This window comes from Astyanax mexicanus, chromosome 6, assembly GCF_023375975.1.
Source record: "Astyanax mexicanus isolate ESR-SI-001 chromosome 6, AstMex3_surface, whole genome shotgun sequence".
Taxonomy (NCBI): domain Eukaryota; kingdom Metazoa; phylum Chordata; class Actinopteri; order Characiformes; family Acestrorhamphidae; genus Astyanax; species Astyanax mexicanus.
In genome coordinates, this window is record NC_064413.1 from 55,569,234 (window position 1) to 55,713,412 (window position 144,179).

General features: G+C 36.4%; 3 protein-coding genes, 3 long non-coding RNA genes and 2 other non-coding genes across 8 annotated transcripts; 3 read left to right on the forward strand and 5 right to left on the reverse strand.

Moving 5' to 3' along the window:
- Positions 1 to 19,327: 19,327 nt before the first annotated feature.
- Positions 19,328 to 68,619, reverse strand: zgc:163022 (putative ferric-chelate reductase 1). Its single transcript, XM_049480072.1, has 17 exons — positions 68,574 to 68,619; positions 49,035 to 49,180; positions 45,901 to 46,084; positions 40,018 to 40,151; positions 39,208 to 39,305; positions 39,004 to 39,118; positions 38,581 to 38,769; positions 36,341 to 36,442; positions 35,768 to 35,912; positions 31,891 to 32,004; positions 30,101 to 30,216; positions 27,587 to 27,673; positions 27,299 to 27,390; positions 26,223 to 26,281; positions 22,139 to 22,276; positions 21,621 to 21,646; positions 19,328 to 19,909 (listed from the first exon to the last, which is right to left on the reverse strand). The coding sequence occupies exons 3-17, from the start codon at positions 46,082 to 46,084 to the stop codon at positions 19,820 to 19,822; spliced, it is 1,689 nt and encodes a 562-aa protein (XP_049336029.1). The 5' UTR covers positions 49,035 to 49,180; positions 68,574 to 68,619; the 3' UTR covers positions 19,328 to 19,819.
- Positions 68,620 to 69,249: 630 nt separating this feature from the next.
- On the forward strand, positions 69,250 to 87,691 carry telo2 (TEL2, telomere maintenance 2, homolog (S. cerevisiae)). The gene is made up of 21 exons (XM_022666618.2): positions 69,250 to 69,437; positions 70,379 to 70,720; positions 71,737 to 72,017; positions 72,490 to 72,558; positions 72,660 to 72,807; positions 72,975 to 73,077; positions 76,438 to 76,506; positions 76,754 to 76,895; positions 78,613 to 78,749; positions 78,866 to 78,963; positions 80,163 to 80,279; positions 80,882 to 80,970; positions 81,323 to 81,414; positions 81,675 to 81,791; positions 82,649 to 82,720; positions 83,516 to 83,680; positions 84,373 to 84,461; positions 85,365 to 85,464; positions 85,699 to 85,763; positions 86,005 to 86,120; positions 87,211 to 87,691. The coding sequence occupies exons 2-21, from the start codon at positions 70,386 to 70,388 to the stop codon at positions 87,321 to 87,323; spliced, it is 2,517 nt and encodes an 838-aa protein (XP_022522339.2). The 5' UTR covers positions 69,250 to 69,437; positions 70,379 to 70,385; the 3' UTR covers positions 87,324 to 87,691.
- Positions 87,692 to 92,637: 4,946 nt separating this feature from the next.
- Positions 92,638 to 98,460, reverse strand: LOC103021472 (uncharacterized). Its single transcript, XR_453668.4, has 3 exons — positions 98,417 to 98,460; positions 96,872 to 96,916; positions 92,638 to 94,416 (listed from the first exon to the last, which is right to left on the reverse strand). It is a non-coding gene; the product is annotated as an uncharacterized LOC103021472 (long non-coding RNA).
- A 15,388-nt stretch (positions 98,461 to 113,848) lies between these two features.
- On the reverse strand, positions 113,849 to 121,493 carry LOC103042568 (butyrophilin-like protein 2). The gene is made up of 5 exons (XM_049480922.1): positions 121,488 to 121,493; positions 120,832 to 121,306; positions 120,103 to 120,504; positions 119,634 to 119,990; positions 113,849 to 116,224 (listed from the first exon to the last, which is right to left on the reverse strand). Exons 1-5 carry the CDS (start codon positions 121,491 to 121,493, stop codon positions 115,767 to 115,769), a joined length of 1,698 nt encoding a protein of 565 aa, XP_049336879.1. The 3' UTR covers positions 113,849 to 115,766.
- Positions 121,494 to 129,071: 7,578 nt separating this feature from the next.
- Positions 129,072 to 129,143, reverse strand: trnae-uuc (transfer RNA glutamic acid (anticodon UUC)). The gene has a single exon. It is a non-coding gene; the product is annotated as a tRNA-Glu (tRNA).
- Positions 129,144 to 130,905: 1,762 nt separating this feature from the next.
- On the forward strand, positions 130,906 to 133,933 carry LOC125802340 (uncharacterized). The gene is made up of 2 exons (XR_007439379.1): positions 130,906 to 131,062; positions 132,018 to 133,933. It is a non-coding gene; the product is annotated as an uncharacterized LOC125802340 (long non-coding RNA).
- Positions 133,934 to 136,784: 2,851 nt separating this feature from the next.
- LOC125802339 (uncharacterized) lies at positions 136,785 to 139,812 on the reverse strand. The gene is made up of 2 exons (XR_007439378.1): positions 139,656 to 139,812; positions 136,785 to 138,700 (listed from the first exon to the last, which is right to left on the reverse strand). It is a non-coding gene; the product is annotated as an uncharacterized LOC125802339 (long non-coding RNA).
- Positions 139,813 to 141,574: 1,762 nt separating this feature from the next.
- On the forward strand, positions 141,575 to 141,646 carry trnae-uuc (transfer RNA glutamic acid (anticodon UUC)). The gene has a single exon. It is a non-coding gene; the product is annotated as a tRNA-Glu (tRNA).
- The last annotated feature ends 2,533 nt before the right edge of the window (positions 141,647 to 144,179 follow it).

Genomic DNA, 144,179 nt, shown 5'->3' on the forward strand with positions numbered 1-144,179 from the left:
ACTATAGCCTGAGCCAGTTGTTCCAACACCCCTGTTGCGGACTATAATATGGGAATTGGCCCAAGCTGCATGTACCAACACCCCGGTTGCTGAGTATAAACTAAATTTGGCCCAATTCTGCATGGAAGAATTGCTGCAATTCATCAGTCGAGCTCAACCGATTCTTCATGATATCTGAGAACATCTAAAGATCTAAAAACTATTATGGCTGTTTACACACCTGCACTTTTTTTGGTCTTTAGTTCAGTTTAACCCTTAATGTGATTTGTTTGGGAAGGTGTGAAAACCTCTAATAACATATAGACATGGACTGTTAAAAAAAATTAACTTAAACAATTATAACAAAAAAAAATAAACCATTAGAACAAAAAACTGAAAGGGTCCTAATTTAAACTTTGTGCACTTGTGTGACAATGCTCATTGCTATGTTACACCCCGCCAACAGTCTATTTTCATGGCTTGCACTTGTGTTGTTTAAAAAGCAATATATCTACACTGATGGGTGTGGTGTTCTGGAAATGAGGTGTGTTCAGGTACATTTCTGGAGTTTTATCTTGTTTATCTTGGTAACAGAAAACACAGGAGCTCCACTGACTGAATACAACCTAGACAGACGCCAACAGTCAGACGTTCATCGCTATCTTTACACAGCAGCACAATCCTAACTACATCAACAATAAACAGAATAGTAAATAAAATAACATTGCTGTTCCTGTAAATGAGCTGCTGGAGCTCCTTCACAGCGTCAACCAGCAGCTCAGTTTCCTCTGCTGAGAAGAGTTTGTTGAACACGTCCAGGTAGCTGCACCGTTAAAATAGCAATCCACCAAAGACAGAGCTCACCTGATCTACTCTTAAAGAGAATGATGAGCAAGAGACACTCTGACTGTTTTTATTTTACTTTACATCTAAAACACACCCATGCATAATGAATCCCCCTGTTATGTTCTGGGTCAAATCGACCCTTAGAGTAAAGTTAGAAAATAGTTAAACGTTTTTTTTTTCAGTATGAAACTTCTTCTGCTTGGCTACATTACAGTAATCAACATAAAATATAAAAATGGTTCATCTTACATATTTGCAACCAACCTCTGCAAAAACAAAAAATTAAATAAAATTGCAATGTTATTTTTTATGTTATGTAAAACTACTGTTTTATATGTTGGTCTTTCAAAAAGTAATACAGTTTGAACATGTATTTTTTAATGAAAAATAAGTGAATTATCCTAATTGAAGCATTACTAGTTAGAGGATAATTGGATAATTAAACATGCATCGGGTCAAACTGACAAATAAACATAACAGGAGGCTTAAGAGAAGAATTAGTACATGACTTTTGCTTGTTCCGAGCTGCACAAGGTGTACTTTTCCCACCGTTATGATAGCAAAGACACACGTACACGCACTAAATCAAGCTGCACAGTGTGCACAGTTGACCTTATGTAGTTAATAACTGTTTTTGCTAACTGGTTGCTAAGTTTTTGATATGGCGTTTAGATTAGTGTAGCTGTATTAACTGAGCTGAGACTCTGTGTGTCAGATCTGTAGTCTGGCTCTACAGAACCGCTGTGTTTCCAGGAAGCTGAGTCAGACCTGTATGATTCCCCTCTTACAGCTGATACCACACACACGCACACACACACACACACACACTGCAGCCACAGCAGTGCACACACACTTTCATACCCATTTTTTACAGTAATTATAGTAGTGTATACTATCATACACACAGTATTCACATTACAATCTGGCAGAAACACATAACTCAAACTATGACTGACCCCTAAAACACAACTTTACATACTACAAATATTGTTTTATTCTTTATGTTTTAGCCTAAATATAAAGATATCTATTAAATGTCTATTTATAATTCAACCTATTATTAATGTTTGACATCTAATATGGATTTTTCAGTTTCCGCAATACATTATTTAATAATTACTGTAAATTATTGTAATGCTAATGCTGCTCCAGCAATGCTAGTAGGGGTTAGCAGCAGTCTACAGGCTGATAATACTCACCTCTGAACGGGAAAATAGCAGTTAGCGGCAAATGCTAATGCTGCTCCAGTCTGGGTGCTGGAGAACTGAACTGAAACTCCTGTATAACTCTGTACTTCAGTGGAGTGACTTTACTGCTCCTTAATACCTGACTGATAGAATTCATACATAAGGAGCACCGGATTATAAGGATGTAAAGCTTGCCTTATAGTCCAAAAAATATAGTATTCATTATTTACTATGAACTCTTCAGAAATCAATATGAATTATTCAGTATCCAAAATCAATTGTTTAGAATGCACTACTGATTATTATAAGTATTTAATATTAATGTAGCATTGATATGAAATATCAATTATCTACTGTGGATTAGTTTGTATTTACTGTTAATTTTGTAATGTTGCAAGTAATGCGCTTTTAAACTATGAGAATCGGCACTTCCCATATTATACTCTGCAACCGAGATGTTAGCACATGCAGCTAGGGCCAATTTACATATTTTACTCTGCAACCAAGGAGTTAGCACATGTAGCACATGTGACTTGGACCGATTCCTATATTATACTCTACAACCGGGGTGTTAGCACATGTTGCTCGGGCCAATTCTCATATTATACCCTGCAACCGGGGTGTTACCACATGCGACACATACAATTTGGGCCATTTCCAATACTATACTCTGCAACCGGGGTGTTACCACATGCGACACATACAATTTGGGCCATTTCCAATACTATACTCTGCAACTGGGGTGTTAGCACATATGGCTCGGGCTGATTCCCATATTATACTCTGCAATGATGTCATGTCCTGGCTCTGTTTCCTGTTCATTCTCATTTGTTTAAGTATTTTCCTGCTATTTCTGTTTATTCACCTTTCTCTGTGTCTCTCATTCCTCCACATGCTTCAGTGTTTTCCCTCAGTGTCTCCTCATTCAGTGTTTTCGCCTGTGTATCGTTTGTAGCAACAACCCCCCCCCCCCCCCCCCTGTTTCCAATTCCTATACTATACTCAGCAGCCGGGGAGAGAATAGAGAAGAATCTCTCTAATGAATCCCCTGAGTAAACCCTGCTTCTATTAAACACATATATTTACCGCGTTTTATTATTAATAGAGTGATAAATAGACGTGATCCTGTATCAGTGTTTAATATTAAATACAGGTGCTGTTTATTTTCTGGCTCATGTTAATCAGGTGAAGGCGGGATGATCCAGATCTCCTCAGGAGACGAGTCCCGCCGTGATCTACAGCTTATGAGTTTCAGTCTGAGCCAGAATCCCCCCGCCAGACTGCGGTCTGTTCCCCTGGCTTCATACCATCACTCACACTAATGCTGAGTGGGCGGAGGCTGCGTGATACACTGTTTATTAATATTAATTACTATCACAATACTGATACTTATAGTAAAGATAATAAAGCAATATATAATGTAAGATAAATTAAGTAAAAACACTCTAAAATTAGATTATTTAGAAACATCTACTACTACAGTACCTTGTGCTTTCACTCACTGACTGTGGCCACTTTATTGGAAACACCTACTACACAGTACCTCGTGCTTTCACTCACTGACTGTGGCCACTTTATTGGAAACACCTACTACACAGTACCTCGTGCTTTCACTCACTGACTGTGGCCACTTTATTGGAAACACCTACTACAGTACTCTATGCTTATAATCACTGATGGCCACTTTATTGGAAACACCTACTAAGAAAATTTAAAAATTGGTTATACAGTAAAAGTTATATATATAGTGAAGTTATATAAATGCTTAATGTTTCAACTGCTAATGCATTATGTTAGTAAATAAATCAACAAAAATAGAAATAAATGTAATTTATAATAATTAAGTATTAATACAGTATATTTATATGCTTTTTTTAAATATATCTTCAAAGTTATTAGGATTTAGATTGCACTTTTAAGAAAGTCACTGTAATTTTAGTTAAGTAAAATGTTAATGTTGATAATAAAATGTGGGATTTAGCACTAGGCTGTTTTCTAGTGTTTCAGCTGCATATATGCCCCATTGCAAATGAATGTATTTATTTTAGTAGAATGTAAATATATTAAAGAAGCTTAGTTGGACTGGAATTTGTCTGGAGTTTGGACGTGTGCAGGTATGATGGATCACAGTATAAACCAATAGGGAGTCGGAATGGTATATGTTTATACTTCTCTACATCCAATCACAATCAGATTCACTCTATCTGGATGGAGAGATTTATCTGGATAGGGGTTTTATTGAATGGAATGGAATGAAAACCAGCTGAAATGAAATAGGAGTAACGAGGCTGTTTTTATTAAAATGTAAGGAGAAGAAAGTTCAGATAATTGTGTGAAAATGTAAAATAATAATTACTACAGTAAAGTATTTATTTAAGTAAATTAACCAAGTATTTGTTCTTCATTACCTCACACCTCTAGTGAGTGAGTTTGGGATCAGAGGGTGTGTGTGTGTAGGCCTGAATCTCTTCTAAAGAGACGGAAATGAGAAAACAGGACGGATCTGTTGGCTTTACTGATGTCTGAGTTCTGGCAGTGTCTAACGCTCACTGCCCACAAACACACCAACTAGAAATTAGGTAAAATCACGATTTATTTTCCTTATTTTAAGTAAATTGAATCAAAACAAACACAATAACTTTTGGTAATTCTTGTGTCCGAATTTGAGGTAATAAAAATCTGTGATTTTTGCTTGATTTCAGTCTTACTTCCCTAATTTTTAGACTTTAGACTTTTGCAACTAAAAATCTTACTAAAATCTTGCTCACCCCATTGGCTGATTCATTTGCTTAATGTATTATGAAGGTCGCACTTCAGTTTCTGAATCAGTTTATCTGATTTTGCTATTTATAGGTTTATGTTTGAGTAAAATGAACATTGTTGTTTTATTCTATAAACTACAGACAACATTTCTCCTAAATTCCAAATAAAAATATTCTCATTTAGAGCATTTATTTACAGAAAATGAGAAATGACTGAAATAACAAAAAAGATGCAGAGCTTTCAAACCTTAAACAATGCAAAAAAAGTTTCTAAATATTCAATATTTGGTGGAATAATCCTGGTTTTTAATCACAGTTTTAATTCATGCATCTTGGCATCATGTTCTCCTCCACCAGTTTTGTATCAGAATCTAGTTGAAACTCTTCTTTTCTGGACAGTAGAGACAGTTATTCCAACAAAAGCAGTGAAAAACTCTTTTTAATACTCTTAATTTGAGAGGAAACAGTGATTTTTTTTCTCTCTATAGTGTAAATCTATCCTGGGGTTAAAATCAAGCCAGTTGAGTTAAAGCCAGCTTGTCACAAACAATCATTTTAAGTAATTCTGTGACCCAGTTATGGTCTGAACTGCGGCGTGCTCTGCTAATTTAGCATTTAGCATACTTAGCGTGACTGTGGGTGAAGGAGCGAGAGTTGGCTTCAGGCTGTGTGAAGATGTGAAGAGTAGAATTAAGCTATTCAGTGATTCTAGAGCTTCTTCAGTGTCTTCTGAATATATCTACACTGATGGGCGTGGTGGTCTGGAAATGAGGTGTGTTCAGGTAGCTGCGCTGTTAAAATAGCAATCTGCCAAAGTCAGAGCTCACCTGACTCTTAAAGTAAATGATGAACAAGTGACTCTCTGAAATTTCTGTCAGCACTAGGTAGGATTTCCTTGATTTTTGATCTTTTTAAAGAAATGAAACTACAGCTTGAAACTCACTGCAGCGCTGCATTGAGGTGTAATAGGAGGAATAGCGGTGCTCTCGTGTCTGTGCCGGAGCTCCTCTGAGCTCAAACCAGACTCTGTAAGTTTTCAGAGGCGGCCGCAACCAACGCTCCTCCGCGAGAACTGCGCCCTGCTTTCCGACCTTTAGTTCTAACAGTTCTACAAGAACTACTGGTTCATTCTTTATAAACTAACATACAGACACTCTGGCAGAAGCTGGAAAGAGACTGAATATGTCTGTGAAAGCCAGAAAACGAGAAAGAGAAACTAATCCGCCTGAAACATTTATTACACTCTACAACTGTACGGGGAGCCCACGAGCACAAAATCTCAATCCTACCTAATGGAGCTCTAACTGGGTTCTATCTATCTACTTTTAGAATGACGTTTAAGATCATTCATGCAGAAATATAGAAAACAACAAAAGGGTTCACTGCAAAAAAAGAAACAATTGGAAAAACTACAAAAGTACATGTAATTAAAGACATACAACTCTGTAAAAAAATAAAAAATACCACTTAGAAATGACAAGTTTCTTTGATTTTACCATATAAAAAAAACCTCTATAATATAATCAAGAGGAAGATGGATGATCACAAGCCATCAAACCACCAAACTGAACTGCTTAAATTTTTGCACCAGGAGTAAAGCAGCATAAAGTTATCCAAAAGCAGTGTGTAAGACTGGTGGAGGAGAACATGATGCCAAGATGCATGAAAAAAAAACTGTGATTAAAAACCAGCCAGGGTTATTCCACCAAATATTGATTATTTCTGAACTCTTAACTTTTGTTATTTCAGCCAGTTCTCTTTATTTCTGCAAATAAATGCTCTAAATTAGAATATTTTTATTTGGAATTTGGGAGAAATGTTGTCTGTAGTTTATAGAATAAAATACTTAAATATAAACCTATAAATAGCAAAATCAGAGGAACTGAAGACGTGATCTCTTCATTTTTTCCAGAGCTGTATATAAATATATATAGATATATATATTTATGTTCTGTCAGCAGTATGTATTTTATAAAGAGAGGGAAATTGACTGTGTTTTAAAGAGTCCTCTGTGTGTGTGTTTTTCCTCTCGTTGCTGATTTAGAGATTGGGTTTCTGGTTATAATATTAAATATGTATTTCTGCTCAGCGCTGGGACACCTGCGGTTTTCAGAGCTGAGCGAATATACATATATAACCCCCCCCCCCCCCCTGAAAACAAGTGAACGAGAGAACGAACGAATGAGAGAAAGAACAGAAGGAAGGAATGGAAGGAACAGAAAGTTTCTCTTTAGCTGGAAAGGAAGTGAAGATCAGCAGGAAGGAGTGTGTCTCACTATTCTGCAGAGTGTAAAAGAAGAGTGGAGAACTGCCCAGTAATTATTTCCACAGAGAGAGAGAGAGAGAGAAAGAGAGAGAGAGAGAATAGCTCTCTGAGGAGCTGAGTTGCTCTTTTAAAGTTAATCTCACTTCCACATTGAATCTGTTCTCTGAAGATCCCCATATGACAGATGTTCCAGCTGGTGTAATTCTGCTGAGTGTGTTCAGAGGTTAAACACACACACTTTATATCACATCTTTACTGCAGCGTTAAACTGAATATTATACCTTTTTTACTACATTCAGTACATGAATAGTGAAGTAGGGCTGGGCGATATGGCCCTAAAATAATATCACGATATTTCCTGGTATTATCACGATAACGATACTCTTGACGATATGACGAAATACTGAATTTAAAAAATGATTTCAAGAATACACTACTGCACCAAAATGAATATTACATTTTCTTATTGCATATGATATGGCACACCCCTAACTGAGATATAAAAAAAAATACAAAAAGAAATTTATCAGATTTGTAACAGAAGGCAATGATCCAGAATGTCATGGCACTAATAATGCGCTCTACATCTCTCCACAAATCCAGTATTAAATAAAAAAGTAAATGATACTGGACAGAATCGGTTTCTAGTAGATATATAATGGAAAAAGAGAACAGTGTTCTATTGCTAAAAACTGTGAAAAAGTAGAACCCTGATGTGATAATTAGGGGTGGGTGATATGGCTCCATATTTCAGGGTAAAATATCATTCATCATATTAAAAAAAAATTGGTGTACGATATGATATGGCACACCCCTACAGTGAAGTGATCCATCAGACTATGAAGGAACACATAAGGAATCATGTAGTAACTTGTAAAAAGTAAAAAAGTGTTAAACAAACCAAAATGATGAACTTATCCTGTGCAAAAAAGGTCCTGATGAGTGCCAGTTTCATCATTACAACGTAACAACGTTTTTTAAATTCTTCTTTTTGAATTGACTGACATTTGTTGTAGTAAAACATCATAAAGAGCACTAACCTTTGATGAACAGCACCTCCGTTCTCTCGCTTTAGAATAGATGATACGGGGCATATATATATATAAATACACTGCTCAAAAAAATAAAGGGAACACTCAAATAACACAATATAACTCCAAGTAAATCAAACTTCTGTGAAATTAAACTGTCCACTTAGGAAGCAACACTGATTGACAATCAATTTCACCTGCTGTTGTGCAAATGGAATAGACAACAGGTGGAAATTATTGGCAATTAGCAAGACACACTCAATAAAGGAGTGGTTCTGCAGGTGGGGACCACAGACCACGTCTCAGAACCTATGCTGTCTGGCTGATGTTTTGGTCAGTTTTGAATGTTGGTGGTGCTTTCACACTCGTGGTAGCATGAGACGGACTCTACAACCCACACAAGTGGCTCAGGTAGTGCAGCTCATCCAGGATGGCACATCAATGCGAGCTGTGGCAAGAAGGTTTGCTGTGTCTGTCAGCGTAGTGTCCAGAGGCTGGAGGCGCTACCAGGGGACAGGCCAGTACACCAGGAGACGTGGAGGAGGCCGTAGGAGGGCAACAACCCAGCAGCAGGACCGCTACCTCCGCCTTTGTGCAAGAAGGAACAGGAGGAGCACTGCCAGAGCCCTGCAAAATGACCTCCAGCAGGCCACAAATGTGCATGTGTCTGCACAAACGGTTAGAAACCGACTCCATGAGGATGGTATGAGGGCCCGACGTCCACAGATGGGGGTTGTGCTCACAGCCCAACACCGTGCAGGACGCTTGGCATTTGCCAGAGAACACCAGGATTGGCAAATTCGCCACTGGCGCCTTGTGCTCTTCACAGATGAAAGCAGGTTCACACTGAGCACATGACAGACGTGACAGAGTCTGGAGACGCCGTGGAGAGCGGTCTGCTGCCTGCAACATCCTTCAGCATGACCGGTTTGTAGGGCTGGACCCGAATATTCGGGTATTCGGATATTCGTTCGTTGAGTAGGTATTCGGTTTTTAATTTTGGTATTCGGATATTCGTTTTTTTTCTCCTTTCCAGAGTTCCACCTCACTCTAACCACTTCTGTTCTCGCGGGTCACGTCAGAATATCTTGCGCGCGGGACAGAACTGAACTGTTATTGGCTGGAGCGGGAGTTTAATCCAGACGATGCGGGAGCAAATTAATAAATAGTTAAGAAAACTGTAATAATTGTAAAAAAAAAAACCTAAAGAAATCTCTCAACGCGCAGGATGGACCGACACACACACGCACACACCGATGGTGTTTGGACTGGGGTAAGGAACGGGACCACACTATTCAGCGCTGCTGTTTTAATAAATATATAAGTAAATTTGAAGCATTAAATGTAGTTTATTTAATTTATATTAGGAACGTGGGGCGGGAGCGGCAGAAATGTGTATGTGGCGGGCGGGCGCGGGATTAAAAGAAGCATTTTTTTTGCGGAGCGGTAACGAGACAGAAACGCGGGAGCGTGGAAGAGTGGGTTTAAAAATCAGTCTCGCGCAGACCTCTATTATACATGATAAAAAAAAAATGCAGGCTCTTCGAAACTGATTTATATAATAAAACGTAAGGGGTAATGTGGCAACAGTAGGGGCTAAATCGGTTACAAAAGCCTGGCCTACAAAAATGATGTCTGAACGAATTTCCTCTTATCTAATATAATTTAAAATGGTTTAAAAATATAAAATAATTTCTAAGCAAACGAAATATTTAATATTGAGAGCTTATAGCCCAAGTGCAAAAATACAAAATCAGTAATATGCCCTGCACAATCCTTTAACCGAAATAGACCAAGTACAGTTTACAATGACTGTCCTCTAATATAATCAACAATGTTTAAGAATATAAAATACTTCCTGAACAAACGTTTTTTTTGTTTGTTTTTTTAAGCAAATAGCCTAAGTGTGAAAACACAAACAGCAATTTACTGGGCTGGCTTGCGCAGCGGAGAAACCGTGCAGCAGCAGCCTCCTAGCCTGCTTACGCAGCGGATAAGCCGCGGTGTGGGGCACCAGAAATTCCGGGATGAAAACACAAAGAAATCTGGGCTAAAAACACAGAAAAAATATGGGGTGAAAACACAAAAATCCGGGATAAAAACACCAAAAATCCGGGGTGAATATGTCTCGTCGGTCAGAGCAAATTGAACATTTTTCAGTGGATTAAAGGGGCCGTGATTTGCTTTTTTTTTTTTTTTTTTTTTTACCTCTTTTTTAAAAAACGAATATTCGAATATTCGCTTCGAATCAGTGCCGAATATCCGGAGCTCAAAAAACGCTATTCGGGCCAGCCCTACCGGTTTGGCAGTGGGTCAGTAATGGTGTGGGGTGGCATTTCTTTGGAGGGCTGCACAGCCCTCCATGTGCTCACCAGAGGTAGCCTGACTGCCATTAGGTACCGAGATGAGATCCTCAGACCCCTTGTAAGACCATATGCTGGTGCGGTTGGCCCTGGGTTCCTCCTAATGCAGGACAATGCTAGACCTCATGTGGCTGGAGTGTGTCAGCAGTTCCTGTAAGATGAAGGCATTGAAGCTATGGACTGGCCCGCCCGTTCCCCAGACCTGAATCCGATTGAGCACATCTGGGACATCATGTCTCGCTCCATCCACCAACGTCACGTTGCACCACAGACTGTCCAGGAGTTGGCGGATGCTTTAGTCCAGGTCTGGGAGGAGATCCCTCAGGAGACCATCCGCCACCTCATCAGGAGCATGCCCAGGCGTTGTAGGGAGGTCATACAGGCACGTGTAGGCCACACACAATACTGAGCCTCATTTTGACTTGTTTTAAGGACATTACATTAAAGTTGGATCAGCCTGTAGTGTGTTTTTTCACTTTAATTTTGTGTGTGGTTCCAAATCCAGGCCTCCATTGGTTAATAAATTTGATTTCCATTGATGATTTTTGTGTGATTTTGTTGCCAGTACATTCAACTTTGTACAGAACAAAGTATTCAATGAGAATATTTCATTCATTCAGATCTAGGATGTGTTATTTGAGTGTTCCCTTTATTTTTTGAGCAGTGTATATATATATATATATATATATATATATATATATATATATATATATATATATATATATATATATATATATATATTTATTTATTTATTATTTAGTATGAGAGCATCAGTTAAAGTAAAGTAGTGAAGAGGTAGAGTTACAGGTATACAGTGAATAGTGAATATTTGAGTAATGTTCTAATCCAGGTTATGCGAAGCAACAACAACTACTCAACTAAAGGAGAACTCTGGTGTAAAATGGACTTTTGCTGTAGTAAAACATGATAAAGTGTCCTTAACTTTGATAAACAGCACACCTCCGCTCTCCTGCAGCTTTCCAAGAACCAGATTTTACAGTTTTTACAGATTTTACAGTTTGTCCAAACATGCTTTAGAATGAATTATATGCAGCATATTTTACTCCTGCAGATAAATCACTTTTTACACCGTTATCCAGCTCAAAGTAGCTCCACACCTCCTTACTAGAATCCAGAGAACCCTGATATTTAAAACAAGGCATTAATAACTTAAAAAGTGCAGAAGAAGCTTATTAAAAATCACTGTTTACCACCCATAGCGCAGGTAAATCTTTGAGCCTGGAGATTAGTTTATGCTACTGGTGTAAAAAGCGATTTATCTGCAGGGGCAAAATATGCCCCATATCATTTATTCTTAAGCATGTTTGAACAATAGGTAAAAAAATACTGGATCTCGGAAAGCTGTAGGAGAGTGGAGGTGTGCTATTCAACAAAGTTAAGTACTTTTTATCATGTTTTACTACAACAAAAGTCCATTTTACACCAGAGTTCTCCTTTAGTTGAGTAGTTGTTGTTTCTCATAATCTGGATTCGAACATTACTCAAATATTCACTATTCACTGTATACCTGTAACTCTACCTCTTCACTACTTTACTTTAACTGATGCTCTCAAACTTTACATTAAAGTGTAACTAAACCTCCTGATTTTAACTGACTCCATCTTTAGATCAAATTTGCAAAAGGCTAAAAATGGGAGGGGCACTGTGTGATGTATGGGTTTAGGGGCGGGACAGATAGGAAAGCTGATTGGGCTGAGCAGTGTGCCTCTGATAGCGGTAAGACGCAGATGATTGGACGTCAGCCTGAATTCCAGGTGACTCTACCTCATAAAACTGATTGAGAAAATCCAGCAGAGATGATCAAAACTGTCTAATCTAAGCAAGAGGAGATACTTTTTAAAGAATGTAAAATATAAAACAAATTCTGTTTTATTTAACTATATATTTTTGGGTACCACTTTAAAATAAGACTACCTTTATAAAGGGTTTATAAATTGTTTATAATTAGTTTATTAATGGTTACTAATTAGGTTGTAAATGCCTTAAAAATCATTAATAATCAGTTATAACACATATAATGAAAAAAGGGCAACAATGACCTGCTGTTTGCCAAATAGTGAACTATATATTACACAGCCGTCTATATTGTTGCCCTTTCTATGTATGTGTTATAACTGATTATTAATGATTTTTAAGGCATTTACAACCTAATTAGTAACCATTAATAAACTAATTGTAAACCTTTTATAAACCCTTTAGTCTTATTTTAAAGTGGTACCCTTTTTTGTTTAGTAAATCAATCCAGATATTTCTATTCACAGTTTGGGTGAGTTTAGTATAAATCTACAATGCAGAACATTTTAAAATAATGAATTAAAAATGTGATAAATCATAGTAAATTATTAATAGTAACAGTAATAGTCAAAATTTTACTGGACGCTCAGTCCTGTCGTGCATATAGATAAATTATGGGATGTTAGTGAAGTGTTGTGTTCCTGTGAGTGTGACTCAGAGTTGCTGTGTGAATCATGTGTGTGTGTGTGTGTGTGTATGTGTGTGTGTCTGTGTTTGTTCAGTGAAGCAATGTGATGTTCCTGCAGGACAGAGCCTTCAGCTTCAGGCCAAAGCCATGAATACACACACACACACACACACACACACACACTGTTACACCTGCCGCATCAGTACCGCTCACGCACCTTTAAAGCGATAGTTTTAGCAAAAAACAAATCAGATCTACACAGATTTACATTCACCTAACCTCAAACACTCCACTGTGTTCTCCAGTGGTGTCCCTCAAGCCTCAGTGCTCAGGTCTCTTTATCTTCTCTCTATACTCACTCTTTTGGTGATGTAATGATCCATATAAGGATTTAATGAGATGTAATTAGAAAGATCAGAACATTCTAAAATATCACATTTGGATAAAATATCTGCTTGTATATGTAAATCAGATAAATGCTAACAGAGTTGGCTAGCTTCTGTTAGGACAACACTCATTTCTTTATATAGCTAATATTTACTAGCTTTCATCATAACAGCTATATTAAAACAGGCTTAGTGCTGTTCGATGTAGATAAAATGTGATTATTTTTATGGTATGATCAGATAATTCATTAGCTAACTGGCTCAGTAGCCTCAGTAATCAGACAAGCTAAATGCTAAGTTACTGAGCTTACCAGTGTTGTGCCAGTTCACAGCTTTTCTGAACTAGTTCTAGTTCAGTTCATACATGCTCAAAGTGAACAGTTCACGTTCAAAGTTCACAATTTTAATTCTGAACTAGTTCAAAGTTCAGTTCATTTTACTTTTTTCGTGAGATATTCAAATAAATACTTTTTTTCACACTAAAAGCTAGAAATCACTGTACGTTCTTTAAACTGCTCATTGTAGAAATTTACCCATGATACTGTAATTGTGGGTTTCTTACCAGGTGATGAAAATGTTCATAAGGAGAATTTTTAATTGCAGCGCTTTCTCTTTCTCTCTCTCTCTCTCTCTCTCTCTCTCTCTCTCGCCCTCGCGCTCCGCGCTCTCATCGTCGGTCTCTGTCTCTCTATATCTGTATCTCTCTCTCTCGCGCACGCGCTCTGCGCTCTCGTCGTTGGTCTCTCTCTCTCTCTCTCTGTATCTCTCTGTATCTGTATCTCTCTCTCTCTCGCCCTCAAGCTCCACGCTCTCATCATCGGTTTCTCTCTCTCTCTCGCGCTCTGCGCTCTCGTCGTTGGTCTCTCTCTCTCTCGCTCTCATCGTGTCTCTCTCTCTCGCTCTGCACTCTCGTCGTTGGTCTCTCTCTCTCTTACTCTCTCTCGCTCTGCGCTCTCATCGTGTCTCTTCTTTCTCTCTCTCGCGCTCTCATCGTGTGTCTCTCTTTCTCTCTCTCTCTCTCTTGCCCTCACACTCTCTTCGTCGGCCTCTCTCTCTCTCTGTATCTCTCTCTCTCGCCCTCGTGCTCCGCGCTCTCGTCGTCGGTCACTCTCTCTCTCTCTCTCTCTCTCTCTCTCTCTTTCTCTCGCGCTCTCAACGTCGGTCTCTCCCTCTCTCTCCCTCTCTCTCTCTCGCCCTCGCGCTCTCGTCGTTGGTCTCTCTCTCTCTCTCTCTCTCTCTCTCGCTCTCGCCCTCGGGCTCTCTACCCAACGTTTATTTACAGTGATGTCTGTCGTTCATGACACATAATGTGAACTAATTCACGTTCTTTATTTAAAAATGTGTTGCGTTCAGTTCAACGTTCACGAAAAAATGAGCGTGTTCAGTGAACGCACAACACTCGAGCTTACATAGCTAAAGTTTGCTAACTTTCACTGTGGTAGAAAAGCTGCACATATTCATACCCAACCATCAATTTATAACAAGAAAATAAGTAAAAGTAAGAAAACTGTTCCTACCTGAAGACTGGAAGCTTAGCTCTCCCCCCTGTTTCAGTTGAATTTGAAAGGAAGACTCGCACTGATGATGTCAGATGCAGCAAAAGATTTTGATTGGCTGGTGTGATTTTTTGGTCCTGGGACATCATCGAAGTTGTTGCCCTCAGGACAGCCCCGACATGGCAAAATCAGGAGGTGCCATTTGCAGTCATATTTATAGCATTAATGAAAGACTCCAAAGGAAATGTCTTTTCTTTTCTTTATCTGAATGGAAATAAATCAGGCTACGTTCAACACGGCAGATGAAAGTGCTCAAAAAACTAGAAAATCATTGAAAAGTTACTTTATTTCTGTAATTCAGTTCACAAAAATGTGAAGATTAAAATAGAGTGATCTATTTTAAGAGTTTATTTCTTTTACTGTTGATGATAATGGCTCACAGCCAATGAAAACCCAAAAATCAGTGTCTTAGTATAAAATTAAAAAGTACCGGTTGGTACTTTTGGCAGTGTGGGCAGAAGGAAGCATTTACTTTAAAATTAATGACTCTTCCTACTGCCTGACGCTTTAGAAGCTTTCCAGTTATGGATGGAAGCTCACTAACTAAAGCAAACCTGTGCATCTCTACAACCACTGTTTTTAACCATCTTCACCCATTCAAAACCACTCATTATCTTATAGGCAATTGATTGGTTTGCTTGCTTTACTCTTTATTCTGTTTCTTGTTGATATTGAGTGTGTAACAAGCGAGGGTGTACACATCCTATCTGCATGGCTAAGACAGGATTGGACGGCTGACTGTTGTCAGGGTTTTAATCAGTCAGTGGAGCTCCTGTATTTCCCACTGACAAGATAGAAACACAGCAGAAATTGACCTGAACACACCTCACTTCCAGACCACACCACACCAAACCATCAGTGTAGATTTATTCCTTAACTTTGATGCTATTTTAACAGCTTAGATGCAAGGTGTTGATGGGGTGTAACATGGCAATGAGCACTGTGGCGCCTCTTGCGAGAGGTGTATGTTTGGGATCTGAATCTTTAATTCGAATTGGAGACAATTCAGTATGTGTACCTGAAATCTAAATCTAAAATCAATATAAAAAATTAAAACAAAGATCAGATTTGGCCAGAAAATCGGATTTGGACTATTTTAAACCTGCGATGTTGAAAATAGCCTGATTTATTACTATTCAGACAGAGAAAAGAAAATTACATTTTTCTTATCAATGCTACAAATGTGCTACATCTCATTAAAAGACAACCCAATATAAATAATTTTACTAGAATATTAGACTCATATCTACCATACTGTCTGTGTCTATCCTCTTCTTCACTTCGGCCTTATTGTCTGGCTGTAATTAATGTATCCACCCACACACACACACACACACACACACACACACACACTGCACCTACTGTGTGTGTGAAGAAGTGCATGTCAGCTCAGGTGTTTCTCCTCATTAGCTGAACCCCAATTGCCGCACACTGTTTCCACCAGCTGAGTCCTACACGCTCAATAAACACACACACACACACACACACACACACACACACACACGTACAACAAACAAGGGAGTTAAGACTATATTTACTACAATAAAATAATAATTAAACCTCCAATGTAAAACAAACAATGAATCTGATTGGATAAGAAAGACTGAACCACCACAGCTATAGCGCCTCCACTGGCTGGTTGCAGTATAATGTGTAGCTCCGCCTATCCTCATATATTTCAATGACAAAACAGGCCCACCCATTTTCCTTCTTATTTTTCTCTTCTAAACTGTCTTTGTTATAAAAGGAGACGGATGTAAATGCAGGATTATCTTTAATATTTATTAAACCAGATGAACAAAAGCAAAATAGATAAGAATAATGCGAAAACAAGAATAAACGAGACTTAAGTCCTAATGCTTCTTGCTATTTAATTTCCCTCTCGTTTCTGCACAGCAAAAAGGCAAGTGTTAAATTAACTCCCACAGAGTTGATTTTAACTCTTTTTCCGGGTTTATATAGCTCCACAGTCTTTAGAGTTAAATCAACACTTGCTTTCCTTTTTAACTCACATTTGTATTCCTTTAACCTCCTAAAGTTTAAAAAAATATAAATAAGAAGAAGGTTAGTCAATTGATATGACTTTTTATTATTTAATTATTATTCAGGACAGGTTAGCATGTAATCTTCTATTGTATTTCTTAGTGCATTACCAACACTTTATCACAGTTTACTCTACAAAGGATGGTAACTTGCTCTTATAGCCTACAATATATTGGCTAGACAAACAACCATTAAACAAAATATAACACAATACCCAATAGAAGGAGCCCTGGTGGGCAAGATTTCACACTGATGGTAAGTTAGGATCTGGGGGACACAGCCATTATGCAAATAACGTGTTTAACTGGGCGGAGTTTAAATAAATCTCTGTGGAGCTGGCCAGTATTTATTGGGTTTAGTGGGATTAACACTGAAATATTCAACTCTGTCAAATAACTCCAACACTGAACACCATTTAAATCTGAATGAGCAGTGTTGGGAGTAACGGCGTTAAAACTAACGGCGTTACTAACGGCGTTACTTTTTTTCAGTAACGAGTAATCTAACTAATTACTATGACTGTAACTATAACGCCGTTACCATTTCCGACACCCCGTTACTGCACGTTACTTTAGCAGCTCTATGAACTTATTTTTTTACTTCGCTTTGCCCTGGTTAACCCCTCCTCTGTCCGGTGAACTTGAGCTTCTGGCCGCTGTGCCTGTGGTTTGGCGTGGTGAAGTGAGGCACAATTGTGACGATTTGCTGCTCTAATCAATTCAGTCATTGCCGTGGACAACCCAAGTTCCCAATTAAGGACGTTAAGCTCTTTTTAGCTGCTCCGGTTTTTGTGGTGCTGCTGCTTTCTATTTTAGAGCTTAGATTCTCTGCCCGAATCCCACCTGACCTGAGGACCGACCCGAAATCAGGCAAATTTTTATTTTATATAAAGCTCTGGTGTGATAATCACAATGTTGCTAAGTAACCAATTATTATTGTTCACTAAAGCGAACGAAATAGCGAAAATTGAAAGTGAAAAACATTTGTGTTAACTGAATCTAATAAAAACGGTAATTAAAAGGAAAAACATAACTATCTCGAACTGTATTTTGTGTTTATAAAACTAACTAAAACGAACTGAAATTACTGATAGAATACCCTCATTTTTGTGTTTAATTTATTTATAAGCGCTGTTGTACAGCGCAGTTGTACAGCGGGAGTTGTTGTGCCGAGCGCGCGGCACTCGTGGTCCGTTAGTTCTTGTGTAAAGCGCTCGCGCTAGCAAGCTCACCCTAAAATGAACAGAAAAAATAAAAACAAAATAAAATTAAACTATAATAAAAATGAAAACTGTAATCACGTAGCTCTGGGCGCACGTGAACGCCTCCGCGTTTGACTTGCAGCATTGTGTGTAGCTGTTCTTAAAAATCATTTAAATTAAATAATAGTTCTATGCTTCTATGTTACAGTGTTAATTAACATAATTCTGATTATATTTCGCTCATTCAATCAGCCCGAAAACAGACAGTTTATGGGGCGGATCGGGTCGGGCTCATAATGACAGTTTATGGTTCGGGCTTGGGCAGAATGTGCACGGGCTCCGGCTGGGTCGGATTTTTTGGGCACGATCTAAGCTCTATTCTCTTTTGGTGAAGCTGGTATATTAATACCATTTTAACGGGCATTAAATTGTTGTTTTTGTCCATTATTTTGTTTTATATATACATATTTCTTTTGAGTGTGGCTTGGTTTGTTAAATTTTTTCCGCTTTTTTCAGTATTACAAGTTTTAGTAATTTTCTTTGGTTGTGTGGAGAATTTCGTTTTATTTTTTTGAAATTCGTTAGATTATATTTTTGTCAACATTTTGGGTTTATTTTCGTTTGTTATTTTTTGTTATTTTTCTAATAATAATAGTAAATGCATAATTGATTTCCTTTTTTTGACGGGCGAATAATAAAAAGTAACGCGATAGTTACTTTTACTGGTAACTAATTACTTTTATAGTGGAGTAACTCCGTTAGTAACTCAGTTACTTTTTTGGAGAAGTAACGAGTAACTATAACTAATTACTTTTTCAAAGTAACGTGCCCAACACTGTGAATGAGTTAAAATTACACTTTGAGAGTGAAAATCAGCTATCAGCTGTTTAACTCTGAAATTTCAACTCTCCTGTTTTTGCTGTGTGACGAAATAAAGGGTGTCCCGTGACTTTTGACTCACTCTGTATATATATATATTTTATAGTGTAAATACTAATAACTTTTTAAAACACACATACATCAAACAACCCAACAAAGCAAAAATAGTGGCGTATTAGTAGTGTAATACACAGATTATAAAATAGTGAAGTCAACGCTGCCCTCTGGTGTTTGAGGTGGTATATAGTGAGTTTATATTTTTAAAGTTTCAGTATGAAGAAAAGTTTTTTTTCTATCTACACCTGTAGTCTGTATACACTCTAATACCTGTTCAGGGGTTAACAGTGAGGGAGAGTAAGAAAAGTCAGAAATAATCGTGACAGAATTAATTATTCAGTGTTTTTTATTAAATAAATCCTTACAAATATCTCATGTCTGAAAAATATGTTTTATTTACAGTTGTGTTTGTTTTACTGATTAAAATTATTATACCATTATGAAGCTGCATGAAATATACAGTACATATACATATATATTATGTATATATTATATATAGTATGTACTGTATATATATATATATATATATATATATATATATATATATATATATATATTATATTATAATATAAGATTTACCCTGCAGATTATACACAGTAAATATTATAGTATAGTGCAAATAATTATAACATTATAGTGATTAAAATCTGCATTGTAAATAATATAAAAAGGAAATTGAACAAATATAATTTGAAATTATCAAGTGAAATTAAGCTTTTTTTAAAGACAATAAAGAAAAAATAATGAGATAATAAAATAGCAGTGTGTGTGTGTGTATGGCTCAGATGGCACACTGGTACAGTTTCTTCTTCTGCAGACGTTACGCGTTTCCGATTCCGACCAGCAGAGCCACCAGAAACGCCAGATTCCCCAGGAAGAAGAATCCCAGCAGCAGAACTCCTGTACTCGTCTATCAGAAACACAGTGATGCACAGCCTCAGAGACACAGTGATACACAGCTTTAGAAAACACAGTGATACACAGCCTCAGAAACACAGTGATGCACAGCCTCAGAAAACACAGTGATGCACAGCCTCAGAGACACAGTGATACACAGCCTCAGAAAACACAGTGATGCACAGCCTCAGAGACACAGTGATACACAGCCTCAGAAAACACAGTGATGCACAGCCTCAGAGACACAGTGATACACAGCCTCAGAAAACACAGTGATGCACAGCCTCAGAAAACACAGTGATGCACAGCCTCAGAGACACAGCCTCAGAAAACACAGTGATGCACAGCCTCAGAAAACACAGTGATGCACAACCTCAGAAAACACAGTGATGAATGTACTACTTTGCGTATTGATGCTCATATTGTGTACAATTTATTGGAAAAAAAACACTGGAAAAAACTACACTAAAGTGCACTTTAAGCAGTATTTAATGCCACTACATTCAGTTTTCTATCAACACAACCTATAAATTAAAGCACATTGCTAAAAATACATTTAATACAAATGCATATACAAGAAAGTATATTTAATGTGTATTTTTATTGAGTATATTTAACACAACACGCACTTTTAATATTCTTCACCTAATTTTAACATACTGTAATGTTTTTATGTACACTTCCTTTTTTACAAGGGTTGTGTGCTTAGGGTCATTGTCTTGATGCATAACCCACCTTCTCTTTATTCTTATTTTATTTTATTTTAATTCCTTGTTGTTCTTTTACATGTTTTAAATTTTACTTCTCTTTGTTTTAACCATGTTTGAATCAATCATGCTTTATTCTTATTTAGTTTTTATTTCCAATTTTACTGTTATTCTTTTACGTGTTTTTTTTTTTTTTTTTTTTTGACTTCTCTGTGTGTTTTCTAGTTTGTAAAGCACTTTGAATGACCGTTGTGTATGAAAGGTGCTGAGAATGAAGGCATGCATTGTTGTTCATTGTTCTCCTGGTGGTGAACTCATGAAAATTAATTTTAGCCAATGAGAGAGGGGCCTTCAGTTGCTTAGAAGTTACTCTGGTGTCCTTTGTTACCTCACAGACTATTACACGCCTTGTTCTTGGAGTGATGGCTCTTTTAGTTGATTAAACACTCCTGGGTTTGTACACTGTGGATTAGTGGAGTTTAAACTCTTTATAGATGATTTTTTAACCTTTTCCAGCCTGATGAGCATCAATATCTCTTGTTCTGAGCTCCTCAGAAATCTCACTTGTTCCACAAACGTGTTGTAATGAGCAGATTTTAATAGATACCTGTTCTTTAAATAAAACAGGCTCCGCCCACTCAGACCTGATTATCATCCCACTGATTAAAAACAAATTTAATTTTACCTTTGAATTTCCTGGAATTTCCTAATCCTGGAGTTTCACATACTTTTGCTTCTCACAAATACGTAATATTGGATCTAATATTGGATTTTCCTTAATAAATAAATCAAAAAGTTTAATATTTTGTTTCAATTGTTTAACAGGGTTCTCTTTATCTACTTTTAGGATTTGAGTGTAAAAAATCTGATGATGTTTTATGTCACATTTATGCAGAAATATAGAAAATTCTAAAGAGTTCAAAGTTTTTTTTTTTATTAAAACAAATAAGGCTTTGCATAATTTCATATTATTCAAAAATACTGCATAAAAATTTAAATGCACTTATAAAGGCTTACCCCCTGTGAATCAGGCTCTGTCACATCTGAGAAAAAATAAAAGTCGTTATTAACAAAATTGGTCAGGATGTGTGAATATATAAATCTGTTATTTAAAGCTTCTTCTCTTAACCCTTTCAGACCCTGCATCCACTACAATGTACATCATGTATTTTATATATTTTTAAATGTTTTTTTGGAATATAAAACTATTTAAGAGCTGCTTTTCATCAGAATAGATCATTAACAAGCCAATAAACAAGTTTATAAACCAATCAAAAGTAACTTGGCCCCACCCACTGCACTGGAAAAACAGTAGTACTAGAATTAACAGCAATTTTTTACCAATTAAAAAATAATGTGGTTTAGATAAGATAAAAATGAAACATACTATATATATATATATATATATTTTTTTTTTGTTATTTGGATTTATTTGCTATATAAATTTTTTAGTAAAATATGCATTACAGACACAGACGGAGATATGCTATTTTATATATATAGATATATATCCTCTGATAAGCTAAATATTTTACCGTTTAGCTTCCATCTCTGGTAGAAATCCTGTAACAGGTAGAAAATTGCCTCCCAGGCGACGAATCCTCCCATAACCTTCGTCAACCACTGCGAATCAGAAGTGTCCACCAGAAACAGGCCTGTGAAAATCGCCGCCACTGCAGGAGAAAAACATTATAATTCATTATATATAATGTATATTTATAGGGTGCCGAGTGGTCCAGCGGTCTAAAGCGCTGCCACTATGAGCAGGAGGTCGCAGGTTCGAACCCCAGCTCATGCAGCTTTGCCATCAAGCTGCCGGCGCTCAGAGGGAGCAAAATTGGCCCTGCTCCCTCTGGGTGGGTAGATGGCGCTCTCTCCCCACATCACTCCTATGGTGATGTCTGCAGCACAGGGCATCTGTGAGCTGATGTACCGGAGCCGAGCTGCTGTGCTTTCCTCCATGGCTGCTCGGTAATGCTGCATCAGCAGCAGCTCGAAAAGAAGCGGTGGCTGACTTCACATGTATCGGAGGAGGCATGTGTTAGTCTTCACCCTCCTGGTGTGTTGTGGCATCACTAGTGATAAGGGGAGTCCTAATGAGTGGGTTGGGTAATTGGCCGTGTAAATTGGGGAGAAAAATGGGAAAAATTAGAAATAAAATTATAAAAAAAAAAATTAAAAAAAATGTATATTTATGTATGTATCTTTATGTGTGTGAATATAATGATTAAATATTAGAGTGAAAGTTTTTTGAGTTTATTGGAAAAAAAAATATAGATATTCTACAATTTAAAGGAGGCTGTAGCTTTTAGTTAGTGGAACGTTTTCTGAACATTGCTTTCATGTTACAGGACAAACTTTCTGGGTTTTTTTTTTTTTCAAAACATTGCTAAACGTACTTATAATGTTTTCTGTTAGCTCATGTTTGACATGCTTCTCTCAGTTACATAATGTTCCCCCTCTTAAAGTCTGTCAACTGGGAAAAATGTCTTTGAGTGAATTGTACAGGCATGTCTGCCATGTCACTGATCTCTCACCAGGAGGTACACTACCACTACTTAAAAGAGTATAAAGCTTGTCTCTGGGGCTGTACCTTATATTAAGGTACAAAAAAGTACCTTTCAGTGAAACACGTTTCAGTGTACCCATGTTTTTTGTATCAGTAAAGATTATAAAGATTATAAACATCATCATCAACTAAATATGGCTCAAAAACTTGATGATCCAAAATTGTCTGGCTTTCAAATAAAAAAATGTGCAATTTAAATACAGTTTATTAGTACAGTGAATGTACCCTTTGGCTGCAGGTTAAATGGTACAAATCTGTACTTATTGCTGTTAGAAATGACTTTGTACTTCAGAGGGAACAAATCTGATCCTGTAAAGACCAATATTGTACCTTTAAGGGTACAATTATGAAGAGTGTACCTTTGAGTACAAAAAAGTACTCATATCGTACCTCTGTTTTTTAGAGTGTATTGTATCCTCATAGAGCTTTTATACAGGAAGAAGCACTTTTACAGCCTCTTGTGGTAAAACCCAGTGTCTAATCAGACCACACCTGTAATCGTTAACATATCTGCTTGTGATATAACTGCAGGGTGTGTAAAACTGCTGTAATAAATGTTTTGTTCTGTTTATATTTAGGAAAATATCATTGATTCATGGTGTTATTATTTTTGTCTGACTCATTCCTATAGGGGGTTAAAGAAGTGCAGATGAACTCTAATGGGACGATGTAGAAAACACAGCGGTCAGTTTAACATTTAGCAGTTTAATTTTCTGACCGTATCAAGCTAAATTCGAAAATAGATTTTTTTTCAGTATAGTGAAGAAGAAATTAGTCTTTCTTAATAATTTTATTAATAATTTTATTTCTAATTTTTCCCATTTTCTCCCCAATTTACACGGCCAATTACCCAACACACTCACTAGGACTCCCCCTATCACTAGTGATGCCCCAACACACCAGGAGGGCGAAGACTAACACATGCGTCCTCCGATACATGTGAAGTCAGACTCCGCCTCTTTTCGAGCGCTTGCTGATGCTGTAGCATTGACGAGCAGCATCACGGCGCTGACGCTCCGTGGAAAGCGCAGCAACTCGGTTCTGATACATCAGCTCACAGACGCCCTGTGCTGCAGACATCACCCTAGGAGTGATGTGAGGAGAGAGCACCATCTACTGTACCCACCCGGAGGGAGCAGGGCCAATTGTGCTCCCTCTGAGCGCCGACAGCTTGATGGTAAAGCTGCATGAGCGGGATTCGAACCTGAGACCTCCCGCTCATAGTGGCAGCGCTGTAGACCACTGGACCACTCAGCGCCCCAGAAATGTGTCTTTATCCATTTTTTTTTCAATGATCTAGTTTTTCATTTTTGTCACGTCTGGTGCTGTTAGCTCCTCTGTCCCTTCCACACCAAGCTCTAACGGAGGTTCTCAGGTCAACAACTACATTACCCAGAATGCACCACCCGCTGACATCACGCACTCACCTGATCACGTGACACCTCACCTGCTTCCTCCAGGAAGTCCCGAATACTGATTACTGGCACTATAAAAGAGCACTCCACACAAACACCCACGCCGCGTATTGTAGGTTCTCCTCTTTACAAAGCGTTTCTATATCTCTTGTCTCAGTTTATCTTGTGTATGACCTTGCTTTTGTTTTCTCGACGCCGATTATTGCCTTTGCCTCTGATACTGGATTGCTTGTGTATTACCTGGACTGTGTTTTCACTACTGCCTCTTGGATTACCTCTGATATTGGATCTCTCGTGTATGAACTCTGGACTGTCTCTCGTTTATGGTATGGTTTTGTCTACATTGCTCTGTTTACTGGTGATCACCCATTTTTCTGTATCGACTACGATTACATCTGTTTATTGTTTTAATAAACTTTATATACTTTTATCAGTATCTGCACGTGTCTGCAATTCTGTACAAACCATGACAATTTTGGCCTTTCACAAACAGAAGAAGGTTTTTCAGATTTGTCCATTTTTGTAGCTTGTAACAGAAATTTTGATGGTAATCCAACTTGAAAAATGCAAAAAATTGAAAAATCAGAAAATAAAATTATTCTATTTTATTTTTCCTGAAATTCCAATTGAGAGCAGAGATAAAAAAAAAAAAATTGAATAATTGGATAAAAAACTAATTTCTTATACACTGCACTACATTTTATATATATATATATTATGTGTATTTATCTTGATATGTATTTTGTTCTATTATATTTTTATTGTGTTTTATTGTTTTATTGTGGTGGATCATGAGATCACAATTTTGTTCCACCTCATGTACCACATGTGATGCGAATGACAAAATCTCCTTGAAATAATGAATTTTTACATCAAATTTTCTATTTTTGCATTTAGCCTAAAACGAGAGAAAATGTAATTAATGTAATTAATGTATTTAATAATCATTACACTGAACATCAGTGTATCTGCTACTGTCACGTCTTGGCCTCGTCTCGTGTCTCTGTGTGTCTTCCCCACGTGACCTGTGCTCCCCTGTGTCTCCCGTCTCAGTACTTTTCCACCTGTGTCTCATTTGTAGCTCCGCCCCTTCCCCAGGTGTTTCTAATTCTAGTGTGTTTCCTGTTTCTTTAAATAGCCCTCCTCTGCCACTTTGTCTCCGTCGGTCTTTGCACCTTCACCTGTCGTTCGTCTCTCTGTGTTTTCATAACGTTTCTCAGTGTCTCTCTTAGCCTTGGTTCCTTGTTTCTTGTTTATTTCTTGTTTTCTCGTTTATAGTTTATTTCCTTGTTTATTTCTAGTTTCTTGTTTTATTTCTTGTTCCCTAGCTCCCTGTATATACCCTGCTTGTGTTGATTCCTAGTTTAGCTCCTTGTATATATTCCCTGTTTGTTTATGTATTATCACTAGTTGGTTTAGTTTAGGTTCTTTGATTTGTTTTGGTTATTGGTTATTTGTGTGTCTTTGTTTCATGTTACTTGTTATCTTGTTATTTATTTATTAAATTATTATTTATTTTCACCCTACCTGCACTTGTGTCCGCCTCCTCGTCTACCTGCCTGGGTAACAGTGACAGCTACATAAAGATCATGCTGATCTGAGTTTACATTTCTATTAAAAGGCTGTTTTTCATACCTGCCAATCCTTTGATGGCTAATGCGTTAATAGAGTGAGCCCAGTTAAATATATATCTCCTGCAGAAGAAGAAGAAGAACAAAGAATGAGGAGCTTAAACAGACAAAAATGTTAAAATTATTACATATCTCAGTTTGTGCTGTTTTTTGCACTGTGTAAAAAGCATGCTCTCAAAATAATGTTATAATACATGTCAGTAATTTGATTTTTCTTTATATTAGTATCTGAATTACATAATAAATGGACCAATAATAATTTTCCAAACAGACACCAAACAAAATGTGCCGACATTTTCTTATAAGAAGCATAAATATATATGTTTTTAATATATTGGTCTGAATATTACATTATTAAAAGTGTTATGTACTCTACATTAAACTTGATTCATTCATTTAAGAAAGATTATAATATGTAACAGTTTAATGTACTAGGTCATTTAGAAATGTCTAGGAAAATATGAAGGAGATCTGAATAAAATCATTATATTTATTGTAAAAGTGCATTTAAGTATATCTTTTTAAAAGTATACTTAACATGGAAAAGTAGATAATTTTAAAATTAAAATGAATACATACTTACACACACACTAAATGTACTATTTTGAAACAATGATGGCAACTTAAGTATATTTTAATTGTAATTAAGCTTTATTTAAATACAACATAAAAGCATTTGATTGTGCTGTTGAGTGCTTTTGTTTTTTGTATGAACTTAAGTATATTTAAGTATGTGTTTTTTAAACATCATTTTAATACACTTGAAGTATTAAATTATAAATATAATATACTATTTATTGATGTATTGATGCACATATTGTGTACACCTTAATATTAGCATATTGCTATATATTGTTATATAAGGATATTGCCTAAAAATACATCTCATGGAAATACAGAGAAAGTATATTTAATGTGTATTTTTGTATATTATATTAAACAGAAAATGCACTTTTTGTATTCTTTACCTAATTTGAACATAAATTTAATGCACTGTGTATTCTTTTTCTTGATTGTTGTGTTCTTTAGAATAAAGTTTTACCCATGATGCAACAGTAATCTAGCAGTCTCCTCACTCACCTCTCGTCTTGAGGTCCACATCGGAAGAGGGCAGCGATTGGCTGAGCCAGGCTGAGGATCATCACCAGAACACCCAGCACTGGATGAGCTCCCTACACAAACACACACACACACACACACACACACACACACAAAACATATACACTTGATATGATGTGACTAACAGCACTGTTTAAACTTCTTGTTCTTATATATGAGTGTGTGTGTGTGTGTGTGTGTGTGTGTGTGTGTGTGTGTGAGTGTGTGTGTGAGTGTGTGTGTGTGTGTGTGTGTGATGCACATATTTACCCCGGCCCAGTCTTTAGCGTATGAGAAAACCAGAATAAAGGCAATAATTGTAGCAGCAACAGAGAGAATCATCAGAAACACGTGAGCCTGCAAAGAACACACACACACACACACACACACACACACACACACATACATACATACAAACACATACAGTTGTGGTCAAAAGTTTACATACACTTGTAAAAAAACATAATGTTATGGCTGTCTTGAGTTTTCAATAAGTTCTACAACTCTTATTTTTCTGTGATAGAGTGATCGGAACACATACATGTTTGTCACAAAAAACAGTCATAAAATTTGGTTCTTTCATAAATTTATTATGGGTCTGCTGAAAATGTCACCAAATCTGCTGGGTCAAAAATATACATACAGCAACATTAGTATTTGGTTACATGTCCCTTGGCCATTTTCACGGCAACTAGGCGCTTTTGGTAGCCATCCACAAGCTCCTGGCAAGCTTCAGGTCGAATGTTTGACCACTCTTCTTGACAGAATTGGTGCAGTTCAGCTAAATGTGATGGTTTTCTTGCATGAACCCGTTTCTTTAGCACTGTCCACATGTTCTCAATGGGGTTTAAGTCAGGACTTTGGGAAGGCCATTCTAAAACCTTAATTCTAGCCTGGTTTAGCCATTCCTTTACCACTTTTGATGTGTGTTTTGGGTCATTGTCTTGTTGGAACACCCAACTGCGCCCAAGACCCAACCTTCGGGCTGATGGTTTTAAGTTTTCCTGCAGAATTTGGAGGTAATCCTCCTTCTTCATTATCCCATTTACTTTCTGCAAAGAACCAGTTCCACTGGCAGCAAAACATCCCCAGAGCATAATACTACCACCACCATGCTTGACAGTAGGCATGGTGTTCCTGGGATTAAAGGCCTCACCTTTTCTCCTCCAAACATATTGCTGGGTGTTGTGGCCAAACAGCTCAATTTTTGTTTCGTCTGACCAGAGAACTTTCCTCCAGAAGGTTTTATCTTTGTCCATGTGATCAGCAGCAAACTTCAGCCGAGTCTTAAGGTGCCTTTTCTGGAGCAAGGGCTTCTTTCTTGCACGGCAGCCTCTCAGTCCATGGCGATGTAAAACACGCTTGACTGTGGAGACTGACACCTGTGTTCCATCAGCTTCCAAATCCTTGCAGACCTGCTTCTTGGTGATTCTTGGTTGACTCTTGACCATCCTGACCAATCTCCTCTCGGCAGCATGTGATAGCTTGCGTTTTCTTCCTGATCGTGGCAGTGACACAACTGTTCCATGCACTTTATACTTGCGTATAATTGTCTGCACAGTTGCTCTTGGGACCTGTAGCTGCTTTGAAATGGCTCCAAGTGACTTCCCTGACTTGTTCAAGTCAATAATTCGCTTTTTCAGATCCACACTGAGTTCCTTTGACTTTCCCATTGTAGCTTTTGTAGCTGAGTCTAATCACTGGGTCAAATGAGCCCTATTTAAATGGGCTCATGAGAAGTCAACAGCTGTAGTCAATCAGAATCACTTACAAGAAGTGAAGAGGCCATGACATGAAGCTAATTTGATTGACACAACTCGCTACATCACCAAAATTGACAAATTTTGTTGCTGTATGTATATTTTTGACCCAGCAGATTTGGTGACATTTTCAGCAGACCCATAATAAATTTATGAAAGAACCAAATTTTATGACTGTTTTTTGTGACAAACATGTATGTGTTCCGATCACTCTATCACAGAAAAATAAGAGTTGTAGAACTTATTGAAAACTCAAGACAGCCATAACATTATGTTTTTTTACAAGTGTATGTAAACTTTTGACCACAACTGTAAATCAACAGGGGCAAATATACACATTTAGGCATTTTCCATTTTCCAGTGCTTTTCCACACACACTAAACACATTTTATATTTTTAATGTCACACTTGTTGAATCTGACTTATTTCCACAGACTCCATTTCCCAGCATGCCCCTGACTCCCCTCAAATCAAAAGAAAAAAAATGACATCCTCCAGACCCGAGTCATCTGAGTTTTAAAATTGTTTACACCTGTTTCCAGCACTATAAATATAAATATAGTGTTTTTGCCTAGTATTAATTATTGGTTTTCTACTGTTTTGCTTTTGTTTCCGCATATAACAATTTTAGCAGCAAAATCCAGAAGAAATCCACAAAAACACAAAAAAAAGCTAATATTTTTTAAATAAATGCAAGAGAATAATAAAAGTATATAATTTTTTATATACATTAAAAAATGTATATTTGATGTATGATTTTTTTGTTTTGAATTTGCAACATACATGTTTTCTTTTGATTTCATTTTAATTTTGATTGCAATATATTTTTACAATAGCTTTTACTATATAAGATTTCTGAAATAAAATTCACATTAATTAAAACATTAAAATAAGTCAAATTTGGATGCTTACCACCAGAAGTGGAAAGTAATGAATTACATTTACTCACGTTACTGTAATTGAGTAGATTTTATAACTAGTAACTCAATTACAATATTTCAGTACTTTTTCCACCTCTGCTTACCACAAACCAGAAGTCTTTACCGCAGCATCTCGTCCCCTTCGCTGTTTTCTTTAAGTAGCGGGCGATCAGCATCCCCACACTGCCTGTGGTCATCCACGCTATCAGCATCAGACAGCCTGGAGAAGATCATCATCATCATCATCATCATTATCTTCATCATCATCATCATCATCATCATCTTCATCATCATCATCATCATTATCTTCATCATCATCATCATCATTATCTTCATCATCATTATCTTCATCATCATCATCATCATCATCATCATCATCATTATCTTCATCATCATCATCATCATTATCTTCATCATCATTATCATCATTATCTTCATCATCATTATCTTCATCATCATCATCCTCATCATTATCTTCATCATCATCATTATCTTCATCATCATCATTATCTTCATCATCATCATCATCATCATCATCATTATCTTCATCATCATCATCATCATCATTATCTTCATCATCATTATCTTCATCATCATTATCTTCATCATCATCATCATCATTATCTTCATCATCATTATCTTCATCATCATTATCTTCATCATCATCATCATCATCATTATCTTCATCATCATTATCATCATTATCTTCATCATCATTATCTTCATCATCATCATCCTCATCATTATCTTCATCATCATCATTATCTTCATCATCATCATCATTATCTTCATCATCATCATTATCTTCATCATCATCATCATCATCATCATCATTATCTTCATCATCATCATCATCATTATCTTCATCATCATTATCTTCATCATCATCATCATTATCTTCATCATCATTATCTTCATCATCATCATCATCATTATCTTCATCATCATTATCTTCATCATCATCATCATCATCATCAACATTATTTCAGTTAATGTTAACACGTGTTATTGAATATTGTGACAGTTTTATATTCCATTCACATTTAAACTATTTTATTGTGGATTAAATAAAGTTATTTTTCCAAAATAATGTGCACATCTCTGTGCTTAATTAGGCCTGACACGATTAGAATTTATAGTGGACGATATATTGTCCCAGAAATTATTGCTATACACAATATTTTTGTAATTTTAAGACTAATAAATGCCACTGACATAATGATAACCAAATAGCATAAAAAACAATTATACACTTTTTAAAGACAACAAACATTTAATTAATCATTTATTATAATTAATTGGGGAATTATATACTTATTTCTTCACCTATGACGTATATTTGAGCATACACAGTTGTAAACACATGGGATATTCACCATATTCACCATTATCATATATATTTTCCACACAGAATGACCACTGGACCACAGGGAACAGATGGAGTTAGCCCTACACCTACTTTAGTCCACACTGTGTACAGTATGTTTTGGAGTCACAGTTATTGAAGCATGACTGGCTAAAACACTGTTCACTGTTATAGACGTGAACAAACATACAAATAAACACAATAGATGAATAATATCACGATTATCAAAAATTATTGAGGTCATGTTCATTTATTGAACGATAAATCGATATTGCAATTATTGTGACAGGCCTATGCTTAATCCTTTTTTTTTTTTTTTTAATCCTTAAAAAAATACTTAAAAAATATTTCTATAGAGCTGGTAATAACACAGTGGATCAACACCAGCAGATGACAGACATGACTCTCCAAACCATCACTGATCATCAGTACATTTTACATTTCATTTAAAGTAAATCAAGAGATCTGTTTAATGATACTGTAATTGTTGGAGGTGCAGTAGTAGTGCTGGTATAGAGAGGGTCTGACCGTGAGCTTTAACGATGGCCGGGAACACTTCTCTTCCCCCCACCGCCTGCACACTGGAGAGATCCACCTGAGAGCTGCTGATGAAGGGGGTCCTGCTGTGTATCTGGATCGCACCTGTTCAGGTAAAACAGAGAGAACTTATTATCAGTACTATAGCGTAATTACTGGACCTGAATAAGCTTTCTTTTATAGTGTTTAAAAATAATGATGATTATACACTGACACCCAAAGGAAAATACCTTCATATAATTAAATATATCTATAAAACTTCAGTGAGTGAAAATTACAGTTAGGCCTTCACTCAATATATAAATATATATATATATATATATAATAACTTAAAGGCAGCATAAGGTAATGTATTCTCTTCAGGAAACCTTCGTAAAGCCTAGGCAATCTTTCTGGAGCTCAGCAATTCTGTTTCTTACATCCTCAGAGAGTTCTTTGCCATGAGGTGGTATGTTAAATATCCAGTATGAGAGAACCGAACCACCTGTACCCCATTCACACCTGAGACCAGGCAGAGAGCTTTCAGACCTCAAATAATGCAAAGAAAACAAGTTCATATTCATAAAGTTTTAAGAGTTCAGAAATAATCAATATTTGGTGGAATAACCCTGGTTTTTAATCACAGTTTTAATCATGCATCTTGGCATCATGTTCTCCTCCACCAGTCTTACACACTGCTTTTGGATAACTTTATTCAAGCAGTTCAGTTTGGTGGTTTGATGGCTTGTGATCATCCATCTTCCTCTTGATTAAATTAAAAGTTTTTAATTTGGTAAAATCAAAGAAACTCATCATTTTTAAGTGCTCTCTTATTTTTTTCCAGAGCTGAATGTATTTACTAAAATTTGTTTGATAAAAAATCAAATACAAAAGAAAAATATAAGGATGCAAATACTTCTTCATAGCGCTGTATATTCTGAATATGTTTCATTACAATACCTGAGCAATCAAAACATTATTCAGAAGTCTCAGTAAGAATAATCAGAGGTCTCACTCTGTTCACTGCAGTTCCATACCTGACCAACAGAGGTCAGTCTATCCACAGTACAGACCTGATTACCATAATGACTCAGCAAATTCTCAAATTCACACACCTGTATACAGTATAGAGTGTATACTGACCCAAAATTAACCCTTTCAGAACTGAATTATGTTTCAGGGATGGAAAAATATAAGAATTTGTCTAATTAACTTAAATTTTTAGTCCTAAACATGATAAAAACTAGTAATAATGAGTTTATATTTGCCTCATTTGTTTTGTAGTGCTGATGATATGTCTTAATGTAGGGCTGCCACCTTTCAGAAATGAAAATAAGGAACACCCACCAAATATACAAATTATGAGTTTTTATTTGATTTTACCACATTGAAAACCTCTGGAATATAATCAAGAGGAAGATGGATGATTACAAACCATCAAACCACCAAACTGAACTGCTTGAATTTTTGCACCAGGAGTAAAGCAGCATAAAGTTATCCAAAAGCAGTGTGTAAGACTGGTGAAGGAGAACATGATGCCAAGATGCATGAAAGAAACTGTGATTAAAAACCAGGATTATTCCACCAAATATTGATTTCTGAACTCTTGACTACCATGAAATACACTTTTAGTTTAATGTAATTCAATATACTTCTAAAATACTCTTTTTTTTGTAAATACATTTTTGTACATTTGTAACTTTTTTAAAAAATCTTAAATTACTACATTGGTAATTTCTTTTTAAATTTATTAAAAAATATATAATTTTTAAAAACATATTTAAATATATTTAGGTATTACATTAATATAAAGTTAAAACGGTATAAACAGTAAAAGTATAAAAGTATAAAAAGTAAATAGGATACAGTGTTTAAAACACATTTAAATGTCAAATAAATAAATGAAGGCACATTTGTAACACGTTAAAAATTGTAGTACAGTATATTAAAATATATTTTATTCCCAATTAAGTATACTAGAAGTGTGCTACTCACAAAAGACAGGAACACGAAGCATATTTGTACTCTAATGTAAATATAGATCACATACATGTAACATCAATTCTAATATACCTGGTGTATAATAGTAATAGTGATACTGTTGTAATACTCTAATAATTAAATGTATTATAATTTTACTGTAAGCATATTTAAAATATGGGGTTACATACATGAAGTAGTTTAAATGTTTAAATGTTACTTTAATATATTTAAAATAGTTCTATTTTAGTAGAGTTAAAAACACTTAGCACAATTTAAGTAAGACTTTTGTACTATTTTATACTGTAATTAAAGTATAATAAGCACAAAAAAAGCTGTTCTATTTTAGCACTCTTAAAATATACTGATTAACAATAAAGTGGCTACAAGAAAACACTTTAGTGCACTATAGCATAATGATAATGCTTAGTTTTCACTAGGGAACACTGACTGTAATATTTAGAAAATGTTTTTCTGACCAACACATGTTATCTGGGTTAGAACTCTTCTTCTCCACACCTCCACCTCTCCTCCCCCTCAGTAAACACAGTGCTAATGATCCGCAGGGCAGCGTAAACCTGTAATTACTCCCAGTTCAGCGCTGAAGGTGAGATTAGAGCTGTTTGTGTTTTTAAGCTTCATTTAACTGATCTGTATTCTGTATATTTGGAGGGTGAGCAGAGTTTAAGTCTATACTGGACCCACTTTCCCTAATGACTGTATAATGAGCAGCAGTGTAAACAGGGCACTTTTTAACACTGTTTATTTATTACATCACAGTCTTTTATTAAATAAACTGTGGAATATTTGCTTTTTCGTGATAAGAGGCTTTAAATGTTACTCTGGAGGTCTGGATCTGAGCCATCAAACCACCAAACTGAACTGCTTGAATTTTTGCACCAGGAGTAAAGCAGCATAAAGTTATCCAAAAGCAGTGTGTTAGACTGGTGGAGGAGAACATGATGCCAAGATGCATGAAAAAATTGCGATTAAAAACCAACCAGGTTTATTCCACCAAATATTGATTATTTCTGAACTCTTAAAACTTTATGAATATGAACTTGTTTTCTTTGCATTATTTGAGGTCTGAAAGCTCTGCATCTTTTTTGTTATTTCAGCCATTTCTCATTTTCTGTAAATAAATGCTCTAAATGAGAATATTTTTATTTGTAATTTGGGAGAAATGTTGTCTGTAGTTTATAGAATAAAACAACAATGTTCATTTTACTCAAACATAAACCTATAAATAGCAAAATAAGAGAAACTGATTTAGAAACTGAAGTTTCTGTATCTTTTACAAACTGTACAGGCAACAAGACTTTCATTTATTTTTACAGTTACCACACATGGATATACTTTAGAGTAGTCTGAGGTGAAATGAGTTTTGATGGGAGCCATGAAGCTCCTGAACGCATCCTGTCCAGAAGGGAGGGAAAAAAAAAAAAAAACTGATTGGCTGACTCTGACAGAATCTTTGCAGAGAACCGGCCAATTAGAACCCTCTCGGTTTTGCATGCGCCAAAGCTTCCCTCTGCTGATGAAAACTTTTATGGAGATGCGGATTTCATTTTCCAGCAGGACTTGGCACACTGCCCACACTGTGTACCAAAAGTACCAATTGGTCTTAAATAATATTCTAATACTATTTCTGAGACACTGATTTTTTGCGTTTTCATTGGCTGTAATCCATAATGATAATCAATAATAAAAGAAATAAACACTTAAATGTTTAATACATCTATACAATATATAGGAGTAATGACTATATTAGACAATGCAGAAATGGACCTGCCAGATCATTAAAACCATTAATTACAATATTCTAACTTAAAAGAAAGAAATTTTAGAGACTGCTGCTTTAAATGTATTGATTACATTGTGAGTTTAGATCAGAGTGATCGGTACGTACCGTTCTGGGTGGGTCCGTAGGCGAGGAAGATGTAGTAGCTGCTCCCAGTGGAGGAACTGCGGGTGGTACTGATGGAATTTGCAGAGGTGAAGGAACAGCTGATCACACCGTTTACTGTCGACACACTGATATCTGAAACACTGCCCTGTAAAATACACACAGGTACATCTAAAAAAAATCAGAATATTATTGAAAAACTACTTTATTAAGCCCTATCTGGGCAGGATTAGTTTCTCAGGGGGTTCTGGGGTAATTCTTTTTAATCTTATGGGTGTATTTATCCTCTGTGATTTTATTCCTGTCCAGAACCATCATGTACGTGGTTTTCTCAGGCGTCCTCTGAGTTTTAAAAATTACAGGCTGTATCTACTGTTTTTCTCTGAACTCCGTTCTCCTCCGGTAATTTTAGTCCCGTCCGGACGCACATCTCTGAGTCATCTGAGATGTCATCTGCTTCCCTTTGCTGCTTTTATGGAGATGCGGATTTCATTTTCCAGCAGGATTTGACACACTGCCCACACTGGCATTTAATTTCCGTGTATAGATGAGTGTAATAACAGGGTAAAGCAGTACCAGATCGATGGAGGTGGGCTTGGTAGTTCCGGTTGAGAATGCATGTTGTAACTGGATACTTCCACTACTGTTCTTTCCACAGATATAGATATCATCATTACCCTGAGAAACACAAAATAAATATGTAAATGATGCATCATACTCACACTCAACATTGACCCAGGTAACACACTGAACAAAAACAGCCATTTATTTTATTATTATATTCTAAATAATAGTCAAGAAAATAAAATGTATGTAATTTCCCTCTTTTATTTCACATATACTCCGTTTGTCAGGCCATGACCAAATTAGCTTAGCACTGGTGCTAAAGGCTAATGTAGATACCAACTACTAAAAACTGGGAATAACGTCGCATCAGAGTTAACATCCAGTTAAACGTTCAGGTATTTTTCTACTGGCTGGTCGTCCACTGCGAGCCACCAAAAAAACCCTGCAACTAGTTTAGAATTCGGAATTTAGAATTATCTGTGCTTTGTTATAAACAGTGGCTTTCAAAAGTATTTATACGCATAGAACTTTTCCACCCCAAACTTAAATGTATTTGATTGAGATTTTAGGTGATATACCAACACAAAGTATTGCATAAATGTGAAGTGAAACATGAATGATTTTACCAAATAAAAATCTGGAAAAGTGTGACGTGCAAAAGTATTTATTCCCACTACATCAATACTTAGTAGAGCAACCATTTGCTGCAATTTCAACTGTAACTGCTTTTGGGGTTTGTCTCTACCAACTTTAATCATCTAGAGCAGGGGTGTCCAGGGGTGTTTTGTAAACTAAGATTTTTCAAATTGATGTTTCATTTCATGATGTCTCTTAATAATAAACTTCTTAATTACGGCAACTTTTAGACTCTTTGGCCCGTTTTTCTGCGCGAAAACTGCTCACTCTCACCGCTTTTAGACTCTTTGGCCTGTTTTTCTGCGCTAGAAATGCGCTCTCTCTCCGCTTTTAGACTCTTTGGCCTGTTTTTCTGCATTAGAAATGTGCACCCTCTCCACTTTTAGAATCTTTGGCCGGTTTTCTGCGCTAGAAATGCGCTCTCTCTCCGCTTTTAGACTCTTTGGCCGGTTTTCTGCGCTAGAAATGCGCACCCTCTCCGCTTTTAGACTCTTTGGCCTGTTTTTTCTGCGCTAGAAATGCGCTCTCTCTCCGCTTTTAGACTCTTTGGCCGGTTTTCTGCGCTAGAAATGCGCACCCTCTCCGCTTTTAGACTCTTTGGCCCGTTTTTTCTGCGCTAGAAATGCGCACCCTCTCCGCTTTTAGACTCTTTGGCCTGTTTTTTCTGCGCTAGAAATGCGCTCTCTCTCCGCTTTTAGACTCTTTGGCCTGTTTTTCTGCGCTAGAACTGCGCACTCTCTGTCTCTTTGGCCCGTTTCTGACACCTAGCGTTCAAACTTTGAATCTCACATTATAAAAACCTGCTTAACAGCGGGCCAACTTTCATTCTATTTCTAAAATACCTCGCGGGCCGCTCCAAAAAAGGAAACGGGCCGCAGATAGCCTGCAGGCCGTAGTTTGGACACTACTGATCTAGAGACTGTAGAGATTTTTGCTCATTCTTCTTTATAAAACAGCTGAAGATCAGTCAGTTTGGATGGAGAGCGTCTGTGAACAGCAGTTTTCATCATTCCACTGTAGCTCTGGCTGTATGTTCAGGGTCATCGTCTTGCCGGAAGGTCTCAAGCATTTGTTGCCTTCAACAGGTTTTCTTTTCCAGGATTGTCTTGTATTTATCTCTATTAACCTTCCCATCAACTATGACCAGCTTCCTAAATCTGTCCCTTCTGAAGAAAGAAAAGCTTATACCCACAGCATGATGCTGCCACCACCATGTTTCACAGTGAAGATGGTGTGTTCAGGGTGATGAGCATGTTTTCTGCAACTGCAAACAACAAGCAATTTGTACGTTTCTTTTAACAATGGATTTTTTCTGTTCTTTTCTTCTCTTCTATAAAAGGCCACATTTGTGGAGCGTATGACTTATGATAGCTGGCCTGAGGACAGATTCTCCTGATTCACCTGAGCTGTGGATCTCTGCAGCTCCTTCAGAGTGACCATGGGTTTGGAATGATCAAAGCTTGGGATATGTTTTTATAACCTGACCCTGCTTTAAACTTCTTCTTCACAACTTTATCTCTGATCTCTTTGGTGAGTTTCCTTGGTCTTTATGATGCTGTTTGTTCAATAGTGTTCTATTACAATGGTTTTAATGGGGTGTCTGAAGTTCGTACCATCTCGGTGTCGTCAGAAAAGCCGATGGCGACGTAACCACTGGAAGGTCCCACGATTTCAAACCTGTACTGAGATCCAGAAGGGGTGGAGGACATGAAGTAGCAGGAGGAGTCTGTGGAGGGGTCACAGTCACTGGGGTTACTGAAGCAGGTCTTAGTGGAACCACAGCCTGTACTGGAAATCATGTTCTGGAAACAAAAGTACAAAAAAAGATGAATTTCACTGGTTCATGTATATTTTCATGATTAATGGTTAGTGGATTATTTACTGTGTTAGTAACGTTCGCAAAGGAATTGAGAGAAACCAGGGCTTTCACTGTCTACAACACAAATATCCCCAATTTATTATTAATATTATCCAATCATCAGTGAGATCAGTGTTTCCGAAAAATTGGCCAACAGTGAGTGGATGTAAGTGTTCACCGTGGCTGAGCTGGATGGTGATTGGGTGGAGCTCCCTCCTGATGGTGCAGTATAACTCAGTGCTGAGCTCTTCACACCCACCCAGAAGGTGGAGACGTCTTGGACCACTGTTGCTCTACGAAGTAAATTATGGGATATGAATGGAAATTCATTTTTGGGGTATAAATAATTTAAAGAATATAAATATTAGAGTGGATCTGATACCTGAACTCGATGCTCTTGCTGTTGGCGGATGCAGGAGCTTTCCACGTACTCTGAATCTGTGATTTTAATACAGCTGAGGTGTGAGAGACTGCAGCGCTCTGAAACCACACCACAGAACCAACGCTTTATTAACCAGACAGACAGACAGAAAGTGAGAGAGAGAAAGAGACAAACAGACAGACAGAGAGGGAGAGAGAAAAAGAAAAACACAGACAGAAAGAGAGAGAGAGAGAGAGACAGACAGAAAAAGAGACAGGCAGGGAGATAGAGAAAGAGAGAGGGGTAGATAGACAGACAGAGCAAGATAGAGAAAGAGACAGATAGACAGTTAGATACAGACAGACAGACAGACAGACAGACAGATACTGAGAGAGAGAAGGAGACAGACAGACAGAAAGACAGAGAAGAAAAGAAAGACAGAAAGACAGTCAGACAGAGAGAGAGAGAGAGAGAGAGAGAGAAAGAGACAGACAGAAAAAGAGAGAGAGAGAGAGAGACAGAGAGACAGACAGACAGAGAAAGAGAGAGACAGGGAGAGAGAAAGAGAGAGAGAGGTAGGTAGATAGACAGAGCAAGAGAGAGAAATAGACAGATAGACAGTTAGATACAGACAGACAGACAGACAGAGAGAGAGAGAGAAAAAAGAGACGGACAGGTCAACAACAGACAGCATATACAATGCTTTATTAACCAGGCTGATGGATGGATGGATATCTATGGATTGATAGACAGAGAGAGACAGACAGACAGACAGACAAAGAGAGAGCGACAGACAGACAGGCAGATAGATAGATAGACAGACAGGCTTACAGGTGAGGAGCAGGTCAGTAGCTGGGCGTTGGATCCCGCTGAGGTAAAGGAACCGTAAGGGGCGTTGGTGCCGCCGATCTCTCGAGCCTCCAGCAGAAATCCTTTAAACGAGCCGGAGGTAGCCGTGATCATCACTGAAAATATAAGAAATGTATATTTATATACATATATATCCAGAGTGACTTACAGAGGTTATTACTATTACAGAGATGAGCCAATGAAGTGTTAGGAGTCTGGCCCAAGTTCTCTTATTGGTGTAGCACAGTATTCACACCTTCTTAATCTCTTACTCTTCCTTTCCTGGGTCGGTCCTGATGAGTGCCAGTTTAATCATCATAATGTTATTGATGGTCTTTTTTGCGACTGTACTTAAGGATACTTTCAAAATTCTTGAAATTCTTTTTTTCAGATTGACTGACCTTAATTTCTTAAAGCATTTTTCCTTTTATTTAGTTGAGTAGTTGTTGCTTCTCATAATCTGGATTCGAACATTACTCAAATATTCACTATTCACTGTATACCTGTAACTCTACCTCTTCACTACTTTACTTTAACTGATGCTCTCAAACACTTTATTAAGAGACAAGAAATTCAAGTAATTAACTCTTGATGAGTTCAGCACAGCTGTTAACTGAAAGCCTGGATTCCAGGTGACTCTACCTCATAAAACTGACTAAGAACTGGCCTTTAGAGGAGCTTCTTTAAACAATCTAAAATATATTCTGATTTGTTCAACACTTTTTTGTTTTTACTAAATAATTCCATTCCAAAATACTGAATTAATGGTGTGTCCAAACTTTTGACTGGTACTGTAGTTGGCAGGTGGTTGCTGTGGTGCTGCTAGGTGGTTGCTATGCTATCCTCATTGGTTGCTGCGCTGTTTACTGGGTGTCTCCTGGTGTGCTGCAAGTGGTGACTAGGTGTTGTTGAAAATGAATGGGAGTGAATGGGAGGAACAAATCATGGAAAAACACCCAGCAGATGAGTCAGTATGGCTGAGGATTAGAGCTCAGGGACCTGCATTCAAGGAGCACAAAGGTGAGCATGGGATTTGTTAGGGGCCCAGGCTGGAGCTAAAAACAGCTTAAAACTCACATAAAAAAACTACTTGTAAAGGACATTTTCTAAAATATATAAAGTAGAATAAAGAATTTCACTAAAAAGGCAAATAAAGTGTACCTGTATATTCAATTTTTCTACAGTTAACCAGGTGTAGGCAGGAAAAAGAGGTTATAATCTTTAAAAAATATGACTACAGTACTGTTTTTGATACATTTGATACATATTTCAGTATAAAAATGATCAGACATTTATAGACTCTACTTTATAGATTTTAATCAATCGCTCCATATAAACCCATTCATTTTGGACTCACTTCAGGTGGGTATTCTCCACTAGAGATTCTCTGGTGTGGCATCTCCTGTTCTGCTGTGTTTAGATCTGAAGAAAAGCATCCTGACACCTCACAGCATGATGCTGCCACCACCATGTTTCACAGTAGGGATGGTGGGTTCACACATAGCGCTTTGTACTTTTAACCAAAAAGTTCAACATTGGTCGGATCGGACCACAGCACAAATGGCACTTCTTATGTCTTTCTTTTGTGGAATACATAACTTATAGATTTCCTGCGAACAGATTCCTCCACCTGAGTTGTGGATCTCTGCAGCTCCTCCAGAGTGACCATGGGCCTCTTGGCTGCTTCTCTCACCAGTGCTCTCTAGGGTTGTGCCGATGGACGATATCCATGACGACATTTATGACCCACCATCGCGATGGTAACCATCGCGATGCAATGCCCACTTTTTGTTTTTTCCAGAAACATGCACTGATCTTTTTTAGGTCTCCTTCACCTAAAACTTTAGCAGGGATTGTACGGAAAATTATGAAATCAGGTACATAACTTATATGAATTAGAGTCAGGGATGAAAATTGAATCGCGTAAAAAATACAAAAGAAACCAAATTATGTAATTTCTATTATTATTAAAAATAAATAAATAAATAAATAAACCCAAAATGTTGACAAAAATATAATCTACTGAATTTCAAAACATAGAAACGAAAAATGTAAAAAAAATGGTATTAATATAAGAATTTAACAGCTGGATCAAACAGTTATACGGATTTAGCGTCAGTCATAAGGAAAGCGCGCGCGGCATTGCGATAAAAAAAAAAAAAACGTTTAAATAAATAAGGCCCTATCTAGTGTAGTTAAATGTATGGTATTAAATTGTATTAAATTCACATATTTACTGATATTTAAATCAAGAGAAATCAGGCAAAATGTGCCGGGTGGAGCTGAATTCAGCGCAAGGCTACAAATAATATAACAACTCAGTTTAGTTAAATAAATTAAGATGAGTGAGGACCTGTCAATTTAATAAAATATTGTCAAATATAAAGGACAGGTTGAGGTTTTTGTGAGCTGTTTTCAATTATTTTAAAATGAAACTTTTATTATTCTGCGCACTATCAGAAAGCCTTTGATTGTGTTTTAAATTAGTTTTTATTTTGTATTAATTATTTTTTTATTCATTTTAAATATATTTTTTATTTTATTGATCAAATTATTTTTTTATTCATAAGATGAATAATAATAAATTCTTTATTTTTTTATGTATCAATTTTTATGATCTTTTTAAAGTGTCCTATTTTTCGTTTTTTACGTATATATTTTATTCATCTATAGTAAATGTAGTAAATGTTTTTATTTGTAATTTCTAATCTTCATCCCCATCCCTGTCAGTTTGGCCACTGTATATTAGCAATTATTTGATATAGTTACAGTTTAATAATGCTAATACTCCAGAACATGCTACAAACACACACCAGTTATCACACACTGGTACACACACACTGGGGTCAGCTGGTGTTTGGTGGATAAGGATATACAGTATATGTATGACCTCTAGAGTTACGTGTGTTTCTGTAAGTCGGCTGAAATAAGCTCAGTATTTGCCAGTAGTTTTGTTTATGTAAAGTTAAAGTGATAGGATCGATTTCTATTTAAATGACCTTTTCCTATCTTTATTAATTCATTTTCCAGAGATGTACAGAACTGTGCAAAAAAACTGAAAAACCTCAGTATAAACGAGTTTAAGCAGTATAAGAGTTTTAGTGCTCTAACCTATAATAAACTACTACTCACTGTTTTTATTTCTTATCTCTCTTTCCAGATAAAATGGAACGAGATAAGTAAAACCTGGAGATCACATCAGTAAACATTAGCGTGATCACTGATAAAGTAATGCAGTATATAAAAGGTAATGCTTCTGTAATTCGTTATCTGTAGCTGTGCTGATTGGATATTTGGCTCTGGTTGCTGGAGGGGTGATAAGAGGCTATATTAGAATTGATTGTGTTATTGTTACGCTAAGTCCTTAAAAAAATGTCTTATCTTTTAATGGAAGTCAATGTAAACAGATTTTATTGTTTTAAGTCATTTTGGAGCTTTTCTATTGGTCCATTAATCATGAAATCCTGATGCAATATAAAAAACAAGTGAAAGGGAAAAACACAACAAAATGGGAGGATACAAGGATATAAATAATTAATATTATAATATTAATAATTCCTGTCTTTTACCAAACAGTGCGTTTGATGCTGATAAGCAGTTTTTTTAAATAAGCTTCTTGTGCACTTTTTAAGTTATTAATGGCTCGCTTTAAATGTCAGGGCTCTCCGGATTTTAGTAAGGAGGTGTGGAGCTACTTTGAGCTGGATAACGGTGTAAAAAGTGATTTATCAGGGTAAATTATGCCCCGTATCTACCAGTCTGTGGAAAACCTCATGCCTGGTCCCTGTTCCCAAGAAACCTCGCCCCAGTGAGCTCAATGACTTCAGGCCAGTAGCTTTGACCTCCCACATTATGAAGACCATGGAACGACTGCTTCTCCCACTCCTCAGACCCCAGGTACAGCATGCACTGGACCCTCTCCAGTTTGCATATCGCAAGAAGATTGGTGTTGAGGATGCCATCATCTACCTCCTCCACCGAACCTACTCTCATCTGGACAAGGGCAGTAGTGCTGTGAGAATCATGTTTTTTGATTTCTCCAGTGCTTTTAACACCATCCAGCCTCCACTTCTCAGAGACAAGCTGGTGAAGATGCATGTGGATCCTCACCTGGTGTCCTGGATCACAGACTACCTCACCTGCAGGCCACAGTATGTGAGGCTCACTGACGGCACATCGGAGACTGTGGTCAGTAGCACTGGAGCACCACAGGGGACTGTGCTCTCCCCCTTCCTCTTCACTCTCTACACATCAGACTTCCAGTACAACTCTGAGATGTGCCATCTGCAGAAATTCTCGGATGACACTGCCATCGTTGGGTGTGTGAAGGGTGGTCAGGAGGAGGAGTACAGGAGACAGGTGGATGACTTTGTTGCTTGGTGCCGACTGAACCAACTGCAGTTGAACTTATCCAAGACCAAGGAGATGGTGGTTGACTTTCGTAGGTCTGGACTACCCTTGCAGCCAGTCTCCATCGAGGGGGTTGATGTGGAGACAGTGAAGACCTACAAGTACCTTGGTCTGCAGCTGGACAACAAACTGGACTGGTCAACCAACACAGACACCCTGTACAGGAAGGGACAGAGCCGGCTCTATTTCTTGAGGAGACTGCGGTCCTTTAACATCTGTAAGAAGCTTCTGCAGATGTTCTACCAATCAATCGTGGCCAGCATTCTCTTCTACGCTGTGGTGTGCTGGGGAGGCAACATGAAGAGGAGAGATGCATCGCGGCTGGATAAGCTGGTCAGGAGGGCTGGGGCAGTGGTTGGAATGGAGCTGGACTCTCTGGTTACAATAGCTGAGAGAAGGACTTTGGATAAACTGCTTTCTATCATGAACAATGATAGTCACCCACTTCACACCACCATCATGAAGCAGAGGAGTGTGTTCAGTGGCAGACTGCTGTCACAGAGCTGCACAACAGACAGACTCAGAAAATCCTTCATTCCGAGAGCCATCAGACTCTTTAACTCCTCCCATCGGGGACGGGATGCTGCTGCCGACTGAGTTTAACTCAGTCACACCACATGGACTTTATTACTCCACCACTTAATTATTTACATTAACACTTCCCCAACCTCACTTACGTTCAAGTACACTTTACTCATGATTGGGTATTCACATATTCACAATCTCCTTTTAGAACTATATTTGTTACAGTTGCATATTTATATTATATTTCTATGTCACATCAGCCACTTTCATAATCAATGTCATTGCACACTGCACTTTGCTCTGTTAATTATTTAATCAACATCAGCTACAACTGCACTGCTCTGTTTACAGATATGTATCTTACCTTGTATAGTACGTTTTTGTATAGCCTTATATATATATATATATTTTTTTTCTTTTCTTGTTCTTTTTCTCTATTCTTCTGTTTTAATTTATGTTTGAATCTGTTTCTTATTGTATTGTGTTGTTGCTGCTGGATGCCTAAATTTCCTTCGGGATAAATAAAGTATCTATCTATCTATCTATCTATCTATCTATCTATCTATCTATCTATCTATCTATCTATCTATCTATCTGAAGGGTTTGTTGGATAAACTGTTAAAATATCTGGATCTCTGAACGCTGTGGGAGAGCGGAGGTGTGATATTAATCAAAGAGAAGAACTTTTTAATCATGTTTTACTACAAGAAAAGTCCATTTACACCTTTAATAGCCTTGTGACTATTGCGCATGCTCACATCGCGATGACGATGTTTAACGATATATCGTGCAGCCCTAATTGGCGGGGTGTAACATAGCAATGAACATTGACTTGGAGATGTGTTTTAGATGTCTGCTGAAGTGTTTCTGAACCTCTTTCTTTATTGAAATGAACTGTAACAGAAAGAAGCTAAAGCTAGTGCAGTGTACCTGTGATCTCCTGGGCGTCGGTGTAGGTGCTGTTGTTGGCGGTGATGGTGAAAGGAGCCTGGCTGGTTTGAGCAACGTAACTCTTGTGGTTGGGGGTCATATCCGAGCAGCTGGCGGACACCATCCCGTTACCATAGCCCTGCACCGCCCACACACAGGACAGCAGCACCAACCAAACCAGCATCTGCACACAGAGGAAGCAGGACATCATGCAGCTGATGATGTGCAGTAGTTTCAGTTCAGAACTCTTTATATCTATTAAACTCTTCTTTTATTAATGATTATCATCAACTGGGCTCTTTCAGGACAAGATTAAGCTACATCCCAGAGAACCTGGACAACCTGTCTCACACAGACCAGACCACGGACAGACACTCACAGATAAAAATGACAAGAGTTTATTACAGAAGGGAATAAGCCTACAAGAATCGTTAGGGACAGGCCAGGTCAGTAACAGATAGTAATGGGACGATCCACTTTTTTTTTTAGCTCCGATCCAATTCTGATATTTAATGTAAATGCATTCCAAAGTCATTTATTTGACAGGTTATATACAAACAGATGATAATTTTCTTTAAAATTAAATATTTAAATTTGTATTAAATATGACAAAAAAAAAAAATTAAAATGTTAAATTTTAAATGCAGTGCTCTAGACTAATTTTTTTGCACTGGTTGTGCAGGAGACTTTTATTTTGACATGTAGCGTAGTGGATTAGCTGCAATGGCTAACAGCTAACCGGTGACGCTAATTGCATTTCCGAGCTGTATTAACATCTCTTTTTTAATAACAAATTGATTTCTTAGTGCTGGTTAGAGTGGGGAGGATCTGTGGTTTGATATTTAAGGTGTATTATGGCTGTAGTTCACTTTAGTTAGTTAATTATTACATTTACATCACCCGATTGCAGCTGTCGGCTTAATGGGGGCTAGGCTAATAGACTGCAGATGTTAATGGAGATGGCTAAATGCTAACCAGCGACGCTAACTGTATATCCAAGCTTAATTAATCACGGTTTTGTGTTTTTTAATAACAGATTAATTTCTTAGTACTGCATAGAGTGGGTACGATATGTGGTTTGATATTAGATGTGGATTTTGGCTGTAGTTCATTTGAGTTAGTTACTTATTACCTTCACAATACCAGAATGCAGCTCATGGACCGAGGCTAGCTAGGCTAACAGATTGCAGATATTAATGGAGATGCTAACGGCTAACTGATGATGCTAACTGTATTTCCGAACTAAACTAATCACTGTTTTTAATAACTGAAGCTGCTGGGAGTTCAGGGTAAACTGTGGAACTGGAATCAGGATCAGTGATGTGTTTCGTGTATTGTTAAGGCAAGTTTATTGTCCAGCTCAAGCTGCGGACTGGAAAATGGATCGGTAATATCGGCCCGATATCCAATACATTAAATTACGTCAATATCGGCCTGATACCGATATTTGTATCGCATTGGTCCCATCTCTAGTAACAGAATGAGGAGTCATCAGGAAAAGCAGGGTCATACTCAGTAAAACCAACAAAACAAGAGAAAAGGCAAAAGAGAGGTCCAAAAAACAAAAACAATCAACAGCAACAGGTAATCAATAGAATAGACAGTACAAAAGACAATAAACGGAAATACAAAAACAGTTGTAGAAGAGCAAGGAAAACTAGATTCAATACTCAGCACTGAACTGAGCAAACTGAGGGGTGTATATACTAGAGAGGGCAGGTGCAGCCAATTAGTCACTTGAAGAGCGGGAACCCCGTAGCGTCATGTGATCAGTTGAGTCAGGGAAGTCCGGTGTGGGTGCATGCTGGGAATCTGAGTCTTTAGAGAAGAGTTCAGAGTCTTAAGCAGGTTGACTGACAGCATCAGGACTTGTTTATTTCATGTACTTTGTCTTTTTATTGATCTACTTTTCTATTTTACCTTTTAGCCTTTTAATTGTCTTTTTATTATTTTAGTTCCTGTTTTACGTTTGGCGTTTTAGCTTTTTATTTCATTTATTTTGTCCTTTTATTTACTTTATCTTCCGTTTTACCTTTTATTTTATTTCCATAATTTACTTTCTTTATAATCTTGGTGTTATTTTTAGCCACCTATTTTTGTTAGTCCTATGTTTTAATGTATCTCTTTATTTTATTGCTTTTTTATTTTTATTGTTAATATTGTTTATGAAGTTCCTTATTTTAACTCACCTAATTAAATACTTGAGTTTAATTTTAGTCCTATAAATACTCAGCTGCATTAAAAATGACGGTTATCCTCAGTAAATGTATTACTGAGTAAAAATAAAGGTTGATTAATTGACAAATCCTGTGTTTGCTTTAGATCGACATACTAAACTAAAGAGTCTAAACTAGAGTTTCCTTTAAATTACAGAACAGTTTAACCCCCAATAAACTCTAATATTAAAATCACTCTTCCTCCAGACTCTGCTCCCTTAATTTTTAAATAAATGCAAAATTTAAAATTTGATGATCAGTGATGGTTTGGAGAGACATATTTACACAGTCACATTTAGTACATACTGTAATAAAGAGCCTTTATTGTCTACACATAATAATACTTATAATACACAATAATACAGTGTATTATAAGTAAAATAAAACATCTCTGCACTGTGACTGATATCATATCAGTGTAACACTGCTCAAATATTGATACATAACAATATATTGATACATTGTATCACTATCAGTATTTTGTTCTGCAATACTGGATCAATTTTTCATGAATATTTTACAAGATAATTTAATTTCATGTTTAAACCCCGCCCACTATATAGCAGTGTCTTCAGATCCCACTGATAGTGATGGACTTTGTACATATAACAGTGTTAAAAAGTATACATTTTATTAAAAACCCAAAATATATACAAAAAAAATCTCATAGTTTACAGTTATTACACAATATATTGCAATATATTGAATTGTATCTCTTTAAAGTTACAACAGTGTAGCAAATCTCAGTTTTAACGCACTCTGTTTACAAATCTAAATCAAACCCACAGCTTCAGGCAGTCTAAACTACGCACACACACCCACACACACACACACACACAGAGCCGAGCAGGTGAATCGTATGTTAGTCTACAGTAGTGAGTTAAAGGCTGTAAGCTGTACTGAAGCTCTGCTGCTTACCTTCACTGAGAGAACAGGTGAGTACAGGTGAGTCTGCTGAGGAACAATGAGAGTAAAGCACACCTGAGGCCCAGTCTTATAGTGGGCGGAGACTCAGCCAGGCAGCAGAGTGAGCTCAGAGTAAACAGTGTGAGAGCCAGTCTGCTCTGGAGAAAAAAAATCAAAAGATATAATGAATCTAAATAATTAAAAACTTTTTAAAATAAATAAAAAATGTAATAGTTATTGAAAAGGCTGCAAAAATGAGACATTTCTTAATATCATTACAATATGTGAATAAATTAAAAAATCATAAAATAAAAAATATTGAGAATGCATTACAAACTCACATTAAATCATTCTTAAACACAAAGTATGAATCTAAATACTGAGAAAAAATACAAAACCATCTCAAAAGATTAATAAATCATATAAAATTTATACAGCATATTGGAATACTAAGAACGAATCTCACAATAATCAGAAATCATCTCAAAAGATCAAGAAAACATCTCAAAGGATCAAAAAAACATTTTAGAAGATCAAGCAAACATCTCAAAAGATCAAAAAACATTTTAGAGGATCAATAAAACATCTAAAAAGAATGAGAATCATCTGAAAAGATCAGAAAAACATCTGAAAAGATCAAAATAACATCTTAGAAGATCAAGCAAACATCTCAAAAGATTAAAAAAAAACATATTAGAAGATCAAGAAATCATCTTTAGAGATCAAAAAACATCTTAGAAGATCAAGCAAACATCTCAAAAGATCAAAAAACATCTTACAAGAATGAGAATTATCTTAAAAGATCAAGAAAACATCTAAATAGAATGAGAAACATCTCAAAAGACCAGAAAAACATCTTAAATGATCAATAAAACAGCTCAGTTTTGGCTCTGCTTGGACACTCTTTTTTTGAACTTCACGGTTTGTCTCGTTAATGTAATGAATTTTTATTGTTTGTTTGTATTAACCCTTGTAAAAATTAAAGTATACTTAAGACCAAATTAGTATTTTCAAGTTAGATAAAAAAATACTAAAAGTGCATTTTCTATTTAATATACTCAATGAAAATACACATTAAATATACTTTGTGTATTTCTATAAAATGTATTTTTAAGCAATATGCTTTTAAATGATATGTCGTGTCAATAGAATATATATGTAGTGGCATTAAATACTGATTAAAATGCACTGTAGTGTAGTGTTTTTCTTTAAAGTATCATTAAGGTGTACACAATATGTGCATCAATACGCATCAATAAGTATTTCATTTACAGTTTAATACTTCAAATTAGAGACCGACCGATATGGGTTTTTCTAAGGCCGATGCCGATACCGATCATTAGTGGTCAGAGTCAGCCGATGGCCGATGTGACCTGCCGATTTTTAGGGCCGATATGCTATCGTATTATATTTATTTGGCATGCTTAAAATCATACTAGTAAGAGGAGGCACAACAGTTGTAAACTTCACACAATTTATTGAAAATAAGGTTAGCATTTTATAGTGACTTTAATGTTACTATATCACTATATGTTAATAAAAAAAATATTAATTTTATTTAGATTGTATTATCCATAACATTTTATTTTATTCATTATATAACATATGTTCTATATACACTATATATTCATGTTTATAGTAGAAATATTATGTTGGCTATTATATAAAATTTACTGTAGGGGCCTACTAATTAACAAATGTATGACTTGTTGCAGTCTGTTAGTCTATTAATTATTCATTTTAATATGTTTAACAGAGTGCAAGAAGACTTCCATAATGTGACAACTTTAGATAGTTACTCCAAAACGGCAAAGCTCATTTCTTCTTCAACTCCATAAACGAATGGACATGGGAGGACAATGTTATAAAATGTTCACATTAGGGCTGCAGCTATTATTTTACAAAAATGGGTGACGTTTAAATTAAGAATAAAATTATAAATAATGCAAAAACAGACAGGTGCTGTAATTTAAATATAGCTTTATCTGTTTTTTTTTTCTTCTTCAAATGAGCTCCTTAGCCAGAGAAACGCGTCTCATCAGCTGTACTGGAGGTTCGGTGCGTGAGCGGAAAATGAGTTGAGAAAGCTGAAGAGCGCGGACTTTATAGGTTCAGGATAAAATGAGCTTTTATCAGAAAAGTCTGGAGGGGGTTCTAAAGTAGAACCCGACAAAACAGAAAATTCTGCTCATCGTTTCATTTAATATCTAACAGCGCAAACCGCTTTAAACGGGTGAGTTTTACAGCAGAACAGCAGGAGGCGGCATGATTTAATGTCTGTTTGTAGTGAAGGAAAAAGAGATGTTTTATTTTAACTCCATTATTTTAGAAACTATTTGTTTTATTAATTCGTTTACAATAAAGCTTATTTATATACAGTGTTGGGAGTAACGGCGTTACTAACGCCGTTACTTTTTTTCAGTAACGAGTAATCTAACTAATTACTATGACTGTAACTATAACGCCGTTACCATTTCCGACACCCCGTTACTGCACGTTACTTTAGCAGCTCTATTAACTTTTTTTTTTTATTTCGCTTTGCCCTGGTTAACCCCTCCTCTGTCCGGTGAACTTGAGCTTCTGGCCGCTGTGCCTGAGGTTTGGCGTGGTGAAGTGAGGCACAATTGTGACGATTTGCGTGCTCTAATCAATTCAGTGATTGCCGTGGACAACCCAAGTTCCGAATTAAGGACGTTAAGCTCTTTTTAGCTGCTCCGGTTTTTGTGGTGCTGCTGCTTTCTATTTTAGAGCTTAGATTCTCTGCCCGAATCCCACCTGACCTGAGGACCGACCCGAAATCAGGCTCCTATTTTTATTTTATATAAAGCTCTGGTGTGATAATCACAATGTTGCTAAGTAACCAATTATTATTGTTCACTAAAGCGAACGAAATAGCGAAAATTGAAAGTGAAAAACATTTGTGTTAACTGAATCTAATAAAAACGGTAATTAAAAGGAAAAACATAACTATCTCGAACTGTATTTTGTGTTTATAAAACTAACTAAAACGAACTGAAATTACTGATAGAATTCCCTCATTTTTGTGTTTAATTTATTTATAAGCGCTGTTGTACAGCGGAGTTGTACAGCGGGAGTTGTTGTGCCGAGCGCGCGGCACTCGTGGTCCGTTAGTTCTTGTGTAAAGCGCTCGCGCTAGCAAGCCCACCCTAAAATGAACAGAAAAAATAAAAACAAAATAAAATTAAACTATAATAAAAATGAAAACTGTAATCACGTAGCTCTGGGCGCACGTGAACGCCTCCGCGTTTGACTTGCAGCATTGTGTGTAGCTGTTCTTAAAAATCATTTAAATTAAATAATAGTTCTATGCTTCTATGTTACAGTGTTAATTAACATAATTCTGATTATATTTCGCTCATTCAATCAGCCCGAAAACAGACAGTTTATGGGGAGGATCGGGTCAGGCTCATAATGACAGTTTATGGTTCGGGCTTGGGCAGAATGTGCACGGGCTCCGGCTGGGTCGGATTTTTTGGGCACGATCTAAGCTCTATTCTCTTTTGGTGAAGCTGTTATATTAATACCATTTTAACGGGCATTAAATTGTTGTTTTTGTCCATTATTTTGTTTTATATATACATATTTCTTTTGAGTGTGGCTTGGTTTGTTAAATTTCATCCCCAGACGCGTTTTTCCGCTTTTTTCAGTATTACAAGTTTTAGTAATTTTCTTTGGTTGTGTGGAGAATTTCGTTTTATTTTTTTGAAATTCGTTAGATTATATTTTTGTCAACATTTTGGGTTTATTTTCGTTTGTTATTTTTTGTTATTTTTCTAATAATAATAGTAAATGCATAATTGATTTCCTTTTTTTGACGGGCGAATAATAAAAAGTAACGCTATAGTTACTTTTACTGGTAACTAATTACTTTTATAGTGCAGTAACTCCGTTAGTAACTCAGTTACTTTTTTGGAGAAGTAAGAGTAACTATAACTAATTACTTTTTCAAAGTAACGTGCCCAACACTGTTTATATATAAGGAGAAGTACAGTCCTCTAATAATCCTGACTAACCAGTAATTATTATTTCAGCGCAGCTGATGCTGCGAATATCCTTAAACAGTTTTAGTCCTGCCCTTTTTCATTTCGTCTAAAAATAATTTAAATACTGAAAATATCAAGTGTTAATTTGATTTTATTTACTTAGATTTTCGTTTCTGAAGAAGAGACGTCAGTTATTTTATACTAGAGCTTATAGATAGGGCTTGCCTTGCATAGTCAGGGCGCATTCCAAATGCACTCCTGCCATCAACGCTAAGCATAGTTTCGTTTGGAGAGAAATGCTACAACACCGATGCAGTTGAAATTCTATTCTTTTTCAGTAGTGAAGCAACATCACAGATTACTAATCATGAGAGAAAATATAGACTTTGGGACACTGGATTGTAAAAATGGATGCCTTACCCCTTGAAAGTCTTGCTCACTCTTGAAACCTTGCGCTGCGTTCCAAGTAGCTGCCCGCAGATGTGCCGGATTAAAATCGGCGCGGCCAAATAAGAAAATCGGCCGATGCCGATTGATAAAAAAATAACAAAAATCGGCCGATTAAATCGGCTGGCCGATCGATCGGTCGGCCTCTACTTCAAATGCATTAAAAATTATGTTTAAAAAGCACAAACTTAAATCTACTTAAGTTACAGAAGTTATACGAAGAAAAAACACACTCAAAAGCCCAACCTAATGCTTTTATGTTGTGTTTAAATATAATGTAGCTTAATTACAATTGAAATATACTCAAGCTGCCAAAAGTTGATTCAAAATACTGCATTTAGTGCGGATTAATTTTAATGTTAAAAGTATGTACTTTTCCATGTTAAGTACACTTTTTAAAAAATATACTTAAATGCACTTTTCTTTGACAAGGCAGTTTACATCCTAGAGCATGACACATTTACATTTTTTTTAACAAAAGATAATGGGTATAATGTTATGGTTAAACCTCCCCTGAAAACAGCTTGCGTAAATGTTTTGAAGTAAGAGGTTTGAGAAGCTGAACGTTACGATAAACAGTCCTAGAAAATGTAATCTGTCCGCTGTTTTGCTTTGATTATTTTGCAATCTTTTCATTTTTTGTTTTAGGAATGTTACGTTTAACATTTCCATAATGTTAGTATTTGTCTAGCTGGGAACGGTATGTGATAAATGTTCTTATACTGCTGTAATGTAAAGTTTTTAGAACATTCCTAGAACTTTTTCAGAATTATTTCTACAACATTACAGGCTAATTTTAAATCGTTTATAGAAGTAGTATAGATATATATATACTAGTGCCACGCCCACAGAGTCCTATAGTGCACTAACCTCCCTGCTCCCCAAAACACATTTTTCTAAAAGCTATAATGACTTTAAAATGTTAAAATATTAAAATGTTAATGTTGATAATATAATTTGGGATTTTGCACTAGACTGTTCACTAGTGTTTCAGCTGCATATATGCTGATTGTATATTAATGTATTTATTTTAGTAGAACGTAAATATATTAAAGAAGTTTAGTTGGACTGGAGTTCGTCTGGAGTTCTCTTGAGTCTCTGCACGGATCATCTTCATACTAGACTACATACGTCTGTAGTGGGGGGGGTGCAGGTGTGATTGATCACAGTATAAACCAATAGGGAGTCAGAATGGTATATGTTTATACTTCTCTACATCCAATCACAATCAGATTCAATCTATCTGGATAAAGGAGAGATTTATCTGGATAGGGGTTTTGAGAAGCCGGAATTAAAAACAGCTGAAATGAAACAGGAGTAACGAGGCTGTTTTTATTAAAATGTAAGAAGAAGAAAGTTCAGATAATTGTGTGAAAATGTAAAATAATTAATACTGTAAGGTATAGATAACAGTATTTGTAAAAAAAGTATTTGTACTTCATTACTTCACACCTCTGAGAGTGTCCTATATGATTAGTGGAGCTGATATACAGTAAATGCATAATGGGTGCAAAATTTATATTTATATAAGAGTATATATATAATATAGAGTTATATATAAAACTCAATATAGTATAAATTTACAGTCTTTTATTATGAAGTGTGTCAGGTGGTGGAATAATAAGAGGCAGTAAATAATAACAGCATCCTGCACACCTTCGGCGTCAATGACAGTAACCACATATATGTGTGTGTGTGTGTGTGTGTGTGTGTGTGGTATTTAAGCAGGTGGAGTTTCAGTTCCAGGGTTTCCCCCCCCCCGAGGGCGGAGCTGCTTTGCTGCATTAGTGCCGAGTCATGCTGTGAGTTGCAGCTTTTGTTCCAGTTCAGTAACGTTCAGTGTGAACATCACAAGACAATAGTGAGTCACGTTTATCTGACCTGAGTCAGGAATGACATCAGTCAAATAGTTGTGTTTCTCAGAAGAGCTGCTGGAGGATATCTGAATGCATTCCAAAGCTTTTATTTAGACATCCTTCAGAACTGACTTTCAGAGAGCGGAAGAGTTTAAAATCAGCTTTTAGCTACAGAGCAGCAGCAGTGAGCTGAAATTCTACGGTGGCCGAGAAAGCCCAACACAGTGCAAATTGAAAAGCGCTACAAAAGCACAAAACACATCCATCAAAATTACAACACAGGCGCAGCAAATAGAAAAATGCGCTGCAAATACAACCACAACACAACGGAAGTGAGTCACAACACAACGGAATTTTCCCGGGGGACCTTAAAAGATACTGTACCAGCTAAGCTGCGTCTTCAGTAACGTCTCGGACTTCACTATGTGTACAAAGGACAATAAGTGGCAAACAAGGCGTTTTGTGAAGCAGAACTTTTAATAATATGCACACAACCGTGGTAATCACAGGTAATAAACATAACTTACTTTTCAGAAGCTTGTTTGCCACTTATTGTCCTTTGTATACAGCTGGTACAGCATCTTTTAAGGTCCCCCGGGAAAATTCCGTTGTGTTGTGACTCACTTCCATTTGACCATTTGCAGCGCGTTTTTCTATTTGCAGCGCGTTTTTCTATTTGCAGCGCGTTTTTCTATTTGCAGCGCATTTTTCTATTTGCTGCGCCTGTGTTGTAATTTTGATGGATGTGTTTTGTGCTTTTGCAGCGCTTTTCAATTTGCACTGCGCTGGGCTTTCTCGGCCACCGTAAAATTCACTACAGGAAACTCAGTAATCACCTTCAGACAGACTGGAACTTAATTAATGATTCAGTCCCTTTAAGCTGTAAATGCTCTAAAGGCTGTATTAAAAATGAAGGTTACCCTCAGTATACAGCCAAATTACCCCCCAATTAACCAACTCATCCCCAACACACAAACTCCTCCCCCACCTCTTCAACTCACCACCAACTCATCCCCAACCCCCCACCTCATCCCAACACACCAACTCATCACCAGCACACAAACTCAACCCCCAACACACCAATTAATCCCCAAATCATCCCCAACTCACAACTAATCCCTAACACACCGACATATCTCCAACTCACCAACTAATCCCCAACTCACCAACCCATCTCCAACTTATCCCCAACTCACCAACTCATCCCCAACACACAAACTCTTCCTCCAACTCACCAACTCATTCCCAACTCACCAACTAATCCCCAATTTATCCCCAACACACAAACCTATCCCCCAACTCATTCCCAACTCACCAACTAATCCCCAATTTATCCCCAACACACAAACTCATCCCCAAGTCTCCAACTAATCCCTAACACACAACATATCTCCAACTTTCCAACTCATCTTAAATTATTACCAACTCATCCCCAATTTACCAACCCATCTTCAACTCATCCACCAACTCACCAACTAATTCCCAACTCATCACCAACTCATCCCTAACTTATCCCTAATACACAAACCCATCACCCAACTCTCCAACTAATCCCCAACTCATCCCCAACTTACCAACCAATCCCTAACATACCCACATATCTCCAACTCATCCTCAACTCACCAACTTATCCCCAACTCACCAACCCATCTCCAAATCATTCCCAACACACAACATATCTCCAACTTTCCAACTCATCTTAAATTATTACCAACTCATCCCCAATTTACCAACCCATCTTCAACTCATCCACCAACTCACCAACTAATTCCCAACTCATCCCTAACTTATCCCTAATACACAAACCCATCACCCAACTCTCCAACTAATCCCCAACTCATCCCCAACTTACCAACCAATCCCTAACATACCCACATATCTCCAACTCATCCTCAACTCACCAACTTATCCCCAACTCACCAACCCATCTCCAAATCATTCCCAACACACAAACTCACCCCCCCCCACCTCTCCGACTCATCACCAACTCATCCCCAACTCTCCAACTCACCCCCAACTCTCCAACTCATCCCCAACTCACCAACCCATCTCCAACTTATTCCCAACACACCAACTCATTCCCAACTCTCCAAATCAATCCCAACTCATCAACTTATCTCCAACTCTCCACCTCACCAACTCATCCCCAACTCACCAACCCATCTCCAACTTATTCCCAACACACCAACTCATTCCCAACTCTCCAAATCAATCCCAACTCATCAACTTATCTCCAACTCTCCACCTCACCAACTCATCCCAACTCACCAACCCATCTCCAACTTATTCCCAACACACCAACTCATTCCCAACTCTCCAAATCAATCCCAACTCATCAACTTATCTCCAACTCTCCACCTCACCAACTCATCCCCAACTCTCCAACTCCCCAACTCATACTCAAATCATCACCAACTCATCTGCAACTAATTTCCAGCACACCAACTCATCCCCAACTCTCCAACTCATCCCCAACCCAACCAAGTAAAGAAAAACTTTACTTTAAGAAAATTTGATGGTCTGAAAAGAGGAATTTTAAGAACTTCAAGAAATGCAGTCTCCAAAAAGACTATCCAAAACATTATAATGATGAAACTGGCACTCATCAGAACCTGCAAGGAAAAGAAGAGCGAGAGTTTCCTCTTTTGTACAGGATAAGTTCATCAGAGTTACCAGCCTCAGATAAGCGTATCTAAATGCTTCTTCACAGAGTATTCTAGTTTGTTTAACACTGTTTTTAAGTTACTACATCATTACTACTACATAGATCACTTCACTATTCATTTACTATGTAGGAAAAACTGCTTTTAGGAGAGAATACTGCTATTATCACAATATTTACAGTGGTATAAAAAGTTTGGGCCCCAGATAATTATTGGTTGTTTGGATCAGCAGTTTCAGTTAAATATATCGTATATCAGATGAACACAGTGATGTTTGAGAAGTGAAATGAAGTTTATAGGATTTACAGAAAGTGTGCAATAATTCTTTAAAGTAAATTAGGCAGGTGAATAAGTTTGGATTGGAGCATTATGAGGAGTGGTGTGATATGATACGGCACACGCCTAATTAATAATACCGTCTGATCCAGTGTTTATTGTTCAGTTTTGTGTTAATAATGTATGTGACAAAGCTGTGTCTGTTTCTGGCTCTTCTTCAGTTTCATCACTGTCTCGGTGTGCAGGTGTGCAGGTGTGTGTGAGTGTGTGAGTGTGTGTGTGTGAATAGGCAGTCGGATAGAGAGTCGGGAGTCGTATTACTCTCAGTATAAAGGCTAAACTGTAACGGTGTGGGGGGCGGGGCTTGGGTGGGCTGGATAAAGCCTGTTTTACTCAGATTGTTGGTTCAGTAACAGCATGTTGACCAACAAATTATTTTACACCCTAAACACAGAGGTCATTATCATTTAATCTGCAGCACAAGGTCTGTCGTGATGCTCATTGCTACCTTACACCCCGCCAACAGTCTGTTTTCAGAGGGGCGCAACTGACTGATTAAAACCCTGACAACAGTCAACAGTCAGGTGCGCTGTACTGTGCAAATCCAGCTTTTAACAATAAACAGAATAAAGAATAATATTTAAAAAAATCCCCAACTCACCAACTAATCCCCAACTCATCTCCAACTCACCAACTAATCCCTAACACATATCTCCAACTTATCCTCAACTTCTCCAACTCTTCCTTAACTCATCTCCAACTCACTAACACATCCACAAATCATCTCCAACTCATCCACAACTCACCAACTAATCCCCAAGTCACCAATTAATCCCTAACACACCAACCTATCTGCAACTCCTCAACTTCTCCAACTCTTCCTTAACTCATCTCCAACTCACTAACACATCCACAAATCATCTCCCACTCATCCACAACTCACAACCCATCCCCAACACACCAATATATTTCCAACTCTCCAACTTATCCCAACTCACCAACTATTCTCTAACACACCAATATATCTCCAACTCACCCCCAACTCACCAACCCATCCCCAACTCACCAACTAATCCCCAACACACCAATATATCTCCAACTCTCCAACTTATCCCAACTCACCAACTATTCTCTAACACACCAATATATCTCCAACTCACCCCCAACTCACCAACCCATCCCCAACTCACCAACCCATCTCTAACTTACCCCAACTCACCAACTAATCCCTAATTTATCACCAACTCATCCTCAACTCTTCAACTCTTCTTTAACTCATTACCAACTCACTAACACGTCCACAACTCATCTCCAAATCATCCACAACTCTTCAACTCATCCTCAACTCATCCCTAACTCATCCCTATCTCTTACATCCTCAACTCATCAACACCACTGACTGATTAAAACCCTGACAAAAGTCAACAGTCAGGTACGCTGTAGTGTGAAAATCCAGCTTTTAACTCAACAATAAAACAGAGTAAAGAATACAATAACATAACTGTTCCCTTAAATGAGCTGCTGGTTTATCTTTACAGTGCGATTCAGTAGCTCAGTATCTATCTCTACTGAGACTCACAAAAGTGCCGCACTGTTAAGATACGAACATGCCAAAGTCAGAGCTCACCTGCCTCTTAAAGAGAATGGCAAGTAACACTGTTCCTGACCATCAAAAACAAAAAACACCTGTATTTGACCCTAAAGCAAGGAGGGTGTTGATTTTAGTAAAAATGTATTTTGCAGACCAATAATAATAAGAGGTTAATGATTAGAGGTGGGATAGTATTTCAATATTGCGATATATCATGTTTTTGATAGCAACATCAAATATAGATACATTTATTGAAACACAGAAGCTCAAATCTCTCTAAAACTTGCCCCCTAATTAGACTTAGACTAGACCAAATAGAATTAAACCAATGAATCCTATAAATAAAACCCTAATTCCTGGTATTTACTTATTTACTTATTTTAACACAAATGTAGTTAAGTATCGTATAGAATTGTCTTGTGATGTATCAAGTATCACAAAATCAAAGCATCATGGTAATATTGTAAGATGCCCTGTGATTCACTCCATTTTTAATGATATGTTATCTAAATAGTTATTTTTATCTAAAAAGTACATGTAAATATGTATAGTTCATTTGTAGTGATAATTTTAAGATTGCTATAGGAACAAATTGTATTTACCTAAACTTTCTATGCACATTATTTGTTATTAAATAACAAAAAAAAACAATGGCAGCAAGTAAAACTGACCTTGAATGCAAAGTTTAGTAGTTTTAAAGTTTTCCTGGTGAAAAACTCTTTTTCGTTGTTCAGTCGTTACCCATTACGAGTAGGCCTGTCACAATAAAATTTTTTTGCAAACAATATTTTGTCCCAGAAATTATTGCGATAAACAATATTGTTACCCATTTTAGACCATTAATTTGGCACTAATAAAATAATAACATAATATTGTAACAAATTAATTAACCTTTTTAAAGACAATAAACTTTCCATTCCTGCTTATGCAACTTATTTTGGAAACTATATATATATATATATATATATATATACACACACAAGCACACACAGAGGTGGAAAGTAACTAATTACATTTACTCACATTACTGTAATTGAGTAGATTTTATGAGTAATTTGTCATTTTTAAAGTAGTTTTTAAAATAGGTAATTTTACTTTTACTCAAGTACATTTTGACACAAGTAATCTACTTTGCTATGTTGGAAAACTCCTTGTTACTGAGTAAAAAATAAAATGCTGGGAAAAAAAACGAATTGTCTGAGTTTTGTTCTCCATGGCAGCACAACTGAACTTTTCCCAGCAGTGTTTATTACGGTTAGCGGGAGAGACGCTGTGTGAATCAGCTGTGCATGCGAGTTATGCTAAGTTATGATAAGTTTTTATTGGGAGCATCAAACATTAAATCTACTTGGATGTTAAAAAAACATGTTAATAGCAGTTAAAGCATAGCAATGGCAAGTTAAAAATGATTAATTAACTGTAAAAGTATAAAAGGTTTATAAGTACAGTTTATAGTCGCCTATATGACCATAACTTTTTAACTTTTATACAGTAAAGAAAAAAATGGATCATAGAAACCTATACCACTTGTTGTTGAAAATGTTTCTGCCTGAAAGATCTAAATTATTATGTGGAATAATAGTTCATTTAAAATGATTTAATTTATGATTTGTTGTACTTTCTTCATCAAATAATTAAAAGTAACTATGTAACTTTTACTCAAAGTACATTTTTAGATGGGTACTATTACTTTTACTTAATTACAAGTGTTCAGTACGTTTTCCACCTATATATATATATATATATATATATATATATATATATATATATATATATATATATATATATATACACACATACACACACACACACACACACATACACACACACACACAGTAAAGTGCGGAGGCAGGGGAAGCGTTTGTCTGCCCCACTCCATGACATGCAGCCCGGGTCTGCCCAGCTGGCACGCATTGAACCGGCATAAAGACCCTGCATCAGCCTTCAGTCTAGAGATACGCCTGATGGTGAATGAAATCCTGAGGCAACATGAACCTACGAGACACTAAAGTTAAGCAACTAGAGCTGCACTGGGCCATTATTATATTTCTTTAAGTTTGTTTTGGGTGTTAATAGAGGTGCAGCCATTTCCACAGTTACAGTATAAGTGCATTTTGTAAGTGCAAACACAAACAACAAGATCACGATTATTAAAATGATTGAAGTCGATAATAAAGTTATTGTGACCGGCCTAATTACAAGATAACAAGACGTCACTATATTTTACTGAGTTGTGTAATGATTTTATCACAGAGCATTAATATAAAAGTTTTTTTAGGATGATTAAATCATGCGTTGAGTAAAGTGGGTTTTTATTTTAGAGCATTGCTGAAGTTATTACTGAGATGATTACTGCTGAACCAATTACAGTGTAATAATGAGCAGCGCTGCAGGTCGAACCACTTCTGCTGATTGTGTTTTAGATCCAGTTATTCCACTCATCTTTTTCTGCCTGTAATGGAAACCTGAGTTTCCTGAGATAAAGGACTTTAATTTTACTGAATCACTGAAGGAGCTCTATTGGTGCGTCAGGACTGGATCAGAGCCAGTTTCTGCTTATCAGATATACACACATCTTTCCATCAGCAGTTTCATACAGTGTGTGACGTTTCAACACAAGACAAACAACAGAAGTGAAAAGGGGGTCACTATTTTTATTAGTGACTGTATATAAACACAGACACTGTGGTTTTAATCCATTTCTCCTTGCTATACTCTAGTGAAAAAAGTAGATTAAAGTATACTAATCATTATTATTATGCCATAGTGCACTAAAGTGTTTTATTGTAGCCACATTATTATTAATCAGTATATTTAAAGAGTGATAAAATAGAACAACTTTTTTTGTACTTATTATACTTTAATTACAGTATAAAAATAGTACAAAAGTCTTACTGAAATTGTGCTACTTAAAGTGTACTTAACTGTTCTAAAATGGAACTATTTTATATATACTTTAAAGTAACATTTAAACATTTAAACTACTTCATGTATGTAACCTCATATTGTAAATATGCTTACAGTAAAATTATAATACATTTAATTATTAGAGTATTACAACTGTATAACTACTATTATACACCAGGTATATTAGGATTAGAAATGTACTAAGAATTGATGTTAAATATATGTCATCTATACTATATCCCAGCCTGGCTCTCCACTGCCCGCTGTGTTGTTCTCCGGCTCTGCAGCCCTGCACTGATTACCATTAACACACTCAGTATCTGTTTCTGTATTAGCCATAGCTCTATAGTTTGTGCCCATCACATTCTTATATTCATAAATTAGTACCTGTTATATTAGCCATAGTTCACATTAATTCTCTGTACTGTTTTGTTCTGTTATTTGTTTGTTGTTTGTTTGTACTGAGCGGGTCGACCCGAGTAGGATGGGTTCCTCGGACTGAGTCTTGGTTCCTTCCAAGGTTTCTTCCTCTTAAAGGGAGTTTTTTTGCCACTGTGTCACCATAAAATTGGCATCTCTGTGGTGCTGCTCATAAGAGGCGTGGACCTGTTTTTCCTGTAAAGCGGCTTTGTGACAACCTTTGTTGTAAAAAGCACTATATAAATAAAATTGAATTGAATTGAATTGAATTTACATTAGAGTACAAAAATATATATGCTTCTTTTTCCTGTCTTTTGTAATAAGTAGTACACTTCTAGTATACTTTACTTTGTTGGGTATAAAAGTATATTTTAATATTGTGTACTACTAATTTTTAGAGTGTACAAATTTAGTTATTTTTTTTTTATTAGTAGTAGTAATTTAATTTACTTTCTAAAAAGTTACATGATACATTGTATTTTAAGTGAAGTACTGTAACAGCTGTTTTTAACACACTTTGCTTAAAAATGTACAAAAGTATATTTGGAAATAAGTATTTTAGAAGTATATTGAATTACATTAAACTAAATGTGTACTTTATAGTAGTCTATTTTTCTTTTAAATACACTATATGGTACTTTTTAAAAAGTATTATCAAAATTTACTTAGAAACATTTGATGAAAGCATCATATTAATGTACTTTTAATATATTGTAGGTTAAGTACATACATCTGTTAGTATATTTACATCATACTTAGACAGTTCTCAATATGTTTTAAGTACAATTAAGTTTATATATACATATATATTTACCAGGGAATTTACATTCTAGCTCCAGTGCCAGTCAGCTCTGACCAATCAGAGGAGACTCTGATGTACTCGCGTGGTTTATTGGTGCAGATTTTGGTGAGTTTAGGTGTTTTTATACCTGTGTGAAAACAAACCAAACAGAGGGAAAAACTCTCCAAATAAACACTCAAACTCATCAACTGATCCAGGTGTGAAAACACCCATAGTTAGGAGAGAAATATTTGGACAGTGAGACAATTTTTAGATTTTGGGCTCTGCATGCTATCACACTGGATTTGAAACGAAACAACTGAGTAGGGCTGCAACGATTAGTCGATATAATCGACAATGTCGATTAATTAAATGTGTCGACTATAAATTTCATTGTCTCCAAAAGTGCCCAAACACAACAGATTACACATTTACTCACTAAATATCAGTGACTTCCATGTTTTAACAATATCTAGACATTTAAACGCCTTTTAAATCTTATGTTCAGATGTTCCTATTGTTTTTAAAGGTGGAGGACATGGTGTAAATAATCGTTGACTAATCAACTAATGGAATAATCGAAAAAATAATCATCAGATTAGTCGACTACCAAAATCATTAGTTGCAGCTCTACAACTGAGATGTGAGAATTGAAGTGTAGACTTTCAGGTTTAATTCAAGGGGTTGAATAAAAATGTCTTTTAAAGCTTTTAGGAATTGCAACCATTTGAACTTTACCATAAAAAAATGTTTATATCTAATACTTTATTGAAGATCTGTTGCGGGCTAGAACTCATGAACATCACCAAATGCTGGGTTTCCTCCTTTATGAAGCTTTAAAAGGCCTTTACTGTAGCTTTAGTAATTAGTTGTTGGTGGTTTTTTGGCCAAAATGATCAAATTTGTAACTAGTGTAAGTGCAGTAAAGACCAGAGGCAGAGCCAAACCAGGTTCAAGTGTCTCAGACTGCCTTCATTGAGTTTACAGTGCAGCCTACAGGACCAGAAGCAGAGCAGATTGCCCAATAATTGTAATAAATGTCCCAAACTATTTTAATTTCCATCAAATTATAGCAAATTACAGCAGAGCTCAGCTCCAAAATCCAATATAGAGCTTTTCAGTAAAGCACATTATTTTACTAATTACCAAAATCAGAATTAGGACTACAAAGAAAAGTTCACAGTACCTACAGTAGGGCTGCAGTGATTAGTCGATATAATCGACAAAGTTGATTATTTAAATTTGTCGACTACAAATTTAATTGTCGACTAATCGTTCCTTTGTAACAGTGCAGCATTACACCAAGTGCTGAAGACAGAAGTGCAATGGGAGATGGGTAAATCTAAATCTCGAAAAGTGCTCAAACACAACAGAATACATATTTAATCACTAAATATTAGTACTTTCCATGCTTAAACAACATTTAGATGCCTTTTAAATCTCATGTTCAGCTGTTTTTATTGTTTGTGATGGCAGAATTATTCGTTGACTAATCGACTAATTGTAAAAAAAGAAATCGTCAGATTAGTCGACTACCAAAATAATCATTAGTTGCAGCCCTAACCTACAGTCAAATATGGTGGATGTTTTGGGGTTGTTTTTCTGGATCTGGCATTAAATGCCTTGACTGTGTGCAAGGAATCATGACATGTGAAGATTACTATAGGATTTTGAGTCGCAATGTAGAGCCCATCGTCAGAAAGCTCATGGTTTGCATCTTAAGTCATGGGCCTTCCGGCAGGACAATGACCCCAAACATACAAGTGGTCAGTATTTAAGCTGGAGAGATATTTTTACTTATTTTATGTGATTTAGGACATCATGTTTTTGGATAGTTTGTGAAATATAAAGGGTCAATATCAAATATAAAATAAAAATACATTTTAAATATATAATTATCAAATCTTCTTTTGTCTGCATTACAGAGAGAAACAGCCTTCTTATATGTTTTCATCACTGTATCATAATTCAGGTCTGAAAGGGTTAATCAAGCTAAATCAGAAGCACCTGATTCAGTAAAGCAATGACTCAGAAAGAACTTAAAAATAGTGACAAAGGACAATTCACATACCAGGACAGGCTTTGTGTACACAGTAACCGTATACATGCGTCTAAAGGCTGCTGAGGTCATCACGAACAGGTACAGGTAGAAATAAACACAAAGTCCTGAACTGTATCCAGTACTGTCGTCTACTGTGTCCAAAACATCAGCTGCTGTGGATGTACTGGGCTTAGTTTCAGTAACAGTGTGTGAAACTACCTCCACCATGTTTGGAGGCTGAAACGTTACTTTATTTCAGTAATTCATTTTTTACATCCAATAAAACCCCAAAAATCAGTGTTTTAGAAAATGTAAATACTGTATAAGACCTACTTTTGGCAGTGTGGGCAGTGTGCCAAGTCCTGCTGGAAAATGAAATCCACAAAATAGTCTCCACCAAAAACAACCAACCACCCGTCTCACATTTACCAGCTAACATCCTGATGATCTCCAGGACTTTGGGTAAATATTCTTTAGACAGAAGAGACAAAAGTGCAACTTTTTTGGAAGGTGTGTGTCCCGTTACAACTGGCACACATAATGTCAGAAAAAGAACATCATACTGACTGTAAAACATGGTGGTGGTAGTGTGATGGTCTGAGGCAGCTTTGCTTCTTCAGGGCCTGAAAACTTGCCATAATTGATAGAATCATTGACTTTGAAGAATTCTTAAAAAATAATAATAATAATAAAAATAGTCATATTTAAAAAACACATATAAACTGTAAAAAAAACAGTTATTGCATTTACTATAATTAAAACCTATTACTGTCATTTTACAAGAAATTGCCTTATAATTACATAAAATCTTTTAATTTTAACATATTTAAAATAACTTATAAAACTAAAAAGTAATTTTACAAGAAATTGCCTCATAACTGCCCTATAATTACATTAAATCTTTTAATTTTAACATATTGTAATTCTTAAAATAGTGTCGTACACTCCTTAAAAAATTTAATAATTATCTCTAACAATAATAATAGACAAGTTTAAGTACAGAATATTACTACTGTTATAAAAATAAAATTCAAGACAGTTTATATAGAAAATACACACATATACAAAATACAAAATACATAGGAATATAGTAATAGTAAATACCTGTAGTAATACTTGGAAAATATTAATATTTAAAACACAGTTAAAGTTATACTACCCCTCAGCTGGTTTTTATTCTATTTTCTTATATTATAAATATTATATATATTAAATTTTTAATGGTATTTTATTTTTTTATTGTAATTCAAAGTACAAAATGCCACTTCTTTCTCCAGGTTATTTTAAAAACTTAACAATGGCTCTCATATTCTTGCAAGATTACTTTTTACATGCAACTGTCTTAAAATGTAAATAAATAAATAAATAAATAAATAAAAATAAGATCCTGGAACCTTTTCAAAGCTAAACATTATTTTTTGTTTCCTGTTTGCTGGGATCCCACCTATAAAGGCCTTATAGAAACCATGTTTTGATGGGAAGATGGTTTTAATGTTATGGCTAATAGCTGGTGTATGTAGTATAACTGAGTACAGTAGAGTATATTACAGTAGCTACTGTATATCTGTATTTTTTATATTGGTATATATGTGTACATGTTCAGATGTACTGAGGCGTTCCTCAGGAACAGGTTTCTGAGATATATGATCCTCTGGCTGCTCCGCCTTAAGCTGTTTTTATCCAGGCATGTGTTTCACACATGACTCTGCACTTTTCTGCCTCTTCATTAAATTCCATCTCTACCTGCCCTCAGGTGAGCACACCTGCACCCAATCAACACACAGTGTGAACATTTCAGGGTGTGGAGAGTGGAAACTTACCAGATTTTTTAAATGTTTTAATACAGGAAAACAGCTTAAAATAAAATAATTCTGAAAGATTATGTAAAAATCTAAAAAAAGATAAAAAGATAAAGAAATGACTGTACTTTAATACATATTACACATTTTAAAGAAAAGAATATATATAAAAAATATTTAGGCATTTTAATTATTTCTTTAGTTTTAACACACCTTAAATTCAATGTTTTTTTAAGCTCCTCTTGTTTAGATGATCAGTTTTTGAACATCTCTGCTGGATTTTCTCAGTCAGTTTTATGAGGTAGAGTCTCCTGGAATTCAGGCTTTCAGTTAACAGCTGTGCTGAACTCATCAAGAGTTAATTACTTGAATTTCTTGTCTCTTAATAAAGTGTTTGAGAGCATCAGTTAAAGTAAAGTAGTGAAGAGGTAGAGTTACAGGTATACAGTGAATAGTGAATATTTGAGTAATGTTCGAATCCAGATTATGAGAAGAAACAACTACTCAACTACTTTAAGAAATAAAGGTCAGTTAATCGAATAAGATTGCTTAAATATACTATTTTAAGCATATAAACAAAGAGCACAAAAGTAAGGAAATTAGTGTTTGGTAGATTATTTCTGTGTTGCTTTTTGGTAATAAATCTGATACTGTTCATTCCTATTTTAAATAGAGCCACATTTATAAGTATAATGTATTTGTGGGATGAGCAGCAAAGCTGAGAATGTGCTGTGGTTGCACCCCAGAAAAATGTACCAAATCTTACCTGCCAAACAGCTTCTTCTGCTGTTGATACTGAGAGACTTCTTCTGTTAATCTTCTGGCTCCTCCAGGTGCTGCATCTAATTGGCACCTAATTGGCAGCACCTGTGAGCCTGAGCCCTGCTACCCTACAATTGTTGCTTCTTTTACAAGAGAAATTAACAGGCTTTCTAATGTTTGTTATTTTATCCATGTAAAAGATTTTTTGAAAGTATACTTAACATTATATTTGGTGCAATAACCCTGTTTTTTAATAACAGTTTTCATGCATCTCAGAATCATGATCTCCTCCACCAGTCTTACACACTGCTTTTGGATAACTTTATGCTGCTTTACTCCTGGTGTAAACATTCAAGCAGTTCAGTTTGGTGGTTTGATGGCTTGTGATCATCCATCTTCCTCTTGATTATATTCCAGAAGTTTTCAATTTGGTAAAATTAAAGAAACTTATTTTGAAGTTAAATCTACACTCTTGAATTTGGTAGAATATTGAGAAATTGTGATTTTATTATGGTTAAGGCTTTATATGGGAAAATATACATATATATGTTTTATGTATCTATGTAAACTGCACAATATGTTCCTGTTTGTTTATAGTGAGTATGTATAATTATAATGTATAATAATGTAATGTAATGTCATTGGAATGCACGTAATTTGAGAGCGGAACCCTCTGTACAGACCTGCTGTTTCCGCACGGACGGGTGAGTGTGCGGACCCATAGCGCGGCGCGCTGTTTGTAAACATCAGGTTAATAATCCTGTTTATTATTATTAATAATCCGGTTTAATAAGAGGAGAGAAGCGGAGCGGAGTCCGGAGCGCTGCTGGGTCTGTGTGTTTGTGTGTTTAAGCGCTGAGAGCTCGCGGTGAGTAACTGGCTACTTTATTAGAAACACCTGCTGTAGCTCATTCATGTTTTTACTGTTCATTTAATTAATATATAATATTAATATATAATTCTTTATAAAATCCCGATTAAATATCAAGAAAAAACACCAGACCATCTCCATTCAACTTCAGAATATGTCCAAAGCTTTAAATACACTTTCTCTTTCACTGATTTTATTTTATTTCTATTTTTATCCTACATAATAAATGAATATTAAAGTGATCCAGATTATGAAGAAACACATAATGAATCGTGTAGTACCTTAAAAAGAGTGTAAAACAAACCAAAATACTCTGTGAGGAAGCATTTAGAAGCTCTTATCTGGGGAGCTGTTTGTTAACTTGTGATTTCTGAGGCTGGTATCTCTGAGGAACTTAACCTGTACAACATGGGTCCTGATGAGTGCCATTTTCATCATCATAACGTTTTTGGTGGTCTTTTTTGTGACTGCACTTGAGGGTACTCATAAAGCTGACTGAGATAATCCAGCAGAGATGTGCAAAAATGTTGTTACAAAGCAGCTTTACAGAAACCGCTCCAATACACTGCTGCTGCCCCGGCTAGTGAATTGCGAAGCTAGTGAAGGCCGGGGAAAAACGCCCTTATAAGGAGATAGGGAGCCCAAGATCAGGTGGAAAAAGAGCATGGGCGAAAAAACTAAAGTCACGTCGAGCGCAAGAGAGACAGGGGCGGAATGTAAACAAAAGCTTGCCAGATAAGCATTTTATTCATTATATATATATATGCTGTATATATTTAATATGTTCTGTGTCATTTTGGCATTTGTAATGTATAAAATATCATATCAAATCTTGATCTCAGAATGCATTTCTTTTAATTATTATACTAATTTACAATAATATATGTTTTTGCCTGATGTCAGTATTTTGGAATTGTTGTGCTGTCCTCTGATATCAGGTGACGGATGGATGGATCCTCCGGTACTGAAGTGCTGGTCCGGCAGGCGGTGTCTCCGTACGTCAGGATCATCGCTAGCTCTCACAGTTCTGCAGAGAAAACCGACGCCCTCCACAGCCTTAAACACTATCTAGAGGACGGAAACGCCTCGGCCAATGAAAGAGCAGAATTCAACCGTGCACACTACACACGAGTCCTGCAGGTACTGATCAGCAATCTCACCTCTGATTGGTTCCACAGCCTGCATGGTGAGGAGCGGAGGGAACTGTGGGATGGGTTCTTCCTCCGAGGTCCTCCAGACCAGGCCCTGCTGGTGCTCCTGGATACAGTCAGCTCCACCAGGTAAATAATTTATACACAGTTTAATTTATAATGTTGTGACTGTATAGCACTTGTATAGATCATATCGTCTCTGTCCAATGAAAAACAAGTATCTCCAAAACAGCAACTTTACAGGAGAGAGAAAAAAACCTTCTAAACTTTCAATGTAAGTCGATGTAAAAAGCGTGTATTTCAGGTAATTTTAAAGTATTTCTGTTGGTCCGTTCTTCAAGAAATTTGGGCACAGTGTAAAAGACAATTCGTGTGATCAAATTATGTAGTAAATAAAAATTTAGAAAAATGGAGGTACTTGTTTTTCATTGGACTGCGGCGCTATATATCATATACATCTTGATTTAACTAATTAAATAAGGAAGAGCCTCCCATTGGATAATAATTACTGCATGGGTGATTATTATATTTCAGTTAGCAAACAGTTTAAATTTAACCTGAACTGATGCAGGGAGTAGCTTCTCACTTGTCTTATGCTAAATCCTGTGGTTATGAAAAGATCATTAAAAGTAAATCTGTTTTAGAAGAGTCAAATTACTGTCAGTCATAAAAAATGCAAAGAAAACCTCTAAAAACATCTAAGCTGAATCTACTCAAATCAGGTTAAGAATTTTCCAATGCTTTATTATTGTTAAATAGTGGAAGAACAGTGAGGAAACATCCTCTTCCAGGAAAAAATATGGTCGGAAAAAAATCTTGAATGATGGTGATCAGTGATCACTTAAACGTATGGTAAAATAAGCAGCACTAGAACTCAGGGATATGTTGTTTAATAGTGAAAGTAAGAGCTTTACCACTCACACACAATGCAGTGAAAAGAACTCAAGGGATTAAATGGATAAACAGCTGTGTATCTTTAAGAAAAAGCTCTGGACAGAAATTGCAGAATTGCTTGTGGAATCGATGCCACAGTGAATATGTACTGTATTCAAAGATAAATATTAGAAAATAGAATTTTTTTTGACCAGGCAATGTATTTTATATACACACTGTAATGAATTTCTTTTTTCTTCTTTTATTCTCAGTGCCGGTTCTGGTCTGGATCAGTGTGTCTCGGTGCTGGAGAGGTTTCTGAGTGCAGGTCGTGTTGAAGTGTTATTATGGTCTAAGTGTTTGGTGGTGATTGGCGGCTCTGACTCCGCCCAGCTGAGAGAGACGGTCCTGACCCGCCTCTCGTCTCTGCCTGACCTCACCGCCAACCGCCTCCAAACACACACACCTTCACCCTTCCTCCCACCGCAGTACTACACACACCTCGCTGAGGATGTCCTGAAGACCCTGGAGAAAACCTGCCAGGCTCTGAGAGGTGATTTCACTGCTCATATAGACCATAGCAGTCGAGACGTCATTTTGTAGTCTGCGCCATGTTGTTTATGGCCATATTAGGAGTTCTGTGTCTAAGCTGCATTTCTCTATGGGCTGAATGAATGGGCTTTTCAAAAACTCACCTTGATCACATTCTGCAGTAAAGAAATTTTAGTACTCAGGTACTAAACTGAGTAAACTGATACAGAGCATGATACATTTTCTGAACATTTATTTTTGTTTCGTTTATGCGCATAGAGAATACAATCAAACATAAACCTACAGTTTTAAAAAATCCTAACTTTAGAGGAAACACCACAATTTGACTTAAGTTATATTAATCGTAATTCTGTGTTTTATTCAGTCTAAAACGGTTTCGATTGCCAAATATTTAGTTTGTCACTACTTGTATCTTGTTTCAAAGGTTATGAGGTTATGGTTATGAGTGTGTGTGTGTGTGTGTGTGTCTGTAGGGGGTCAGGACTGCTCTCTGGGCTTCGTGGCTCAGCTGTTGGGGAAAGTGTGTATGCAGGGGCACGGAGGTGAGCTTCTGCAATTATTAATTATTACACTACAATAACTTACTTAAATAAAGACGTTTAATTAGCTACAGTAATATGTGTGTGTGTGTGTGTGTGTTCAGAGTGTGTGTTTGAGATTCTGGCTCCTCGTCTCTCGTCTCTCACGCGCTCGGACGCTCTGTGGAGGCGCGTGAGCTGTAAACTGCTGGAGAACGTTCCAGAGCGCTGGATAGAGAGCGTCATCACTGCACTCATACACCACCTGCACAGGTAGTGAACACACACACAGACACACACACACACCATCTGTAATATTAAATCTAGTGAAAATATTCATCAAGTAACTAAATTTAAAAAAAATGTTGTATATTGCAAAAACTGTGATAATATAAAGGTTATATCATAGTGTGTGTGTGTGTGTGTGTGTGTGTGTACAGTGCATCAGCGTTGTCTAGGTTAATGGACAATCTGGTTCTGAAGAATAAGAAAGTTCAGTTTGTGCTCACACACAAACTCCTGCTGCTGCAGTATCAGCACCCGGTAAACCTCCCTCTATATTTCTCTTCATATATATATACATACAGGGCTCCAGACTGCGACTAAAATGGTCGCAATTGCGACCCAAAATAATAATTTGCGAGTTGTCTAATTAATTAAGTCGCCAGTGGCGACAGATGGCAAAGTTTTTTTTTTTTTTTTTTTTTTGCATTTATTTATTTCTTTATTTATTTTGGTCTCTTTTTGGTTGTGTTTATCTTATCGGTGTAGCTACGGCGTCCAATCATATGGACGTTTTCGCCTAGCCAAAAAAAAAAAACTTGCTCGCGGGATTTCAACCTAAACGTGACCACAGCAGCGTAGGCAGCTGAGCTGTTATCCTTTAGCGCGTAGACAATGGCGAAGCGAAAAATATCAGATTTTTTCACACAATCTAACGTTACATCTCTGTCGAACCTTAAGATACCTGCTCAGTCCCAGCCTAGCTCTGTTTGCACCCGTGGACTACTGGAAAACGCCGACGAACATGAAAACGCCGACGAAGATGAACAACCGTCCACATCCAGCAAAAGTACAACCACAGACCGACATTTCAGAACTTCTTGGCTGCAGGAGTTTGCGTGGCTCAGGTATGACAGCATAAAGAAGACAATGTACTGCGAATTCTGTTCGAAAGCAAGCAGAGATATCGCTGGAAACACGGATTTTGTAACAGGAACGAATCACTTCAAAAAAGAGACTGTAAAAAAACACGGAGACAGTCGAAAGCATAAAAATGCACGCGACTGGTTTATAGCAAAGCGTGCTCCGACAGAAACTCCATTAGCTCGCGCAGTATCTCGTGCATGTGATAAAACAGCGGAGAAAGAAATCAAAGAGCTTAAAATGAAATTCAACACAGCCTACATGATTGCACGCGAGGAACTACCCTTCACCAAATTCACCTCCCAAGTCTTGTTAATGAGAAAAAATGGACTGGATGTGTCGAAAACCTATGATAATGACACAGCTTGTGCCGAGTTCATAGGATGCATTGCAGACGACGTCAAAGCGCAGACCGTGAAAGAAGCCAAGAAAGCTAAGTATATCTCTGTAATCACTGACTGTGGAACAGATGTGTCCGGCAGGGACAACGTAATCGCTTATTGCAGGCACGTTTCTGGTGGTCTACCGGTGAACCGGCTTGTCGGCTTGGCTGAGCTCCAGCACAGCCATGCTAAGGGAATTTTTAGCACTATTAAAAGCCTGTTTAATGATTCTGACCAAACAAATCCTAACTGGTGGCAAAACAAAGTCAGCGCTTTCGGAGCAGATGGGGCAAGTGTTAACATGGGAGCCACTGGTGGAATAGGGGCACTCTTTAGAAGTGAGATAGGAAAACATATTCTCTCATTTCATTGTTTGCCTCACAGACTGGAACTGGCAATGCTGAACACTCAAAAATCCCTTCCAATGATTGAAAAAGTCTATGACCTGCTGCAGCTGGTGTGGAAAACATACCATTTTAGCCCCAAAAGCAAGCGTGAGCTGAAGGCAATTGGTGTGGAGTTGGGGTGTACCATACGCACACCTTCTGCAGTGAAGACTCAGCGATGGTTGCCTCACATTTTCAGAGCACTTTCTGTATTTCTCCACACGGACCATGCCACAGGACAGGGTCAGTATACAGCTGTTCATCATCATATGGAGCATCTTGCTGTAACTTCCAAAAATACTGAAATTAGAGGAAGAGCACAGCATATTGCACAGCAAATGGAGAGCTTGCTATTTGTTGGATTTTGCCACTTTCTCCATGACCTGTTCGGGGAAATTTCTAAATTAAGTCTTACACTTCAGAAAAATTCTCTGATTTTGCCTCAGGCTGTGGCTGCTGTCAACAGTTGTATTGTGACTGTAAAGGGAATGAAGGACAGGCCACTGAGGAATGGAAAGCTGCAGGATTTTTTACAGAATGCTAGTCTGGATTCAGTTGCTCAAAATGTGCTGCAGCAAGACAACACACAGACCCCAGACAGACAGGCAACTAAAAGACGAGGAAAGGCAGCAAATAGTAGGCCCATGGGTGTAACATTTCAGAGTATCCAACTCAAAGGCTCAAGTCTTCCATGCTGTAAAGAGGACCTTACCTTGCATATTGAAAAAACAGTGGATTCTACAGTTAATGAACTCGAAAACAGATTTGAAAATATGAGGGGTACAACAAATCAAGGAAGCTCACCAGGATCAGAAATCATTCATTGCTTTTCTGTTTTCTGTCATGATTCATGGCCAGATGATGTAACCACCTTTGGTGAAGAAGAGATTGACACTCTACTGAAATGGTATCAAGAAATTTTGATGAAGAATGGATGTGTCATTAACGCTGTACAGACAGAGTGGAGAATGCTCAAAATTCTAATTAAAGGGCAGTTTATGGACAAGTCATACAGCGGTTTGTGGGAAGTCTTGCTGTCTAAAGAGCCTTATTGCTCAGATTTTCAGAATATTTTTCATCTTGTTGAGATCATGCTTGTTCTGCCAATCTCTGCTGCACAGTGTGAACGTGGCTTTTCAGCACAGAACAGAATCAAATCAAAAGTACGCAATTCACTCAATGTCTCAACAGTTGAAGATTTAGTGAGGATCAGCACAGAGGGGCCATCTCTTGAACAGTTTAATCCTGAACCCTGTGTTAAAAGCTGGCTTACAGCAAGCAGAAGGAAAAGAAGACCAAACTACACCGGATGGCCAAGTGACACTGACATTGTAATGGTCAGTGACACAGGCTCAGAGTCTGAGTAAAGTCCACACTTCTTCGTAACTGTACATAGTTTTAAGTTAGGTTGAATTGTTTCAAAAGTCACGGACACAAGGAAGAGAAAGTCATCTCTCAAGCATGTTGTAAGGCAGCGATATTGAATAACTGAGATTACCTGAGGTGAGTGTTGCAATGCTTAATTTTTTGCATATAAATTGTTTGGCACTTAGAAAAAACTATTGGCGCCCAAATTTTTTATTTTAGGAGCCACTGGCTCCTTGAATATTTTTTTTGTCTGGAGCCCTGTACATATATATGTATATATATATATATTTTATGAGGTAGAGTCACCTGGAATTCAGGCTTTCAGTTAACAGCTGTGCTGAACTCATCAAGAGTTAATTACTTGAGTTTCTTGTCTCTTAATAAAGTGTTTGAGAGCATCAGTTAAAGTAAAGTAGTGAAGAGGTAGAGTTACAGGTATACAGTGAATAGTGAATATTTGAGTAATGTTCGAATCCAGATTATGAGAAGAACGAATTACGACACTATGTAAAAATGAAGGTCAGTCAGTCCGAAAAATAAGTGTTTCAAGACCATCAAAAACGTTAGATCCCTCTGTTGTACAGGATAAAATTCTCTCTCTCTCTCTCTCTCTCTTTTAGACTCGGTTGTTGAGGAATGTTCTGGGTTATCTGGCTCTGGATGTTGGGCGACGCCCCCTCCTAAAACAGGTAACACACACTTCTGCTTTTTACTGGTAGATGTGTTACACCATATACACACCTCTTCATTCAGTGTGATTCTTACTTTTTATGATTTTTTACATTGTAAATTTAATATTAAAGCTATACAGGAACACTTGCAGAATTATTTAGCAACCAAAAAGTATCACATTTATCTTTGAGGACAGATCTGCACACTCTTGGTATTTTAGTCTGTATATTGTATTATCGTGTATGTGTGCGTTCGTGTGTGTAGGTGATGCGGAGTGTGTGTCAGGTGTGGTGTAACAGCAGTGCAGTGAGACACACACCTCTGGAGCAGCAGCTGTATGTGAGCAGAGCCCTGCTGCTGTCTGTGAGTCTGCTCAACCCTGCTGAGATACCAGAGCTACGGGAAGGTAACCCACACACACACACACACACACCATCTGTAAACTTGCCATATAAAAGTGCCATTTGAATAGAATATATAAGGTTGGATAGATGAATAGTAGGTGGATGGATGGATAGATGAATGGATGGATGGATGATAGATTGGAGGATAGATGGATGGACAGAGATACGTGAGTAGATATATGGATGAATGGATGGATGGATGGAAGGATAAAACAATGGATAGATAGATATATGATAGATATAGATAGATACATGAATGGATGTAAGGTGAATGGATGGATGATAGATACATGGATGGATGTGTGGAGGGATAGATAGATGGATGGATGGATGGATATATGGATGGATGCATAGATGAATAGAAGGATGGATGGATTAATATATAGATAGGTCTAAACATACATGGATGAATGGATGATGGACACATGGATGGATGGATGAAAGGATTAAATAGATGGATAGAATAATGGATGGATAGATGGGTGGATGGGTGGATGGATGGATGGTTAGACAGAAAGACAGACAAACAGACAGATAGATACTTTATAAATTCTGAAGGAACATTATCACGTTACTGGGTGAATTATGGGAGTTGTAGTGAAGGCGGATAATGGTGGGTGTAGGTGAATTATGGGAGTTGTAGTGAGGGCTGATAGTGGGTGCAGGTGAATTATGGGAGTTGTAGTGAGGGTTTGATAATAGTGGGTGCAGGTGAATTATGGGAGTTGTAGTGAGGGCTGATAATAGTGGGTGCAGGTGAATTATGGGAGTTGGAGTGAGGGCTGATAATAGTGGGTGCAGGTGAATTATGGGAGTTGTAGTGAGGGTTTGATAATAGTGGGTGCAGGTGAATTATGGGAGTTGTAGTGAGGGCTGATAATAGTGGGTGCAGGTGAATTATGGGAGTTGGAGTGAGGGCTGATAATAGTGGGTGCAGGTGAATTATGGGAGTTGTAGTGAGGGTCTGATAATAGTGGGTGCAGGTGAATTATGGGAGTTGTAGTGAGGGCTGATAATAGTGGGTGCAGGTGAATTATGGGAGTTGTAGTGAGGGCTGATAATAGTGGGTGCAGGTGAATTATGGGAGTTGGAGTGAGGGTCTGATAATAGTGGGTGCAGGTGAATTATGGGAGTTGGAGTGAGGGCTGATAATAGTGGGTGCAGGTGAATTATGGGAGTAGTAGTGAGGGCTGATTGATAGTGAGTGCAGGTGAATTATGGGAGTTGTAGTGAGGGCTGATAATAGTGGGTGCAGGTGAATTATGGGAGTTGTAGTGAGGGCTGATAATAGTGGGTGCAGGTGAATTATGGGAGTTGGAGTGAGGGTCTGATAATAGTGGGTGCAGGTGAATTATGGGAGTTGTAGTGAGGGCTGATAATAGTGGGTGCAGGTGAATTGTGGGAGTTGTAGTAAGGGCTGGTAATAGTGGGTGCAGGTGAATTATGGGAGTTGGAGTGAGGGCTGATAATAGTGGGTGCAGGTGAATTATGGGAGTTGTAGTGAGGGTCTAATAATAGTGGGTGCAGGTGAATTATGGGAGTTGTAGTGAGGGCTGATAATAGTGGGTGCAGGTGAATTATGGGAGACGTCAGAGCTGATGATAGTGGAAGCAGGTGAATTATGGGAGTTGTAGTGCGGTTTGGTGGTGGTTGTGTCCAGATGGATGGTGTTCTCAGCGTTACATGTGTGAAAATGAACCAATGCAAAATTTGTTTCAGTACTGCTGCAGTGCATGCTGGGAGGAGTTCAGTGTCGTCTAGACAGCAGTATTGAGCGCGTGCGGAGGATGGGCATGGTGGTGGGGGAGTGTCTCAGTCAGAAGCTGGACACGCCCACCTATCAGCTCAAGTTTCAGGTGATTTTCTGTGTATTTATTTAATCCTCTTTTTTTTATTAGATTAAATATTCTCCCATTTTAAAGTGTGTGTGTGTGTGTGTGTGTGTGTGTGTGTGTGTGTGTGTGTTTAATAGTATGAGGCAGATGAGGAGAGCAGGGAGCTGCAGTCTCTCACAGAGCCTCAGTCTGAAGAAGATCAGGAGGATCAGCAACCTGCTAATGAAGCACACAGGTAAATATATACACACACAGAATAGGCCTTTACCAGGTAAATCATTCAGCCTCTAGGGGGAGCTATAGACTTTTCTATTATATTAGTGACCAATATTATAATGGTTTCAGTGTTTTGACAACACAAATATAACTCTCTCGCTCTCTGCTGATATATATAATACAATAAAAATGATCTAGTCTGCCAGACCTAAACCACGCTAAACTATTATTACTGCCCTCTCACAATAATACAGTGAACAAGCATGATGCGTGATTATAATGAATTTTTTAAATGATTGACAATCATTTAATCATCAATCATCAATCAATCAACCTTTATTTTCACTCATTGAGGGTGACCCTCATTTACAATGTTGCTGAGCATTTACAACATCAAAGAGATTGAAAACATTTAATAATAAATTAGAAATTATAAAAAAAAAAAAAATAGCAAAAAAAATAAGATGTACTAATTTTAAATCAATATATATATATATAAAACAGAAAATTCTAAAATACCATAAAAAAGAAATTGACACATAAAAAGTAAAAACTAATAAAATATAAAAAAGTAAAAAGATAGTAAAAGTAAAGTAAAATGTTAAAAATGATAAGAAATGAATAATAGAACTAAGAACAAGGAGGAAAATATGAAACATTAGAATAAAACAATAAAAGTAATAAAAAATAAATTAAAAGTTAAAAAAAGTTAAAGTGATGCTGCTGTTTTTGTTCTTAATAAGTCTCTCATGGTGACATTGGGTATCTGTATCAAATTAAAGTATTAAATTGTTATCGAATTTTTTAAAACTATACCCAGCTCTATTCTAAAGGCAACAGTCAGTGATATTATAATACAGTGGAAGAGACCAAGAGACTGGGAACGACCACAACGCAGGCGAGAAGATACTTTTATAGGCGCTATATTAAATGCTGTGTTATAAAAAAAATATACAGAATTTTTTCAGAAGTAAATGATCTAGTATTAGTAAATTTCACCATACTAATATTGCTCTATATCTGATATATTTGAGTAAAATAAATGGTATTTTTTTGCAGCGGTAATCTGTTTGTTTAAATCATAACCATTTTATTATGCACAGAAATGTAAAGTTCAGTGTGTGAACTTAATCTTTTTTTAGTTTTCAGTGTGTTCAACAATGCAAAATACTGTGTTTTTACTCTACTCTACTTCCTGTGACATCATCATCATTACAGACCTGAGCTGGAGACCAGGGGTCAGAGTTCAGAAACTCAGTCTGTGACATCTTCACAGCCCCCAACAACCAATCAGACTTCAGGACATGGACGTGGCAGTGATTCTGAGCTTGACAGGTACACACACTTTTTCTCTCACACACAGTAAAGCTCTCTCTGGATGGGATTAGTTTCTCAGGGGTTCGTCTGTGTAAAATATTTCACACTTCTACTCAGTAATAAAACTCCTGCATCCAGACTGCAATTGAAAAAACAGGAGGACCAGTGAGGTTTTTTTTAGGCTTTTTTCTCAATCACATGACATCATGGCGTTCAGTAGCTCCTCCATTTCCACTCAGTGTTGTGTTTTTAACGTGGATCTCCGTGGAAACCGTGGTGCACCCAAAGTGTAATTCCGGTGTGCTGCAGTGGACAAATATCTATTTTATTAAAGGCGAGGAGACGAGACTCAGAGATGGTCGTCCGGACGGGACTAAAATTACCAGAGGAGCACGGAGAAAAACAGTAGATAATTCAGGCTGTAATTTATTTATCTCAGAGGACGTCTGAGAAAAACACGTACATGATCGTTCTAGATGGGAATAAAATCACAGAGGATAAAAACCCCCATTAAAGAGAGAAAATTACCCCAAAACCCCCTGAGAAACTAATCCAGTCCAGATAGAGCTTAACACCCTCACACTTACTCAGAAATAATGCTCTCTCTCTCTCTCTTTCAGTGATGATGAGCTCACTCCATATGATATGTCTGCTGATCAGGTGAAGCAGAAGGTGGCTCCGCCCCGATATGTCAGAGACTGTCTGGAGGGTGAGAGATCAATAATCAATAATCAGTCATTTTCTGTTGGGAAAAAGTGCATATTAGCTAGAGAGTGGAAGCACAAGGTACTGTAGTAGGTGTTTCCAATAAAGTGGCCATCAGTGAGAGGATGCAGAAAGTACTGTAGTAGGTGTTTCCAATAAAGTGGCCATCACTGAGAGGAAGCACAAGGTACTGTAGTAGGTGTTTCCAATAAAGTGGCCATCACTGAGAGGAAGCACAAGGTACTGTAGTAGGTGTTTCCAATAAAGTGGCCATCAGTGAGTGAAAGAAGCAAAAGGTACTGTAGTAGGTGTGTGCAGTGCTGAGTGTTCTGATTGGTTGTGCTTTTGATTGACAGCTCTGATGTCCTCTGATGACCCAGAGAGGGTGGAGTTGAGTCTGCAGGCGGCTGAAGGGCTCCTGAGGAAGAACGTCAGCGCCACTCGAGAGGTGAGAAGATATTTATTTATCCACCATCTATAACATCTTCAGGCTTCAGTAGGTTTTTAACAATGTTTTATTAAAAAATATAATTATATAAATAATAATAATAATAATTATAAACAAACCCAACATATCATCTCTCACTGAATGTGTTATATCTGTTAAGTTATATTTAAGCAAACGCTTAATTTCTCTTTAAGCAGATCATGAACTTAGAGTGTGTGTGTGTGTGTGTGTGTGTGTGTGTGTGTGTGTGTGTGGATCAGGTGAGTGTGCAGTTCAGTAAGGTGATGTTACACCTGGAGGACAGGTACAGCACTGCAGGATTCCACACACTCCGACAGAACGCCATGGTGGCTCTCACAGTGACGGACACACAGCTGGTAAGATTTAACACTCTGCTTTACACACTCCTCCCTCTACTGTGGGTTTTATGATTCTACCCATATAGTAGTGCATCTCAAAAAAATTATATCATTGAAAAGTTACATTATTTCAGTAATTCAGTTAAAAAAATGTGAAACTCATATATTATATAGATGTATTAAACACAGAGTGATCAGTTTTAGGCTTCTATTTCTTTTATTGTTGATGATTATGGCTTACACCCAATGAAGACTCAGTGTCTCAGAAAATCTGAATATTATATAAGTCCAATTGGTACTTTTGGCAGTGTGGGCAGTGTGCCAAGTCCTGCTTGAAAATGAAATCCACATCCTCATTCATCTACAAAACATGTTCATGAAGTTCTTTACATAAAATCACTCTCATTAGCTATGTTCTTACCAGTTTTAGTCCCTTTCAGCATGAGCCATTTAAGGGCTCTGACACTTTTATGCAAATAAGCTGGTGCTGGACACACCCCGTTTACTCTGACCATATGTTAGTATAATTTGTATGTCAAAACTCAAACAAGCTAGTTCATCCATCCCCCTCATCTGCTGACTTGCCACAAACAATAGGTACAGATCCCTTCCTCAGACGAAGTCTGCTGGCTAATCTTGCCGTGTACTGTCTGAGGTTCTCAACCTGCAGCCCAAGTGATGAGTGGGTGGAGCTCTTGTGGGGACTGACACCACACTATTTCAGCTGATTCACTAAAAAAGAAAAAGATGGATTTTTTGGAGTATTTATAGGAGCAGTTAAGAGCCAAGTAGAAATACAAAAGCACACAAAGAGTGAGTTTTACATAATTTATTCCCTTTAACGTCTTTAACATCTATTTAACTCTTTCTCTCAGGTTGTGGAGTATCTGACTGCTGAGTTTTACTCTCTGAACTACAGTCTGAGACAGAGGCTGGACATCCTCGAGGTAAATCACTGTCTCTACAGAACTTCGCTGGTGCAGTTTTTTGTATATTTTAAATAAACAATGGAGAGTTTAGTTTATAAAACAAAATATTATTTAGGATCCAAATAAAAGGTACATGTCTTCTGGCCCCCAGTCTTGTAAAGATTTTTTTAAAGGACGCACTGATCATTTATTGGTGTTTATTATCTGTGAGACTTTGGATAGAAGTAGCAGGATGAGTTCTGAATATTCATACATAGACGTTTGTTAATACGTCCAATGACTTTTGAGTCTGTGGAAGTGGAGGGACTGTGTAAAAAAGCCTGTAATTCCTAAATATGTAATAGTTAAACCACTTGATATTAAAGTAATAAATATCCGTACAGCCTCTAAAAAAGGATCCGGCTCAGTTTTACTGAACGTGAGCGGCTGGTGGAGCAATGGGGACTTCAGAAGAGGAAACTCGGAGCTCAGTAGATCATTCACTCATAGTAAAACGAAAGAAACGAAGAAGTGAAGTTTCTGACTGAGCTCTCTCTCTCTCTCTCTCTCTCTCTCTCTCTCTCTCACCCGCCCAGTTTAAAATGATTGTTCCGCATGCTCTGTGCAATTACCCATTCTCACCAGAGAGGCACTAAAATCCCAAAATCTACAGACATCAGCTTTAATGTTACATCCATTGATGTGATGACCGGATGCAAAATTTATATAAATTGTGGCACAAATACTTATGGATCAGATTAACACTCACACAACCTGGTTTTACTGGAATATACAGTGTTCTATATGTATAAAGTTGGTTTTGTTCTGTTTCAGGTTCTTGCTCTCTCCGCCCAGGAGCTGTCTGAGCCAATCACAGATAAGAGGGCGGGGCCTAGGCCTGTTTCTGCGGTGACGATGCTGGAGCAGTGTGGGGAGGTGGAGCATTGGCGTCAGGTTGTGGATAAACGCATCCAGAGCAAAACCAGACGCATCAGCAAGGTAATACAAACACACACACACACTATCCACATTATTCTGCCACGCCCACTTTTAAAAGTTTGTTTCGTTTCTAGTTTTAGTATAGTATATAGTAGTATAGTATGTCTTAAAATTATTTCTTATATTCTAATTTTATTCATTTTAATTAAGTTTTTATCTTTTGTTGGTCATTATCTCAAAGTTTGAATATTACATAAGACTAAAAGATACTTTTGACAGTGTGCCAAATCCTGCTGGAAAATGAAATCCGCATCTCCATAAAAGTTGTTATCAGCAGAGGGAAGCTGTAAGATATGAAGTGCTGTAAGATTTAGTGGGAAAACAAAACTGCACTGACTTTAGACTTGATAATAAAACACAGTGGATCAACACCAGCAGATGACAGACATGTCTCTCCAAACCATCACTGATCATCAGTACATTTTACCCTCTTCTACAAGTGGAAAATGAACCAGGTACCAAGAAGCGAATTGAATAGTGTTATTTTACCCTCTTCTACAAGTGGAAAATGAACCAGGTACCAAGAAGCGAATTGAATAGTGTTATATAGTATTGTGTGTGTGTGTATGTGTGTGTATGTGTGTGTATGTGTGTGTATGTGTGTGTGTGTGTGTGTGTGTGTGTGTGTGTGTGTGTGTGTGTGTGTGTGTGTGTGTGTGTGTGTGTGTTTGTGTGTGTTTCCGTTTCCACAGGGTGTATCTCAGCCTCCTAAAGCTACTCCAAACCGCTATGCTCCTGTAGCTGGCTTCTTCTTCTTTCCACTACTGAGGAACTACGACAGGTGTGTATATGTGTGTGTTTGTCAGTGTATATGTATAAATGTATATATAAATTACCACTTAAATGATTTCTTTGATTTTACCAAATTGAAAACCTATAGAATATAATCAAGAGGAAGATGCTTTTGAAAAGTTATCCAAAAGCAGTGTGTAAGACTGGTGGAGGAGAACATGATGCCAAGATGCATGAAAAAAAAACTGTGATTAAAAACCACCAGGGTTATTCCACCAAATATTGATTTCTGAACTCTTAAAACTTTATGAATATGAACTTGTTTTCTTTGCGTCTTTTTTGTTATTTCAGACATTTCTCATTTTCTGTAAATAAATGCTCTAAATGACAATATTTTTATTTGGAATTTGGGAGAAATGTTGTCTGTAGTTTATAGAATAAAACAACAATGTTCATTTTACTCAAACATAAACCTATAAATAGCAAAATCAGAGAAACTGATTCAGAAACTGAAGTGCTCTTTTCATTTCTTACAAAGCTGTATATATAGGGTGTATATAGGGTGTGTATATATATATATATATAGGGTGTGTATGTATATATATATATATATATATATGTTTATTGTTATATACACATACACACACACACATGCACATATATATATATATATATATATATATATATATATATATATATATATATATGTGCATGTGTGTGTATGTGTATATAACAATAAACTACATAACACTATATATATATGTATATGTATGTATGTATGTATGTAAGAATGGCAGGGAAAAACAGTATTAAGCAATACATAAGTGCATGTATAAATACACATTAATCTCTACATATACATGAAAAAATATAAGTATTTCTTTATCAATTAAATGTTTTTATTAGTTTGATATTGTATGGGATATTGTACATTTTTGTTTCTTTGTCTCAGACCACAGGTGACGTTTGACCTGTTGGGGAGTGATCACCTGGTGCTGGGGAGACTGTTACACACGCTGGGACTCCTGATGCACCTGGCCATCAATGCGCCAGTACGCCCAGTTACTCTTATATACACTCCAGCTTTTCATCTACCAGTTAAACTACATCTCCTGCACACTAACTGCATCAATTTTTAATCACTTCAAAAGAAGAAAAGAGGAATATGCTCTTTATTAATACCATTAATATCAGAATACTGACTGACTGTCTACTGATATATGTATTTTTATACACTGTGTTTATATGCACTTTTATTATTTATTTGTGTGTGCATGTGTTTGCAGGTGGCAACACAGATGGGGAAAGCTCTGCTGGACTTTGTTTGGGCCATTCGCTTCCATACTGATCAGTAAGTGATAGTGTGGTATCGCAAATTAATATAAATATACTGTAATATTTATTAATATGAATGTAAATTAATTGCAGATACATTAGCTACAGATAAATTCACTATTAAATGGCTAATCTACACAAACATGCTACAAGTGGGACAGCCATATTTCTTATATGGTTATAAAAATAATGAAATTCAATTATAATAAAGTAATGATTTATCTCTGATGTGTGTGTGTGTGTGTGTGTGTGTGCAGGATGGTGAGGAGGGGGGTGCTGTTTGCAGTGTGTGCTGTGTTTCTGAGCATGCCCAGTGACAGTCTGCTGCTGGAACTGAGTGATGACCTAGTGGAGACCAGGGCATGGCTAGCAGGTACTGTCTGTCTGTCTGTCTGCCTGCCTGCCTGTCTGTGTGTGTGTGTGTGTGTGTGTGTGTGTGTGTGTGTGTGTGTGTGTGTGTGTGCGTGTGTGTGTGACTGTCTGTGTGTCAATGCACTGCAGAAAAACTAAATCTTAGCAAGTAAAGGTTTCTAATTTTAAAGCAATAAATCGTATTTTCTTCTCTGATAAGACTGTTTGTTTTACTAGGCATTGTGTGTTAGATTATGCAGCTTATTTTAGAAATAGTTACGTTATTTAATCTTACTTAGAATTTCACCTTATTTTAAGTAATTTGACTCAAAAAAGAAGTGACAAGTGACCAGTCAAATTATTCTGATTCTTGTGTTTGAATCTGTGATTTGTGCTTGATTTAAGTCTTATTTCACTCATTTTGAGACTTTGCGGTAATGGCTTTTTAAAAAAGAAATTAGAAAAGAAAAATTGGCTTACCCCATTTTACTTACAATAATCTGATTTGTCTTAATTTACATATATTTGAAAGGAGATAAAGGTATAAATCTAAGACAGATGAGCCTCCAATCTTTTCACTCCTTGATAAGTTGATTTTTATTGAGTTTATAGCAGGCATTAGAGCTACAGTTATCTGCTGGACCGTAACATTGACAGATAGGGATGTCCCCAATCCAATCACCTGTTTTTCAAATACATTGACCTCAAACTAAAACATTTCAAGAACTTTGAAAGCATCCTCAAGTGCAGTCACCGCAAAGACCATCAAAAACATTATAATGATGAAACTGGCACTCACCAGGACCGCCTCAGGAAAGGAAGAGCGAGAGTTCCCTCTGTTGTACAGGATACGTTTATCAGAGTTACCAGACTCAGAAACCACAAGTTAACAGCTCCCCAGATAAGAGCATCTAAAAGCTTCTTCACAGAGTGTTTTGTTTTGTTTAACACTGTTTTTAAGTTACTACATGATTCCTTATGTGTTCCTTTATAGTCTGATAGATCACTTCATATTCATTTAATATGTAGGAAACTGTATGGTACTGTATGTTTGCATAATTTATTAATATATATATATATATATATATTGTGTGTGGTTTTTCTGTGTGCAGATGTAGCAGAGAGTGACCCTGACTCAGACTGCAGGAGTTTGGCGGTGCAGAGTTTAGTTCTTCTGGAGAAAAACCTCAAAACTCATCTGCAGAGCTCTGCACTGGAGACGTGACCCCCACAACTCTACTGATCCCACTGCGGTTCTGATCCACTGATCCATAACAACTGCAGGAAAACTCCTCACCATGGAGCTGTGTGTGTTTGTGTGTGTGTTTGTGTGATGAAGAGAATAGTTAGCCTGGAGCTAACTGTAGATCTAAATCATCACACACACTTTCCAAAAACCTGTAAACTCTTAACACACTCTATTATGTGGTTTCTGACTCAGTGTTAAAGGACTCCTTGTGGGCGGAGTCTGAAGTTGAAGGGTGGAAAAATGCACGGCTCCTCCTGCTGGCCAGATCTTGCACGGCTTACAGTGATAAAAACAACCACTGGCATTATAATAAACAGTGAAATTAATTAATTAATAAAAAAAAACTGTGTGTGTCGAGAACTCTGGTGTAAAATGGACTTTTATTGTAGTAAAACATGATAAAAAGTTCTTATCTTTGATGAATAGCTCACCTCCGCTCTCCCACAGCGTTCAGAGATCCAGACGTTTTAACAGTTTGTTCAACAAACACCCTTCAGACTGGGAGATACGGGGCATAATTTACCCTGATAAATCACTTTTTACACCGTTATCCAGCTCAAAGTAGCTCCACACCTCCTTACTAGAATCCAAGAGGAGAGTCCTGACATTTAAAACCAGGCATTAATAACTTCATTAAAAAACACTGTTTACATCCCATAACGCTAGCTTCAGCTCTGAGCACCACCATCACTGTACTGATAATGGCGTTAGACATATAGATACATTGAGTTCGCATAGCCTACCTCCTGATGCACAGTGCATTAATTTACACTGAGGAAGGTGTTTAATACACCTATAATAATCAGAACAATACCAGTTTATACCAGATTTACACACGGTTTGGTTTGTTACAAACAGCAGCGATGTAGTAATGATTCAGGACACTGATACACATTACAAATACCTGCTTTCATGCTGAAATACTTTAATATCATGTTCTTTAACAAAGACAGACATGCATGGTATAGCATATTAATAATTATTGTTATTACATATATGTATACTGGCTGCAACCCCTCAACACACACACACACACACACACACACACACACATATATAGGTATTGCTGTAGGTTCGCTGAAACTTAATGTGATGTGCTGCTCTTGTGCGAATATAGTTCACAATGAAAATTATTATAAATATACAATACATACATACATACATACATATATTATAAATATACAATATATACAAATAAATAAATATACAAAGTAATAAAAAAACATTGGATTTGGTGAGAAAACTCACATTCAGGCTACTTTTACCTGCTTTGAGAACGTATCCTACAACACTTATACATAAATCCAAATCCATAAGAAAGGGATATATTATTAGACTGCTGTTCTGTGGAAATGGTGGTCCCTTTAAATTTACCATATAAAAAGTATTACCAACTAAGAGTTTGTTACTTTTGGACCATATTAAATAGATTAAACACAATTTTTAACATGGCAAATTGATTATGGAAGTTATGACCTATATTTAACTGGAAAAGGTAAAGTACATTGTACACCATAAGTTATGACACTTATATATATGACATTTTTAGAGCATATTTTGAAGAGCTTGTACAGTAAACGGGCCTACAATAGTATCTTAGCTAAAGATTATTTAATGGAGTACCCAATGTATTTAATGTAGAGATGGAAGGCTAATTATATTTTATGTAAATGTGTATTTCTTTCTTTTTATTCTATTTTTGGTTCTTGATGAAAGGGAAAGGCTTAAATGTGCCTTGGGATAAAGGGTGAAACAGATATAATAATCACAATTTTGCCCAAAAATAAAGTCTGCATGACTTCATATGGTGCTTAGTCTAAAACATGGTTCTTCTTTAGCAGGAGAGCTAATTTTATCTGTAAAGGGTGGATGTGTTAGCAGGTTTAAAATCTAAACAACACCAGCACACCTGAGTCCACCAGTTTAATCAACTGGCCAATCAGATGGACTCTAAACATCTTATTTGCTTCTGTTTAACTGGAATAAAAACCTACAGCTACATCAGTTCTTCACAGAGAAGAGTGGAGACATCCCTATTATATGGTATTGTTCTCAAAGATCATTTTTATAGCACCTATAAATGCATTAAACTGAATGTGTTCGGCAGTGATGGACAACTGCAAGAAATTGATTCTCCTTCAACTAGAGGCTCAATCTCGTCCACTGATCATCTCCTGCAAGAGATCATTCAATACATGCTGTTTTTAACTCTTGCTCTGTCTTTAAGAAGCTAAGGTTTATGAACTGGCCTACTGAGGACCAAAAGTCCAAGGAGCAAACTCCTAAACTCACTTTCCTTTGACTAAAGCTTGATAGAGAGTTTAGGAGCATCTGAAACCTAAAAGTCTCTTGAAGAAGCTGCGACTAAAACACTGATGTTGAAAAAAAAAACCTTGAGGTAGAGTCCACCAGCTCAACAACTTAAAACCAAAAGTCCAAGAAACAAACTCCCAAGCCTCTTCTCTAAAGTTAACTATAGTCAACTGCTCGCCTCCCCTCAACTAAGAATTGATAGAGTATTTAGGAGCATCTAAAACCATGTTCTCTTAAAAAGAGGTGACTGAAAGACTGAAAAGAACCCAAAGGTAGAATCCATCAGCTCACCAACTTAGAACCAAAAGTCCAACAAACAAGCCATAGTATATTCTCTTAAGTCAATTGGAGTCAACTACACATTTTCCCTGAACTGAGACTTAATAGAGTGTTTAGGATAATCTGAAATTAAAGTCTCTTAAAAAGAGGTGACTCTTGAATTGGCCCCTAAGGTAGAGTCTACCAAAAGTCCAAGAAACAAACTCCCTAGTTAATTCTATAGAGTCAAGTTAGCTACTCACTTTGCTTTAACTAAGGCTTAATAATGAGTGTTGATGAGCATCAGAAAGAAGTCTCTTGAAACAGAGGTGACTAAAATACTAATGTTGATCAAAATCCTTAAGGTCTACCAGTACCCCATCTTAGAATAGAAAATTACTCACTTTCCCTCAACCAAGACTTGACAGAGTGTTGAGAAGCATCTGAAAAGTTTTTTTTAATGACTGAAAGACTGATGTTGATCAAGAACTCTAAGGTCGAGTCTACCAAAAGTCTAAGAAACAAAATCCCTAGCTTCTTTTCTAGAGTCAACAAAGGTCAGCTACTCTTTTTCCTCTCTTGAGTTAGATTTGACTTACAAATAATGTTGATCAAACTCCTAAAGGTAGAGTCTACCAGAAGTCCAAGAAACCAACTCTCTAGTTAATTCTACAGTCAAGTCAACTACTTACTTTTTTTAAGACTTAATAATGAGTGTTGAGGAACATCTGAAACCAAAGTCACTTGATGAAGAGGTGACTTAAAGACTGATGTAAATCAAAAGCCCTAATGTCTACCAGTTCACCAATTTGAAACCAAAAGTCCAATAAACCAGCTCTCCAGCTTACTCTCTTTCCCTCAACTAAGACTTGATAGAGTGTTTAGGAGCATCTTAAATCAAAATCTCTTAAAGAAAAGGTGACTGAAAGACTGGTGTTCATCTAACCCCTTAGGTCTACCAGCTTGCCAACTTAGAACCAAAAGTCCAAGAAACCATCTCTCTCTCTCTCTCTCTCTCTCTCACTCGCTCACTCTCTTTCTCCCCCCCCCTCCCTCCCCCGCCCTAAATTAAAGGACAAACCCCCCCAAAAAAGGCATTACTCACATGTGAGACTTGGTGGCTTTGTGAGAAAAGCCTTGCCTCGTAATCAAGAGGTTGCTGGTTCAAATCTGGCCTGGTCTCAGGTGGTGATGGGTTGAGGTTGGATGGTAAAGCTGGAGACAGCTGGATGGCCAGAGAGGAGGCCAAGAAGAAGAGTGAAGAGGAGAGGTGGTGAGAAGGGGAGAAGGGGAGGGGGAGGAGTGGGGGTGTTCCTCCAAAAAGAAGGAAAAAAAGTGAGGTGATGGTTTTTAAATGAAGCTTTCTTCTCTCCAGAGGCCCCGGGGGAGAGCCCAGATAATTTCCACCCCCGTTCTTGGGTTACCCTCTGACAACCCCTCGTCCTCAGGGTCTGCCCGCGGATCTTCCTGAACCTTGTCCTCAACCCTGAACCTTGTCCTCAACTGTGATCTGGAGTTCCTGATCGGTTTTGAACCGATGACCTCCTGACCAGGAGGCGTAGCGTCTACCATTGAGCCACAGGATCTCACACCTACCATACTTTTTTTTTAAAACTTGACCTTCGATTTCGGACATAGCCGTGCAAAACTTCAACCTGCTGACCGGAGCTGGGTTTGAAACAACAACCTTGTGGATATTGGTCCACAGCTCAAACCACTGAGCCACACAATCAGACTTCTACGGAAGCTTTTTTTTTTAAGCATTTGTCTTTCAGATTGCTTGTGGGGTAACAAGAAGAAGAATCTAAAGAGCTCTAATTGATTCTTTAAGCTTTTTCATAGAAAAACACTTTTGGAACCACGTTCCTTAGACTCAGACTTCTTATACAACAGATAACACAACTCAAACCTCTGAAATACCCACTCAGACTTTCAGAAACCAATGATCTGGTTGGTTTGCAGTGTGAAAATCCTCAGTTTTTGCCTGGTGTAGAAAATACTTGGAAAGGAGGCAACTTGCAGACACTGAACAAGCCACCATCCATAGCCTGCATTGATGTTTTCACACATAACTTTTTTGATCTCGACTGGTTGCTGTTCTACAGCTCAAACAACTGAGCCACCAAGTTTTTAAGCATTTGTCTTTCAGATTTCTAGTGAGGGAAGAAAATAATCTAAAGTGCAACAAATGGTTATTTGAGCAATGCCACTTTTGGAGCCATGTTCTTCACACTAATGCTAGGTTCTTGCAAAACTTTTTTAGACCTCAATAAATATAATTTAAGACCCAAAAATGTAGTCAAAAAGTAGGTAGAAATTGGTAAAAAAAAAAATATATTTTATTGGAAATAAAAACGTTTCTCACTTTTTATCATTTTTTTCAATCTGCTGCGTAACATTAGCTAGCTCTCTGTTAACCTAAGTTCTCTCTCTGGTAACAGAGCTAACTCACCGTTAATGTTAGTATGTTAGCTAGCGCGTGCTAACGTGAGCTAGCTCTCCACTAACCTTGAATTTGATAAAAAAAACTGTTGGATGATCCAGAGAGACATGCAGCCAAAGAGCAAAGGATGGTTGCAACAACTGATCTTTATGTATTAAAGCATTATGTATAAAATATGTATATAAATGTTTTTATGTAAATATGGTATTACAAACATATAAAAAAGTTACAATTATTAAATAATAAACAAGCAAAAATCATAACAGTGTGCTAAAATCTGCACCGCTTATAAAAAACACAGCTTTTCAAAGACAGATTAACTATGATCAGAAAACCTTTAAAGTAAAAGTAGTAATAAACTGCACTATAACAGAAAACACAGTGTAAGTGTGTCTTCTTTCAGGGTGGATTTGTTAGTTTTGTTTGAAAATGCTTAGAATTTTTTGTTGAAAAAATGTATAATATTAATTTAATAAAATGATAAATGATAAACAAAAGCAAAACAGAAAGCAAACAAGGGTAAATGCAAAAATCAAAAACAATTAAACAAGACTATGAAAACTAATTGTAAATACAGGACCAAAGAAAACAGGACTATAGAAAACTAGACTGAATAAGTATAACTTAGAAAACATAGAAAAACAGAAAGAAGAAGACCTGAAACCATGAAACAGCACATACATAAATTACAAAGAATCTACAAAAGACTCGACAAGGAACATTAAAACAAAGGGGCTTATATACACGAGTACGGTAAGGAATACATGGAGAAGAAAACGAGGGGGAGGGGTTTCAAACAAGACACAAGGTGACAATACTAATGGCTAGGGCGGGGCTCAGGAAGAGACAAGACAATAACACAGGGTCATGTGCTTGAAACACACATGGGGGAAGAAAACACAACAGGCTGAAAGTCAGGACAGGAACAGAAGGGACAAAAAAGAAAACACGCAAGACATACAAAGGTTAGGGTGTGACAACCACACCCCTTAGTATAGATACAGTATATTGGTATATTGGTTGGCAGGGTGTAAGATAGCAATGAGCATCATTACACTCTTTGCACAGAGTATAAGATGGAGTACTGAGCAAAGTCCACAATTTCTCCATATTAGAGAGTAATGTTTAAGGATAAACATAAACAATATAATATCAATCACAGTCAAAAGTATAAAGATTACAACCAGAAGTGATGAAACAACAGAGATAATACAAAAAAAAATAAACAAATAAAACAATTCAAATAATCATGAATGAGTTGATTATTGAGAACTATTCAACTTTTTTTGATGTTCTTCAACTTATAAAGGTGTTTCACCACAAATATAACTAAGCAATAATACACTCGAGGTTTGTGCTATAACGTGTAATATTGGCACTGTGCATTATTGTGATTATACCACAGTTCCATTATCACTGTTTATTGAAAGATTTTAAAGAGTTAAGAGGAGGAGAAAGAGGAGAATCTGTTTGTTATAAAAACTCCTCCAGTTAAAATAGTTCCATTGCTGCTCTGTTTGTAGCTGCGCTGTTTGGTTTGTAAGCGCTGCTGCATCGTTGCTAGGTTACCTGTATGTGGCGAAGTAATACAGTAATACATGTAGAGCTTCAGTTACAGTGCATTACCAGCTGATATTCGTACTCATAGAACGCCTTTCAGCCAATCACATTGCAGGGTTGGAATTATTTGTAGTATAATTATTTCATAGAAAACCTTTTTCTGTCAATCATCTATTATAAACATCAATATAAACAATGAAAATTGGCAGGATATTCATAACTTCTTTTGTCATGTTGATTGCATAATTGTTCTAAATGTTGTATAACTGTGTAAATGTTCTTTTTTTGAGCAACCATCAACTTCTGGCAACTCTGGCTTGATCTGACCTGCTTTGACCACAGATTTGACCATCAGAAGAATAGAAAACATACAGTTCTTAGACTTCTGGAAGTGCACTGGGTCTACACTTCCCACACATGGGATCTTTCTCTCTCCTCTGGTGGTTCAGCTGCTGTTGTATCCATCCTGGTCATTGAAGCCAGTGATCTCTTTCACTAAAAGAATCAGGAGACATTATTATATCAGCTCAATTTTTATTATATCAGTTCTGCATGTAACTCTGGTACTATGATACCGGATGCAATTTAGATGCCATCATGTATCCAGAGACTTTGAATATCAAGATGTGATAAAACGATGGGGCTTAAACCATCTGTGGATGAGGTTCTTGCACATCCACACATCGAGATAGGCTGGGGGATCTCTATAGTTGAATAACATATAACAGGGTTCTTGCACCATTTTAAAAGTCAACTTTAATGCTTTTTAGGACTTTTAAGACCTCAATAAATATAGTTTAAGACCCAAAAATGTATTCATAATTCTTTTAGTTCTATTCCCGGTAACCTTATTTAATTTTCCACTAACGTTTGTATGTTAACTCAGTGCTAATGTTAGCTAGCTGCCTGCCAACCTTAGTTCTATCCCTGGTAACACTAAGCTAAAGTTAGTATGTTAGCTAGCTTGCTGCTAACGTTAGTATGTTGGCTAACTCGCGACTAGTGTTAGCTAGCTGCCTGCTAACCTTAGTTCTATCCCTGGTAACACTAGCTAGCTTGTTTAAGCTAGCTAAAGTTAGTATGTTAGCTAGCTTGCTGCTAACGTTAGTATGTTGGCTAACTCGCGACTAGTGTTAGCTAGCTTTCAGCTAACCTTAGTTCTATCCCTGGTAACACTAGCTAGCTTGTTTAAGCTAGCTAAAGTTAGTATGTTAGCTAGCTTGCTGCTAACGTTAGTATGTTGGCTAACTCGCGACTAGTGTTAGCTAGCTTTCAGCTAACCTTAGTTCTATCCCTGGTAACATTAGCTAGCTCATTTAAGCTAGCTAAAGTTAGTATGTTAGCTAGCCTGCTGCTAACGTTAGTATGTTGGCTAACTCGCGACTAGTGTTAGCTAGCTTTCAGCTAACCTTAGTTCTATCCCTGGTAACATTAGCTAGCTCGCTTTAGCTAGCTTATTTTTAGTATGTTAGCTAGCCTGCCACTAAAGTTAGTATGTTAGCTAACTCGTCCTCCCTGGATTAGATGTTTACGCAAGGCCACTGTGTTTTCCCACGGTATTAAATGCACAGCACATTTACAGTAAATTTAAGACAAATTTTTATTTAAGACATTTTAGGATTTTTAAGGACCCGCAGGAACCCTGTAAAAGTCCCAGGAGTAACCAGTCTACTGAACTTACTCCAAAAGGGCATGGAGAACTCATCCAGGAGGTCCCAAAAGAACCAGAATGATTTAACAATTAAAGAGACATTCAAAGAACTGCAGGTCTCAATCGCCTCAGTTAAGATCAGTGTTAATGATTCAATAATAAGAATAAAGAGACTGGGTGAAAATGGTCTCCATGAGAGAGTTCCAAGATAAAACACACTGCTGACCAAAAACAACACAACCACCCGTCTCACATTTACCAACAAACATCTTTATGATCTCCAGAATTTTGGGTAAATATTCTTTAGACTGACGAGACGAGTGGAACTTTTTGGAACAGTGGTTCCCAACCTTTTTCTTCAGGGACCCATATTTTTACCATTGTAAGCTTTGGTGACCCAACATAACCCCCCCCCCCCAAAAGTAAAAGATGGAATAAATTAAACACGTAAAAAAGGAAAAATTGATACATAAAACATAAGGAATTTTTATCTTATGAAGAAAAAAATAATTAGATCAATAAAATAATACAACTATTTAAAATGAATAAAAAATAATTTATATAAAATAAAAACAAACAAAAAAAAAAGAATAATATCAGTTTCAGTTTCAGTTTCAAATCAGTAAAACAGCTCACCAAAACCTCAACCTGTCCAAATATTGGACAATAATTGATTAACTTTACAGGCCCTCACTCATTTTCATTTATTTAACTAAACTGAGTTTTATATTCTTATATTATTATATTATTATATTCAGCCTCGCGCTGAATTCAGCTCCGCGCTGCCGGAGAGAGCGCCCGCGCGCGCGCCAGAGAGAGAGAGAGAGAGAGACAGAGAGAGCGCAGCGCAGCGCGGCGAATTTTGCTTACCCTAGACTATATATAGTATTAAAATTAAACCCCTTAAAATCAAGAGGGCTTCGCGACCCATCGTGGATCTTTGGCGACCCATAGGTTGGGAACCACTGTTTTGGAAGGTGTGTGTCCCGTTACAACTGGCATAAACTAACACATAATTTCAGAAAAAGAGCATCATACTGAACTGTAAAACATGGTGGTGGTAGTGTTATGATGGTCTGGAGCTGCTGGATAACTTGCTGTAATAGATGGAAGCAGGAATTCTGCTGTTTGACAGAAAATCCTGATGGAGAATATATGTCCATCTGTTCGTGATCTCAAGCTCAGGCATATTTGGGTTCTGCAGCTTCATGATCGAGTGAAGCTCCAAACCTCACATCACTAAACAAAGCACTGCAGACCAGCGCCTCATCAATCTATAAAGAATAAATACTGACTTACTGGTTGGAACTTCATATGGATTACTCCACCGTCTTCCTGGTCTGTCTGTAAAAACAGCATTTTGTAATCATGTATCCATGTAGTTGATAATCAATAACACTGGGTTTATATCAGGGCCATTCAACCGAATTGGTGCCATTTCTGTCCCCAGGAAATTACTTGTATAAATGTGCACACAAAATAACTTTAAAATACGTTTTATTATTAAACATAGTGTATATTGTACATTGACCTAATTGCAAAAGTAAGATACGTCATTAAAAACATTAATAAAAACTACTTATAACACTGAAAAAATAGCATTTGTTACCTGTACCCCACTCTCTAACTATAAACTATAAACCATGAAATATAATTATTAAAATCCTTCAGAGATGTAAATGTTTTGCATTGTTGTGTGACTAAATCCATTCAATAATAAATCCATAATATTTAAGTTAAAATACACATTTTAGTTGTGTCCCTGGGTTTCACTCACTCCTGTTACTGTAACACATTACCCCATCTGGAACATCTGGAACATTACAACATACAACAGGAAGTCACATCTACAACAGGAAGTGACATCAGCTTGTTCTTCTAAAGATCATGGTAAGACCAGAATTAAGTTTCTTCATTAGTTTTTTTCTGTATATTTGATCTTATTGTAACGATGACTGAGGAGCTCAATCTCAACACTCAGTCCTGTTACCCAAATTAATTCTTACATCTTATTTGTTTATTTTTAAAATACAAATTTTGGACAAATATCAAGAATGTGCTCAGTGTCCTCATGCTATTAGCATAGCCGCCATTTAGCTACTGTTTTTGATAATTCTATGCTAAAAACTCCTGTTACTGTTACTTTCAGTCCTGTTACTCAAAAAATAAAAATTAACAGGAGTGAGTTCCAGTAACAGGAGTGATTTTATTTGTCATAAATATAAATTATTTGAACATGCAGTCTATAACCATTTCTTTAAAATAAAGACTTTCTTCAGAGAAAATCAAAGGAATTAGTGGACTTGCTTTTAAGCATGCTTTTTAAATGTCACATGAGTTTTTAAACATCTTCAGATTAGAAACCTTGTAAAAATGAAGTAAAGCTGCCTGAGTTTGACCAGTGCATGTTTTAAATAGTTAAATATATGTGTTATTTGATACAGAGATTAAAAAAGTTTAATTTGGAAGAGTTACAACAAGCAAATTAAACCCAGTGAAGAGTTAATACGCAGGAAACATGCTGGGGTCTGTCTCATTTCTCAAAAGCAGCTCCAACTTCCTCTGTTTACAAGATTTACATCCTCAAACTGGGATTAATCGCTGAGTGTGTGCACACAAATGTGTGACCTTTACAATCAACACCCAATCGCATACACTATGAGTAGCTGAGCAGCTTTTCAGAGGAGAAATAAACAATAATTATAATAAAAATCAACACCGCCTCCACCATCATCCTGCTAGAGCTCTCTGGAGTTAAATTCCTAAAAACTTTATATTTTAAACAGTGTTAAAATGAACCCTGAAGAACATACACAGAGAGAGAATGAGGTCAGTATTACTCACCTGGCACTGGCAGTAAATCATGTTTTGAAAATTCTTTAATTAAATCTAAAAACAGCATGAGATGAAGTTGAGTTAGTGATGACTGTAATGTTCTGTATCTTCTGTACATTAGAAACAATGATAAGCAGTGAGACACAATGCAGTTAATAACCCATTAAATCTGATTTTAGATAGTGATAGAATTTATTTTTATAAACAAGTTCATTCCTACACATAATGAAAAAGTGCAATTCATTATTATTTTATTCATTAATTCAATTAACTCATGTTAAAATTCAACATCCTATTAGTTTTATCCTAGTTTCAATAAAATCAGATCATAATAAACTCTACACTCTCTAATAATATCAGATCATAATAAACTCTACACACTCTAATAATATCAGATCATAATAAACTCTACACACTCTAATAATATCAGATCATAATAAACTCTACACTCTCTAATAATATCAGATCATAATAAACTCTACACACTAATATCAGATAACAAAAAACTCTACAATCTCTAAAAGTATCAGATAATAATAAACTCTACACTCTAATAATATCAGATCATAATAAACTCTACACACTCTAATAATATCAGATCATAACAAACTCTACACTCTCTAAACGTATCAGATCATAATAAACTCTAAACATTCTAATATTATCAGATAATAATAAACTCTACACTCTAATAATATCAGATCATGATAAACTCTACACTCTCTAAAAGTATCAGATCATAATAAACTCTACACACTAATAATATCAGATCGTAAACTCTACACTCTAATAATATCAGATCGTAATAAACTCTACACTCTAATAATATCAGATCGTAATAAACTCTACACTCTAATAATATCAGATCATAATAAACTCTACACTCTAATAATATCAGATAATAAACTTTACACTGTAATAATATCAGATCATAATAAACTCTACACTAATAATATCAGATCATAAACTCTACACTCTAATTATATCAGATCATTATAAACTCTACACACTCTAATAATATCAGATCATAATAAACTCTACACTCTAATAATATCAGATCATAATAAACTCTACACACTCTAATAATATCAGATCATAAACTCTACACTCTAATTATATCAGATCATAATAAACTCTACACACTCTAATAATATCAGATCATAAACTCTACACTCTAATTATATCAGATCATTATAAACTCTACACACTCTAATAATATCAGATCATAATAAACTCTACACTCTAATAATATCAGATCATAATAAACTCTACACACTCTAATAATATCAGATCATAAACTCTACACTCTAATAATATCAGATCATAAACTCTACACTCTAATAATATCAGATCATAATAAACTCTACACTTTAATAATATCAGATCATAATAAACTCTACACACTCTAATAATATCAGATCATAATAAACTCTACGCTCTCTAATAATATCTGATCATAATAAACTCTACACTCTCTAATAATATCAGATCATAATAAACTCTACACTCTCTAATGATATCAGATCATAATAAACTCTACACACTCTAATAATATCAGATCATAACAAACTCTACACTCTCTAATCATATCAGATCATAATAAACTCTACACACTCTAATAATATCAGATCATAACAAACTCTACACTCTCTAACCATATCAGATCATAATAAACTCTACACTCTAATAATATCAGATCATAATAAACTCTACACACTCTAATAATATCAGATCATAAACTCTACACTCTAATAATATCAGATCATAATAAACTCTACACACTCTAATAATATGAGATCACATTAAACTCTACACTCTAATAATATCATAACATCATAAACTCTACACTAATAATATCAGATCATAATAAACTCTACACACTCTAATAATATCAGATCATAAACTCTACACTCTAATAATATCATATCATAAACTTTACACTAATAATATCAGATCATAATAAACTCTACACACTCTAATAATATCAGATCATAATAAACTCTACACACTCTAATAATATCAGATCATAATAAACTCTACACACTCTAATAATATCAGATCATAATAAACTCTACACACTCTAATAATATCAGATCATACCTTCACACACTGTAGAATAAAACAGAAACTAAAGTGAAAATCGTATTGAACACATTTAAAATAATGATAATAATCATCTGATTATTATTGAATTAATATCTCATTTGTGAAACAAAAGAAACAACATTTCTTTAATATTAAAGACTTCTTATTTCATGCTATAAATTAGATCGTAATGAATATGTTTAATAAAGGAGGACATTATTTTATATTAAGTCTCACAAAAGAAAATAATAAACAGCAAACAAATAAACAACAATAAGAATAAGAGTTTCTGTATAAAGAGCTTCATCTATAGAGAGAATGAACAGTGTGAAAACTCTACACACGATAATAGTATCAGATCATACTCACCGCATTGCACTACTGTAGAATAAAACAGATAAAGTGAAGTTAGTGAAACTCTAGTGAAAATCTTATTAAGCACACTTAAAACTAATCGGTGAGTTCAAAGTTAGAAAAAAGGAATTACAAACTAGATTAATATCATTAATAAGATTACAATATAAAAGTTAAAATTATACATAATGAAAAATATGCTGTACGTTAATGTAATGAACCCCCCACTCTCTGGTTCCTCTACAGTGTAGGGCGGTGTTCCAAAGATCGATCCGCGATCCAATATCGATTCACGCTCAAAAAATACGATATTGATCCAAAAATATGTGGATCGATCTTTTCCAGGTGACTTTATCATAATAAACTCTACACACTCTAATAATATCAGATCATAATAAACTCTACACTCTCTAATCATATCAGATCATAATAAACTCTACACTCTAATCATATCAGATCATAATAAACTCTACACTCTCTAATAATATCAGATCATAATAAACTCTACACTCTCTAATAATATCAGATCATAATAAACTCTACACTCTCTAATAATATCAGATCATAATAAACTCTACACACTCTAATAATATCAGATCATAATAAACTCTACACACTCTAATAATATCAGATCATAATAAACTCTACACACTCTAATAATATCAGATCATAATAAACTCTACACTCTAATAATATCAGTTCATAATAAACTCTACACACTCTAATAATATCAGATCATAATAAACTCTACACTCTCTAATAATATCAGATCATAATAAACTCTACACTCTAATAATATCAGATCATAATAAACTCTAAAAATATCAGATCATAATAAACTCTACACACTCTAATAATATCAGATCATAAACTCTACACACTCTAATAATATCAGATAAAAATAAACTCTACACACACTAATAATATCAGATCATAATAAACTCTACACACTCTAATATCAGATCATAACAAACTCTACACTCTCTAATCATATCAGATCATAATAAACTCTACACACTCTAATCATATCAGATCAAAATAAACTCTACACACTCTAATAATATCAGATCATAATAAACTCTACACTAATAATATCAGATCATAATAAACTCTACACTCTCTAATGATATCAGATCATAAACTCTACACACTCTAATAATATCAGATCATAATAAACTCTACACTCTCTAATAATATCAGATCATCATAAACTCTACACACTCTAATATCAGATCATAACAAACTCTACACTCAAATATCAGATCATAAACTCTACACACTCTAATAATATCAGATCATAATAAACTCTACACTCTAATAATATCAGATCATAATAAACTCTACACTCTAATAATATCAGATCATAATAAACTCTATACACTCTAATAATATCAGATCATAAACTCTACACACTCTAATAATATCAGATCATAACAAACTCTACACTCTCTAATCACATCAGATCATAATAAACTCTACACACTCTAATCAGATCATAATAAACTCTACACTCTAATAATATCAGATCATAAACTTTACACTAATAATATCAGATCATAATAAACTCTACACACTCTAATTATATCAGATCATAATAAACTCTACACACTATATCAGATCATAATAAACTCTACACACTCTAATAATATGAGATCACATTAAACTCTACACTCTAATAGTATCATAACATCATAAACTCTACACTCTAATCATATCAGATCATCATAAACTCTACACACTCTAATAATATCAGATCATAATAAACTCTACACACTAATAATATCAGATCATAATAAACTCTACACTCTCTAATCATATCAGATCATAATAAACTCTACACACTCTAATCAGATCATAATAAACTCTACACTCTAATAATATCAGATCATAATAAACTCTACACACTCTAATAATATCAGATCATAAACTCTACACTCTAATAATATCATATCATAAACTTTACACTAATAATGTCAGATCATAATAAACTCTACACACTCTAATAATATCAGATCATAATAAACTCTACACACTCTAATAATATCAGATCATACCTTCACACACTGTAGAATAAAACAGAAACTAAAGTGAAAATCGTATTGAACACATTTAAAATAATGATAATAGTCATCTGATTATTATTGAATTAATATCTCATTTGTGAAACAAAAGAAACAACATTTCTTTGATATTAAAGACTTCTTATTTCATGCTATAAATTAGATCGTAATGAATATGTTTAATAAAGGAGGACATTATTTTATATTAAGTCTCACAAAAGAAAATAATAAACAACAAACAAATAAACAACAATAAGAATAAGAGTTTCTGTATAAAGAGCTTCATCTATAGAGAGAATGAACAGTGTGAAAACTCTACACACTCTAATAGTATCAGATCATACTCACCGCATTGCACTACTGTAGAATAAAACAGATAAAGTGAAGTTAGTGAAACTCTAGTGAAAATCTTATTAAGCACACTTAAAACTAATCGGTGAGTTCAAAGTTAGAAAAAAAGAATTACAAACTAGATTAATATTATTAATAAGATTACAATATAAAAGTTAAAATTATACATAATGAAAAATATGCTGTACGTTAATGTAATGAACCCCCCACTCTCTGGTTCCTCTACAGTGTAGGGCGGTGTTCCAAAGATCGATCCGCGATCCAATATCGATTCACGCTCAAAAAATACGATATTGATCCAAAAATATGTGGATCGATCTTTTCCAGGTGACTTTATCATAATAAACTCTACACACTCTAATAATATCAGATCATAATAAACTCTACACTCTCTAATAATATCAGATCATAATAAACTCTACACTCTAATCATATCAGATCATAATAAACTCTACACTCTCTAATAATATCAGATCATAATAAACTCTACACTCTCTAATAATATCAGATCATAATAAACTCTACACACTCTAATAATATCAGATCATAAACTCTACACTCTAATAATATCAGATCATAATAAACTCTACACACTCTAAAAATATCAGTTCATAATAAACTCTACACACTCTAATCATATCAGATCATAATAAACTCTACACACTCTAATAATATCAGATCATAATAAACTCTACACACTCTAATAATATCAGATCATAATAAACTCTACACACTCTAAAAATATCAGTTCATAATAAACTCTACACACTCTAATCATATCAGATCATAATAAACTCTACACACTCTAATCATATCAGATCATAATAAACTCTACACTCTCTAATAATATCAGTTCATAATAAACTCTACACACTCTAATAATATCAGATCATAATAAACTCTACACTCTCTAATAATATCAGATCATAATAAACTCTACACACTCTAATCATATCAGATCATAATAAACTCTACACTCTCTAATAATATCAGTTCATAATAAACTCTACACACTCTAATAATATCAGATCATAATAAACTCTACACTCTCTAATAATATCAGATCATAATAAACTCTACACACTCTAATAATATCAGATCATAATAAACTCTACACTCTCTAATAATATCAGTTCATAATAAACTCTACACACTCTAATAATATCAGATCATAATAAACTCTACACACTCTAAAAATATCAGTTCATAATAAACTCTACACTCTCTAATAATATCAGTTCATAATAAACTCTACACACTCTAATAATATCAGATCATAATAAACTCTTCTCTATCTAATAATATCAGATCATAATAAACTCTACACTCTCTAATAATATCAGTTCATAATAAACTCTACACTCTCTAATAATATCAGTTCATAATAAACTCTACACTCTCTAATAATATCAGTTCATAATAAACTCTATACACTCTAATAATATCAGATCATAATAAACTCTACACACTCTAATAATATCAGATCATAACAAACTCTACACACTCTAATAATATCAGTTCATAATAAACTCTACACTCTCTAATAATATCAGTTCATAATAAACTCTATACACTCTAATAATATCAGATCATAATAAACTCTACACTCTAATAATATCAGATCATAATAAACTCTTCTCTCTCTAATAATATCAGATCATAATAAACTCTTCTCTCTCTAATAATATCAGATCATAATAAACTCTACACACTCTAATAATATCAGATCATAACAAACTCTACACTCTCTAATAATATCAGATCATAATAAACTCTACACTCTAATAATATCAGATCATAATAAACTCTACACTCTCTAATAATATCAGATCATAATAAACTCTACACTCTAATAATATCAGATCATAATAAACTCTACACTCTAATAATATCAGATCATAATAAACTCTAAAAATATCAGATCATAATAAATAATAATATCAGATCATAAACTCTACACACTCTAATAATATCAGATCATAATAAACTCTACACTCTCTAATCATATCAGATCATCATAAACTCTACACACTCTAATAATATCAGATCATAACAAACTCTACACTCTCTAATCATATCAGATCATAATAAACTCTACACACTCTAATCAGATCATAATAAACTCTACACTCTAATAATATCAGATCATAATAAACTCTACACGCTCTAATAATATCAGATCATAAACTCTACACTCTAATAATATCAGATCATAAACTTTACACTAAAAATATCAGATCATAATAAACTCTACACACTCTAATAATATCAGATCATAATAAACTCTACACACTCTAATAATATCAGATCATAATAAACTCTACACTCTCTAATAATATCAGATCATAAACTCTAAACACTAATAATAACAGATCATAATAAACTCTAAATACTCTAATAATATCAGATCATAAACGCTACACACTCTAATAATAACAGATCATGATAAACTCTACACTCTCTAATAATATCGGATCATAATAAACTCTACACACTCTAATAATATCAGATCATAATAAACTCGACACTCTAATAATATCAGATCATAATAAACTCTACACACTCTAATAATATCAGACCATAAACTCTACACACTCTAATAATAACAGATCATAATAAACTCTACACTCTAATAATATCAGATCATAATAAACTCTACACACTAATAATATCAGATCATAATAAACTCTACACACTCTAATAATATCAGATCATAATAAACTCTACACACTCTAATAATATCAGATCATAATAAACTCTACTCTCTAATAATATCAGATCATAATAAACTCTACACACTAATAATATCAGATCATAATAAACTCTACACACTAAAAATATCAGATCATAATAAACTCGACTCTCTAATAATATCAGACCATAATAAACTCTACACAATCTAATAATAACAGACCATAATAAACTCTACACTGTAATAATATCAGATCATAATAAACTCTACACACTCTAATAATATCAGATCATAATAAACTCTACACACTCTAATAATATCAGATCATAATAAACTCTACACTCTAATAATATCAGATCATAATAAACTCTACACACTCTAATAATATCAGATCATAATAAACTCTACACACTAATAATATCAGATCATAATAAACTCTACACACTCTAATAATATCAGATCATAATAAACTCTACACACTCTAATAATATCAGATCATAATAAACTCTACACTCTAATAATATCAGATCATAATAAACTCTACACACTAATAATATCAGATCATAATAAACTCTACACACTCTAATAATATCAGATCATAATAAACTCTACACACTCTAATAATATCAGATCATAATAAACTCTACTCTCTAATAATATCAGATCATAATAAACTCTACACACTCTAATAATATCAGATCATAATAAACTCTACACACTAATAATATCAGATCATAATAAACTCTACACACTCTAATAATATCAGATCATAATAAACTCTACACTCTCTAATAATATCAGATCATAATAAACTCTACTCTCTAATAATATCAGATCATAATAAACTCTACACACTCTAATAATATCAGATCATAATAAACTCTACACACTAATAATATCAGATCATAATAAACTCTACACACTCTAATAATATCAGATCATAATAAACTCTACACACTCTAATAATATCAGATCATAATAAACTCTACACTCTAATAATATCAGATCATAATAAACTCTACACTCTAATAATATCAGATCATAATAAACTCTACACTCTAATAATATCAGATCATAATAAACTGTACACACTCTAATAATATCAGATCATAATAAACTCTACACACTCTAATAATATCAGATCATAATAAACTCTACACTCTAATAATATCAGATCATAATAAACTCTACACACTAATAATATCAGATCATAATAAACTCTACACACTCTAATAATATCAGATCATAATAAACTCTACACACTTTAATAATATCAGATCATAATAAACTCTACACACTCTAATAATATCAGATCGTAATAAACTCTACACACTCTAATAATATCAGATCATAATAAACTCTACACTCTAATCATATCAGATCATAATAAACTCTACACTCTAATAATATCAGATCATAATAAACTCTACACACTCTAATAATATCAGATCATAATAAACTCTACACTCTCTAATTATATCAGATCATAATAAACTCTACACACTCTAATAATATCAGATCATAATAAACTCTACACTCTAATAATATCAGATCATAATAAACTCTACACTCTAATAATATCAGATCATAATAAACTCTACACTCTAATAATATCAGATCATAATAAACTCTACACTCTAATAATATCAGATCATACTCACCTGAACCAAAGTGAAATACTGTTTAAATTTAACATCATATTAAACATATTTGAAGTAATGGTAATCCAATAATAATCAATTGGTGATTATTTATAGTTCATTTGAGGATCTGAAGAAGCAACTATTCTTAAATATTGAAGTTTTACTGTTTTATGTTATATTGTTTTATATGATTTAGTTGTGTTACCAATGTGTAAATACTCTCATACTCACATGAACAATACACTGTAAAATAAAACAAATAAAGTGAAATTAGTGAAATTCTTCATGTTTAATTTTAACATATTATTAAACACATTTAAAACAATGACACTGACTACTATATTGCAAAATAAATAGTTATGAGGAAAAGATGAGCTGATTTTCAAAAAGCATGAGGTTCAATATCATATTTATATGTTTAATAAATGTTAATATTTTCATCTGTTACAGTTCTGACATAGGAGCAAATGGCCTTAAGCAAAAGTTATGAAGCGACTAAAAGTCTTTCACTGAATATTTTGGTGATTAACACAATTATGTTTTAAGTGATAGAAACCACTGATGTAAATATATTTACATGTTTGCAATCTTACAGTGGCTTGCAAAACTATTCATACCCTTTGAACCTTTACACATTTTGTGAAAATTTACTCTGAAACCCCTAAATACAATCTAGTGCATTCAATCGCCTTCAGGAGTCTCTGAATTAGTTAATAGAGTCCAGCTGTGAGTATTATAGAGAACACTAGTGAACAAACAGCATTAAAAAGACCAAAAAACTCAACAGACAGGTCAGAGATAAAGTTGTGGAGAAGTTTGAAGCAGGGTTAGGTTATAAAAAAAACATAATATAAGCTTTAAGCATCACAAGGAGCACTGTTCAATCCACCATCCAAAAATTAACCTACCAAGCAAGGAGCGCACTGATTAGAGAAGCAGCCAAGAGACCTAATAATCTAGAGGAGCTGCAGAGATCCACAGCTCAGGTAGATCAGGAGAATCTGTCCTCAGGACAACTATAAACCCTGCTCCCCACAAATCTGATCTTTATGGAAGAGTGGAAGAAGAAAAACATTGTTGAAAGACATAAGAAGTGCTGTTTGTAGCCACAAGCCATGTAGGAACACAGCAAACATGTGGAAGAAGGTTCTGAGGTCAGATGAGACCAAAGTTGAACATTTTGGTGAATGTGAGGCAGAAAATTAACACTGCTCATCACCCTGAACACACCATCCCCACTGTGAAACATGGTGGTGGCAGCATCATACTGTGGGGATTCTTTTTTTCAGCAGGGACAGGAAAGCTGGTCAGAGTTGTAGAGAGACAGATCTAAATACAGGACAGTCCTGGGAAAGCTGTTGAAGGCTGCAAAAGACTTAAGACTGGGATGGAGATTCACCTTCCAGCAAGACGATGACCCTAAACATACAGCCAGAGCTACAGTGGAGCTATAATGGTTTAGATCAGAGAATATTCACGTGTTAGAATGATCCAGTCAAAGTCCTGATCTAAATCTCATTGATCTTCTGTGGAGAGACGTGAAAACTGCTGTTCACAGACGCTCTCCATCCAACCTGGCTGAGCTTCAGCTGTTTTAAAGGAAAATGGGGGCAAAAATCTCAGTCTCTAGATCAGGGGTATTTAATTAGAATTCAGTTCGGTCCAGTTAGAGAAAATTTCGCCAGACCAAGGTCCAGACCGTCGCCATTTTTAATTTGCGTTATAATTCAGTATTATACACTGTTTACTGAAGAAGCCTAGTAGTTCTGTCAGTGTTTTATCAACAACTGAAAGACTGAAAAACAAATTACACATACTAGTACATTTCAACAATATGTTGTTACGGTTTAGTGGGGGAGGTGGACTCAAATGCAGAGTTATTTTATTTACTTATTTTATTTATTTTTATTTGCTTATTTATTAGTCTTATTATTTATTGGTAGTATTATATTTGATATTACTGATGTGTCTGTATGTGTGTGCAGTTGGTTTGATGGTGTGCTTGAACCGGGGTTTGAACTCCCAACCTTTGTAACTGCAGACGGGTGTGCTACCACTGCACTACTTAGAGTGTGTGCAGTGGCTTTGGATGAGGGCCTTAAATGTGGCAGTGAAGAAAAAGGGCGGGAAAATCAAACAAAGGATCTGCTGCCACATGGCATGGCTCAAACAAAGGAAATTAACTCAAACTTTAAGAAACTTAGGAAAGACTTCTTGAAAATAAAAACTTCAAAAATAAACTGAGATCTTTTCTCTCTCTTTTGCGGCTTCTTTTAAGATCTCTCTCTTTTTTTTGTGAGCCTTTGTTTCTTTTGAGATCTTTTTTTGTGGCTTCTTTCAATATTTTTTTTTTTGTGAGCCTTTATTTCTTTTAAGATCTTTTCTTTTTTTTGTAGCTTCTTTTAAGCGTTCTTTTCTTTCTAATCTTTTTCTTTTGTACCCACTGTTACCGGTCACCCCTCTACACAGGTGTGACGGTGAACTGAGGTTTGGCTGGGGTTTTTAAGCTGTGTTCACAGCTGAGCCTGATTTGAACTAATTACCGCTGGGGATTCTGGGACTTGGAGTTTTTTGCCCCAGATCCACCAGCTCCTCCACCGCAGTGTCCAGGCCCTCTGCTGGTGGTTGGCGGCATATGCCTCTTTCTTACAGTACCCCCCCCTCTAGGGGCGGCACCTGACGACCCCAAGCCAGCAGCACGATCACGCTGGAAGTCCCGGATCAGAGCCGGGTCAAGAATTCGGTTCCGAGGGACCCACGAACGTTCCTCTGGCCCGTAACCCTCCCAGTCAACAAGATACTGGGTGCTGCCCTGGACCTTTCGCACATCCAGCAAACGCCGAACTGTGAACGCAGGGGAACCGCCCACAAGACGTTGGGGAGGGGGCCGAGTTCCAGGTGAGGGGGCTCCACACACAAATGGACGTAGGTGGGACACGTGGAATGTCGGGTGCACTTTCATGGTAGATGGAAGTTGCAACCGATATGAGACCGGATTTACCCTCCGCAAGATCTTAAAGGGACCCACAAATTTGGGTGCCAGTTTATGCGAGACACCTCGTAGCGGAAGGTCCTTGGTGGACAGCCACACACGTTGACACACACAAAAGTGTGGGGCACGGCTCCTTTTGAGATCTGCGACCCGTTTCCTGGCCTTCGAGGTCGCCTGCAAGGTGCCTTCTGCCAGGCCCTGTGACACCGACGGACATACTGCTCAGCAGAGGATACACCCACCTCCCTCTCCTGTTCCACAAATAGCGGAGGGGAGAACCCGAATTGGCATTCAAAGGGTGACATACCCAAGGATGAATGCCACAGGGTGTTGTGGGCATACTCTGCCCAGAGCAGTTGGTCGGTCCAGGAAGTCTGGTTGCCTGCAGTGAGGCAACGCAGCAGTTGGCCAAGGTCTTGATTGACCCGCTCGGTTTGCCCATTCGACTCCGGGTAAAAGCCGGAGGTGAGACTCACTGTGGCTCCCATCAGCTTGCAAAAGGCCTTCCAAAACCGGCTGGCGAACTGGGGCCCCCGGTCTGACACAAGATCCTGGGGCATGCCGTGTAATCTCACCACGTGTTGGAGAAGTAGATCCGCAGTTTCCTTGGCAGAGGGGAGTTTGGGCAGCGCCACAAACTTGCATGCCTTGGAAAAGCGGTCCACAAGCACCATTATAACTGTGTTGCCCTTTGATGGTGGAAGACCTGTCACAAAGTTCAATGATACATGGGACCATGGACGGGACGGGATCGGTAATGGGTGTAGGAGACCGGGCGGTCGGGACCTGGGTGCCTTGTTCTTTTGGCATACCTCACAAGAAGCCACGAAAGCACGAGTGTCTTTGTCCATCCATGGCCACCAGATTTCTTCAAAGACTTTCTGAGCCTCCGCTGTCCAGCGAAAGGGCCCTGGGGTTTTTCGGGTTAAGGCAGTAAGGGGTGCTGCCACCGTGCTGAATTGACGCACGAAACGCCGAAAAAAGTTGGCGAACCCCAGGAAAGACTGGACCTGCCTAAGAGTGGAAGGGCGCGGCCAGTCTTTGACAGCCTTGATCTTAGCTGGATCCATGCGAAGGGTGCCTTTGGATACCACGAACCCCAAGAACGATACAGTCTCTGAATGGAAAACAGACTTCTCGAGTTTTATAAATAGACGGTTCTCCAAGAGCAACTGGAGAACCCGTCGGACATGTCCTATGTGTTCCTCTAGTGACCGGCTGTAAATTAATATGTCGTCAAGGTAGACATATACATATTGGTCCAAGGCCTCCCGCAGTACGTCATTAATGAAGCGTTGGAACACTGCGGGGGCGTTCATGAGACCAAAGGGCATTACGCGGTACTCGTAGTGCCCTGTTGGGGTAATGAAGGCCGTTTTCCATTCATCCCCCTGCCGTATGCGAACCAGGTTGTAGGCACTGCGCAGGTCCAATTTAGTAAAAATTGAGGCCTGCTGCAGTGCCTCAAAAGCTGTCTGCATTAAGGGAAGGGGGTAACGGTCCTTCACAGTGATGGCGTTCAGTCCTCTGTAATCTATGCAGGGACGAAGTCCACCATCTTTTTTCCCCACAAAAAAGAATCCAGCCCCTGCTGGTGATGAGGAAGGCCGTATGAAGCCTGACTCCAAGGCCTCACGAATGTAGGTGTCCATGGCAGCACGCTCGGGAGGAGCGAGTGCAAACAATCGACCCCTGGGTGGAGTTGTGCCTGGTAAAAGGTCAATTGCACAGTCGTATGGCCTGTGTGGGGCAGGACCTGGGACTGTTCTTTTCTGAACACCTCACAGAGGTCCCTGTATTCCTTAGGAACTCTGTCTAGGTGCGGTATGGGCATCTCCTTCGGTGGAACTGCCCGAGGAGGTGCTTTGTTGAGCTTTAAACAGTTCCCCTGACAAAATGGGCCCCAAGCATAGACTGAGTGGGTTGACCAGTCTATACGCGGGTTGTGAAGCTCTAACCAGGGATACCCAAGCACCAGCTTCAGGTGGGGAGCCTGAGTCAGGTATAATTCCACCTGTTCCATGTGGGCCCCCACCTGAAGGATTATTGGTTTGGTGCGATGGGTCACAGGGCCAGAGCCTACAACCCTTCCGTCTATAGCAAGAACAGGTAGCGGACGCTCTAAATGCTCGACTGGGAGGCCCAAACTAGCTGCAAGGGAGGTGTCAATGAAACTTCCTGCAGCCCCAGAATCTATAAAGGCTGTTAGTGAGGTATGTTGTCGAGGGGGCCAGGCTAATTTTACAGAGAGATGCAGTCCTGATATGGGGGATACCACAGGGTCTAAGGCCGATTCCCCCGCCCGGGTTAGACCCTGCCGTTTCCCAATCTGCGAGGAGCGGTTTTAAAGCCTTCGCCTGCTGTCTGAATAGGTAAACGGGCACCTCCCAGCTGCATGGGTTCAGGTGCATCTTGCGGGGATACACCTTGGATGGAGTCACCCGACCAGTGGTGCCCAAAACCTGGGGCACGAGTACTCCGAGCCCTTTCCCGAGCTCTCTGTCGCATGCGGTTGTCCAGGAGGATGCATACATCATAGAGCTCGGTCAGGGTGGAGGGAAGATCTCGAGTGGCCAGCTCGTCTTTAATTCTACTGTTTAAGCCCCGCTGGAAGATAGCTGCCAAGGCCTCTTGACCCCAAGCACTTTCAGCCGCCAGGGTGCGGATCTCAATGGTGTATTCCGCCACTGGGCATGCACCCTGCGTAAGGTCTAGCAACCTGGGCCCTGCTTCCTTTCCTCCCAAGGGTTGGTAGAACGTCTGGCGTAAGGCCTTGGTAAAAGACTGGACTGTGGCACACTCGGGGTAGTTTTGCTCCCATAGAGCTGTGGCCCATGCCAGAGCCCTGTCTGTGAGTAAGGACACGATGAAGGCTACTTTAGAGCGCTCAGTGGGGAACCGAGAGGGTTGCTGCTCAAACACTAGACTACACTGTAGCAGGAACCCTCTGCATTTATCTGATTCCCCTGAATAACGTTCTGGAGTAGCCACCTGGGCATCATGTCCAGCTACAGCCACCTCGGGGATAGGAGGAGGAGACGGGGTAGGTTGTGCAGGCTGTGCAGCGTCTGGGTTACTGGCCTGGTTCTGAATCAACAATGCAAGTTGCTGTGTGATCTCAAGCAGCAGCTGCTCATGGCGACCAATGAGCGGCCCCCTGGTGCTGCACAGCCTCTTTAAGAGATCCCAACTCTGCTGGGTCCATTTTAATGGTCACACCTTCTGTTACGGTTTAGTGGGGGAGGTGGACTTTTATTTACTTATTTTATTTATTTTTATTTGCTTATTTATTAGTCTTATTATTTATTGGTAGTATTATATTTGATATTACTGATGTGTCTGTATGTGTGTGCAGTTGGTTTGATGGTGTGCTTGAACCGGGGTTTGAACTCCCAACCTTTGTAACTGCAGACGGGTGTGCTACCACTGCACTACTTAGAGTGTGTGCAGTGGCTTTGGATGAGGGCCTTAAATGTGGCAGTGAAGAAAAAGGGCGGGAAAATCAAACAAAGGATCTGCTGCCACATGGCATGGCTCAAACAAAGGAAATTAACTCAAACTTTAAGAAACTTAGGAAAGAATTCTTGAAAATAAAAACTTCAAAAATAAACTGAGATCTTTTCTCTCTCTTTTGCGGCTTCTTTTAAGATCTCTCTCTTTTTTTTGTGAGCCTTTGTTTCTTTTGAGATCTTTTTTTGTGGCTTCTTTCAATATTTTTTTTTTTTGTGAGCCTTTATTTCTTTTAAGATCTTTTCTTTTTTTGTGGCTTCTTTTAAGAGTTCTTTTCTTTCTAATCTTTTTCTTTTGTACCCACTGTTACCGGTCACCCCTCTACACAGGTGTGACGGTGAACTGAGGTTTGGCTGGGGTTTTTAAGCTGTGTTCACAGCTGAGCCTGATTTGAACTAATTACCGCTGGGGATTCTGGGACTTGGAGTTTTTTGCCCCAGATCCACCAGCTCCTCCACTGCAGTGTCCAGGCCCTCTGCTGGTGGTTGGCGGCATATGCCTCTTTCTTACATATGTATTGTTTTTAATAGGCCTGTCACAATAATTACATTATCAACCTATCATAAAATATATGGAAACACCCTGAACTTATCGAGTCTATTAATGTGAATCTGTATGTTAACTTTGTTTTAAAATGCTATATTTATTCTATTTAATTTTATTTATATTAGATTTAGGCCTGTCATGATAAATACATGAATGACAAATCACACAATATATGGAGAAATGTTTGCTGAACTTGGCCAAAATATCAGCTTTTTTTTAAAAAACAGCAGTTTTATTTTATTTTATATTATTACTGTATCAGACTTAATTATGTTGTGGGTAAAACTGATGGGGGAAGTTGCCAATGCTTTTTGTCCCCTGTGGGTTGCTGTAGTTTTAAGATAGGGTTGTTTTGGGAGTGGGGAGAGTGCGCCTGCGAGAGAGGGAGTTTTATTTCTTGCTGAGGAGTTCTGATCAGGTGGAGTAAAGTGGAATATTTTGGACTCTTGTCTCGGTTGTTTCTCTTTAATTCCTCCAAGTAACACCACTCGGTTACATTACTGTTAATATGTTATATAAATGTAGTATTTTAATGTTTATTTTCTGGTGTGCACCATATGTATTAGCTTTTCTCGCCACTTCTCACCGTCTGCATCACCTGTGTGGCTCCGCACTCTCGCATCTGCACAGATCTGATTGGCTGAGGAGAGCGTTTGGTGATCTTACAGCACACGTGATTGGTCTGTGAGTTTACTGCGCTGTAAAGCACGTTTACCATAAATACAATAAACGTTCCATCACTTTAAATGAACACTGTCAGAATTACATCCTTCTCAGTAGTTTATCAGTTTGGGTCCGGATTGGACAACGTCTGGGTCCGGACCCGGACCGCGGTCCGCCTATTAGTGACCTCTGCTCTAGAAGATTAAAGCTGGTAGAGACAAACCCCAAAACTTGCCCCAAGACTTGCAGCTGTAATTGCAGTGAAAGTTGGTTCTACTGAGTGTTGATATATAGAATACTAAATACTTCTGCACATCACACCTTTTTATTTTATTTAAATTTTGAAAAACGTGTCATTTTGATTTCACTTCACAATTATGTGCTACTATGTGTTGGCCTATAACTTAAAATCTCATTAAAATACACACGTTTGTGGTTGTCAGGAGACAAAATGTGAAAAGGTTCAAGGGGTATGAATACTTTTGTAAGACACTGATATAAGATATGTGAAATGTACTGATAATGTATAAATCTGTAAGTTGTGAAAAGTGAAAAGAATCTTACAAAATAATTCAGTGTCCACCTTCTGCTCTCCATCAGTGATCACACACCTGTACTCTCCATCATCTGACTCCTGAGCATCTCTCAGATTCAGAGACATGTTTCCTCTCTGCAGATCATCAGTGATCACACTCACTCTGCCCTCGTAGCCCCGCCCCTCTGTCACCTGACCATTCTGATACAGGTAAACACAGTCTGCACCTTTAAACCACCTGATCTCCATGGTAACAGCACTGGTTTCAGGAGAGAGGTAACAGGGCAGAGTAATATCATAACCTGCAAAGGTGAAGACAACATGGGGGGAGGATTGACGTCGATCGCGTTTTCCAACATCCTCAGATCTGTACACCAGTATAAACTCTGAAACAAGAAACAGATACATTTCCTTTATTCTTCCCATTACTGAAATCACTTTATCTATGTTAATCTTTTATCTCTGCCGGTCTGTATGTGGCCTTTACTACAACCCCTGGTAAAAGTTATGCAATCAATCTTGGAGGAAGTTCTATTAATTGTTTAATATTATAGAAAAAAATGATCCACTGAGACATGCCACAAAACAATCTTTCTTCAAAATTCAAAATTTCTAACACTGAACAATAAATAATTAAAAAAGAAAGCAATATAATTGAGTCATTCACAATTGTGTTTTTAGATCAAGTAGAGGAAAACAATATGGAATCACTCAATTCTGAGGACAATATTATATAATATCTTTGTAATCTGCAGTTCTAAAATAAATACTAGTGTTGTAGTCAAGACCGCTAGAGCCGATTCCAAGTCAAGACCCAGACCAGGAAAAACTGAAACAGAGACCAGATTAAGATATAAAAATAAAAACATTAAAATATCTTCTCTGTTTCTCAAAATTATGCTTAATCTGTCTCTTCTAAAACTTAATCAAAGGTCCCTACATGAATCAACTGAATTAAAATTCGATTCGTTTTATTATAATATGTAAAAAAAATTCATTTCGCCCTCAAACAGCTCATCACTAAAGTTAGTTAGCTCATCACTAAGGTGATGTTAGCTCATCACTAAGGTTAGCTAGCTCATCACTAAGGTGATGTTAGCTCATCATTAAGGTTAGTTAGCTCATCACTAAGGTTAGCTAGCTCATCACTAAGGTTAGATAGCTCATCACTAAGGTTAGATAGCTCGTCGCTAAGGTTAGTTAGCTCATCGCTAAGGTTAGTTAGCTCATCACTAAGGTTAGTTAGCTCATCGCTAAGGTTAGCTAGCTCATCACTAAGGTTAGTTAGCTCATCACTAAGGTTAGTTAGCTTATCGCTAAGGTTAGTTAGCTCATCACTAAGGTTAGTTAGCTCATCGCTAAGGTTAGCTAGCTCTTCACTAAGGTTAGTTAGCTCATCACTAAGGTTAGTTAGCTCATCACTAAGGTTAGATAGCTCGTCGCTAAGGTTAGTTAGCTCATCGCTAAGGTTAGTTAGCTCATCACTAAGGTTAGCTAGCTCATCGCTAAGGTTAGCTAGCTCTTCACTAAGGTTAGTTAGCTCATCGCTAAGGTTAGTTAGCTCATCGCTAAGGTTAGTTAGCTCATCGCTAAGGTTAGTTAGCTCATCGCTAAGGTTAGCTAGCTCTTCACTAAGGTTAGTTAGCTCATCACTAAGGTTAGCTAGCTCATCACTAAGGTTAGTTAGCTCATCACTAAGGTTAGTTAGCTCATCACTAAGGTTAGCTAGCTCATCACTAAGGTTAGCTAGCTCTTCACTAAGGTTAGTTAGATCATCACTAAGGTTAGTTAGCTCATCGCTAAGGTTAGCTAGCTCATCGCTAAGGTTAGCTAGCTCATCGCTAAGGTTAGTTAGCTCATCGCTAAGGTTAGTTAGCTCTTCAATAAGGTTAATTAGCTCATCACTAAGGTTAGATAGCTCGTCGCTAAGGTTAGTTAGCTCGTCGCTAAGGTTAGTTAGCTCGTCGCTAAGGTTAGCTAGCTCATCGCTAAGGTTAGTTAGCTCATCGCTAAGGTTAGTTAGCTCATCGCTAAGGTTAGTTAGCTCATCGCTAAGGTTAGCTAGCTCTTCACTAAGGTTAGTTAGCTCATCACTAAGGTTAGCTAGCTCATCACTAAGGTTAGTTAGCTCATCACTAAGGTTAGTTAGCTCATCACTAAGGTTAGCTAGCTCATCACTAAGGTTAGCTAGCTCATCACTAAGGTTAGCTAGCTCTTCACTAAGGTTAGTTAGATCATCGCTAAGGTTAGTTAGCTCATCGCTAAGGTTAGCTAGCTCATCGCTAAGGTTAGCTAGCTCATCGCTAAGGTTAGTTAGCTCATCGCTAAGGTTAGTTAGCTCATCGCTAAGGTTAGTTAGCTCTTCAATAAGGTTAATTAGCTCATCACTAAGGTTAGATAGCTCGTCGCTAAGGTTAGTTAGCTCGTCGCTAAGGTTAGTTAGCTCATCGCTAAGGTTAGCTAGCTCATCGCTAAGGTTAGCTAGCTCATCACTAAGGTTAGATAGCTTGTCGCTAAGGTTAGATAGCTCGTCGCTAAGGTTAGTTAGCTCGTCGCTAAGGTTAGTTAGCTCGTCGCTAAGGTTAGTTAGCTCATCACTAAGGTGATGTTAGCTCATCATTAAGGTTAGTTAGCTCATCACTAAGGTTAGATAGCTCATCACTAAGGTTAGCTAGCTCATCACTAAGGTTAGCTAGCTCATCACTAAGGTGATGTTAGCTCATCATTAAGGTTAGTTAGCTTATCGCTAAGGTTAGTTAGCTCATCGCTAAGGTTAGTTAGCTCATCGCTAAGGTTAGCTAGCTCATCACTAAGGTTAGTTAGCTCATCACTAAGGTTAGTTAGCTCATCACTAAGGTTAGCTAGCTCATCACTAAGGTTAGCTAGCTCATCGCTAAGGTTAGTTAGCTCATCACTAAGGTTAGCTAGCTCATCACTAAGGTTAGTTAGCTCATCACTAAGGTTAGCTAGCTCATCACTAAGGTTAGCTAGCTCATCACTAAGGTTAGTTAGCTCATCACTAAGGTTAGCTAGCTCATCACTAAGGTTAGCTAGCTCATCACTAAGGTTAGTTAGCTCATCACTAAGGTTGAGGGGGTGGGGTGGCTGTGGTGGTGGTGGGTTCTGTGTTTCAGAACTTTCGAATCGGACAGTTCTTCTGCCTGACACTCTGGCTGAAACTCCACCCTCTGGAACTAGGTCTGCCTAACAACAGAGCGATCTATATTCTGATTGGCTCAACGAGAGTACATTATAATATACAGCCGATGGATTGGCTAGCGTGAGAAATACCATGTGTGGCGTGTGAGCGTGTGAACTCGCTGAGGTGCATGTGTCACATGCTCAAAGCGTGAGACTTGAGAACACTGGTATAACTCCAGAGAGCCGGTGTGAAAAACAGCACATTTAACTTAACATCGAACTATTTCAAATGAAAAGTGTATTGATTGGATGCAGAACGAAAGCAGGAGTTGCTTGTTTTTTTGCTGTTAGCCAATCAGTGTGCAGATTTTAGGCACACAGAAAAGAAGAGAAACATGGCGACACCCCTGTTCCTTACTAGTGTCGCATAATGCACCTTAGAATCTGGTGCACCGTATGTACTAAAATAGACCAGAAAATAGATGTTCATTGAAAGTTCGCCTTATTGTGTGAAAAAATACGATGTCCGAGGGTTTAATAGGATGAGTTAACGTATGAGTTAATGAGCTCATGCACAGCTGATATGATGTAGTGATGATGGGGATAAAAAAAAAATGTAAACTAAAAAAACCTGACAGAACTGAAGAGAATTACCTGTTACACGCAGGTGAACTCCATCACTTTCCATCTTGTTTGTTCCCCGGGTGATCTCACACCTGTACTCTCCACTATCTGACCTCTGAGCATCTCTCAGATTCAGAGACACGTTTCCTCTCTGCAGATCATCAGTGATCACACTCACTCTGCCCTCGTAGCCCCGCCCCTCTGTCACCTGACCATTCTGATACAGGTAAACACAGTCTGCACCTTTAAACCACCTGATCTCCATGGTAACAGCACTGGTTCGAGGTGTGAGGTAACACTGTAAAGTAACAGTTTCTCCAACATGAACGTTGACTGGACGAGTCTGAGGAATTTTAAAGCTTCCTGGATGAGAGAACAGTTTAAAAAGAGAAACATGTACAGTAAAATCAATTAACTACAGTTACATTTATTTAGATGATGAATCAGTAAATAACATAAATTAATCATTTATCAAAGGAGAATTTTTCAGTACCTGATACACGCAGACGAACTCCATTGTTCTCCACCTTCTTTTCTCCATCAGTGATCTCACACCTGTACTCTCCACTATCTGACCTCTGAGCATCTCTCAGATTCAGAGACACGTTTCCTCTCTGCAGATCATCAGTGACCACACTCACTCTGCCCTCGTAGCCCCGCCCCTCTGTCACCTGACCATTCTGATACAGGTAAACACAGTCTGCACCTTTAAACCACCTGATCTCCATGGTAACAGCACTGGTTTCAGGAGAGAGGAAACAGGGCAGTGTAACATCATCACCATAAAACACGTCATATGAATCTCCAAAACCTGGATAGTGTAGTTTTTTGGATGTGTGTCCGAAAGGTTGAATATTAGACGGCTTTCCAACATCTTCTGAGCTGGAGACGAGTTTAAACTCTGGAAGGAAGAACACAGATTATGCTGCTTAGTGTGTATGGATGTGCCATTACTGATGTTTTGATCACTGCAATGCACTTTTCCTATTTTAGAGATAGAGCTACTGGTCAAAGTCATCCTCCCTCTATAGAGATTAAACCAGATAATAGAACAGTGAAAATGGCTAAAATCAAGGTCTCTGCAAACAAACATGCAAATGAAAATAATTGGAAATCTGTTTCTACTTTTGTGTCCTTTTGCTGCTGTAACACTGAATTACCCCACTGTGGGGCTAATAAAGGATTATATTTTTTACCTGAAATAAATGTAAATGTGCACAGCACTCACCAGCTACATGCAAATGAATCACTGCAATTTCCTCTTTCTTCTCTGCTAGAATTTCACATCTGTATTGTCCAGAATCAGTGACTTTAACGTCTTTCAGGGTCAGATTCAGCTCTCCTTTAAATAGCATCATCCATATTTGCTCAGCTCCCTCATTCTCCTCACTGAATCGTCTCTGGAGCACACAGTCTGTCCCCTTAAACCACCTGAACTCTCTGATCTCTGTACTGATCTCAGGTGGGAGGTAGCAGGGCAGGATGACCGTGTCTCCAGCTGTAGCTCGGACTGTAAGAAACCGGAGACGAGAGGCTGATCGACGAGAGGCTGATTGATGAGAGGGGGCTGGGAATGCATTCTTTCTGGATTCTGCAGATAAAAATAATTTTAAGAAAATATGAGAGGGGTTTAATGTACATGCAAAGACTATGGGTCCTATCTTACACCCTGTGCAAGGCTTATTGTGAGGCTCATTGCTACCCTACTTAAATAGCAGCAGAGCTTCTGAATATATCTACACTGATGGGCGTGGTGTTCTGGAAATGAGGTGTGTTCAGGTAAATTTCTGTTGTATTGCTATGTTTCCAATGAAAAACACAGTTGCTCCAACTGAGTGTTCTGTATGTTCTGCAAAAAAAACTAATTGCCTAAATTAGTGTTACAGTCATTTTAGGTATAATCAAAGTTCACATATATTCTCTCCTTTAAAGATGATTAAGTTTCATAGCACATATCAATTGGAATGCTGCTTGTATGCACCTACAGCAAGTCCAGACAAAGACTTTAATCCAGCTTTTGGGAAATTCAAGACGATGAAAGAATAAAAGAAAAGCAGAAGTGCATGAACAGCTCAGATCAAGAATTCTCTGGTTATGACAAGTTATTCAGTTTACATTAACATTAACATTGTTATGACAGTGTTGTTTACATAAATTAATGTTCAAGCCCATAATGAACAACACTGCGTGACACTGGTTAATAAATCTCTATAAAAGCATAAATCAGTAACGACTGTTAACATGTTAACACCATTAATCCTGATTTTAGTAACTATCCAGATCTGACTAATCCTAATATTGTCAGGCCCGTCCAGCCAAGCCAAGCACTCTATGCCCAAATAAGGACATTCCTCTAATCAGGGCAGGCACACAGCCATCCAGCCCTGATTAGAGATCAGAGGCACCTGGGCAGAGTTGCTTAAAAGCACGCTGTTTCTCTCTGCTGTTGCCGAGTATTGGTCGCTCACATGGTTTGTGTTTTCTTGTGGTTCCAGCCTGTTTGCTACTCTACAAAGCGTTCTTATTCCCAAGCCTGTCCTCCCTGGTTCCTGGTGTTTCCCTGGACTCCTCCCTGCCTAAGTATCCCTGTTTTATTTGGTTTTGTTTGTTTGCCCAGTTTACTTTTTAGTCTAGCCGTTTTCCTAAGCTCTGCTTAGCAGTTTTCTGTTTGCCATTTTTTAGTCTAGTGCTCCCTTTGTTTTTCCCCGTTCCCTGTACTACTTCCTGGTTTCCTAGTTTCATTTATTCCTTGTTTTCTTTAGTCCCTGTTTCTTTTGGCCCAGTCCAGTTTACTTCGCCAATTTTTATATTTGTTTCTTATTTTGCCCAACGTTAGTGTTTGCACTAACCCCTTGATTATTGTTTAGGTAACACTTTATAATACTGTTCCATAGTTAATAGGTAACTAAGCAGGAACTAAGCATTAACTAATTAATAGTGCTGCATTAACACCTAAATATTTTCTATTAACTACCAGGGAGTACTGAATAATTACTCAGTAGATAGTACTGAACTAATGATTATAGTAGTTCACTATTAACTCCACAATAATTACTGAGACTTACATATCTCCCAGAGAACTACTTACTAATGATGTCTTCTTTATAATAACTACTTATTAATTACTGCTCAAATCAACATTATTTACTGAAAACCCTTACATCCCACCTGGGGAACTATAGATCTAAATCAGGCATATTTGAGTTAAATGCATATTAATTGAAGGCATATTTGAATTAAGCAAGTGACACCATTTGTAGTAGTGGTAACCTTAATTACCTTATTATCCTCAGTTCCTTCCAAATATTAGCAACATATAGTAAAATACTTCAGTGTGTATTACTCTGCTTAACCCCCATTTTTGGAAGAAAAAAACAACATTATAACGTAATATTATTGCATAGAAGACATTGATGAAAGTTCTCCAGAAGGCATCTCAGACTCTAAGAATGACTGTAAGACAGTAATAATGTAACAATCGTTGCTTTAATACTAGGTATCAGCCTTATAAAAGTGCATCTTCAGCGTTTGCAGTCTCACAGAGATTTATTTTTCTGCGCATTATTAGGGCAATTACGGTAATTTCACAGCGGACGCAGCTCTCCTGGTCCTTTGTGTAAATTCTCTGCTGTGCTGCTGCTGCTGCTGGAAAAGGATTAAGAGAGACTCTGCTGCTTTTATATTTCTGTATTTGATTGAAAATAAACTAGTAATCAAGATATTGAGATCTTTTCCAGCTTATTTTACCCCCGGATCAGAGGAGGACTCTTTGTGGGTTGTTAACCAGCTTTAGGATGTGTGTTAGCTAGCTAAGTTAACTAGGTTATGTGTGTGTTAGTTAGCTAGTTTAAATGTGTGTTAGTTAGCTAGGTTATGTGTGTTCGTTTGCTAGCTAAGTTAACTTTTATGTGTGGGTTAGTTAGCTAGGTTATATGTGTGTTAGCAAGTTAAATGTGTGTGTGTCAGTTAGCTAGGTTAAATGTGTGTAAGTTAGCAAGCTAAGTTAGCTAGGGGAAATGTGTGTGTGTGTGTTAGCTAGGTTAATTGTGTTAACTAGGTTAAATGTGTGTGTGTGTTAGTTAGCTAGGTTAAATGTGTGTTATTATTATTATTATTATTATTATTATTATTATTAATGTATATTTCCCTTTATAATACTGTGACATGATCTGCAGTAACTCCTAAAGAAGAACACAGTAACTCCTCAGTAATTAGTAATTAGTTACCATGTTTCTCACTTTATAATACTGTGGTATGATTTGCACAGAGCCATAGAGAGAGAGAGTTGCGTCAACTCCATTCACTCCAATGGACCAGTTTTTTACAGCAATGGCGGACCGTGGAGCCTGTCAATAGTTCCCGGAAGTTAGCAGCAAATACTATCAGCACAGTGAAGCTGGAGCAGGATACACCATGTGTGGTCCACTTTTACAGGTTAGTACGCTTAAATAATCTGATTGTGTTTTATCAGGACATCAGAATCAAATTAACATGTGCACTGAAGCATTTTAGTGAATTAACCCCCTCTTAAAAAGCAGATTTAGGGGAGTAAATCTATGCCAGGACAACGCGAATACAGTTACTGGCATTTAACATTAATGACTGAGAGCCTATTAGTTGTAAATTCCTAAATATCTTAATATCTTATATATCCAGATAGACAATGCTGACCTAACTAAGTAAATATCTAATATATCAATATATTATATATTCAGATAGACCATGCTAAACTAACTTAGTACATATCTTAATATCTAATATATCAATATCCTATATATCCAGATATACCATGCTTAACTAATTAAATATCTTAATATCTTATATATCCAGGTAGACCATGCTAAGCTAACTAAATATTGTAAATATCTTGTATGTCCAAATAGACCATGCTAAGCTAACTAAATAAATATCTTATATATCCAGGTAGACCATGCTAACCTAACTAGCTAGGTAAATAAAGCTTAACTCTATTCATTTCAGAAAGAACTTTAAACACTAACAAGAGATAAATGCTTAATAAATACAGACTACTGTGGAAACTAAGTACTAAGTAGTACTGCAGAATTTAGCTAAATGATAGCTACCTATTGCTCAGGTAGCTAACGCTAACTAGCTATCTTACTGTTTGTCTTAGTAACTACTAATTTAACAGAGATATGATTTAAGGTGATATGACCAATATTTATTTTATTATATATGTTTGATTGAGGATATAGGCTATATTGTCAACAGTAGGGAAAAACACTTTCCAATGCATGTGTAATTTAAGATAGCATAATTAGTTCTTTTTAATAGTAGTGCATCTCAAAAGAAATGTTTAATAATGTTTAATTATCATCTTTTGTATTAATTATGCTTACAGTGACACATCTAACAATTTATATTTTAAGTTTTAAATGAAATATTTTAGGGATTTATTATTTCTGTTTTTTTTTCATGAGCTTTTAGAAAAGTAAAACAAAAACAGTTTCGGGATATGTCTCTTTATATGTAGTGATTATAAAATTTGACAGATTTTTTTTTATTAAACTATGATAGAAAAAAATTCATTATATTCAGGTTTTCTGAGATGCACTAGTAATAGTGTGCCAAAAACAAACCCAATAAATATAAGTGTGTGTTATTGTTTGTTTTATATAAATATAAAATAAGTAAATAATGAATACAAAATATAACAACTTTAATACAATCATCTTTCTTGTCTTCATTTTATATTAAATAATAATAATAAAATGTAGGTAATGTTTCCAAAATGTTTAATTGTATTCATGTATTAAATGCAATCATGTCTCAATTTTCTTATTCTCTTCCTGCTTTTGTATTCCCCAGGGTTCATTCTTCCGAACTACACAAGTAAACCCCATTTTATGTAATCTGTGCTGATTCTTTGGTTTATTTACATGTGCAATGTACTATTTTCCTTTAGTTGATTTACATGTGTTCTGTACTTTGTTTTTCTGTATGTAGCCTCTTTATATTCTGATATCAGTCTTTAAAGTTATATATCATCTCATGTTTGTTGTAAAAATAATAAAGCTGTTGCAAATAATGTGGTTCCTCTTTCTTAATCCAAATAATTCTGCATGAAATATTCAGGTGGTGACTTAAGAATATTTGCAGAGCTTTGTATCCTTTGATTAAATTATTTTTGCAGTAAACTCTAAATATATGCAAGCCAAAACTTCTCCATCTTCTTTTGAACCTAAAATTTTACTTGTAGCGACTGCATTTGCACAGTGTCATGAAATTAATATTAATTAACATACAAATTTAGCCTATAAAAACTCTCTTATGGATTACAATATTGGATTCACACAGAATAACATAAGCCTTAAATAAGTCAATATATGGTCACAATAATCCTCAATGAATTATCTATGTATAATGAAGTAATAATATATATATATATATATATATATATATATATATATATATATATATATATATATATATATATATATATACAGTTGTGGTCAAAAGTTTACATACACTTGTAAAAAAACATAATGTTATGGCTGTCTTGAGTTTTCAATAAGTTCTACAACTCTTATTTTTCTGTGATAGAGTGATCGGAACACATACATGTTTGTCACAAAAAACAGTCATAAAATTTGGTTCTTTCATAAATTTATTATGGGTCTGCTGAAAATGTCACAAAATCTGCTGGGTCAAAAATATACATACAGCAACAAAATTTGTCAATTTTGGTGATGTAGCGAGTTGTGTCAATCAAATTAGCTTCATGTCATGGCCTCTTCACTTCTTGTAAGTGATTCTGATTGACTACAGCTGTTGACTTCTCATGAGCCCATTTAAATAGGGCTCATTTGACCCAGTGATTAGACTCAGCTACAAAAGCTACAATGGGAAAGTCAAAGGAACTCAGTGTGGATCTGAAAAAGCGAATTATTGACTTGAACAAGTCAGGGAAGTCACTTGGAGCCATTTCAAAGCAGCTACAGGTCCCAAGAGCAACTGTGCAGACAATTATACGCAAGTATAAAGTGCATGGAACAGTTGTGTCACTGCCACGATCAGGAAGAAAACGCAAGCTATCACATGCTGCCGAGAGGAGATTGGTCAGGATGGTCAAGAGTCAACCAAGAATCACCAAGAAGCAGGTCTGCAAGGATTTGGAAGCTGATGGAACACAGGTGTCAGTCTCCACAGTCAAGCGTGTTTTACATCGCCATGGACTGAGAGGCTGCCGTGCAAGAAAGAAGCCCTTGCTCCAGAAAAGGCACCTTAAGACTCGGCTGAAGTTTGCTGCTGATCACATGGACAAAGATAAAACCTTCTGGAGGAAAGTTCTCTGGTCAGACGAAACAAAAATTGAGCTGTTTGGCCACAACACCCAGCAATATGTTTGGAGGAGAAAAGGTGAGGCCTTTAATCCCAGGAACACCATGCCTACTGTCAAGCATGGTGGTGGTAGTATTATCCTCTGGGGATGTTTTGCTGCCAGTGGAACTGGTTCTTTGCAGAAAGTAAATGGGATAATGAAGAAGGAGGATTACCTCCAAATTCTGCAGGAAAACTTAAAACCATCAGCCCGAAGGTTGGGTCTTGGGCGCAGTTGGGTGTTCCAACAAGACAATGACCCAAAACACACATCAAAAGTGGTAAAGGAATGGCTAAACCAGGCTAGAATTAAGGTTTTAGAATGGCCTTCCCAAAGTCCTGACTTAAACCCCATTGAGAACATGTGGACAGTGCTAAAGAAACGGGTTCATGCAAGAAAACCATCACATTTAGCTGAACTGCACCAATTCTGTCAAGAAGAGTGGTCAAACATTCGACCTGAAGCTTGCCAGGAGCTTGTGGATGGCTACCAAAAGCGCCTAGTTGCCGTGAAAATGGCCAAGGGACATGTAACCAAATACTAATGTTGCTGTATGTATATTTTTGACCCAGCAGATTTGGTGACATTTTCAGCAGACCCATAATAAATTTATGAAAGAACCAAATTTTATGACTGTTTTTTGTGACAAACATGTATGTGTTCCGATCACTCTATCACAGAAAAATAAGAGTTGTAGAACTTATTGAAAACTCAAGACAGCCATAACATTATGTTTTTTTACAAGTGTATGTAAACTTTTGACCACAACTGTATATATATATATATATATTATTTCATTATACATAGATAATTCATTGAGGATTATTTAGATATTATTATTAGTGCCCCAAAATCGCAATTCTGTCTCTGTGTTTATGGGCTCAAATTGCCCACAAAGAACTTCCTGGAACTATCTGAAATCTCCATGAATCACGTGACCATCAAGGATTTTGAACTTCCGTTGTCGCGACTCTCTCTCTCTATGGCTCTGGATTTGCAGTAACTCCTAAAGAAGAACACAGTAACTCCTCAGTAATTAGTAATTAGTTAACATGTTTCTCACTTTATAATACTGTGGTATGATCTGCAGTAACTCCTAAAGAAGAACACAGTAACTCCTCAGTAATTAGTAATTAGTTACCATGTTTCTCACTTTATAATACTGTGGTATGATTTGCACTCCTAAAGAAGAACACAGTAACTCCTCAGTAATTAGTAATGGGTTACCATGTGCTGCTGTTAACTCCCGAAAAAATACACAAATATTTATTTATTTAAACATGATTTCCCCCAGAATAAGGATCTAGGACACAGCCTAGAGTAAAGCTGTATGTGAGCCAAGAGAGATAATAAGGGGCACTGTCAATCAAACTTTTTGACAGGTGACCTTTTGACCTTTGCACTATCAATCAAACTTTTTGACAGGTGACCTTTTGACCTTTGCTAGGTGCCCTTTGACCTCTCCCCCACAGCACATGCCTCCTTTTCTGGAATGTGACCTTTGACCCCTCAGATCACCCTATGATGCTGTCAGTTATTAATTATGTTTTCAATCATCTGTAATTACTTTTGACCTTTGCCATGTGCCCTTTGACCCCTCCCCACACCCCGTGCCTCCTTTTCTGGAATGTGACATTTGACCCCTCAGATCACCCTATGATGCTGTCAGTTATTAATTATGTTTTCAATCATCTGTAATTACCATTGACCCCTCAGATCCCCTGACCCTTGAACTCTCTTAATTATTTTTCTGATATCAATGACTACGAGTCTCCGGTAATTATTAACTGGTGGCGTGTAATTACCCCTGCCATTCGTCATTCATGTTTTGGATATGAGGTAATTTAAACCATGGTGACACACCGCCCCGCCCATCCCTCCGCCCTTCCTGCCCCATCCCCACCTCTTCCCGTCCCGCCCAGCCCCGCCCCCATCATTATTCAGATTGTCCTGATTGGTCAAACAAAAATTCCCGCCAAAAGTATTGACCAATAAGGTTGTTATTCCTATGGAGCAATCACAGCAAGCCTGCGAGTGAAATGTGTATTTAAGAGTTAGCGAGATGTGTGAAGGACCGAGAGAACGGAGCAATGGCTTGTGTTTCTGAGGTTGCTGAAAACCAAAGCTTCCCATACCGGGATTCGAACCCGGACCGTCTGGATGAAAGCCAGAAATCCTACGCGTTAGACCATATGGGAGGATCTGTAGAAGAAGAGCACGATGACGAGAATCTAAAAAGGTACCGAACAAGGGAGAGCATTCCTGAACCAATCGCTCAAGGAGCACTCAAGGATCGAGTCTGGCGTTTGTCAGATGGAACTTACTTCGGATATGTTTTTCTTAAGGATATATATAGCGTTGCTATGTACGTCGGAAAAACGGATAGATACGATGATGCCTCAGCTCGTTTTACTTTGAACCATATAGAATGGTTTAGCTTCAGAAGACACTGCTCTGTTTTTAATGCCTACGTCAATTACAGAAATACAGAATGCAGCCCATTTTTTCAGGAGAACATGAATTTAATTTGGAAACCTCTGAATACAGGAAAGTCTAGGCGTTTTAATCTCGCGCCGGTTATGACAAGCCTCGGATGTAATGTAAGCCTCAGTGTCATTCAAGATTTAAAATGCTATGCAATTGAAAATGACCTGCACTCGCGCGATTTCCAGGTTGTTTTTAATTCAGAAGACTTCAAAAGAATGAATCGTGTCTACTTTGCAATAATTGACAGTTTGTTCTATATGAACAAATAGATTTTCTGATTATTGTCAAACATACAAAACCAACATTAATTATATTCTTAAACATTACCCTTTTAGGTACCACTTTATAATAAGACTACCTTTATAAAGGGTTTATAAATGGTTTACAATTAGTTTAATAATGGTTACTAATTAGGTTGTAAATGCCTTAAAAACCATTAATAATCAGTTATAACACATACGTAGAAAGGGCAACAATGACCTGTTGTTTGCCAAATAGTGAACCCACAGCCATCTATATTGTTAAATTTCAGATCTTTTCAGATACTCACTTACTTTGTCTTCTCCATCTAACTCAACTTGCTTCTCCATCTCCATATCCTCCATCAGTCAACATCAGTTTAACCATTTAACTCCCAAGTTTAATCATTCCACCACTAACTCTTTTAGTCATTTATAATAATGTGGTGTATATTATCATATGAAATAATAAAATTGACATCTAAGGGCTAAGCAATAATTACCCCTTACCTTGACATTTTCAGCATACTATCTGAAATCATCCTTGGGGTTGTCACAGATATTGATATAATGTTGCCAGGCGCTAATGTTCAAAGAACATGAAAGTGCTGTTGTGATCCTTAAGGTTGAGAGGCATCTTCTTTAGGACAGCATTCCAGATGTAACTTCCTTTACTGGTTTGCTGCAGGCAATTTCACTGCAAGTAATTACTGCAGCTCCCAGCATGTAGTTTTCCATTTTGCTTTTGCCGATCAAGATTTTCAAATTGTAGATGAGTATTTGTTAATGAGTTACAAACACTTATAACCACTAAAAGGGAGCCTTATTGTAAAGTGTAAAACACGTCACTATTTATTAATGAGTTACAAACACTTATAACCACTAAACAGGAGCCTTATTTTAAAGTGTAAAACACGTCACTATTTATTAATGAGTTACAAACACTTATAACCACTAAACAGGAGCCTTATTTTAAAGTGTAAAACACGTCACTATTTATTAATGAGTTACAAACACTTATAACCACTAAACAGGAGCCTTATTTTAAAGTGTAAAACACGTCACTATTTATTAATGAGTTACAAACACTTATAACCACTAAACAGGAGCCTTATTTTAAAGTGTAAAACACGTCACTATTTATTAATGAGTTACAAACACTTATAACCACTAAACAGGAGCCTTATTGTAAAGTGTAAAACACTTCACTATTTATTAATCAGTTACAAATGTAAGTGATATTTAAGACTACTTTTCTACGTAATATATGAAATATGTAGTATATACATTCATCTTTTATTTTATTTTAGGATCAGAATGTTTCATTGTTGAAACTGTGACAGACTGTGATGCTGTGACAGACGAAAGTGTGCTATATCATCCATTTCAAAGTAAGTTTTTATTAATTTTTGATTAAAAATAATTATTTTATTTCAAACGTGATGATTTGATTCCTTCAATATGAAACTCAAATTTTATATATTTATATTTACTGATGTAGTAATTTAATTTACTTTCTAAAAAGTTACATGATACATTTAAGTAAACTACTGTAACAGTTGTTTTTAACAAACTTTGCTAAAAATGTACAAAAGTATATTTGGAAATAAGTATTTTAGAAGTATACTGAATTACATTAAACTGAAAGTCTATTTAAAATACACTATATTGTACTTTTTAAAAAGTATGATCGAATTTCACTTTCAAACATTTGATGAAAGCATAATATTAATTTACTTTTAATATATTTTAAGTAATTGCATAAATCTATTAGCATATTTACAGCATACTTAGAAACTTCTCAATATGTTTTAAGTATAGTATATATTTTATATATTAAGTAAGTATATATTTTTTTTCACCAGGGTTAGTAGCCTCATTTCATGACATTTCATGTGGTTCATTCACACCTTGACTATTTTTGTCAAAAATATTAGAAAATATATTTTTTTGATTTATCATTTCTCAGTTTTTTTGTTACGACACATAGAATGTACAGTATACAGGTGTAAAATGTTTCATTTTGTTTCTTTTTTGCTGATGCTTATGCTTTTTTTGCTCTTTTTCTCTATGTGTGTGTATAAGTGTGAGTGAACACTCACTAAAAGATGTGTGCACATTATTGCTGCAAGATTGTTAAGCATCCAGCTCTGCAGATGTAAAGAAAAGCATGAACATAACCAGTTAACAAAGATATGGAGCAACAAATACACCAGAGTATGTTAAAGACGCTCTCTAGAATAGCACTGTAAATAAACCCTGCTACAAGTACAGGACAGTATTGAATAACAGTGGTCACTGTGATTATCAGAATTATGCTAACTGCTTTTCTCTTTGCCTGATTAGCCTTGTCTCTCTCCTTCCCTTTCTGACCTGGACCTGGATGCTTCAGTGCCCTGACTACAGCTAAACAGCAGAATAGTTTAATAATGAGGAAAACTGACCAAAGTGGCAGGACAGTATAAATAAAGATTTTATTGACATTTAAGGGAATGAACATACAGATTATACAATAGCCAAGAACTCCCATCCATGCAGCAGCAGAACATGCCAGCCTGTATCTCAGGGGCTTGTACTTCAGGAAAGTGACAGGATGGACCACCGCCATGTAACGCTCCACACAGATCAAACAGAGAAACAGAGGACGGGCGCAGATAAATACTCCCCCATAAAAACTACTAATGGTGTAAATTCTAAACAGACAAAACTAAGAACGTAGAATAAACAGCGTATGCAGATGAACATCTCGTTAACAGTCAGATTGAGGCCGAAAACTCAGACACAACCGCACTTCCTTTTCTCATCAAAATAAGCCACAAGACGTAGGAATTGATAGGTAAACCCACAATGAAATTGATTGCATAACCTGGAATGTACATAGGGTCTGTATATCCTGCCCAAGGATTCCTGCTTGTAGCATTTCTAAACAGGTTTGAGATGGGTGTGCTGGAAAGCCCATCAGAGACGTTCATCTTCAGAGTGCACACCCCTTCTCACGATAAAATATGAAATCTGAAATAAATTACACAAAGAAAATTATATAAGGGCCAAATATAATGAAACAAACAGTCTGTTTTCTTTATCAGAACAAATTCATTGTATAGTGTTTTTTTTTTTTGTGCATAGATCTAGATCAACATAGATCTAACGTGTTCAGTTGATATAGTCATGATAAATATCATAACTACCATAGTAAACCATAGTAATGATAGTACAGTTAAAAAGTGATCTCACCTTTCAGTCATAAACAGAATGCAGGATACCACAAGAAGAATACATTAGTATATTAATTTAATGGACTGACTAATTATCAATTCACATTAGTTTAAACATTATTAATCATTATATTTTAACTTAATTAAATTCTAAATTCATTATAATTTACAGCATTCTTAAGCCTAAATTGTACAAATTAGTGTTGTGTAAAATGTCTTAACTAGTATTATTTAACAATGTTCATTACTGTCATAAGTACTGTGATGCATCCTTCCTGTAAATTGTTTCTGAGTTCAGCATTGTTGAGAACTGCACCCTTAAAATGATCAGTGTATTGTTCTGAGAACAGCAACATCTTTATCTGATACACAGATGCTCTTCTTTGTCATCAGTTTCAACTTAAAGTGATGTTTATTTGATGGGGTAGGATTTGGTGGTCTACTAGGTTTTGTATAGTTATTAGGGTTTCTCTATAATATTAAATAAATAAAATCTAATTAAATCCAAGCTCAAATGTTACACAATAAATGGTAAATAAATTGATTCTTATGAGTTTTTCTACTACTGTAAATATGTCATTTTAAATACAACAGCATTAATATACAATAACCTTTTTTCAAATCATTATGTATATATTTTACTTTAAAGTAAGTAAACGTCAGAAGATATTCCATAATAAAAATATATATATTTCTTAATGCATACGTACTGTATAGGCAGAAAAACTTTAGATCCATAAGTAGTCAAGAAAAGCAGACATCTGGCTAATTTACCATAAAAGGCATCTGTTTGAGTGTGTGTGTGTGTGTGTGACTTTATTTAATTTATGACATGTGATTTTTCATGCATTTAAATGTATGCTAAGCTAATGTCAGTAAGGTAAATGCCAGTAATGTTTGACATGAAGGGTAGCAGTTTTATGTAGCATACATCAATGTAAATTCAATAAATATTGACTAAATGCAATAAAAAAATTCAAACAAAAAAAACTTTTCATGTGATGTAAACTACATCCAACATCAACAAAAATAAAATCTACAGCCAGAGTTATGTGGTTATGTGACAGTCCTTTCAGTTATAGGCAGTTCAGTTATAAGCATTAATATACTGTATGACGTGTACTATTTTAATGGTAGCAGTATAACATGGTAGAGTTATATGTTAATCCCTGGTTTAACACTAGAATGACAAAGACAGTAATTTTGATTAATTATTTACACAAGAAACCACCTGTATAAGTGGATGGGTTACTTTTATTGTATTAGATTATTTTTTGCATTGTTATGGAATTTTTACTACAGAACACAATAAGTGCACATGAACAGCTTCTCTTTTTAATGCTATTTCAGTGTCTGACCGCTGCTATTGTTCACCTCAGAAACAGCTCAGAATCATGCTTTCATTTACTAAACACAGTAAATGTAAAACTGTATATAAACAGTACATAATCACTTTTTTTTTACACAAATACCAATGTTTAAACTCTCTCTCACATTATTTATGTTTCACTTAGAAATGACATAAACAAGGTGTAATAAGTTTCTTCAATGTATTAGAATTAGTCTACTCTTTAAGTAAATGTAAGTAATAAAGAAAATAAAAAATAAGAAAAATAAGAAACAAACACTCAAATATATTTCACCTCAATTAAGTGGGTACATAATTAGCAATAACAATAAGTAAATGATCAATATTGTTTTCAATCTGTAGAGTTATATTAGTAACTTTCACATGTATAAATAAGTAATTAGTATAAATATATAAATATTATATTATAAAGAAATAATAAAATATTATTAGTATAAGTAGTATGATTTTTATTTGTACAAGATTTTAAAATGAGGCCAGTTCAACAGCCTGATCTTTAATCTTATGTTGTGTTCAGTACAAATGCAAAACAAAAGAAACATGTAAATAAATTACAAACCAAATACAAATGTGTGAAAAAGGTCACCTGTCAGAGACAATGCATGAGTTTAAATTAATGTTGTAAAGGAGATTAGGGGAGTAAGATATTCAACTTTGTTAATGTATAAATAAATGAAAGAAAGACAATTGTTATTATTTAACATTAACCTTTACTAAAAAAAATTTGCTTGAGTACAATATATGGTTACAAATGAATATTAGCAGGATACAAAATACTACAATAGTAATCTTTTAAGAACTGCAAACTTGAAGCAGAATTGCGAAAACTAGAGCTACAGCAAATCTCTAGCTACATTCAAACTGCTTAAAATATTAGAAAATATTTTTTCTGATTTAACATTTCTCAGATTTTTTGTTGTAACACATAGACTATTATGAAAGCCCATTCCCGCCACCTAAAAAATGAAAAATAATCCAACACAATCTTGTATTATTATTAAGTAAACCGCTATCTAAATATTTTGAAATACTAAGTCATTATTTTGAGATACTATCTCAATATAATGACTTACTATCTCAAAATAATGACCGCTATCTAAATATTTTGAAATACTAAGTCATTATTTTGAGATAGTAAGTCATTATATTGAGATAGTATCTCAAAATAATGACTTAGTATTTCAAAATATTTAGATAGCGGTTTACTTAATAATAATACAAGATTGTGTTGGATTATTTTTCATTTTTTAGGTGGCGGGAATGGGCTTTCATAATAGTCTATGTGTTACAACAAAAAATCTGAGAAATGTTAAATCAGAAAAAATATTTTCTAATATTTTAAGCAGTTTGAATGTAGCTAGAGATTTGCTGTAGCTCTAGTTTTCGCAATTCTGCTTCAAGTTTGCAGTTCTTAAAAGATTACTATTGTAGTATTTTGTATCCTGCTAATATTCATTTGTAACCATATATTGTACTCAAGCAAATTTTTTTTAGTAAAGGTTAATGTTAAATAATAACAATTGTCTTTCTTTCATTTATTTATACATTAACAAAGTTGAATATCTTACTCCCCTAATCTCCTTTACAACATTAATTTAAACTCATGCATTGTCTCTGACAGGTGACCTTTTTCACACATTTGTATTTGGTTTGTAATTTATTTACATGTTTCTTTTGTTTTGCATTTGTACTGAACACAACATAAGATTAAAGATCAGGCTGTTGAACTGGCCTCATTTTAAAATCTTGTACAAATAAAAATCATACTACTTATACTAATAATATTTTATTATTTCTTTATAATATAATATTTATATATTTATACTAATTACTTATTTATACATGTGAAAGTTACTAATATAACTCTACAGATTGAAAACAATATTGATCATTTACTTATTGTTATTGCTAATTATGTACCCACTTAATTGAGGTGAAATATATTTGAGTGTTTGTTTCTTATTTTTCTTATTTTTTATTTTCTTTATTACTTACATTTACTTAAAGAGTAGACTAATTCTAATACATTGAAGAAACTTATTACACCTTGTTTATGTCATTTCTAAGTGAAACATAAATAATGTGAGAGAGAGTTTAAACATTGGTATTTGTGTAAAAAAAAAGTGATTATGTACTGTTTATATACAGTTTTACATTTACTGTGTTTAGTAAATGAAAGCATGATTCTGAGCTGTTTCTGAGGTGAACAATAGCAGCGGTCAGACACTGAAATAGCATTAAAAAGAGAAGCTGTTCATGTGCACTTATTGTGTTCTGTAGTAAAAATTCCATAACAATGCAAAAAATAATCTAATACAATAAAAGTAACCCATCCACTTATACAGGTGGTTTCTTGTGTAAATAATTAATCAAAATTACTGTCTTTGTCATTCTAGTGTTAAACCAGGGATTAACATATAACTCTACCATGTTATACTGCTACCATTAAAATAGTACACGTCATACAGTATATTAATGCTTATAACTGAACTGCCTATAACTGAAAGGACTGTCACATAACCACATAACTCTGGCTGTAGATTTTATTTTTGTTGATGTTGGATGTAGTTTACATCACATGAAAAGTTTTTTTTGTTTGAATTTTTTTATTGCATTTAGTCAATATTTATTGAATTTACATTGATGTATGCTACATAAAACTGCTACCCTTCATGTCAAACATTACTGGCATTTACCTTACTGACATTAGCTTAGCATACATTTAAATGCATGAAAAATCACATGTCATAAATTAAATAAAGTCACACACACACACACACACTCAAACAGATGCCTTTTATGGTAAATTAGCCAGATGTCTGCTTTTCTTGACTACTTATGGATCTAAAGTTTTTCTGCCTATACAGTACGTATGCATTAAGAAATATATATATTTTTATTATGGAATATCTTCTGACGTTTACTTACTTTAAAGTAAAATATATACATAATGATTTGAAAAAAGGTTATTGTATATTAATGCTGTTGTATTTAAAATGACATATTTACAGTAGTAGAAAAACTCATAAGAATCAATTTATTTACCATTTATTGTGTAACATTTGAGCTTGGATTTAATTAGATTTTATTTATTTAATATTATAGAGAAACCCTAATAACTATACAAAACCTAGTAGACCACCAAATCCTACCCCATCAAATAAACATCACTTTAAGTTGAAACTGATGACAAAGAAGAGCATCTGTGTATCAGATAAAGATGTTGCTGTTCTCAGAACAATACACTGATCATTTTAAGGGTGCAGTTCTCAACAATGCTGAACTCAGAAACAATTTACAGGAAGGATGCATCACAGTACTTATGACAGTAATGAACATTGTTAAATAATACTAGTTAAGACATTTTACACAACACTAATTTGTACAATTTAGGCTTAAGAATGCTGTAAATTATAATGAATTTAGAATTTAATTAAGTTAAAATATAATGATTAATAATGTTTAAACTAATGTGAATTGATAATTAGTCAGTCCATTAAATTAATATACTAATGTATTCTTCTTGTGGTATCCTGCATTCTGTTTATGACTGAAAGGTGAGATCACTTTTTAACTGTACTATCATTACTATGGTTTACTATGGTAGTTATGATATTTATCATGACTATATCAACTGAACACGTTAGATCTATGTTGATCTAGATCTATGCACAAAAAAAAAAAACACTATACAATGAATTTGTTCTGATAAAGAAAACAGACTGTTTGTTTCATTATATTTGGCCCTTATATAATTTTCTTTGTGTAATTTATTTCAGATTTCATATTTTATCGTGAGAAGGGGTGTGCACTCTGAAGATGAACGTCTCTGATGGGCTTTCCAGCACACCCATCTCAAACCTGTTTAGAAATGCTACAAGCAGGAATCCTTGGGCAGGATATACAGACCCTATGTACATTCCAGGTTATGCAATCAATTTCATTGTGGGTTTACCTATCAATTCCTACGTCTTGTGGCTTATTTTGATGAGAAAAGGAAGTGCGGTTGTGTCTGAGTTTTCGGCCTCAATCTGACTGTTAACGAGATGTTCATCTGCATACGCTGTTTATTCTACGTTCTTAGTTTTGTCTGTTTAGAATTTACACCATTAGTAGTTTTTATGGGGGAGTATTTATCTGCGCCCGTCCTCTGTTTCTCTGTTTGATCTGTGTGGAGCGTTACATGGCGGTGGTCCATCCTGTCACTTTCCTGAAGTACAAGCCCCTGAGATACAGGCTGGCATGTTCTGCTGCTGCATGGATGGGAGTTCTTGGCTATTGTATAATCTGTATGTTCATTCCCTTAAATGTCAATAAAATCTTTATTTATACTGTCCTGCCACTTTGGTCAGTTTTCCTCATTATTAAACTATTCTGCTGTTTAGCTGTAGTCAGGGCACTGAAGCATCCAGGTCCAGGTCAGAAAGGGAAGGAGAGAGACAAGGCTAATCAGGCAAAGAGAAAAGCAGTTAGCATAATTCTGATAATCACAGTGACCACTGTTATTCAATACTGTCCTGTACTTGTAGCAGGGTTTATTTACAGTGCTATTCTAGAGAGCGTCTTTAACATACTCTGGTGTATTTGTTGCTCCATATCTTTGTTAACTGGTTATGTTCATGCTTTTCTTTACATCTGCAGAGCTGGATGCTTAACAATCTTGCAGCAATAATGTGCACACATCTTTTAGTGAGTGTTCACTCACACTTATACACACACATAGAGAAAAAGAGCAAAAAAAGCATAAGCATCAGCAAAAAAGAAACAAAATGAAACATTTTACACCTGTATACTGTACATTCTATGTGTCGTAACAAAAAAACTGAGAAATGATAAATCAAAAAAATATATTTTCTAATATTTTTGACAAAAATAGTCAAGGTGTGAATGAACCACATGAAATGTCATGAAATGAGGCTACTAACCCTGGTGAAAAAAAATATATACTTACTTAATATATAAAATATATACTATACTTAAAACATATTGAGAAGTTTCTAAGTATGCTGTAAATATGCTAATAGATTTATGCAATTACTTAAAATATATTAAAAGTAAATTAATATTATGCTTTCATCAAATGTTTGAAAGTGAAATTCGATCATACTTTTTAAAAAGTACAATATAGTGTATTTTAAATAGACTTTCAGTTTAATGTAATTCAGTATACTTCTAAAATACTTATTTCCAAATATACTTTTGTACATTTTTAGCAAAGTTTGTTAAAAACAACTGTTACAGTAGTTTACTTAAATGTATCATGTAACTTTTTAGAAAGTAAATTAAATTACTACATCAGTAAATATAAATATATAAAATTTGAGTTTCATATTGAAGGAATCAAATCATCACGTTTGAAATAAAATAATTATTTTTAATCAAAAATTAATAAAAACTTACTTTGAAATGGATGATATAGCACACTTTCGTCTGTCACAGCATCACAGTCTGTCACAGTTTCAACAATGAAACATTCTGATCCTAAAATAAAATAAAAGATGAATGTATATACTACATATTTCATATATTACGTAGAAAAGTAGTCTTAAATATCACTTACATTTGTAACTGATTAATAAATAGTGAAGTGTTTTACACTTTACAATAAGGCTCCTGTTTAGTGGTTATAAGTGTTTGTAACTCATTAATAAATAGTGACGTGTTTTACACTTTAAAATAAGGCTCCTGTTTAGTGGTTATAAGTGTTTGTAACTCATTAATAAATAGTGACGTGTTTTACACTTTAAAATAAGGCTCCTGTTTAGTGGTTATAAGTGTTTGTAACTCATTAATAAATAGTGACGTGTTTTACACTTTAAAATAAGGCTCCTGTTTAGTGGTTATAAGTGTTTGTAACTCATTAATAAATAGTGACGTGTTTTACACTTTAAAATAAGGCTCCTGTTTAGTGGTTATAAGTGTTTGTAACTCATTAATAAATAGTGACGTGTTTTACACTTTACAATAAGGCTCCCTTTTAGTGGTTATAAGTGTTTGTAACTCATTAACAAATACTCATCTACAATTTGAAAATCTTGATCGGCAAAAGCAAAATGGAAAACTACATGCTGGGAGCTGCAGTAATTACTTGCAGTGAAATTGCCTGCAGCAAACCAGTAAAGGAAGTTACATCTGGAATGCTGTCCTAAAGAAGATGCCTCTCAACCTTAAGGATCACAACAGCACTTTCATGTTCTTTGAACATTAGCGCCTGGCAACATTATATCAATATCTGTGACAACCCCAAGGATGATTTCAGATAGTATGCTGAAAATGTCAAGGTAAGGGGTAATTATTGCTTAGCCCTTAGATGTCAATTTTATTATTTCATATGATAATATACACCACATTATTATAAATGACTAAAAGAGTTAGTGGTGGAATGATTAAACTTGGGAGTTAAATGGTTAAACTGATGTTGACTGATGGAGGATATGGAGATGGAGAAGCAAGTTGAGTTAGATGGAGAAGACAAAGTAAGTGAGTATCTGAAAAGATCTGAAATTTAATAATATAGATGGCTGTGGGTTCACTATTTGGCAAACAACAGGTCATTGTTGCCCTTTCTACGTATGTGTTATAACTGATTATTAATGGTTTTTAAGGCATTTACAACCTAATTAGTAACCATTATTAAACTAATTGTAAACCATTTATAAACCCTTTATAAAGGTAGTCTTATTATAAAGTGGTACCTAAAAGGGTAATGTTTAAGAATATAATTAATGTTGGTTTTGTATGTTTGACAATAATCAGAAAATCTATTTGTTCATATAGAACAAACTGTCAATTATTGCAAAGTAGACACGATTCATTCTTTTGAAGTCTTCTGAATTAAAAACAACCTGGAAATCGCGCGAGTGCAGGTCATTTTCAATTGCATAGCATTTTAAATCTTGAATGACACTGAGGCTTACATTACATCCGAGGCTTGTCATAACCGGCGCGAGATTAAAACGCCTAGACTTTCCTGTATTCAGAGGTTTCCAAATTAAATTCATGTTCTCCTGAAAAAATGGGCTGCATTCTGTATTTCTGTAATTGACGTAGGCATTAAAAACAGAGCAGTGTCTTCTGAAGCTAAACCATTCTATATGGTTCAAAGTAAAACGAGCTGAGGCATCATCGTATCTATCCGTTTTTCCGACGTACATAGCAACGCTATATATATCCTTAAGAAAAACATATCCGAAGTAAGTTCCATCTGACAAACGCCAGACTCGATCCTTGAGCGCTCCTTGAGCGATTGGTTCAGGAATGCTCTCCCTTGTTCGGTACCTTTTTAGATTCTCGTCATCGTGCTCTTCTTCTACAGATCCTCCCATATGGTCTAACGCGTAGGATTTCTGGCTTTCATCCAGACGGTCCGGGTTCGAATCCCGGTATGGGAAGCTTTGGTTTTCAGCAACCTCAGAAACACAAGCCATTGCTCCGTTCTCTCGGTCCTTCACACATCTCGCTAACTCTTAAATACACATTTCACTCGCAGGCTTGCTGTGATTGCTCCATAGGAATAACAACCTTATTGGTCAATACTTTTGGCGGGAATTTTTGTTTGACCAATCAGGACAATCTGAATAATGATGGGGGCGGGGCTGGGCGGGACGGGAAGAGGTGGGGATGGGGCAGGAAGGGCGGAGGGATGGGCGGGGCGGTGTGTCACCATGGTTTAAATTACCTCATATCCAAAACATGAATGACGAATGGCAGGGGTAATTACACGCCACCAGTTAATAATTACCGGAGACTCGTAGTCATTGATATCAGAAAAATAATTAAGAGAGTTCAAGGGTCAGGGGATCTGAGGGGTCAATGGTAATTACAGATGATTGAAAACATAATTAATAACTGACAGCATCATAGGGTGATCTGAGGGGTCAAATGTCACATTCCAGAAAAGGAGGCACGGGGTGTGGGGAGGGGTCAAAGGGCACATGGCAAAGGTCAAAAGTAATTACAGATGATTGAAAACATAATTAATAACTGACAGCATCATAGGGTGATCTGAGGGGTCAAAGGTCACATTCCAGAAAAGGAGGCATGTGCTGTGGGGGAGAGGTCAAAGGGCACCTAGCAAAGGTCAAAAGGTCACCTGTCAAAAAGTTTGATTGATAGTGCAAAGGTCAAAAGGTCACCTGTCAAAAAGTTTGATTGACAGTGCCCCTTATTATCTCTCTGAGCCATCACTTCTACTGAGCACATCTCCAGGAGGACTGAAGAAGAGCACAGGTTTAGAATAAACACCTGTAACACACTGACAGAACATTACAAAAATGGGGGTTAAGCAGACTACTGCACATTTCAGTGTGACTAACATTTGGAAGATATTGAGCATACTAAGGTAAGTAAGGTTAATATATGATAAGTGGTGTCACTGACTTTAATATCACCACTGATAGAATAACCTGCAGCAGCAGATAAACACACTGATAGAGGCTAGCGGTCCGGCGCTGTGGAATTACCGTAATTACCCTAATAATGGCACTAAAAGTCTGTGAGACTGCAAGGATGAAGATGAACGTTTATAAGGTTGGTGCTGAAAATTAAAGCAGTGACCATTAAAACAAAATTGAGTACAGTCAGTCTTAGAGTCTTCTGGAGAACATAAATAATGTCTACTATGTAATAATATTACGTTATTTTTTTATTATTTTTTTTCTTTTAAAAATGGGGTTTAAGCAGATTACGACACACTGTAGTATTTTACTATATGTGTCATGGTCAGAACAGAATAGCAGACAAGCGCAGATACTGATAAAAACAATAGATGTTTATTATAAGAATAAACAGATGTATTCAGGGTCGATACAGAAACAAGGGTGATCACCAGTAGACAGAGCAATGAAGACAAAACCATACCATAAACGAGAGACAGTCCAGAGTTCATACACAAGCAATCCAGTATCAGAGATAATCCAAGAGGCGGTGGTGAAAGCACAGTCCAGGTCATACACAAAACAATCCAATATCAAAGGCAGAGGCAAAAATCGGCGTCGGGAAACAAAAGGCAAGGTCATACACAAAGTAAACTGAGACAAGAGATAAGTAACGCTTTGTATGAGGATAACCTACAATACGCGGCGATGAAGTCTGTTTGGCGTGCACCTTTATAGTGCCAGTAATTAGTATTCGGGGCTTCCTGGTGGAAGCAGGTGAGGTGTCACGTGATCAGGTGAGTGCGTGATGTCAGCGGGTGGTGCATTCTGGGTAGTGTAGTTGTTAACCTGAGAACCTCCGTTAGAGCTGGGTGTGGAAGGGACAGAGGAGCTAACAGCACCAGACGTGACAGTACCTCCCCCCGAGGGAGTCGAGACGGAGATGGAACGGGGACGACCACGACGACGTCCACCCGACGGGCAGGGAGTACCGGCGGGAGGAGCAGGAGAAACCACAGAGGTGCCAGACAGGCGGGGGATGCGAGACTGGGAACCCCGACGCACCGGAACCGAGGAGGAGAGTGAGCGCTTGGGACGCCCACGGGGTCTAGGAGCAGGTTTACCAGGGTGACGGGCATGAAATTCGGCCAGAAGAGCAGGATCCAGCACATCCCCAGCGGCAACCCAGCAACGCTCCTCAGGGCCGTAACCCTCCCAGTCTATGAGATACTGGAGCACACCGCCACGCCTGCGGGAATCCAGCACCTCTCGAACCGCATAGGTAGACGAAGCCTCCCCCTCCACTGCCGCGGGCGGCACGTCGTCTGGAACACCCTCAGCCAGCGGACCTGGGACAAGAGGCTTGAGCAAGGAAACATGAAATGAGTTATGCACTCTGTACTGAGAAGGCAACTCAATCTTATAAGTAACGTCATTGACTTGTGAAAGAACTTTAAACGGGCCAATATACTTGGGTAGTAGTTTCCTACAGGACCCCTCAAACCTCAAGTCCCGGGTCGACAACCACACACGATCTCCGGGCTGGTAT

What these genes read in the sequence shown, in the direction of transcription:
- zgc:163022 (XM_049480072.1), bottom strand. Translation starts at nt 46,084, where the DNA reads ATGCTGGTTTGGTTGGTGCTGCTGTCCTGTGTGTGGGCGGTGCAGGGC. An exon ending in AGCAAGAGCATCGAGTTCAG is followed by an intron (nt 39,119 to 39,207) that starts GTATCAGATCCA and finishes TTTACTTCGTAG; the next exon opens with AGCAACAGTGGTCCAAGACG. An exon ending in CCAGAGATGGAAGCTAAACG is followed by an intron (nt 21,647 to 22,138) that starts GTAAAATATTTA and finishes ATTTTTTCTCAG; the next exon opens with ATGTGACAGAGCCTGATTCA.
- telo2 (XM_022666618.2), top strand. Translation starts at nt 70,386, where the DNA reads ATGGATGGATCCTCCGGTACTGAAGTGCTGGTCCGGCAGGCGGTGTCT. An exon ending in GTGTATGCAGGGGCACGGAG is followed by an intron (nt 72,559 to 72,659) that starts GTGAGCTTCTGC and finishes GTGTGTGTTCAG; the next exon opens with AGTGTGTGTTTGAGATTCTG. An exon ending in CTACTGAGGAACTACGACAG is followed by an intron (nt 84,462 to 85,364) that starts GTGTGTATATGT and finishes TCTTTGTCTCAG; the next exon opens with ACCACAGGTGACGTTTGACC.
- LOC103042568 (XM_049480922.1), bottom strand. An exon ending in CAATGGAGTTCGTCTGCGTG is followed by an intron (nt 119,991 to 120,102) that starts TATCAGGTACTG and finishes TACATGTTTCTC; the next exon opens with TTTTTAAACTGTTCTCTCAT. An exon ending in AGTTCACCTGCGTGTAACAG is followed by an intron (nt 116,225 to 119,633) that starts GTAATTCTCTTC and finishes TTCTTGTTTCAG; the next exon opens with AGTTTATACTGGTGTACAGA.